The sequence below is a fragment of the Lotus japonicus genome, chromosome 1 (genome assembly GCF_012489685.1).
Source record: "Lotus japonicus ecotype B-129 chromosome 1, LjGifu_v1.2".
Lineage (NCBI taxonomy): Eukaryota > Viridiplantae > Streptophyta > Magnoliopsida > Fabales > Fabaceae > Lotus > Lotus japonicus.
Genome location: NC_080041.1, coordinates 11,329,965 through 11,439,675, shown reverse-complemented (window position 1 = coordinate 11,439,675; position 109,711 = coordinate 11,329,965). Strand labels below are relative to the sequence as shown.

Sequence of the window (109,711 nt, the reverse complement as noted above, 5' to 3'; positions counted from 1 at the left end):
GGACACCATTGAGGACAAGCTCACAGCTCTCCTCCAACGCCAGGATTTCCAGGATTCACGAAATGAGGCCTTTAATGCCATCTTGCAGACTCTACACAAGCAGATTTCTACTCTTGTTTCCTTGCAAATCCCACCTCAACCACCTCCAGGGTTTACATCTGGATCTGGCCTTGTTAGACCCCCAGGACAGCTTGGTTTCTCCTCTGGACCACCTGGGTTTCAACTTTTTTTGGTTACCCTCACACCTGAAGAAATCTTGGCAGCTTTAGCACCACCACAAACCGCTGGATCTGTTCCTCCTAATCCAGTAGCAGCTGGATCTGTTGCATCTGGCTCCCGGGTACCTGCTGTTCCACCTGCACAGCACAACAAAAATCTGAAATTACAACTCTCTTCATTTGATGGTAAGAATCCTCTTGACTGGATCTTTAAGGCTGAACAATTTTTCCAATATCATCAAACATCACCCACACAAAGACTAGAACTCGCTGCTTTTTATATGGATGGGGAAGCTTTAAGTTGTTATAAATGGATGTACAATAATAGACAGCTCCATTCTTGGGAGGAATTTATTAGGGCTCTTGCTCTTCGTTTTGGTCCTTCTACCTTTGATAACCCACAACAAGAGTTGTTCAAACTCCAGCAACATACAACAGTGACTGAGTACCAGTCTCGTTTTGAACGCTTGTGCAATCAGGTTCTGGGTTTGAGTGCTGAAACTATGCTTGATTGTTTTATTTCTGGGCTACGGACTGATATCAAGAATGAGTTGTCTATTCTAAGGCCCTATTCAGTGTCACATGCTATTGGGTTGGCTAAATTAGTAGAATAAAAAATTGCAGATTCAAAATCCCAGCCCTATAAGTACCCCAAACCAGCACCAGCTCACCACACTAACCCTCCATTTTTACCAAAACCTCCTCAACAGCCCTCCCCACAAACACCACCAATTCGCCCCCACATTCCACAACAGCCCCTCACGAAATCCCCAACCCCAATGACAGTGAAGCGGCTGACTTCAACCCAAATGCAAGAGAGAAGAGCATTAGGGTTGTGCTACAACTGTGATGAGAAATATGTTCAAGGCCATAGGTGCCAAACAAAACAGTTTCTCATTTTACAGATAGATGACCCATCTGAATCAGAATCAGCACATGACACAGCGGGTTGTGACACAGTAGAAAATATAGTAGAAGGGGAGGAAGAGATAATTCATTTTCAATTATCAAATGCTGTGCTAAAAGGCGTACCTTCTCCGCGGACGCTGAAGTTCTTTGGAACCATCCTTGGACAGCAATTTCAAGTTCTGATTGACTCCGGAAGCTCCCACAATGTGATGCCACCACGCATTGCTCAATACCTGCATTTGCCAATTAAACCAGTTAGCACATTTCCAGTCATGGTTGGGAATGGAGCATACATCTACTGTTCAGGAGTATGTCACAATACTCCCTTAATGATTAAGGGAACAATGTTCAATGTACCTTTCCATCTCTTGGACATTCAAGGGGCAGATGTTGTCCTAGGTGTAGAGTGGTTGCGTACCCTAGGCCGCATTGTTTCTGATTATTCCATTCCCGAAATGACATTCTTGGTCAATGGCATGCCTTTTACCATCACTGGCTTTCCTCACCCACCCCCGAAATCAGCCACTTACCATCAAGTGCAGCGACTCCTTCACTCAGATGCCATTGCTGAATCCCATACACTATTGTGCATGCCCACAACCAATTCAACCTACATGGTCATGGATACACTTGTGTCCCCTCCACCAGACCTACACCCAACCTTATGGGATTTACTTCAATCTGCTGCTCATATTTTTGCACCACCACATGGGCTGCCACCCCCGCGCCCACACGACCATCACATCACACTTATTCCTAACTCTTTGCCGGTCAATATTCGTCCCTATCGCTACCCTCACTCCCAAAAGGAGGCCATGGCCACCATGCTTGCTGACATGCTTAAGGAAGGCATCGTGGTGCCAAGCACCAGCCCTTTCTCCTCCCCAGTCCTGCTCATAAAAGAGAAAGATGGGTCATGGCGTTTTTGTGTCGATTATAGAGGGTTAAATTCTATTACCGTAAAAGACAGGTTCCCAATACCTACTGTGGATGAATTATTAGATGAGTTGGGAGGTTCAACACTTTTCTCCAAGATTGATTTGAGGTCAGGCTTTCATCAAATACGCATGGCTGCTGATGACGCACACAAGACTTCCTTTAGGACAGTTGATGGCCATTACGAGTTCCTCGTTATGCCGTTTGGTTTAACCAATGCACCAAGTACATTTCAGGCCGCCATGAATGATCTTCTGCGTCCCTACCTTCGCAGATTTGTGCTTGTATTTTTTGATGACATCCTGATATATAGCCCTGATCTGAATACACATGTAGAGCACCTCAAGGTTGTTTTGGACACACTCTCAGAACATAAATATTTTGCAAAGCTTTCCAAATGTGAATTTGGAGTCAGTTCAGTAGGATACCTGTGACACATTGTCTCTGCCAGCGGAGTGGAACCCGATCCTAGCAAGGTGTCTGCTATCAAGGAATGGCCAGTTCCCCTTTCACTGACTGCCCTCCGGGGATTCTTGGGACTCACAGGCTTTTACCGCCGATTTGTGAAGGATTATGCCAGACATGCTGCCCCCCTTACTGACCTGTTGAAGGAAGGCCCTTTCTCTTGGACAGCTGAGGCAGAACAGGCTTTCCAAACACTCAAGGGGAAGGTCACAGAAGCCCCAGTTTTGGCCTTGCCTGATTTTCAACAAGACTTCAATGTGGAAACAGATGCTTCAGGTTTCGCCATTGGAGCTGTACTGTCCCAACAAGGCCATCCCATTGCCTACTTTAGCAAAAAGTTGAGCCTGCATATGCAAAACCAATCAGCATATGTTAGAGAAATGTATGCCATAACAGAGGCCATCAAAAAATGGAGACAGTACTTGATAGGGCACAAATTTAATGTGTATACGGATCAGCAGAGTTTGCGACACATGCTTACTCAGTCAGTACTCACACCAGAACAACAGAAGTGGGCATCAAAATTGACAGGGTTCCAGTTTGAAATTTTCTACAAACCTGGGTCTACTAATAAGGTTGCTGATGCCTTATCCAGGAGCATTCAGGGTGAAACCCCAATTTATGCCTCTTTGACCACAGCAGTTCCATCAATCATAGAAGAGCTACACCAGTATTTTGCTTCTGCCCAGGGAAAAGAAGAACTAAATCAGAAGCTAACTTTACGGGGATTTTTCCAACACCAAGGACTGTTGTATTATAAACAAGGGATGTATCTACCTGACCTTCCTAACCTGCGCCAGTCCATCATTTCTGAATACCACTCCACACCCACCTCAGGACACTCAGGACTACAGCCAACCTTGTCCCGACTTGCTGCATCTTTTAACTGGCCAGGACTCTATACACAAACAAAGGAATACATACAGAAATGTCAAATCTGTCAGATGAACAAAACAATGACAACAAAAAAACAAGGACTCCTGCAACCTTTGGCGAGCCCAGAGAGGGTGTGGGAAGATGTTTCGATGGATTTTATTACAGGGTTGCCTCCCTCTGCAGGACACACTGTCATCTGGGTAGTTGTGGATCGACTAACCAAATCTGCACACTTCTTGGGGTTGCCCGCCAAGTTTACAGCACAAGCACTGGCTAACCGATTCTCCACAGAGATCTGCAAGCTCCATGGCATTCCGCGATCCATCGTATTTGACAGAGACAAATTGTTTACAAGTCAGTTTTGGAAGGAGTTATTTCGCGTGCATGGCACACGCTTAAAATACAGCACCGCATACCATCCAGAGACGGATGGTCAGACAGAGGTGGTCAACAAGGGAGTTGAGACTTATCTGAGGTGTTTTGCTGGGGAACAACCACGGTCTTGGCACCGTTACCTCCACTTAGCAGAACTTTGGTATAACACATCCCATCATTCTTCGATTGGCATGTCTCCGTTTCAGGCCCTCTATGGCCGAGCACCTCCAGCCCTCCTTGATTATGTGCCTGGGAGCACCCCACTTGAGTCATTAGACACATCCCTTCAACAAAGAAACCACATTATCAGAATTTTGAATGCTAACTTAGCCAGAGCACAACAAAGAATGAAGGAACAGAAGGACAAACATAGGGTGGACATTACCTTTGAGCCAGGGGATTGGGTTCTTCTGCGTTTACAGCCTTACCGGCAAGGATCCCTTCACCGCAGGCCTTCCCAGAAGCTTTCCAAACGCTATTTTGGCCCTTACAAAGTGCTCAAACGCGTCGGAATGGTCGCTTATGAGCTTGATCTGCCGCCAACGAGCCAGCTTCACCCAACCTTCCACGTGAGCTTGCTACGGCGCTACCACGGAGAACCTGGGGAGCACCGCGAGCCCTTACCACCGCTGGCCAATGATATAGCAGAACCAGTACCAGCGGCGGTCGTCGCCCCTCCTCCATTAGAGCCCACGACCATCCCAGCGAGTGGGGACAACAATCAAGGCTTGGAGTTGGACATGTCAGTTCAAGGTCTTGAGGTTGAAGGAGGATTCGAAACTGAAAGAGAGGGGGAAGACTCGCTCACGGTTGAGGAAAGGAGAGAAGAGGGAGATGCGTTTTTGTCTGGAAAAAAAGAAGAACTCAAGAAAAAAGGAACAGAGGCACTTAGCGTGAGAAGTGAATTGGGTTCTACCCTTTCCAACACTCTTAAATCTCCTCTGAATACTTTGCAGACAAGGGGCCCACCCCCTTTATCACCAGCCAATCAAAACAGCTCTCTCTCCTCACAACCCACGTTAATTTCTGACTCAACCTTAGAAGTCCAATCCCAAACTCAAGTGGAGAAAATTTTGGCATCCGCGAGGTTGACTCCAACGGCTCCAAGGACCCCCACTGCTGACACCAACCCTAATCCCTCTCCTTTGGATCTCCCTCCAACCCAACTGGATGCCCCACCCATTTCTGACTCGGTCCAAACCCGACCCAGCCTTGAGGACAAGGCTTTTCTCCCAGGAGGGAGTGATGGCAGCATTGGGCCCAAAGGAAAACACAAATATTCCAAGCCCAAAAGAATTACCAAATCACCAGCTTGGTTAAAGGGATTTGATCAGACCAGTGGAAGGAACAAGAAGAAACGGAAATGAGTAGGAAAGTTTGGCAATATATTAGGAGTACTATTATATATATGTTAAATAGTCTCATATTATTAGTTATTTGGGCCAGTAGCTTTGGGCCTTAGTAAGTACAAGAAGAGACAAGTAGTATAAATATGTAATTTCTATTTCCAGTCAATTAATCAGAAAATTGAGCTTGCTCACCAATTTGATTTTCTCTTTTATTTTCTTATTGCTATCTCTGCTAGGGTTTATCCCTTGGAAGGGTTTCTACCTTCCACAGTGTTTGCTGAAAGCCTGAAAGACTATAATTAGTGCCGTGTTTAAAATGATATTTATTTGGACTGGTATTTCTCTCATACCAACAGTCCAACACCTTTGTATGGAAGAAGGTACTCTCTTTCTTTTGTATACTTTTGTCCCATTCTTTTAATGATATGCACTAAACAGCTCCTAATAATCAAACCAATTATAGCAATGATGAATAGGCCCAAGCCCCATAATTTTTCTAAACCCACTCTGCAGGATCGATCCAATTCAAATCATCAGTAAGAAGATAGAAGAAAAAAGGGAATTCAAATCAGTAAGGTGATTACTTTGACAGTCATGCTGCAAAAGTATGATCGTCAATACCACATCTAACATAATGAAATAGATTGTCACAACCCCTCCGCTTTAGGATCGTAGATAGTATAAATTAATAGTCGATTCAAGTGATACATGTATTTTTTATTCCTTTTCAATAAAGTATTAGGTTTAACTCGTCTTTGTGTAGCAAAAAATCAGTTGAGAGTATTAGTCCCACAAAAATATAAATGTTTAATTTCCAATTTGAATATGATTTTGGAGAACAGTATCTTTAACAAAAATAGTATATGGTGCCTGAAAGTCAGCCATCTAGCCTATGTATCCAATAGATAATTACTTGTATAAAAGCCATGTCATTTGTCACTTTGAATTGCATCCCAACAAAGGGCATGAACCAATCATATTGTTATCCCCATCATTCATATATATATAGCTGCAACTAGCCATTATTCTCATGATGGATCAGAAATTGGGATTGAGCACTGTGTAGAATGCTAAGTGGATAGACATACATAATACAAGTTTCATGCTCAGCATTCATAATTCATGGTCCTACGTTCATTATTATCCCACTACAAGTTTAATATTACATGTCTAGCCATAAGAAGAGTTTGAGGCAATTCAATTTTGTATGAATTTAATTAAAACGTACTCACACTTTATTCACCAAAGAGTATATATTATAGGCAATTAAACATTTAATTTTTATTTTTATTCTAATGAAATGTATGATTGAACCCCTAATTAAACTTAGTTGTGGGGACTACAGACCATACGCATGTCCTAGGATGCTAGTTTCTAATCTTAATAAAGTTGATTACAAAGACGGAAAGTGATAGAAAATTGAGGTTTAGCCACCAAAAGCAAATGAAAGCTTGCACACACAAACGTTTTTAAGGGATGAAATTCAAAAAGATGCTTTTGAAGATAAGGTAAAGCCAAATAAATCCAATATCTTCCTTTCCGTTGGTATTTCAATTTATAATATAGTTTTTTTTTTTGTGGGGTACCCCAAAGGTTCCTTCTAATCATCATTTATTCTAGCTTGCACCTTTTTCTTAGGACATTCTTATTCCTAAATGATGTCTCATTTTTTTCTTAATTAATAAAATTATCTCATGTTAATTAAAAAATACAGGGATGCAACACGACATATAATTTTACATGATATAATTTCATTAATTAAACATGAAATAAAACATTGTTCGAAGATGGAGGGTCTTAACATTTCTTATTCATAGATACTGTTACTGAGCCACACAACCACAACCCACAGCATCAAAACACCAAAACACTTTCGCATTAAATGTGATTTAGTCCAGAAGATAATAGAACATTTTCCCAGTGCTATAATAAGTAATATCCCAAGCAAGTTAACAAAAAATAAAAATCAGAAAAAAATAAAAATGCAAAGCTCCACTAATTAATTAACCTCGCGTGTTGATTTGAACCAAAGCAATGTTTACCAAACATCTCTTTGATTATTGTCGTTAATAAGTGATCAAAATTTAGAGGAATAAGTAATACACATAATTGTTCATAATTCACTCTAAACATCTATGTATAAGCTTGAAGCTTCTTGCCTTGTATGGTAGTTTTTAGAGCATTATTGTTTAAAAACTAATGGTTCTCAAGAGAGACAAGACTTCCTTTTCATACATTTGGTGCATGCATATATATAGTAGTGTCTGTGAAGCTTGTACTTGTTAATATTCTTTCATTTTATTAAGCTCTTACTATTTACATTAGTAGTGCTTGAAATAGCACTCAAGGAAAAGGACAAGGAATGGCTTAAGTGGGGGATTACCTCATGATCAGAGATTCTCTCAATTAGCAAAGGTGTTTTAAACTACGGTACCTGATTTTAATGTGAATTTCCCACAGATATTAAAATACTAAAAATCATATAAATTTTTTTGAAAATACACAAGAAAATTGGGTGTATCCTGAGTGTCTGCATTGTGTGGAATCTATCAATCATGTTTCTTACAACTATTAGAGCATAGAGATGCACAAATTATCCTATGCAGATTTGATAAGCTCAACAGGAAGTAGGATAAAGAATAATGAATTTGGATTGCGTCCAATAAGCAATTTCTTAAATTCATGGAGTCAAAGGATCTTAGCTGTCTGATATTAATTGGATGGCTTAAATTATAAATTATTTTTACCATCTGATTTTAATAAAAAATATGAGCCAAATGATCTTAACTTAATTGTAAGTTATCTTTATAATTTTATTTGGATGAAAAATATGAGTCAAATAATCTTAATTATATGACCTAAATTTTGTGAATATGTGAATAAGCTATCTTTTGATGAATGCAGGAACCCAAATCTGAGCATAATGCTCTGAAGGAAAAAAGAGAACAAGTTGGGTAGCTATTCAAATTAATCACACATTGATGCAAATAATGAGTCAAGATAAGAGTAAAGGGACAAGGAGCATATTATGGAAAAGTTAGAAATCAAGTGAAGGAGGGGGCGGTCCCCCCAACCACTAAGCATATGTTAATTTAGTTCATTGATAAAGATAGCTAATGCTGATATTGATAGATAGATATCTACATTATTAGAAAAGAAAACAGCCAATGCTTATTTGATCTTATGACTTATCAAGGATGAATTTGTTCACCAAAGTCTCGTACCAAATTAACATTTTCTTTTTAAGTTTAAGCTGTAAATATGAACAAAGTAACATATTAATTATAAGTTGTAAATATGAAACTTTAACCAAATTACAATTATTTGTTCACAAAATTATTTCCTTGTCTAGGAACCAATTAATCCATAAGCTTAAACTTTTAGGATGATTAATTGGTTACTTAGTTTGACAGACAGTTAGCTTTTACTAGCAAAAATAAAAATCTCTAAATTTCTAGGACTAACACTGAATCAAGTTGACTATCTGAATAGAAATCTTTAATCTTTTTTTAACCAATAACTCTATCTTTAGCAACTCATCTAGCTATGTCGAAGTTGTAAATTGTTTAGTTAGGCTTCATGGGGGCCTACATCAAGGTTTTCAGCGACACAAGAGAAATCAATCTCAAGACGACCAAGACCATGAAAATAGGTATCTTCTGAACAACCAACAAATAGCAAAAATAAAGGGAAAGAGGAGGATTAAGGTGGTAGTGGCTGAGACGATGATGATAGCAGGGGTACAATGACAACAACTAGTTATGAGGTGGAGGAAACTAGTGGTGACCACAAAGAGGGGAAAAACAAACTAAATAGGATGAAAAAAGTCACTTATTAGGATACTAAATTTACCTAATATGAAAGAGAACTCATCTATTATGGGAGAAACACTAGAGAAATGAGAAGTCTACATACGATTATGTTCTTGAATTGAACACTCACGGGAAGGGTAACCCCCAAAGTCCTAAGAAATTGAACACATGGATGAATAAGTGAAAGTTTGTTATTGGTTCAAATGAGCAAAAGTCACTTACAATGACCCCCAAAGTCCTAGAGAAACACTCACGGGAAGGGTAACCCCCAAAGTCCTAAGAAATTGAACACATGGATGAATAAGTGACAGTTTGTTATTGGTTCAAATGAGCAAAAGTCACTTACAATGACCCTCAACCCCTATTTATAGAGCTATGGTGGGCTTTACTCTCTAGCCTAATGGGCATGTTGGGCCGCGCTATCCTAGGCCCATCTCCCTTACAAGTTACTCTTACTTCAAACGAGCAACCTAGATAATATAAGAACTTGCTTCCGCCAGGTTGTCCTTTGGCGAGCGTCGTGTGCTTGGACCCACGTCCCTTGGGCGAGCGACCCTCGGCTATGAGAGGCTCGTCCAGTCCAGATTCAATCCCCTCACTAATTGAATGCCATTAGATATTACAAAAGTAGTTCATCATCCGACAGTCATGCATGGAAGTTGTATCAAATATGTCATTGAAAAAATCCATAGTTGCTAACCCTTTAAGTTTGTTATAATTTTAACATTGCTTATATGAAACTTTAGTTGATCATTTAATTATCATTGGAATGTAATTATATGTATTTTTTATTGGCGTGCTTTCATGAAAAGTATATACATGCAGTTTTCTTTTGCTTTTAAAAGCAGCATAGACCACAAGCCCATACCTAACTATAATTCACCACCATTATGATCATGATTCATGAATTGTTTTAGAATTTAAATAAGACTTACCTCTAACCACAAAATTAACTTTAAATATAAGAGCTATCTTTGTAGGAATGAACATCCATTTTTTAAAGCAGGGATGAACATCCATATACGAGTCTCCAATAAATTATCTAGGACATATTTTAATACTATTTTAGAATTTAGGTTAAGGCTAAATAACTCTAAATTGGTCTCTTGAATTTTTTTGGATAACTTTTAATCCCTAAAACGTCTTTTATTTAGAATAAGGATAAATGATGACATCATGCTTACATTACCAGATTTTTGTCCAGTCCGCTTACATATATGGTTAGATTTTCAAGAACCAAAAGCTACCTATGTAAAAGTATTGCAAAATTAATTATTGAAAATTTAAAAATTTAACTTTTTGTCATATATATGTGCATGTGCATGTGCGCATGCATGTCAATGTATAATACAAGAAACATGTAATTTACCGCCAGTAACAGATCTATCAATAACTAATTAGTTCATAGATAGTCTGACCGTCAAAACTATCTTTTCTTCCAAACATAAACATTTTAATGACGATCTAGACTATTGGTAGTGCCTCTTAGTAGGAAGATTTGATGAGAAACTTTACTAACGACCTAAATCGTCGTTACGTGACACAATAAATAGAGGGACATATCTAATGAAAAATCCCTTTAAAAAAAGTCACCGCCGTTTCTACTGCTCAAACCGGCCACTTTCTTACGGCTTTGATCATCAGTAACCCGCTCAAACTTACCGATTACTGATGGCTTCACATATAGCAGCCATTTATTGTTTCCAAGGAACTCATTATCAAAATATTTGCCGTCAATTTGTTTTGTTGTAAGTGAATTTTTATTACTGACGATTTTTATTAATTATTGACGGCTTTTGACCATTGATAACTAACATCTTGAACTATTAGCATCTTTTTTATTGATACCTAAAATTTTAATCATTAATTTCACAGCCAACGTATCGATTGCTTTTTAGTTCTTACTATAATTTTAACCATTAATTTTTTAGCATTTAGATTTTAGACAACTCCAAAAAAGAATCCAGCACTTTAAAAGAGATAAATAAAATATGGAGAAAGTAGAAACTAATATGGAGTAATATACAAGTTAAATATAGATAAAACAATATACATATCCGTCATCAATACTAATAAACCATGTTCCATTTAAATAATAAGCTGTCTCAATGATGCAACCATTAGACATTTTGATCGCAATTCATTTACCAAATTTTAGCCACCAATGTAAATCATGTCATGAAAGAGTATTCAATACTGGCCTACTGGGTCTCATTTTAAGTGTTATTTTCCTTTAATCTTAAAATTGGAGCTTCAAAAAGTAGCTTAAGATGAAAAATTGCTCCGCTTTTTATAAAGATTATTATGAGAATATCTTTCATCTTTGTACAATTTAAGACCTTTTAACACATTCCCTCACGGTCAGTGGCGGAATTAGAAATTTTAGGAAGCCTAGACAAATTTTATGATTAAGTCCCTAAACTTTACATTTCCTTATAAATTTGTCTTTTCTCTAATTTTTTTTTGGACAAAAAAACCTACCTAGTCCAAAGAAATTTGTATTTTTTTTACTTTGAGCCAGAGCATTGGACCTACCAAGCCCTGTGGTAGGTCCGCCACTGCTCACGGTCAAGTCTGAATATTTGGAGTGTTAAATTTGGGTGACCCATACATGAGTGATCTCCACTAAGTGGATTTAGGATAAACTCTACTATCATGTTAGAATTTGGGTTAGACGTTATTCTACACCAAAAAATAACTTGGGATTAATAAGGGTTGCTCTACCTTTTAATTATAAGGATTATTTTGTCCAATATTTCTTGACATTTAAAATTCTAAAATTATTGTCCTTCTTCACTCGTTTTATTTTCAAATACACAAATGAAAATAAGATTTCTAATTTCTAAATAGGGTCGTGCGATATGTACAGCTCTACATGCTGTGACCACCAGACACCTCATTTCATGTGGGTATCTTCAATTTTCTAGCGGATTTGGCTTCAAAACTAATTCGCAGGAAACATTCTAAGAAAATTCATAGAAAAGTTTTGATATAATCATTTGAATTAGAAAAATATATTACAGGCTTCGACACAAAATTTGTAGAAAAAATCTGTAGGAAATACTTTGTGGGAGCTTTGAACCGTTGCGCGGGCGTTGCGAAATGATAGTCACTAATATTCTCATAAAAAATATCATGTGTACCTACTATAAAGTTGTCTATGAGCCACTAGTGTTCTCAATATTAACCCACATCTATTGGTTAATCTTCAAAAATGATGGGGAAACACCATTTCTTGCGAAAAATCATTAACATTTGAAACTTGTAGTGATTTTTTACAATAACATAGCAGAATTTATAAAAAGAAATAAATAAATAGAGCAACTTTTTATGGTTAAAAACCACTTTACAAATTGCGCAGTTTGTAAAAGTCAGAAACCTCTATCACAAATTTCAAGTGTAGTGAGTGTCCATCAATTGTCGCTTTCCACTTTGTATCAATATTACTCTATTGGACCTCGAGGGTTAGCTCAAGTGGTAAGAGTTATGTGACATAAGGGTTGGGGAGGGGAAGATCCAGAATTCGAATCTTGGAAGAGAAATTTGAAGAGATTTTCTAACTTACTAATACTAACCACTAATATTTGTCTATAAAAAAAATATCACTCTATTGATTATGACGATGTACACAATACACATCCAAAAGTGCTAAAAAAATTGGATTTTTATTCATTGACACTTAAATTTAATTTTATTAAATTCTAATCAACTATTTATATACATCTTTGTGATACTCTTATCAAATCATATATTATATTTTTTATTTTCTCACTTCTATTATAATTTCTCTTGGAGCATTGTATAATTATAAATAAGGTGTCAACATAACTTTTTTTCCAAAAAATTAACAAGTATTTGCGGCCAAACAGAACCTCGAAGGACACAAAGGGTAATAAATCATTCACACTTTTTTCCACTCACTCCAAATGTTTGATAGAAAGATAAAAGAGAAAAATGAGCGATATAATCGATGATGTGATAAGAAATATAAAGAGATTAGAAAAAAATAATAATAAGTGAGTGAAAATAAGATGAAAAAGAAAGAAAAAAAAAGATGTAAATGAATGATTACTCAACACGAATACACAACCAAGGAGGGTGAGAGAGAGGACAAGTACACACTATAAGAGAAGCCAAACCAAGTAACCAACATCTCTATGTGGCTGTCAAGAATAAACCATCGAGATAGCTGAAGCCAACATCTCTATGTCCCTCTTTCCAAATTTGTTTATTTTTAATTAGTATCAAGCAGAGCAGCTCCAACTGCAAGTTTACTCTCTCAGGTGTACTTCCTTTTTTGTCAGATCTCAAAATCCAGAAGAATCAACCTCAACCCTCCACCAAGGACTCATCTTTTGAAACCTTTTTCCTCCTTATTTAATAAGAAGTAGTAACTGTTTTCTTGCTCACTAGGTTTCCATACTAGTAGCATTTGAATCCTGCCACCTTCTGTCAATTCTCTGCACTGAACCAGCATTTAAGAGTTTGACTGAGTTACCTTAACAGCACCAGATACTGCATAAAACCATATTTAAGGCTCTGCCATTTTTTTTCTATTGGAGCAGACTGCAGAGCACCAGAGAGAGTGTTTCCAAAATCCCTTCAAGTTCATCAAACGTTCCCTGAACAAAACCGCCACAACTAGCCAATCAAGTGCCATTACTACCTTACCTTATTTTCTTGCTTGACAAGGAGAAAGAAACAGAATAAGTAAACTTGTTTTGGTCACACACAAAAAAAAAGTCTCTGATTTTCTCTGTTTCTGTGTGGAGGAGAAGAAACCTTTCACCTTTCACCTTTCAGTTTCATCATAAAGCAACATTGACCAAGGTTAGGTGAGTTTTGCTATTTTTTTCTTTCTTCTTACATGGTTTGGTATCTTTTTCATCATGGTACAAAATCTCTTTTTATTCTCTTTTGTCAAATTCTGTGATCCGGGTTTGGTAAACGTCTAACTCTGTTTTGATTCACTGTGCATGTGATTCAAAAATTTGAAGATCTTTATCATCTCAGAACAATGTTACCCCAGAAGCAAGGTGAAGAAACCATGATGTCAAGCCTGAATGAGGCGATTGAGCATGGCGAAAGAGAGGAAGAGAATGAAGGTGGTGGTTCAGGGCTGAAGAACTTTCTCTGGCATGGTGGCTCTGTTTATGATGCCTGGTTCAGCTGTGCTTCAAATCAGGTAGTGAGATATGGGGTTTGTGAATTGTGAGTGCTGGTCTAATCATTGGAAGTGAGATTCTGTGACCCTTTTTTGGTGTGTGTGAGGGAATTTGATTCGTTTTTGGGTTTGTGCTGTGCAGGTTGCACAGGTTCTGTTAACACTGCCATACTCTTTCTCTCAACTTGGAATGCTTTCAGGAATCATTTTCCAAATCTTCTATGGCTTGCTTGGTAGCTGGACTGCTTATTTGATTAGTATTCTGTATATTGAGTACAGAACCAGAAAAGAGAAAGAGAATGTTAGCTTCAAAAACCATGTCATTCAGGTTGGTTGCTTACAACATATTTGAATCAGCTTTTTTTCCTCAATCAATTCTGAACTCCGACTTAATTGATTCTGGCCTCAGAAAGAAACCCGGAAAAAGAAAAAATGAAAAGAATTTTTGAAAAAGTTGATAGATTGATAGCATGTTTGTGACATATTATCTTCCATCATAATCATTTCTGAAACAGCTACTCGAAGAAAGCTATTCCCCGCAGAATTGATATTAACTTCAGAATCAATTGTAGAAGAGTTTTCAAACATTCTCTAAGATTAATGGTTTTTAGTTCATTTTGTGCAGTGGTTTGAAGTGTTGGAAGGTTTACTGGGTCCATACTGGAAGGCCATTGGATTGGCCTTCAACTGCACTTTTCTCCTCTTTGGATCTGTTATCCAGCTTATAGCTTGTGCAAGGTTTGAACTGAACTGAAATTCTTTTGATTATAGCCTGTATCTATTTAGATACTTGAAAGACAGTGAGATTTGTTCACTTTTTTATGTATCGGCTTATTTTTCTCCGGCTTAATCCAGTTTTTGGTCCCTACCCTTTGTCATAAATATGGCTTTAGTCCCTCGCCGGAGCAAAGGTGGTGATTGGTCCCCAATTTTTTGCAAAATAGTTGCCTTTGATCCTTCCGGCCGGTTGGGTCAACGCCGGAGCTCCGCCAGCTGACGAGCCACGTCAATTAATGAAGTCCAGGTGGCTTTTTTTCATTTAAATTCTAAAAAAAATATAATTAAAACCCTTAATTAAATCCTTCATTTAATTAAAAAAAATCATTGTTCATCTTCTGGATTCATCCACACATCTCTCATCATCATCATCTTTCACCATCATCAACATCCTCCCCTCTTCGTTCAACCCCCCCCCCCTCTCCCCCTGGGTTTCGATCTGCCTCAGCTTGGTGGTGTTTCTAGGTTCGTCGTCGTTCTTTTTTCTTTCATATCTGTAGTGTGGGTATGGTCTCGGTGGGTTGGGGTTATGGGTTTTGGGGGTGGGAATTTCGATGGCCGTGGTGGGTGGGGATTATGGGTGTGGTGGATATGGGTTGCGGTGGGTGGAGAAAAGGGGGCCAGATCTAGAGGAGGAGGAAGAAGATGAAAGGGAAGCTAGGGTTTAAAGTGTGCTTCTTGAGGCCTTGAATTCATATTGCATTATTTTCTGTAATTGCTGCAGACTGAGGCGGAAGTTTGCTGCAGAAATTGGGTTCTTTTGGTTTTTGATTGCTGTCATGTGTTTGGTGCCTTGTTGCGAGCCTACTGTTGGTTTGTTTACTTTGGGGGTTGGTTTAATGGTGCTATTTGCTAGTTTGTGTTTGGCAGCAACTGTGTCTGCATTTTATTTTTTCTTGGAATTTTTCTGGTAGAGGAGAAGGAGGAAGAAGAGGCTGGGAATATGGTTAAGATATGTATGGGGTTACTGGGTACAGTTAGGAGAATCTGGATTTTTTGTGTTTTTGAAATATCTGTTTTTTTTTTTGAAACTAGAAAAATCTAGGTTGAAGAAGATGATTAAGAAGATGTTGATAAGAAGATAGATGAGTTTTTTTTTTGAATTAATTAAGAAGGAAGTTAATTAGTGAGTAATTAGTTGTGTTTTAATTTTATTTTTTTTAAATGAAAAAGAAAAAAAAACCACCTCGACCTCATTAATTGACGTGGCAAGGCCACATCAGCTGGTGGAGCTCCGGCGTTGACTCAACCGGCCGGAAGGACCAAAGCCAACTATTTTGCAAAAAACTGGGGACCAATCCCCACCTTTGCTCCGGCGAGGGACTAAAGCCATATTTATGACAAAGGATAGGGACCAAAAACTGGATTAAGCCTTTTTCTCCCGAATCAATTTTGGTATCCAGAAGCTACTTACATGAGCTTCTTCGCAAAATTGCTTTTGACTTTTGAATCAATTTTAGAAAGATTTCCAAACATGCAATTAAGAATTTGATTTGGATTTTTGTGGTATGCAGTAACATATACTACATAAATGATCACTTGGACAAGAGGACTTGGACTTACATATTTGGAGCTTGTTGTGCCACCACAGTGTTCATACCCTCATTCCATAACTACAGGATTTGGTCTTTCCTTGGCCTTGGCATGACCACATACACAGCTTGGTACTTGACCATTGCAGCTGTTGTTCATGGCCAGGTAACTTAAGCAAACATTACCAAATACCAAGTACAACTTGTGGTCCCGATTTCTTGATCGAGGTCTCTGATACCAGTTGAGTGCAATGTAAATAAACTTCTGGGGGATAACTTTGCAGGTTGAAAATGTGAAACACACGGGCCCAAACAAATTGGTTTTGTATTTCACAGGCGCCACCAACATCCTCTACACTTTCGGCGGCCACGCCGTTACAGTGTAAGCACCAATTTTTTTTAATGTTTTAGCTTATTGGGTTAGACAAAACAATCATGATAGTGTTCTTTATTGTCCTGAGACAATGAAACATCAAAGATAGTAGGAGAAGTTTATTGCACGGCCACTTTCTTCAATTGCAGCTTTTGCCTCCATTCTAATGAGGACCTTGTTGTGAATAAGACAAAACTGTTAAATGTGGCACTTTTGAACACCCATTACACTAGTGTCTTGGCTCACAGTTATACTCTGCCTTTATCAATTAAAAGACTTCAAAGTTCAGACCCCCCACTTGAACACTTGAACTTTATTCTTAGAACGTGAAGCCTCTTCATATTTTGCTTTTTCCCTAATAAATCATGTTCATGTTTGTAAATCTTTCTACAATTGATTCTGAAGCTAGAATTAAGTAAGTTTCTGTGAGTAGCTTTTAGATTTCAAAATTGATTATGATGAAAGTAAAGTTAATTTAAACATGCTACATGATGTAGATTTACAATTTGCATCTATAAGATAACTTCATTTGTGATATTTAACTGCACAATGTGTAAATTTGTTAATCCAAACTTAGAATTGATAGATTGTTGGATGACTATATGTTCTTCAATATTTGTTAAGACTTTTTTGTATGATCTCTCTATGTTGCTTCTAGTATCACTATCATGGAAGTAGAAAAATAAGTGCGTAGTACTAAATTGTGCTATTCTTTAATTATCTTATTAAGAAATTCTCCACTTGTTTCTTTTCTAATATGATATCTTGATATCAACTTTCTTGGAGAAATAAAACAATGGATTTATTTACTAGAAACAAGAAAGGGTGCAAATTCAGCTAGAAAACAATTATTACATATTTGGACATATCCCAGAAATGACAGACCCAATTTCACTTTTGGATTTGGAGCATAGTGGTAAGAAAAAAGAAGGAAGTTGATTAAAAGAGCATAGCATAGCACATGGGTGATTTGAAGATATATGCTGATGTTGCAGTGTACACTAACATATTGCTGGACCATGTTACTATTACAGGGAAATCATGCATGCAATGTGGAAACCTCAGAAGTTCAAATATATCTATCTTTTTGCCACACTTTTTGTGTTCACCCTTACCCTACCATCTGCTATTGCTGTCTACTGGGCCTTTGGTGACCAACTCTTGGACCATTCCAATGCCTTCTCTCTTCTACCTCGCAATGGCTGGCGTGATGCTGGTGTCATCTTAATGCTCATTCACCAGGTCTATATACATGTTTCTTTTTTCCTTTCCTTAAAATTGCTCATATACTAGATAAATAATTATTACTTTAAGAGCACCTTATGAATTGGGATTCCCTACAATCAGGGAATCCTATGGTTCATATGTATAAAGAGACTATTTTTAAGGTATAATTAACTCTTTAAGTCTGAGCTGTTTGATCAAGATCAGACTGTTAAAGACCCTTGACTACACCGAATGCAGGATTATCTGACTGCATGGAATCAAGGATCACGACTTTAATTCAAATCCCCTACAATCAGAGAATCCTAAATTCAATGAAGTCAGGGAACTGCAGTCGTGCAGTCGTCTGATCAAAGATCCTACGGTTCAAGGTCCGAGCCGTCTACTCGGTGAGGACCCTTACTACAATGATTGTAGTATTCCCTGACTGCAGGGAATCCGAGTCCATAAGACTTTAGACCTAGAGTCCTCAGCAGTCTCATTTTTTAGAAACTACAAAGTGTAGCTTACCGTACTTTGACTGCTTTCGATTTTGTGCTAACATCAACCCAAACATGCTATATTACAAGTGGGAAAATGAAGAAGTTTTAGAAACTTATGTATTTCTATTTCTATGTGAATATGGCAGTTTATCACCTTCGGATTTGCTTGTACCCCATTGTATTTTGTGTGGGAGAAAGTGATAGGAATGCATGACACAAAGAGCATATTTTTGAGGGCTCTAGCCAGGTTGCCTGTGGTGGTACCAATATGGTTTTTGGCCATTATTTTCCCATTCTTTGGCCCCATCAACTCTGCTGTGGGGGCTCTTCTGGTTAGCTTCACCGTCTATGTCATCCCTGCCTCCGCCCATATGCTTACTTATAGGTCTGCTTCTGCAAGACAGGTAAATATTGTCCCCATCTTTTGTAAACGAGGATTATATTGTCATTATTGTATATTGTCATTATTGTATATATTTACCTTCCTAGTTTAGGTTTCACATCTTATGTTTCAATAAATGAAAATTGCTTCTTTCACACCATAGTTATATACATTGTACCCTCACATATTTATTTCTTAAGGTAAAAATGGGATAAAGAAACTAAAGTTTCAATCTCTCCATTGTTCTAAGGGTGGGTGAATGAAAAGTCATAAAATATGATGCTTGTCTCATCCAACTGACTTTGTGTGTGTTTGAATACGAGTTGAGTGCAATGTGAACAAACTTTGTGCCTAATTCATAGGAGTTTCTCATTCACTTTTTGTCTTGAAATGCATGCTAACATTTGTTTGCACTAGTGCCGACAGATATCCAAAAATATTATTAATTGAGTCCATAGTGAATTTCTCTTGTCCATTAATAAGATAAGTTAATAAGCACTATTGAGGCCTGTTCTAGTCAATGTGGTTTTTTTAATAATATGCTGCTCATGCATTCTATTCCAACCTGTAGCTAGCTTTAGTACTGCAATAAATTAAACTAGGTACTGTGTCTGTGTTTTATGTCCTCCCCAAAACCTAAGACCTTCCAGAGAAAGCTTTCAATGAATAGGGCTAGAATGGGAATCCAGTACTGTCCATTTTTATGAGGTGATCTTAGAAGCATTTGGAAGAGCTTCTTTTTCATCACATACAATTTTGAAACTCATAAGCTACACACAAAAGCTTCTCCTAAAAATTGATTTTGGCTTCAGAATCAATTGTAGAAACACTAAATGAGGTTCTTAAAACTCCTTCTGTGGTGTACATGTGTTTGAGGATATATACAGCTTCATGATTTAACTTGGAAGTGGCTTCCTATGTCACTGGCAGTACAAGTCCCAGTCCCACCACCAATACTATGCTATGCTAACCATATGTCCCCTACATTTTAACAATGAGCTGGACCATGGCCAACCGAAACACTCTTAAGTGGCCCTACTTAGTACTCAAGTTAATGTTCCTGTTCTAGCATGTTTCTAACAGTTCCTATTTTCTCAAAATTAATTTTGGCACCCAGAAGCTATTTAGATAAAAAAATTCCCAGCTGACACTGCTTTTATCTCATGTTCATTTTCAGAATGCTGCAGAGAAATTGCCCTTCTTCATCCCAAGCTGGACTGCAATGTTTGTGTTCAATGCATTTGTGGTGGTATGGGTTACTGTAGTAGGCTTTGGATTTGGAGGGTGGGCTAGCATGACAAACTTCATCAAGCAGGTTGACACATTTGGACTGTTTGCCAAGTGCTACCAATGCCCACCAAAACTCTCAGCTTCCAACCATACACTGCACCACTGAAAAATCATGTTCTTTTGTCTCCTCTTGTGTTGTCTTAGGTGTATTTTCTCTATCTTTTTTGCTTAATCTCCATACAGATGCATTATTGTTAAATGTTAATGGTGATGGTTCCCTTGTGTAGAAAGCCAACATTGGTATGTTTTGCTTTTGAATCATTTTGGTTAATCATAAACTTGATTATAGCTAACATGTATAGGGATTGGTTGATGTTTGGAAATTGGCATATAAGGGACCTTATATCAAGTGAAGCCTGCATGTTTCTCATAATGCCTTGTCTCCCCTATCCAAAAGAACTACTATATAATATCATGTATGTTGGTGAAGATTAAAATACAAAAGCATGTAATATATATCTTGCAAGCCTATTTGCAATGCATGAATTCATCATGATATTTGCATTATGAGCAGTGTGTTTTTTAAAATTCGATAGATTTTCACGTGTTGAAGGAGAAGCAATTGTGATTCTGATGCGATTAAAAGTGAATTCAAACATGTTAAAATAAGTTAAACCGAAACTCTTCACTGGCACTTTTTTTCATATTCTAATTAATGATTTCCTTGTTCATTAAAAGGCACCATTATCATTATGTTCTTAGCTACTTTAAGTTTAGTTCCATGATATGTTTGACTAGTCTAAAATTGGAATTTAATCAGCCAAAGGGAATCCGGGTGTGTATTAAACTAGTATAAAGGTTTAAAGAAATTGGTTGGCAATAATTGAGGATTTTGTAAAGGCTTTTTTTTTTTTACAATGTAAAGGGCTTATTTAGTTTGGTGTTTATACCTTTCACCTTTATCTCTATTCCCTGAATCTTAGCCATTGCTTATTACTACCCCTTCACTTCTAACTTTTTTAAAGTCTTGAGTCTTGTTTAGAAATATAGAATCCTAAGGTGGACCTTGATATTTTTTTTCCTTTATATAGGTTCCTCATCCGAAATGCCTTGCCAAAGAACCGTCCTTTGTTTTTACTCTATTAATAATGGTTTACTTTCATATACTAAATGATGTACTCTTTTTTGAGTTATATTAATCTCCAATCCATTCTCAAATGAGTAATGACAGATGTCACTTTTAACTTTTCTTCTCTCAAATTTGATAATTTTTTTAATTAGATTCTCTTGTTTCTGTATTTTTAAAAATTTTAATCTGTATTTTCCGATGAAGAAAAGAAAAATTTAATCTGTAACTCATAATTTTAAATATTTCTTAAAAGTTTTTTTTTTGGAGAATTTATTCAATCCACCGCACAAATGAATCTTCCTCATGTAACAAAAAAATATATATATATATATACCACACAAATTAGTGGGAAAAATTATTTTCTGTTGTAAAAATGAATTAGTAAAAAAAAAGCCCCACCTCATATACAAGAATGGTACTCACTCCGTTCTAAAATCATTGTTGTTTAAGGTTATGCATATAGTTTAAGAGTTCTTTAATTGATGTTATTTTTTAACTGAAACACCCCTAGTTAATGTTGAGCTATATTAAAGAGAGAAAATGATAATTACTGGTTAACTTATTTATGAAAAATTTGATAGGTGAAAATAAGGTGGTAGTTGAGAGATATAATATTAAATGAGAGCATGAATGTAAAAAAATGAGATAAAATACTTTAAAATTGTAAAATAACAATGATTTTGGAAAAAAAACATAAAAGCTAGTGGTCTGAAATGGGCTAACCAGTTTTTTTTTTCGAAAGTAAAATTATATTGATAAAAAAAGAGAGGAGATGAAACATGGATATACACCCTCCTTAAAGGGGTCAAAAAGATCACTGCTAAAAATCACACGTAGAAAAGAAAAAAAAACTCGCTCAGTAGAACCAAAAAACCGCCCCCAAGCCTAAAACAAACCCAAATAGACCACAAAACCTAACAAGCCCACTAAAAAACCCACCAATCAATATTTATGTAACTAATGGGTCGGACAACCCATGATCCGAACGGGTCAAAACCCAAGTATAAATATAAAGGCACCACCCAAGCGGTGGGGGACCTAATATTTTACGCATTTCCTTGTTCTCTCTTGGTTCTCTCGCTCTCAAACTCGCTTAGCCTGATTATCTCAGTTTTATACCGGAACATTGGCGCCCACCGTGGGGCCGACGGAAAAACATTCCTAGGCTTCAAAATTTCCAGCAATGGTGACTCGATCGACACGAATGGAGAGAGGAACCAAGTCGTTTCAGACAATGTTCATCCTAATGTTCTCCAGTTGATCATGGCGGATCTCAATGATCTCCGCCAACACAATACAGACTCAACTCACTGAACTCAACCAAGTTCGGGGTTTGCGAGAGGGCGATCGAAGAATGGCAGAGTCGGTGGGGGATTTCTAACCCTTCACGGAGGAAATAACAAACACAACCATCCCAGATAATCTGAAAACTCTTGTTTTGGATTCCTACTATGGCAATCCTAATATGAAGGACCATTTGGTATATTAATTCTTATTTCTTAGCTTATGCAACCTAAATTTAAAATGGTCCTTCAAATATTTTTCCTTTTTTTTATCCCTGGAAAATTTTGTTCAATTTAAAATGGTTCATATGACGTCATAGAGTTTATATGACGGGTGCATACATTGAATTTTTTCATCATTTTTAGTCTCTCCAAAATTTCTTTTGTCAAATTTAATCTTTCTCTCATTTCCCCCTTCTTCCTCTTCCTCTTCCTCTTCTTCCTCCTCCTCCGACCCACCACACTTTCTCCCCACCGTTATTTTCAGAGAGCTTCCCCCACCATTAACCACGATACAAAAAATTTATGCATCCCATCCCCCAAAATCCCATCCCCCAAAATCCCAAATCTCTTCCCCAGATTCTGCATTTGGTTCCCCTGTTTCTCGATTAAGTGTGGTTTACCATACCTCTGTTCTACTTTAACTGAAAGTGATCATCACCCTTTGATATTCCTTTATTCCATCGCCCCTACCCCTTCTTGCAGCTTTTTGCTAGTACATTTTGTTGGGGGAGACAGGGGAGCTCATGGGCCGAGGAGCAAGACACTTAGAGATCTCGACGCCACATCTTAACCCAAAACCTTAAGGCATTAGGTTTATGGGTCACATCTCTTATAAAGTCTTCTCCTCACTCAAACTTAACCAATGTGGGATTCCAACTCCGCACTTGAATTATCAACAATCTCCCCCTCAAGTGCGAGTCACCTCCACATTAAGTGTGGAGGCAATTCTTACCACATTTAGCAGCCAAGATGAGACCTCCTCTGGTTGTTTGTATCTTTGTCAATCTTCAGATTTTATTGTATCTTTAATAAAAATTTATGGTTGTTATTGTGTTTGTAAGAGCATCTCCAATGCAAGTTTCTTAGTTCTTATTTTGGAGTTAAGAACTAAAAACTAAGAACTTTACCATTGGAGGTGCTGCCATGGACTCCTTAGTTCTTAAAAATAAGAACTCAGTTCTTATATAAGGAGTTTTGCTTTTTGAGTTCTTAACTTAAAATATTAATTATTTCTCTCTCATCCAAATTACTTTATTACTTTATGAGTTTTGTTTTATTACTTTATGAAAATAAAAAGTATAAATAATGTGGTTGGTGGGACCAAATGAATAGTGGTAAGAACTAAGAACTAAAAACTCATGGTTGGAGTAAAATTGTTTGAGAGTTGCTTAAGCACATATGGCAATACAAGTCCACATGAATAGTGCTAAGAACTAAAAAATAAGAACTAGCATTGGAGATGCTCTGTGGCTTTAGATTTTAGGAATTAAAAGACTGCATTCTAAACTGATCAGTAATGGGAGCACTATCCCTTCCCATAAACAATCTTACCAATCTCAATGCTAACTACATTTTCGTGAATCGTGAGTGCTTCTACATATGCTCATTCTCTTCCTTACAAACCTCTCCTTCTTCCACCACCACACCCCTCAGTTGGATATTCATTATTTTTCTCTTTCTTTATTATTGTTTTTATGAATTTATGATTATTAGCGTTGTGGTTCTCTATGTCATAGGAAATTGTATCTTTGAAAGATAGAACAGAGGTAGAGTACACTTAATTGAGCAACAGGGGACCAAATAAAAAATATGGGGGAGAGATTTGGAGAGAGGATGAAGAAAATTTAGGTGAGGTGGTTAATGGTGGCTGTGGGATAGATAGTTTGGGGGACTCGCCAGAAACAATGGTAGCAAGAAAGTGTGATTGGTGGGAGGAAGAGGAAGAGAATGAAGGAGAAATGAGAGAAGAACTAAATTTAATGAAACAAATTTTCAAGGGACTAAAACTTATGAAAAAAGTCCAAATAGGCGTCTCTTAGTAAGATTTTAACGAGACACATTCTTAAGGGATGATCATTTAGGGGAGTGTTGTAAATTGAATGACCATCATGAGTCAATGGGCCAAGTCCATTGAGGAGATACATGGCTCAAGCCCATTTGGTCATCCTATTCATAACATTTATTATATAAACTATTTTAAATCAATCAGAAATTTTCAGGAAAAAAAGTAATTTTTTTAGGAACCATTTTGCATTTGAATGTATAATTAGGGATGAAAACATATTTTAAAAAACAAGAACAACATTAAAAAATTATATATAAATTCCCTACATCAATTTTAACTATTAAAGATTTCGTCATCATTCATTAAAGTAAGTCAAAGCCAATTCTTTAAGCTTTACCTTATTTTAAAATAAAATATTAAAAAAAAACACCGATCAAATTTATTGCAATGAAATCTTTAACTGTCAAGTAGATAAATCTTTTTGACTATTCCTTTGGACATGCATAATAGGAGAGTTTTTGTGGTGGCTTTTATATAAATTGCAATTCATATTGAGGTTTCAAGAAGGGTGGTGGTGAAATAGGAGATAAAGCTTGGTTTCTAAACTCACAAACATGTTGAAGACCTTGATTACAATTGCTTCTGTATTGGTGATTATTGGAGCAACAAACATGTTTATGGTCCCTGTGCAGGCTAAACAAGGTGGTGGTTGGAGCACTCGTAGGACAACAGTGAGTGTTGTGAATGGGCTGGTTCCTGATACTACTGTTCTTACTGTCCATTGTTGGTCATCGGAAGATGATCTTGGCACACATTCGTTTCGAAATGGAGAACACTTCTCTTGGTCCTTTAAAGTTAACATTTGGGGTACTAACTTAAAATGCAAGATGCAATTTCACTGTTCATGAGAGCCTTTTTTTTTGTTACAGATTTCTTGATAGTTGGGCCTATTTTGTATTTGGGCTCCTATGGTTCAATGATAGGTTACTCCTTTAGCTAGGTTTAGGATCTTTGCATAGAGAAAAGTGGCTGCTTCCTCTCAACCAGCTTTTTCCGTCGTAGCCACTGTTCACGCGTCATCTTCCTTTGTTCTCTTTCTTCTTCCTTTAACCGTACCTCTCCCCGCCTATGCTCTGTTCTCTTTCTTCTTCCTTTAACCTCCCTCTTACCGTGTTTTCCGGCCGCCGCCTATGCTCTGCAACAATCCTCTACTCCTTCCCTGGGCTATTCGGTTTTCTCTTCTCTGCTCTGCCCTATGGAGATCACTTTACAGGTATTTTTCCTATCCCCTAATGTATCCTCTATTTTCTTTACAGCTGTTATGATTTGAAATGTTAAATTTCTCTTTTTTATTTCCAATTTGAATTGGACTACGAAACTGCTGAGAGTTTTTCTATAAATTGAGCCATCTTCTCCTCAAATTCCCACATTGTGTCCCAGTTTTCTGTCCCTCTTCCCAACCATTTTTTTCTCAAACTTGATCCACTTATTCGAAGTTTGGGTCTGATCAATGGGTGGTGGTGTGACTCCAGTCAAGAGTCTTTGCCTTGGGAAGAGTTTTTTGAAAATTAGGACTAGGGTTATCCGGATGTGGGAAGCATGCCCTGTGAACGATCCCTGGAGTCCCTATGCCTTGCATATAGTTCTAATTGATGCTGAGGTTTATACCTTTCTTCTGAATCTTTACTACATTGCAGTGGTTGTTTAAATTGTAGTTTTTCTTCTTTATTTGAATGAAATGTTGGTTTATTCATGTTCTGATTATTTGTTTTTATTTCGAGGGTGACAAAATTGAAGCCATTGCTCGGAAGGGTCTGATGTCCAAATTCAAGAGCGAGCTCCGTGAAGGCAAAGTTTACACCATCACTTATTTCTCAGTTCTATCAAACAGTGGCGGTTTTATGGCTTCTGAGCATGATTACAAGATTATGTTCAATGAAAAAACTAGGGCTGCAATTGAAGAAGCAATTGGAATCCCAATGACTAAATACTCCTTCAAGGACACTGATCAGATATTGGCTACTGGTGGTGATTATGACTTTTTAATTGGTATGCTACCATCAACTACATCAGCTACTTTTATTGTTTTTTTAGCTCATATGTTAAGATGTTTATTGTTCAGTTTAGAATATTGAATTCTAATTTTTGTAATGAATCATGTTTTGTAGATGTGATTGGATTAGTTACCAATGTATCAAGTGAGAAGAAATATCCTAAGGCTGGCAATGTAACACGGATGATAGAGCTGGAGCTGACAGATTATAAGTTAATTCCTATCTTACGTAACATATTCATGTCAAGATTTTACAATTATGATTGATTTCTAAATGACTATGATCACATTACAAATTTTATGCTCTAATTTGTATGTGTCAAGAATAATTAGTTGTGAAGGATGTAAATTATGTTTCTGAGTATACCTTAAGGCTGGAAATGATCCTCTAATTTGAATGTTCATATATATATTTGGTTGGAAATGTTGCTTGATATAAGTGAGATGTCACAAAAACTGTTCAGTCTACATATGCAAGTTTTCGTTGAGGTCTTTAATTTTTATCATGCCATGTAATTGAAGTGGTGTCTTAAGAGACATGAGGCATTAGTTGCAAAACTGCATGTGGAGGATAGGGCAACTTTTAACTTATTTATTACGAAGATAAAGTGTTGATTTGAAGGATCATGTATACATTTTGTTGAAAGTGTTGCTTGATATAAGTGAGAGGTTACAAAACTGTTTAGTGTACATATGCTATTTTTCTTTGAGCTTTTAATTTTTATCATAACATGATAATGATGTGGTGACTTGTGAGACACGAGACATTAGGTGCAAATCTCCATGTGAAGGATATGTTAACTTTTGACTTATTTAGGTAATTGATGTTTGTTGGCTTCGTATTTATATTATCTTTCCTTTTTTTGTAGAGGGAAGATTAACTGTGCTCTATTTGGCCACTTTGTTGATGTTGTAAAACAACATCTTGCTGCTGATCGCCAAATGCCTGTTGTAGTTCTTCAATTTATGAAGATCAAGACATTCATGGGTTGTTATGCTATCTATTTTCTTAATATCAAATATCATTCACATGACATTATTTTTAACAATGCTCATTAAGTAAAATATGTCAGATTCTTATTGTTAGTAGATTTATTTTCATGGTGTGTTTTAGTTGAAATTATATTTCTTTCATTTTGTAGGCGATGTTGTAATTCAGAATGTCATGAATGCTACTGTCCTACTATGGAATCCAGCTATACCTGAAGCTGTCTCATTTCATAATGGGTGAGATATTTGTACTTATCCCATGTCATTTTAACATTGAATAATTTAGTATTTATTTATGACCACTAACTTATACTGATATTGCATAATGATATGGTGCCTCTAATTTTTTTTATGTTAACTATTCCACTTCTAGGTTGGCCCTTCATGGAATCGATGCCGATTTGCCTCTAGCTGAAGCTGTTGATTCTGATGATGTACCAGTGATCACCTTAGAGGATGAATTTCTAAAGCTGTATCCTAGGAAAGACATCAGGGAACTCAATGATACTGCTGAGGTATACCTTAAACCACTTCTTATATACTGCACTGATCTTATGTATTGACCCTTCTTTCTTATGACCTCCTTCTTTAATTTGGTAGGATGGTATTTTTATTGTTATGGCGAATATATCTGGTCTGGTTGAAGGGGAAAAGTGGTGGTACTCTGCCTGTAGTTGTCATAAGGTTGTGACTGTGGAAGATGGAATCTCTTATTGTCCTGGCTGTTCCAAAGTTGTGCTAAGTGTTACTCCAAGGTAGTTGTGAAGCCCATTTTGCAATATAATGTACTGCTTTGAAACTGTAATTTTTAATTTCATTGCATCTTATTGCAGATTCAGAATCAAATTAGAAGTTGATGATGGTCTTGGCTGCGGTGTATTTGTTGTTTTTGACACAGATTGCCAACAATTGCTGAACAAGACCTGCAAGGAACTGATCATGGCTTCCAAGGTGAATGTAGTTCACCTGCTAACTTTTCTTTACATGATCTAAATTAAAGTATATAGCTGATTTTCTTTGTGTGATAATTGATTCTTTGCTGCTTACAAATTGGTTTGAAGGGGAAGGCTGCAAAAGATTACCCAAATGAGATTAAGTCCATCATTGGAAGACAGATTTTATTTAAGGTGCAGAAATCAAGTGGCCATGGTGCCACTTTTGATGACTCCTACAAAGTGAAGAAAATATGTACTGATGTCGTTATGGTTGAGAATTTCAAGGACAATTCCAGAGTTCAAACTCCCACCAAGGTATGTATTTGTTACTTTTAATGTTATAGACTATATATATCAAAATCTTGATATTCTTTTCCTTTTGTTCTAGATGATCAGCAGCCCCAAATTTTCTAAGTTGTCTGGTGGGGAACTTGATAACAATGGTGACTCTTCTGCAAAACTATCTGAAATAGGTCCCAGTGTTGTATCCCTTGATGAAATTTCTCCCACTGATGGATCTGTTATCTGCTCTTCTGTTCAGAGTGCTGGTAGTGACCTGAGTTCTAACAAACCTGCTAAGAGATTGAGGATCAGGCCTGTGAAGTTGGAGAAGGACTACGCGTTGTAGCTGAATAAGATAGTTATAATTATAATATGAGATGCAATTTCCAACAATGTGTCTAATTGGAGTATTTTTGTAATGTATTTACTCTAGGAAGATTGGTTAAGTTGCACTCTTAATATATTAGTAGTATTTGAATTTGTTATCATAGATCTAAGACGTTGTGCTTTGTAAGGTCAGTTGTTAGAGTCTCCTATTTTATCCAAGGCTTAATTGCACATTTGCTCCCTCATCTTTTACCATTATGCGAAGTCTCTCCCTCATTTTTAAAATGAGCGGATTCCCTCCCTCATGTTTCAAATTGTGAAAATTTTGTACTGCCGTTAGCTTTCCATCCAATTGCTAACGGGAGTTGCTATTTTCACCCCCTTTTTACCAACTGCACAACCTACACTAAATTAGAAAAACAAATTTTTTAATTTATTCTCTCTTCTTCCCTTCCAAAATAACTTAGCAGCCGCCACTCTCCTTCCACGCCCATGGCTTCACCACTGAACCATCCTTGTCCTTCCTGATCTCGTTTTCATCTTCACCCAATCGCACACCACGACTCCCTTCTTCCTCCTCCACAAATTGTGCCACCACCATGCTCTTTTCCGATCGCGCCGCCACCACACTGCGCCTTCTCTCTCGCGAATTCCGGGTTTGGTGTGGCTATTCCCACACTCTGTCCCCGACACCGCCACCCAATCTGTTCCTGTCGTTGCTACCAGGTCCAGGACCGCTGCTCATCCTCGTTTTCGTGCGTCAATTCTAGCTCCAGTGCTTGTTGTTCGCCATTCCTGTGGTTGGTGCATTTTCACCCTTTGTTTTGAACCCATGACTTAGATGCTAGAAATTTCAACCCATTTGGGAAAAAAATGATCTTTGATGAGAAGGTTGCATTTTGACGGAGACCCACGTGAAGAAATGAGGATTTAAATAAAGGGGAAACACCAGAATCAGTTGAAGAAATCAAAAATTTAGAATTGAGGTTGTGGGTGTGATGGAAAAGCAGAAAAAATGTAGAATTTTGAGTATCTTATATGGGTGAAGAACTCAGAATTGATGGATTGAACATAGAGAATCTAGGGTTTTGGTGTTTGGTGAAAGAATCAAAACTTGGGAGGGAAGAATGAATGAAGATATTGGGTATATGAGAGAAAGGCAGCATATCACTGCAAAACAAGCCTTGCCCACCGTGTGAGCTTCCAGCTTTTCCCCTCTATTGTTGTTTTGGGTGGTTTTACCAAATAGATGGTGATGAGATTGTGAAGCTTGCATCTGTGGTGAATGAAAGGAGAAAAGTTTATTTGTGGGGATGATGAATAACGTGATTTATTGCTGGGTTTTTTTTCTGGGTTTTTTTGTTGTATGCCATGAAGAAGATGAAGATCATGAGGGAAGAGATGAAGATGATAGATTTTTATTAATTTTTCTTCAAAAATCATGTAGGTGGTGCAGATAGTAAATAGATGGTGAAAATAGCAACCTCCGTTAGCTTTTAGACGGCTAACTAACTGAAGGAGTATATTTTCACAAATTAATACATGAGAGAGGGAATCTGCTCATTTTAAACATGAGGGAGGAACTTCGCACAACGTTGAAAGATGAGGGAGCAAATGTGCAATTAAGCTTTTATACAATGGGTTGAACTCTATTGAATCTATCTTTGTTAAAGACATCTCTCTTTGTTAAAGACATCAAGTCCAAACATTGTCTATTATTTGTCAAAATACTTTTATCACAATTGTTTCTTTAACATTTCAATTATAAATTTCTTGGTTGAGTTTTTCCAATAGTAAGCTTCATTAATTAATGTATACATTCAGTGTTGTTGTCTACCATAAAATTTATCTCTCTTCAGCTCATCTAACATTTGGTATAGCATTTAATGTATCACCTTTTAAATGATATAAAGCTATCAGTTCCCCCCTGTTGCTTCCTTCCAACCCCATTCTTCATCCAACCATTTCCTTTCTTCCTCCTATTCCCCAAAATCTGCTTCTTCTTCCTTCCAGATGCATAATGTTGTTTTTTATCTATCTTCAATTGTTTCCATACTTTCAGTAGTTTTCATTCAAGTACTTGAATTAAATGATCTGCTTGGTGTTATTTACTTCGTAAGTTAGTAACTCACCACCTCCTAATGACTTTTTAATTATTTTTGTCCATTGTCACAAACTTCAATTTGTTTCGTTCTATGTTTGTAAAACCATTATTTTGTTGAGATATTTTGGCAGATGTGTAACTATGAAGTTACTCTTCAGATTATTTTTTTATCTATTAGTCAACTTTATTCTTTGTTGATTACAATATAACAACCTATCATTAATATAATATTGCTATTTTGACTATCCCATTGCTATTTCGTAGATTTACCGGCTACAGCATTTTTCACTTTAGACCACGCTAAATTCTTCAACGGAGAAAAAACCGTGGCCTATGTATAGTATATGCCACGGTTCAATAACTGTGGAAGGTTGGTGACCACGGGTGCAGAAAAGCGTGGCGCTTGCATTTTATTCCACGGTTTAACTATCGTGGACGTTTGATGGCTACGCCTTTCAAACCGCGGAAGCCTTATCGTACTAATCAAACTGTGGCATAAAACTCAATATTTTTTTGACAAAAATAAAATTCCTTCCGCCAAAAATTTGTAACTTCCCGCGTGTGTTTTTGTATTTGGCACACAACTAGGATCAATTTTTTATTAAAAAATATTTAAAAGTAAAAAGGAAGAAAACCCCCTAAAAATCCCTAACACTCTCCTCTCAGAACTTCACGATATATGACAAAGAGAGACTATGAACCCTAGCTTTCTCCATCTCAATTGATCGTGATCGACCCTCCTCCCTCCGCCGGCACCGCTCGTATCGCGCGACCGTTCTCTCTCCACCAGCAGGGCTCATCTTGCGTGATCCTCCTCTCTTTGCTGTTGAAGGTATGTATTTAGGTCTGTTGGGGTGGGTGTTTCTTTTTTGGGTGTTTTGGTGCTTTCCTTGCCTCAATTAGTAGCATATTCTACTGTCCTTTGGTGTGTTTGGATTCTTGCTTGCTGATTTGGGTTGTAATTCGTGGCGGGGTTATGTTATCTGATTTTGGTTCTCATCTATTTTGTTAAAGAGTGAGTGTTTTTTGTAGCAGAACACTTAATTGGTAAAACTAATCAAAGAAGCTAACCCTGTCTTTGTATCTACGTTCTATCATAGAGTGAGTATTTTTTGTAGGAACACTTGCAGTGTCTATGCCGGCAGCTTTTACCTTGGCGGCCAGGACTGTGTTGTATGAATAAACTAGGCTTTGCATTATGCAAAATATCCTTATCCATAAACCAATAATTTACAACAAAATAAACTATAGAAAGTGATAGCAGCATAAAGCAATGGCCAATGAAACCACAAATTGTAAAATACTGCATATATTTGGTCGTATCTACTGCATAAAAATATTGAAGCTGAAGGAAGCATAGGATAAGTGGAAGTTGGAACCTGGGACAAAATCAAAATCAAAATCTATGTTTAAGTTACTCAAACAATTTATTAGTCTAAAAGGGGCCTATTAGGAGGATAAACACCCTTAAATGGGATAGTGGAACTTATAAAAGCTGACTTATGTTGGTCTTATGGTATGTCTCCACTAATATATATTGGTGCTGGCACTGCTGATTGGGCCACATCCGCTCCCACTTTCATTTGCATAGTATCAAAATAGCTAAATACTTTTCATTCTTAAACCTTTCTGTCATTAGACTTCACTTTTGGGGGGAGAAAGAAATATTTTATAAGGATGTAAAGCAGCCCAGCCCAGCACGTGTAGGTCTCTAACGGATCAAGAGATTCTAAAAAAGGTTGGGGTGTCTCTCTCTTATATTCCATTCTTTATGTGTCTAGGGTGAGATTGAGGTAAAAATGTATTGTTTAATTTCCTTGAACATTATCTAGCTAGCGAGCGCATATGTATCTCCAAGAGACACTAGTCATTTCTTACTACTTGGTTTTTTTTATAGATGGCCCTATATATTAGTCCCTTGTTGTTAATCTTGTAGATAGTAATCACAATTCTAATGAAAGATGATAGGTATATTACTAGCATCATGTGAAAGCCCTGATCAGATGCTTCCTTTGATTTTAATAAAGCTTTTTTCCTTTTCGAAAAAAAGATACTTGTACTGTTCTATAATTGGTTTTCATTTGAGTTAATCAACCTACTTTATATAATTAAATCCTGGAGGTTTTTATAGTGTGAATATGTGGACTTGTTGGTTAATAAGTAGCTATATTGCGTGATTGGTTTGTTTTTTGCAATATAACTTGTTTAGTTTTATTCTCGTTTGATATATATTTGGCTCATATTATATGTGAGTTTTAAGTTGGTTTCTGATTTTTATTTTAAGGAGGTTTGGTCTGGATTGTTGGCATTGAAGTTTGGGGAATTGTTTAAATTGTCTTCGTGAAGGTATGTGTTACTCTACTACTTGATCTCATTTATGCTTAAGTTTTGAACATGATATGGTGTTAAATATGCTTTGATCAGTATTTGATTACTTTCGAATTCAAAAGCACAATTTCATTTAGTGACAGGATATTACACATGAAATTTTTTTATTTATTATTTAATTCCTTTTATTAGATTAAAAAGTGATGGACAAAGAGTGGACAAAACTTGAACTTCCAAGGTTTTGTCCAGAGTATATCATGGGCGTTAATCGATTTTTAGACTTTGCCTACACTAAAGGAAGACCTCGAGATGAGATTTTATGTCCTTGTACCAAGTGTAGATGAAATTTCTGCTATTAAGAAGCAACATAAAGATGAAATGACTGGTATGAAGAGGCAGATGGATGGATTAACATTACTTGTAAGGAACATGTTGAAGCTACAACACCCAAATTTAGATGAAGAAGAGATCTCCAATATGATGGAAGCTGCTCTAGGCAATGAAAATAGTGTAGCTCCGCATTCATCTGCATCGACCTATGTTCCCCCTCACGAAACGGTATTAAAATAATGTGCTTTCTTACCTTCTTCTCCTCACCTTATTTCCTTGGTTTCTCATCCCTTTTCTGCTGCTATTATTGCTTTTGGGCTGTTTTGTGGTTTTGTTGCTGTTTGTAGTGAAACTTTGTTGTGCTTGCTTATTATGCTTTACTTGATTGTACCATGTTGTGACCCTGTTGTTTTGCTCTCTATGATTCGCTACCTTGTGACTCTCTTTAGTAGATCAGGTCCGTGTTGATTAGTGTTACATGTTGTTGTTTGGTTCAAGTTTGTTATGCTGTCCTCTTTTTTACTGTTTCTCTGGCCTTAGCTTAAGCACTCGGTGCGGTTTGCTGGTATTTTGCTGATTTTTCCCTGCTTTTGTTGCTGCCCGAAGCTTATTTCCTCACCCTGTGTTGTCTGATCATGTTGCAAGGGCTGCCTATCTAGCTGTTTCTTTAATTTTGTAAACAAACCTCTTTTGGAAATATTGTCGCATGTGTCTCCATTGGTTGGTTGCTATATTCTTGACTAATATGAAATGATTATTTGGATTGTCTATTTCACTAATTTGTGTGTATTGTGTTTCATGTTAGCAGAATGGGGAGAATGATGATTTTCATGAAAAAGGAGAAGGAGAAGGAGATGGAGATGGAGATGGAGATGGAGATGGAGAAGAAGAATATTGATTGCTTTTGGAGTTGATAGTATTTTCTTATTTTGAAACATTCTTTGGAACTTAGGATGACATCTTGAGATTTTACCTTGTTATGCTCTCCTCGCCTTATTTCCTGTGTTCTTGTTGATTTTAACATTGACATGAATTGACTACAAGCTGCCAGGTTGAACAGGATTAGGCATTGCCATTTTTTTGGTAGTAGTTTTATTTTTTTGCTCTTTGTGTTCTAAATACAATAGTCGTGTTAATTAAGATTTGGTCTTAGTTTCATGTGATTCAGTATTTTGTAATAACTCTCTTGAAATTAGTTGAAATCTTGGGGTTCTTTTAAATGAATCAACTTATGAAGAATAGGTTGATTGTAATTATGTCAGTTGATGTGTACATTTGTTATTGTTACTTTAATAAATAGGTTATTAAAATTAAATATTATTGCAGCAAAACAGATGGTTCCCAAAAACGGGCTCAGATGCAAAACAATGGCTAAAAAAAACAGGGTACAACAGTTACTAACCGTGGCATAAAATAAACTGTGGTTTAAGGCTTCCATAACAACCGTGGTTAAACGCTATTGGCCACGGTTACAAACAAGTGGTGTAATTATAACCGTGGCTCTTGAGTTTATGTGCAACCGTGGCGGAAATATATAGGCCGCGGTTATGAATTGGTGGTGAGAACATAACTGTGGCACTAGAGTAGTGAGTAAACCGCGGCTTAAATATCTAATGCTACGGTTTATAGCACGTGGTACTACATAAACAGCGACCTTACGTTTTTTAATTAACCGTGGATTAAACATGGCAAAACCGTAGCACTTGGACTTGGCCACGGCCACATAACCCGCGACAAGGAAACTGTGGCAGAACCGTGGCGTTAGCTTTTAGCCACGGTTTTTCCACATTGCCCCGCGGTTTTCCGTCCGCGGTGGAAGGCCAAAAATGCTGTAGTAAATCTATGTTTCATCTCTTATCCTTTTTAAAAGCATCTCCCCTTTTATCTCTATATAAGACGGTGCTCAAACTATGTACCATAATGCTCATATGCAAAAAAAAAAAATCACTTTTCATATTTTTTTTTTAAAGCATTTTAATGTCATATATACATGTATTGATATATTTGTATAACTATATTAGTTAAAATAATTAGGCCAGGTAAAAATTACTATCTTGGATTGCTCTCATAAAGACATGTGTGAAATACTAATTCGTTTTCAAATATATGTAAGATGATGAAATAATTTTTTTTCCAAATTTTAAATTGTTTTCAATTAATATTACAGATGTTAATTTTTTACTATAACAAAAATTGATTTTGCCACTGTTTTGGAAGATCTTCATGTACTTTATGATGCAAGAAGCCCTCCAGAGCCAAGACCTCACTGAACTTAGCCTTTGACACTACTGCATCAGTTAATTTGAATTGTCATCTTCATTGGCTATAAATACCTTTCATTTGTTCTCAATTGATTCACAATTGTCTGAGTTCTCCAAACTCCTTTTCCTGCAAATTTGATTTTTTGATCAATTTGCTTAACTTCTAATGGATACTCGGTTGTCAACCATTGACCATGTTACCTCCATTCATCAACAAGGTCGCAACTGGAGCATCAAGGTTCGTGCTATTGCTGTGTGGAGAGTTCCATTTGACCATGTTACACTAAGACCCTCCTGCATGGACATGATCCTGATGGACAGATTTGTAAGTTCAAATCCCTCAATCTTCAACATTTTATGGACAGTTTATAAAAGTAAATATTGTGTTGTTTTCTTCACTCATAAGTTTTCTCTATTTTTGTTAGGGGACCAAGATACATGGTTCTGTGTGCAGGAGGCACCCAACTATTCGTGCCATGCAGGCTGGCAGAGTGTACCAGATCTCCAACTTTAAGGTTGTTTTGAATGATGATATTCGACTAACCCCACATCAATTTAGATTGATCTTCCATACATGCACCATCATTGCTGAAAGTTTTGATGTTCGCATTCCTCGAAATGGCTGGTCCCTTTGCAACACTCAGATAATTCGCAACAGGAGTGATGAGTTCACCCACCTGATTGGTATGTAGAAGCCATATTTTATTCAAAATGACCCGAGTCCAATAATCCATGTGTTACAAGTTCCATATTATTTTGAGAAATAACACAACTCTAAATCTTATAATTTTTTTTCAGATTGTTTGGGAGTTATTTTGGCTGCCTCTCAGGAAAAGATATTTATAAAAGATGGTCAGCTCACTAAGATGTTATTTATTGATCTGCAAGATACAAGGTATTTTTGTCAAAGTAATTTATGGCTTACATTTAGTATATTCATTATTATGACTTACATCTCAAGCACCTCATATGTCAGGGGAAAAATCAGATGTATGGTGATTGGGAGTCTGGTCAACATTGTTGCTGAGTACTTGGCTTCCAACTGGACTTTGAGGCCTATAATTGTATTACAGTTTGTTAAGGTGAAGAGCTTCAGAGGTATGTGCAAACTCTTTTGAATAGTAGTCACAATTCTTCTACCTAATATAATTTCAAGTAATCTATGTAATCTAATTTATCTTTTGCCCCTCAATAACTACACACTTTTTCTATATGTAGACAAATTCCTTATTGAGGGTACCCCTGTTGCGTCAAAAGTCCACTTCAACCCAGATATTGAAGAAGCTATTGAGTTAACTCAAAGGTATTAACTATTTACTACATCATGATTAATCTTTCATTACAGGTACCCCTTATAGTACTATCTCTGACCTTTATTTAACTGGTCTATTTGCAGAATGGATGCTCTTGGTTTTAATTACCATGGTCCTGTTGGTTTTATTCGATCTGATGAACCTAGTCTGAGTCTTAGAGATGATATGCTGAATACTCACCCTAGGAAAACTTTAACTCAGCTGCTGGACAACAAAGAGGTGTTAAATTTGCTACATATTATCAACTTCATATTTATGTAAATTTGCTACATTATTTGTGCTTTAGATCATTTGTTTTGTATCTACTCTAACTACTTCAATATTCAGGGAGGGATATTCATAGTCCACGCTGGAATAGTTGGAGTCCTTAAGGATGGACCGTGGTTTTACCCCTCATGCAGATGTTTTAGTGAGCTTAGAGTCAATGGTGTTAAATATGATTGTCTAAAGTGTGGACGCAGCACTGATAAAATGATTAACAGGTATGTTGTAAGAATTCATATTTTTTAAATTTATTTAATTGTTAACCTTATGCTTTAGTTACCTAATGATTTAACATGTTGGTACTTATACTTATTACAGGTTTCGGTTCAAGGTTGAAGTTTATGACGGTGTTGACAGCGCTATTTTTGTTCTTTATGATCCTGAGGCAGAGTTGATTGCTGGTTTTTCCTGTGAAGAATTGATGAATTCAATTGAAGTATTATCTTCATGATTCTTGATTTTGATTAGTGTTTCTTCCTTTATTTACACTTTCCCTTCAACTGCTGAAGAATTGATAACCAATCTGTTGCGTTTACATTTTAGCTTGAGAAGAAAGTGATTCCGGAAGGACAGTATCCTGATGACATTGAAGACCATATAGCTGGGTTAGAGATGCTTTTTAAGGTCCACAAAAAAGTTGGGAGGCTGTATGGCAAGGATGGTTGCTTTGAGATTTTGAGGATTTGCACTGACCTGGACATCATTGCAATGTTCCATGACCATGATGCCATAGTTACCCCAAATAAGGTTAATTGTTAAATAATGGATGTTTTGCTGTCTTTTAAACTTAACACATAACTTCTTTTATTTATTTTCACACTAGGATTCACAATAGAATAACATGGTAATTATTTGGAGTAATTCATCCAGTTTTTTCTATAAATGTTCGAATTGTTTTGTACTCATGTATGTGGCTGCACAACAGGCAAAGTTCATGCCATCTTTCACTAAGATGGGAAGTGCTGAGGGGAGTTGCTTGACCTTGAGTGACAAGGGTCATGCATTATCTGAATCTCACACTATTGAAAGAGGTGATCGTCGCTTGCGAAGGAAGCTGTTGATAGATTTTGAGTCAGAAGATGAGGATGTTGTTGCTGCTGAGGTTGTTGCTGCTGAGATTGATGGAAAGAAACATATTGCTGATAGTGAGATTGATCTAAATAATGATCCAAAACCACCAATTGCTGAAATTGAAACTAAAGATGTTGGTGAGAACAAATCTTTAGATGCAGATGGAGGCAGAGATTTAACCAATGATGGTTCTCCTATTTCTGATGAATTTGAAGTACCTAAATCTGGAGTCCCTTATGCTGAAGGTGATGCTGGGAAGGAGATGATTGATTTCATATTTGATGATGATGACCTTACTGGCATAGTGTCTGATGAGGAAAGCATGGAAGACAGCGATTCTTCTGAAGGAGAAGACATGTCTGATAACTTAGATGAATGTGGCCTTAAATATAAGGTGAAGATTGAACCTGTTGATGATGACAATGATAAACTGCTGAAGAAAGTTGCTGAGGATGATTATGTGATTGTGATATCAGATGATGATGAGAAGGATGATGATGAGGTGATTGTAATCTCAGATGATGATGAAATTGCTCCTTGAGTTTCGCTTTACTTATGACTAGGAAGTTTTAGACTAGATGTGGTCTGCTGTGCTGACAAAGGATGCAGATTGTCTTCCATGACAACAGCCAAAAATCTTTTTGCTTATAGTATTAGTAGCATTAGTAATGGTGTCAACTTCAGTCCTCACTGTTTGATGCATGAATTGGAATTGGTCACTGTACTATGACCACAGTTACACATTTCAATCAATGCTTTTATTTTTATCTTTTAATGTAATCCATAGGTATCTCTATGGTGTAACTGGTATATCCAGTAGATGCTGTATTGTTAACCTATCTATGTATGCAATGCTTTCTTTATTATATAGCTGCTTTCATTCCTTATCATTCTTTCATTCTCTCTTGATAAAGATAATAATTGATTGAAACTAGAAACATCGAAGATAACATCACAGATAAGGGAAATGTTGTACTTAAAATATGTTGTGTATAGATTAATTTTAGAGAACTTGTATGAAATTCCATGCTATGTTTCTTAATAATATGGTCCTGTGAGATTGATAAAGATTGTACATCCATTTGAGTATCACTTTCCAAGTTATAAAGACATAAAAGCTTTGAAGACAATTCAATTAAGCAAGCTATACAGGTGTCCAGTTTACTTATACTCAGTTTCGGCAAAGCAGATTAACTTGGTCACAGAAGTGGATAGATGCATCTTTCCTTCCAGGTATGATGATCAATTCATATAACAAATCAAAAAATCCTATATATAATTGTTAAATGTTGAGCTTGGTCAAGCATATGCTGCTAAGTATGAATAAAGACAGCAAATTTATGATTTTTTTTGCAGGTTAAAGAGTTTAATCCCTTAACATCACTAATAGAAAGAAAGAGTGCAACTTCTAAACTTGGAAACTCTAATGAATATTTGCACATGCCATTATTTTTCCAGCTATATGACTGATAGCAATTCCGCAAGTGTACGGATTGATCGAAGTAATACAAAAGATATCGAACCACAGAGATAGTTGTTTATCAAATTGTTCAAAGACTTTTAATGTTTAGAATTGTAAAAGGAAAAGCAATGTATGTTTGAAGTTTGGTTGTGTGAAAAACACTTGTGAATTAAAGCTAGAATTATAATTCAGAAAAGAAGTACCCTGGGCAAAGCTCCACTTAGTCCAATTATGTTTCTCAAATCAAGTTCTTATATGAAGTTTAGAATCCTTATCCATGGTGATGTAGCCTCTACCTCTACTTGTTAATTCCTTAATCAAGTAAAACATTCAATTTCATTTGCCAAACCTAATTCCTTAGTGCCTAGTCAATTCAATTGAAGAATGAAGTTTATAAGTTCAGGCCAACACAATAAGTTTCTACCCTTATTCCTAAGTGATAGCAAACAAATCAATCTAATCCCAAGTCCCTTAATCCTCACCAACTTCCGTTGTGCAAGAAGAAAGCAAAACACTTGTGTGCACTCAAGAGAATATTGATTCAGAGAAAAGATACATGGAAGAGAAACTTTATTCATATAAGAAAATGAGAAGTCTAAACCATAATCAGAACTAAGGTTCACTTCACCCAGAATACAAAGAGAAACTAGCCAAGCATGGCTATGAAATTCATAATGCAAATTAAAAGAGCAAAAACCTGAATCAAGAGTGCCAAGAAGCCTCCCACAAGCTCTAAGAAACTAAAACTTAAGTTTTGCTCAGAAAATGCAAAGATACCTAAAAGAAATCACAAAATCCTAATTTATAGACTTTCCAGCGGCCCGCCACGCATGTGCGTGGCCTCCTCCACGCACATGCGTGGATGATCTGTCAAAAAAACGCTCCTAGGTCTGCTTACCACGCATGTGCGTGGCCAAAACGGCGCACATGCGTGGCTTCCACGTTCCTTCAGCTTTTTCCATCAGAACCACCACGCATGTGCGTGGCCTGAGGGGCGCACATGCGTGGTCTTCACCAGATTCCCCCCTTCGTTCACAGAACAGCCACGCATGTGCGTGGCACAGGTGGCGCACATGCGTGGCTCATCAGATTCTTCTCCGAATTTTGTAACTCCTTCTTCAACTATCATCATGGCTCATTACTTGGTCTTCAATCAACTTCATTAGCCATCAAAAACACCTGAAACCTTCAAGGAATCTTAACAAACCATCATTCCACCAATGTAACTCATGGATCCACTCATTTAATCACAATAATTCAGAAATCATCTATTCAATTCATCAAATAAAACTCCTAATATGCAATCAACTCTCATATTCTCTCAAGATTTCAGCTCAAATCTGAACATAAGAATTAACCTCAAACTAAAACTAATAAAAAGACCAAATAAATAAATTAAAAATGCCTAAACTAATGCAAATGCAATTATGAACTATAAAGGGACCCAACTTGACTCAACACTAAATGAAGGACTCAAAAAGAAGAATAAAGAGGCAAAAAGGACTCGATAAACATAGAATAAACCTCGGGTCATCAATGACCTTAAGCTAATTGTTGTAAATTTGATTGTAGGCACATAGATATGGTCTTTTTTTATCTTGAATGTTGTTGCATGATGTAGATTGCTATTGATGTGTACACCATTTCTGAGAGCAAAGAAGAAAACTCCCTGTGAGTAGTTTAGTCAAGCATCCTAGTAAATGTCTTCCCACCAGCAGTGAAATACAAAACAGCAACTATTAAAGCATCAAGAGACAAGATATGGCGCAGGTGCGCTGATACAGAACCTTATATAGCACATCTAAAGCAAACACCACCCGAAGCTGCATATGTAATCTTATTTGAATGCCAGAATGCAATGATACCAGATAAATCATGGACGACTTTGTTCATGGCTTTGGGACCAACTATAGTCAATTTTTGATTTTGATTCACCATTTAAAATTATAAGTTACAAATGATTTTTGTACTGGTATATATCATATTTATCTCCTTCAACTATATTTTCCTATTTTGATCTAAATAATCTATATTTTGACATGTAATCAAAGCTACTGTTTTAAAAATCCATATCTTTTCTATTACATAAACTTTATCATAAATATATGTCAGCAGATTTTACTTTTGCCCACAAAATCTGGTACTTCATATCTCTACATTAAATGGGTTGTACTACACCTATTTAACCACAACTAGATCAACAGTAAATATAATAGTATTCAAAGGTATAGACTACCACTATCTCTATTCCATTGCTCAGCCAGATCAATATATAGAGGTGGTATTCATCATCTTTCTCTTCCTTATCCACGAAACTGATCACCAGGTTCTGTGTTCAACACTTTTATTTGGAGTCATCTCCTTGAATCAATTACTGTCATCATTCTTACAGCAACACATTTGATGTCTTCAATATTAAGTGGTATGTCCTTTTGCTTTCATTTAGTTAACATTATATTGATCAATTCATTTTGTTCCTTCTGTTAACTTCCAACAGGTCATGCTTTGGTCTTCCTCATTGTTCAAGAATTTAAATCAGTGATTTTCTTTTGTATACAGATGTGACTAACCAGTTAGATCACTCTTATGTTCGTTTATCCAATAGAAAACCAGGTTAGAATAATATGTGTTACATTAAACCATTGTTTGCAAAAGACACTTATATTGAATATGTTCTTATGTCATCAGGCAGAGGAGCAAAGAGGCCTCGAGTAAGATCTCAATCATCAACTTCTGGTGCAAGTCGATCACGTAGAAGAGTAGATTTTAGTAAGTTACCTTTTGCTATGCTTACAAACACACATCTTTTTTTATCCAGTGACTAAAATTCTGTATATATCTCTCAGTGGTACCATGGGATCTAACTGTGGAAAGCTCAACACAAACCACAGCTCAACCCGTTCCAAATAGATCACCAGGTACTGATTTTGTTTTTTGAGAGGAAACCACCTTTCATCATTTGCATGGTCATTACCAAGAAGTCAAGACAACATTGATTCCCAAAGGAAGAATATGAATAAAGTAGCTTTGCAATTTTACAAAATTTGACAAAGGCATATTTAATTGATGGTCTGAGCTGTAGAAATGGTAGTCTAGATCTTCCTTCCACTATTTTGCTTCAAGTCAACCTACTAAAGAATAAGACAAAGGTTATTGGCATAGTTATCAAATCATGTATTGGAGTACCCTTCAGGCTTCAGTGTCCTAAGTTTTCCATATTGTAGTTTTTTTTTTTTCCGGTCTTAAAATGTAGATTGATAATGATACCCATACATTGCATTTATATAGTAGGTTTCTTTATTAATTTATTCCTATTGTATAGATTATCATAGATACTGTCTTTGTAATAAATACATCTTACAAACTCTCAAAATCCAATTTTCATTCAAATGGTGGCATCATTTGATGGTCGTCACCTATCTAATGCCTCTTACCTTATGTCCTTCACGTATGAAAGTTTGTGAATCTGAAAGGAACTTTCATTTAACATTTTCTTGGATGACAGTAACAAAATGCTACAGCCTACAAGAGGTATAAGTTTATGAACAGTGAGTCAGTGAATTATTTAAGTTGGACAATATAGGCAATTTGCATCACAAGGAAAGAAGTGGAAGGAAGAATAGACGCAACCACATAATTATAGGCCACATGGTGTCTATATATGTTATTACTCAAGCCTTAAAATTTTGAAAATGTGATGTGATTCATCTTGAACTTTTGCATATTTACCTTATTCGCTGCTGTGCATAATAATTTAATAGTTTAATTGCAATTTGATTCCTTAGTTTTGCTTAGGCTGGTATTGATATTTTAGGCTTTAAGCTCGATTTGATATATGAAGAAGGTGGTGGTTAGATTTTGTTCAATTTTAAAGGTTTTTTAGGATATGAGTCTAGAATGTATATCTGGTATTAATAACAAAAAAAACGAAATCTAGATAACGCAAATTTTTAAAGAGTGAGTGGTCTATCACTCCCAACTGTTTCCTCATTCTATAACTTATTGCCCTTCTTTGTCTTCATTTCCATTATTAACCCTGTTTCTCCCCCTAGGCACAATATGAATTATGAAATGACCTAAAACAAAACATATCAAATTTAACCATACTAAGAGAAATTGTGACAGCCAAATATATACAAAAATTGGAATACATGTTCTAATACAAAACTCCATGATTAATCAAATACATATGTATTTGTTATATACAACTATTTTTACTGCATCACTATGTAGCTTTTTATTCTCTAATTATTATGAGAATTTAGTACATTCCACTAATGTAAGTGATTTAGAGGTGAATTATTGGACAGGTTAACAATTTTTAAACTTGAAATAGTTTGCTCTTATCCAATAACAAGAATCAGAATAGTATTATAGGTTAAAGTAGAGTTTAACTTCTTAATGTTGCAAGAACTAAACTAATTTAGCTAATTTTTTAATTGATCTTATATCGGATTAGTAGAGCAATTTATTGACACACCACATTTGCGTGCCTTCATGAGATTTCTACATTACTAGAGCAATTTCTACTGCTATGTATCAACCTGTATTTGGGTTCTTCATGAGATTTTGTAACATTACTCTCTGTCTATCAATGGGTAACAATACTCTTCTCCCAATTTCTAATATATGTTATGGTCTTTATCACTTGGGGTCGGTTGTACAATAGATTGGGTTTTTGGCAGTATGTGTCCACTTAGGTACGTTTGTTCTCATTAAGTTATAGATTGATAGATTGGATACATTGTATATGTAAACATTGAATTCAAAAGTTAAATTAGTGTGGATTTTGTTCACATTGAAAGATTGTTCACCCAAGTTCTTTAGAAGTTTACCATGTATAAAGTTTAGCCCTTCCAAAACATAAGTTTAGCCTTTTTCTTTGTCAACCTCCTGTCAAGGGATTTGGGTTTGGCACCCCACCCTTTAGGCTACGCGCCCCAGCCTTTTTTTTTTATTCCAAAATTACCCATCGGTAAATGATTTGCTGATGTAAAAATACCAATCGGTAAATCATTTCCCGTTATTGTTCCTCAGTATGAACACCTTTATCCCATTACCCAGAACACGAAGAACAATATCGGTTAATCATTAACCGATTCGTATATTGATATCGGTATATCATTTACCGATTGGTAATCTGGCAGTTTGATCACCTTTTCACCATTACTCCTCCCTCCACCAACCCGTCCACCATTACTCCTCCCTCCAACAACCCCCCACCAGCCCCCCATAACTCGCCCAAACTACCTTATTCTACCATTAATCCACTCCTCCCTCACATTTCACCTTCCCACCACCACCACCATCTCCACATTTCCACCACCACCACCACCTACACCACCACCACCAAGGGAAAGCTTTTAACTTCTGGTAAGTGGTGTTAGCTTTGGTACTTTATTTATAGTTAGTTTAAGTAGTTAGTTGTTAGTTTAAGTAGTTAGTTTAGTTAGTTAAGTTGGTAACTTAGGCTGCTGTATCGTGAACTGAATCGGTAAATGATTTTCCGTTAATGTATCAGATTATGATATTCCGTTATAGGACCGGAATTTTATTTACCGTTCTAGGGTCGGTTATTGATTTACCGTTTTTGTTCCAGGGATGACAGAGTCCTTTTTTTTTGTGAATCACAATTGATACATGCTGCTGGATTGGAAAATGATAATCCAGAGGAGCAACCATCACTAGCTGAACCTCCGATTATATCTATAGATGTCTCTCATTTGTATCATACTGATCAGGTACTCATTGCACAAATTTTTGCATGCTTTGTTTGCTTTGTTTATGCCTTGTTTTATGCCTTATGCCTTGTTTATCCTGAAACAGCGTTTCCCTTTGAAAGATGATCTTATGAAATGGGTTCGCGACATTTCTATGGCAAATAATTTTGTTTTGGTGACAACAAAGTCTGATAGTGGTGCGAAGGGAAGAAAAGAATATGTCATTCTGGGGTGTGAGAAGCATGGTGCGTATATTCCCTACAGAGAACCGGATCTTGTTGAAGGAACGTCAATACAAAAGACAGGTTGTCCTTTTAGGCTAAAAGGACGACGTACGAAAGATGATAAAGGTTGGTGGTTGAAGGTGATGGACGGTAGACACATCCATCTCGCAGCTGAGTCACTAGTTGGCCACAATTACGCTGGTAGACTGAATAGTGAGGCGAAGGAGGACGTGATAAATCAGGCTAAGACTTGGGTTCCACCTTGAAAGATGTTGGCGTCCTTGAAGGAAAAAGATCCTTCAAACTTGACTACCATCCAACAAATTTATGGTGTTTGCAAGCGGTTCAGACAATCCGTTCGTGGGTCACTGACAGAGATACAATACTTGCTGAAGAAGTTGGACGGTGAGAAGTATGTTCACTTCGAACGAAATGAACCCGGATCGGAAGTGATTAGAGATATATTTTGGGCTCATCCGAATGCCGTCAAACTTTTCAACACATTCCCATATGTAGTGATCATGGATTGCACATACAAGACCAACAAATACAAACTACCCTTGCTCGAGATTGTTGGCCTGACCTCCACGGATAAAACATACTCAATAGCATTCTGTTACATTGGCAGTGAGACCACAAATGACTACATTTGGGCATTGGAGTGTATGAAGTCTCTGATTTTCGACCAATCCAGGTTGCCTAGAGTGATTGTGACGAACAGAGATCTTGCCTTATTGAGTGCTGCTTCACAAAGCCTTCCCACCACCACCCATTTACTATGCTTGTGGCACATCAACAAGTGTGTTTTAGCAAAGTGCAAAGAGTATGTTGGCACGGATGATTTTGCTCAAGAGGTTATGGACAAGTGGGCCGAATTGGTAGATGCTCCAACAGTTCCAGAATTTGAAGCTCATTGGATTGAATTGTTTAACATGTGCAAGCATAAACACAAGTTGAAATTTGCCACTTATTGTTCTACTACATGGTTGGTCCACAAGCAGAAATTTGCCAAGGCATGGACAAATCATGTGATGCATTTTGGAACAACAACAAGTAACAGGTACAAAAATTATGTTATGACTTGTTATATGTATTTCATTTCATAGATTATTACAGTATTAATTCTTACATGTGCGATGTTGGTTTGCAGGGATGAAGGTGCACATGCCAGCTTGAAGTTGATGTTGCGGAACAGTAAGGGTGACTTGGCCACATCATGGGATGCGTCGCATAGTTTGACCACCAATCGTCACACTGAGATAGTAGCATCGTTTGAGCGCAATATGAATAAAATTGATCACCTTTTCAAGACCCCTTTCTACACAAATATTAGGGCATTTGTGTCAATCAAATGCCTGAAACTCATTGATGTTGAACTGACAAGAATGCGAGCCTGCGGCGGCAGATGTGATTGCTTATTGAGAGAGACTCATGGACTACCTTGCGGTTGTCAACTTGCAGGTTACCGGTCAACCACTCTCCTGTCAACTACTTCCAATTATTTATATTTGTGATTCAATGTAACATGTCTGTGAACTTGCAGATTATGAGAGGATTCCGTACGAGGCCATTCATCCATTCTGGAAGAGCCTAAGTTGGGAGCATGTACCTGTTGCAGATACTGGCAGCTCAGATATTTGCGGACTAAACCATGGAGAGATGCACCCAGAAGTTGAGGCACTGACACGTTATTTCCATTCTTTGGATACTGGAGGGCAGAGTATGGTAAGGAGGAAGCTTCAGGCGATATATTGTCCTGAAAGGAGTACACTATGTACTCCTGAGCTTCAGATAAAGTCCAACCGCACTGCTAAGTTGAAGGAGAGCAAACAACCCAAGGGTCGAGCAATAGGATCCTTGACTCGTGATCCTTCAGCGTTTGAACTTACTGACAAGAAGATTAAAGAGGAAAAGAAGTCTTCACAACCAGCAAAGAGGAAGAAGCGTGTGAAGAAGTCTGATACAAGCCATTTCATGTGTAACTTTCCAGCCTTTCTCCATCCATATATTGACACAGTTACAGATGTTGAGGATGATGGTAACTGTGGCTATAGATCCATTGCTGCATTACTGGGGCATTCCGCCGGTCAGGACGGTTGGCCTTGGGTTAGGGCTTCATTGATACAAGAACTTGAGACCAATGTGTTAATGTATAATAGGATGTGGGGCACAAATGTTGTTTATGGCTTACATGATCGTCTCACTCTTCCTATTGGTGACCCGGCCACCCCTGACAAATGGTTTCAACTGCCAGAGATGGGATACCTTGTTGCCACAAAGTACCAATTGGTTCTCGTATCCTTATCCTCTATGGGTTGTAACACATACTTTCCACTGATAGGAGCCGGCCCACGAGATGAGCATACTGTTATAGCTATTGGACATGTGATAAATCACTGGGTACAAGTATATTTTGACCAAATACACTAATATTTTAGTTGCCTACTAGCTTGTCGATTAATTTTTGTATGTGGAAGTTATCTAATTTTATGGTTATTCTCTAAAATGCAGCTCCAATTAACTCCTGGACATCCTATGCCGACTATTGGTCCCCAGTGGGATTGACACGCTGATCTTGCCTCCAAATACTGGCGCAACCTATATGGTCCACGTTTAGGCATGTATGATGCACAATTCCAAGCTTGGCTTGGTGCTTTTAGTGGTCATGCGGACTATGTTGACATCACCACAGATTGAATGTTCTTGTATTGTGTAATATTAATTTGTAAACTCTCTGTAATTTGGTAGAATGTGGCCCTTATCACAGGTTGTTGTTAATGATGAAAATCTAGACATCATCGTAGATTGGCAGGTTCATGCGTGTACTTTTGGTAATGTTAATTTGATGTACTTTTGGTAATGTTAATTTGATGTACTCTTGTCATTTTCATTTTCATTACCCTCCACCACCAACCCTGACATTACTCTCAACCACCAGCCCCAACCACTCTTCTACCATCCACCAGTACACCTTAAATGTTTTGACCGCACTCCTGAGCTATAAATATCTGTTGTGTCTTGCCTCTTCTTCTTACTCTTCATTCCTCATCTTCCTGTCTATTGTGTCTTGCCTCTTCTTCTTACTCCTCATTCTACACAATGGAACAAGACCCAAATCCATTCCTCCGCCATTGCAAAGGTCAAAGCAACAACTCTGGCAGCTCTCGTCCTCTCATTCCTGGCCCGGCTGGCGCCATCCAGGCTGCCATGTATGCCCGTAGATCCACCCCTAACACACCACTCATTCCGACCCAGGAAATCGTGAGGCGTGTGCTAGATCATGGATCAACCGAAACCGATCCTGATTTCAACTCACATGCTTGGCTATCAGCCCTGCAAGAGTGGGGAATAGCCACTCCGCTGGGCTCTCTGACAGCGAACGTTGAGAGGGTGGAGAATGTTGTTGCTGTTATCAAATCTTGCACTCCCAATGGGTTTGGAGATGCGAAAGTTACCCTCAAGGTATGTCTTGTCCTTGCTTTTGTAAGGCCTTGTTTTTGGTCCCCCTTGACTAACCGTTCTTATTTACTTCTCAAACGATTTCAAAAATTTAGGACCCGACGGGTGCTGTTGATGCTAGCATCCACCGCAAGGCCTTTACTCACAGTGAATTTGCGAATGACATAACTGTTGGATCTGTTCTCGTTCTCCCAAAGGTCTGAAACCTAAACATGAAACTTGCTTCTTTTTTTGGACAGTTAAGCATGGTTTAATTAAAGTATACATTTCACTTGCAGGTTGCTGTGTTTGCACCTAGAGGAACTGTTTGTTATCTTAATATAACATTGCCCAACCTAGTGAAGGTATTCCCAAAAGATTGCGGACCCCATGACTTCATCGATATCACAGAGGAATAATTTTGTTTTCGGTGTTGCTTATGTTTAATTTGGTTGTGTAACCGTTTAACTTATTGTCATGGATTACTACATGCTTTGAATTATTTATATGTTGTCGTTGTTTCTGTTTTTTTCATTATAAGAGTCATAATATTAAGACTAAAAATATAACACATGTAAATAAAACGAGGCAAGAGTCATAACATAACATAAAAAGTCCTAACATATACATAATAATGGATCCCACATAACAAGTGTAATCAAATCACTCTCCCCGACCCCGCCCCCTGCGACCTCTGGGTCCACGAGCTCGACCTCCACGAACACCCTCTCCAGGATCACCCTCTCCACGAGCTCTGCCTCCACGAGCTCCGCCTCCACGGGGTCGGCCTCCACGAGCTCTGCCTCCACGAGTTCTGCCTCCACGAGCTCTGCCTCCCGCAGATGCGGCTCCTCGAATAGCAGAAAAGGCAACTCCCTGGGTACCAACGAAGGAACTCCGTCGAAAGAGATCGAGCGGCCTCTCCGTGAGGATTCGGGGCTGTGTCCCTGGAGCAAGAGCACCTGGCACCTCCAGGGACTGCTCCAACAACTCCACACCCCTACGTATGGCAGACTGCATAAAAATAATATACAAAAATAATTTCATTAACAAAAATCACAATTGAATGAATAAAAATAATATACAAGTTTAGAATCCAAACTTACCACGGCACTAAGCTCCTCCCTCCTATCCTCAGGGATGATGAACACATGGGACACTCTGCTATACCACCTCATGTAACCCTCCACCGCCTCTCCCGGATATGTAGCAGGTATCCCCTGAGGGCGGAGGTGCGGCTCAAACTCAGCATAGGCAGCATCTGTGGTCTCAGCAAGGGACCCCGTCGTCTGGATCTCAGAGGGGTGTCGAGGGATGTCCTGTATGAAGCCAAACTGGCGCATAACCCGCTCTGGTAGATGTCGGCTCACAGACCGACCGTAAGGTGTCCTGATGTAGCCGGAATAGAGGGCCCTGGGATCCCGCGGTCGAACATCTCGATGGTCCTCAAAAGGGGTCCATGTGATATCATCCACTGTAAGCTCATCGAGCATGACTCGTCTCTCATCGAGTCCGGAATGCGCGATCCGAGACGTGGACCACCGCTGCGCCCTAGGCTGGTCCTGTGTGTAGCCGGGGACCTCCGTCCTGATAATGACGCTGCTGGATATGTACTCATACGCCCATGACAGCACGAGGGAGGTGAACCCACCGATCTGCGCTGTCTTCCTGCGGGAAGCACGACTCAGTTGTTCGTACAACGATGCCAGCGCAATCGCACCCCACGCGTACTCCGACACGCGACCGAGGTCCTCAAGCATCCCGATCTAGTAGACAGTAGTGTGGTAACCACCACTCTTGCTGGCAAAGAGGGTGGCACCAAGCTGGTTCACCAGCCAGATCCTAGCAGCATCCTCATAGCGTCCCTCTACAATGAAATGAATTAAGTTAACAGTTATTAATAATACGCTAAAAATAAATACAACTTAATAAAGTAATGATTAAGACATACCATCCATAGCAGACGTGTACATGGTCTTCAGAGTAATGAACCGAATGTTCTGGCCACCCGCCGCCTCAAACTCAGCCAGATAATCAGCAACAGATCCTCCCAGGAGCTGGGCGCAGAGCGCTGCAACCTCATCTCGCTCCCCTCTGCCCGGAGTGTAGAACCTCGACCCTGTGGGAAGATGGAGAATAGCCGACACATCGTCCAGGGTGATAGTCATCTCCCCGAACGGCATGTGGAAGCTACTCGTCTCCTCATGCCATCTCTCAACAAGGGCCAGTATGACAGCTGGGTCTGTCTCCGGTAACCCGCACCAAGGCAGGTGATACAAACCCGTCTGTTGCAGCAGCTGTCGCACATGTGTGTGGGCCTCTGAATCGCCATCACAGGGGAGGTTCCATACCTTCCCCCCAACAGTGGCCACCCTCAATGTCCGACGGTCCACGTACCGCGGGTCTGTGCGAAGAAGTGCCTGCCACGTCCAAGGAGCCTTGTGGTCAGGATAATGCGCAAGAAGCGACAGATCCTCAGGCCCCCCGGGAAACGGTGCCACCCTCTGGATGAGGTCGTCATCCGCACCGCCCTCTGGCACCACATCTGGCACAACATCAGCAGCATCAATCTCCTCCTGCAGAATAAGAGGCTCCTCCTCCTCACCACTAAGCTCAGAAGAAGAAGAAGACTCCTCGCCACTAGGCTCAGAAGAAGATGTCTCCTGACGAGGTAACTCAGTCATCGGAGACAACGGAGCAGGATCCAGCTCAGCCGCATCCCTAGTAGCAGACGGAGCGGGGGTAGCTGACGGAGCCCCGACCGGAGTAGCAGATGGAGCCGGAGTAGCTAACAGAGCCTCGACCGGAGTAGCAGATGGGGATGGAGACGGAGCTGAAGCCTCTACCGCCTGAGTGGCTGCAATATGGTCGCCGCGCCTGGTAGAAGCATGAAAGCGCTCGTGTCGATCCGCTGGATCCTCACTAGTAGAAGCATGTCGTGACCTCTTCCTCCCGCCCTTCATTCTCGCTATCTGTGCAAAACAAACAAATTTAACAATACTTGTCATAATAAGTAAAGCATTTTCACATATGAGCATATCATTTGAGTCATTTTTTTACTTAATCAGGAAATTTCCAATCAATCGTTTAGCAACTAACCATATGAAAAGGAAAATATAGAGAATTAGTTGTTAGTTTGCATGTGAATGTGATTAAATTAAATTTCTAGCTGTGTTAAGGTCAAGCAACCATCATCACAAGCAAACAAAAACAATAAACAACTTTCCTAATTACAACACATGAAGCATATGATTTGAGCGCTTAATCTTTTCCAATAAACAATAAACAATAAACAACTTTCCTAATCACAACACATCAAATCTATCTTGATCTTTTCCAATTCTCAACAAATCAGCAAAGTAATCCTGGAAGTTAAATACATGCCATGGTTAAATATTGGAAATAAATTTTGGAAGTCTGCACTGTCATACTGTCATATCGGAAATTCATTTTCCATTACCATATCGGAAAATCATTTTCCATTATCATATCGGAAATTGATTTTCCGATATTACAGTGAACCTAGAAACAGACCCAAATGCACCCCACTTGTGCCCGTACTCATTTCATGGAATTTCAGGCAACAAAACACAACAAAACCTACCTCTAATCATCAATCAACTACCCTAGTGTTCAACCATTGACCTAATTCAAACTTGAAATGTGAAAATCATTGAAATCAAAACTTACCTTTTGAATGTAATGGAATGGGTCTTTGTGGGAGCTTTGATGATGATTAGAACCGACCTTTGAGATGATTGAAGTGGTGGAACCGAGCTTTGAGAGAGATTGAAGAGGGTGTGATTTGGGGAGGGAAATTTGGGTTTTGAAAATAATGGGTTTCAAAACCCAAACTGTCGAGTTTATATGTCACGATCGGTAAATGATTACCCGTTATAGTGTCGGGTAATCATTTACCGTTATTAATCCTGGTTTTTTAGTAATTTCGCCCCTTCAGGTGGGGCGTGGGGCCTAATGGGTGGGGTGTTAAACCCAAATCCCTCCTGTCAAGTGTGTGTTTCAAAATGTTGTCCCTTGATAGTGACTATGATTTCATGTTTTCTGCTATGTGTATAATTATACAGTGGTTGAATTTAGCCCCTTATAGTGTTTATGTTTTCATGTTTCCTGCCTTATTTATAATCATTATACACTCTATTTGCCTTTCAAAAAAAATTGAAGTGTGTATATTTCATCCTTCCTCCATTTATTCATTATTCTCTGTTCTGATTTGTATAAACATAGCTAATCCATTACAAATCTTCATGTCGTATCCAAATTATTTACTACTTATTACCTATTTTGGGGTCAATGAAGTTTTAGCAGATACATCTGTTTTGGATATCTATCATGGTCGGAGTCAAATTGTCAAGCCTCCCAGAAGGAGTGAATAACTTTATCATTATCCACCACCCTGACTCGGTAAGCATTTATCTCTCATAAGGTCATCAAGTTAAGTTTTGTAAACTCTCCTATAGAAGTGAATATTTATGAAATAAATACCTGTTGTACATTTTATTTTTCTTTGTTTGTGGTTATGATTATTGCATACATCTTTTGTAGGATTCTGCATTGCTTCCTAGGCGGTTTGTTAGAGGTCATCCTGTTATCATGCCGTATCAGAATGTTCTTCTCACTGATCCGGCCAACAATACATTTTCTCTGAGTCTTAGAACCGTGGATGGAGACAAGGTAATGGAAGGTTTTCAGGAAATCTATCAAGCGCACCATATTAATGGAACTGTTAGGGTCCATTACACGTACATTATTGGAAGTCAGTTCAATATCCGGATTTTCCATGATGACTACACAGAGGTAGCTTACATAGTCCAAGAGGAGGAGGAATTTTATGATGAAGAGGAGTTTGCTTGGTTGAGTGATATCACTAAGCCAGTGTCATTTGGAAGGCAATGCCTGGTAATACTCATCCCACTATCCTTTTCATGTTGTCAAGTATAAGTGTCCAGTAAGTGATTTTTTTTGCTGTATTTTTCCAGTATATCCCTGCCAATGTCGTGCGTGAGCTTATTCCACACAGACCTCCTTCACTGAACATCATACTGCCAGATGGCAATTTAGATGTTTGGATGCTGTAATGGGGAGATGGTAGGCCCAATGCAGTTGAGTTTGGTCACGGCTGGTATGAGTTCGGTAAGGAGAAACGAATCTGTGCTAGGGATCAGCTGCGGTTCTATAAGATGTATCAGCCAGATACCTACCGGCTTGTAGTTGTCCGGCACTAGATTATTAGATGGTGAAGGGTTATTTTTTTTTTAACTGTGATGTTTATTTAAGACGATGTTAATTACCTAATGTTCGTTCTTCAATTTTATTTAACTGTGATGTTTAGTTAAGTTTGTAAGATTTCATCAGTCATGAGCCCAAGGGCATGCCACATATGTTTAAAACAATGGTTGTATTTTCAGATTTGGACTATGATATGTACCAAGCTGCTTTCGTATCACTCTATTATGGATTATTGGCTATGTTTTATGTTTTATTAATTATGGCATGAACCTTAAGGTTAAGCTCTTAAACGCAATGCAAGTCTATTATTTTTGTTTTCATCATCAATATTTTTTGCTTCGACATTCTGCCTTAGCACTTGGGTTGTGCTAGCTAAACAATGTAGTTATAGTATGCTTGCCTTAAAAAATGGTGTTCTGGAAATACGTGACACTTGATAAAGGAGATAGGTTCAATACATTTGTTTACAAATTGAAAAAATTATGAATAAAGACCCCGTGCATAGCACGGGTCAAAATCCTAGTTTATATAAATTGCAATTCATATTGAGGTTTCAAGAAGGGTGGTGGTGAAATAGGAGATAAAGCTTGGTTTCTAAACTCACAAACATGTTGAAGACCTTGATTACAATTGCTTCTGTATTGGTGATTATTGGAGCAACAAACATGTTTATGGTCCCTGTGCAGGCTAAAACAAGGTGGTGACTGGAGCACCCGTAGGACAACAGTGAGTGTTGTGAATGGGCTGGTTCCTGATACTACTGTTCTTACTGTCCATTGTTGGTCATCGAAAGATGATCTTGGCACACATTCGTTTCGAAATGGAGAACACTTATCTTGGTCCTTTAAAGTTAACATTTGGGGTACTACTCAATTTCAATGCGAACTAGAATGGAACAACGTGAAAAAGAGCATAGTAATTTATAAGGCGAAAAAGGATGAAAAAGATTGTACAGACAAATGCTGGCGAACTATTAGAGCAGATGGAGCCTATTATTACCATTAGTACACACAGACCTGGGAGAAAAGATATGAATGGATTACCCTGGACTAAATGTTATAAATCATTTTTCACCCTGTGAAATGAAATATAAAACAAACTAAGAATCTCTCCCTCCCTCCCTTATAGTAAGGCTATGTTTGGTTGGGTGGAAGGAAAGGGGAAGGAAAGAAAACACGGAAACCGATTTTTGATAGTAAAAGAGTTTTTTTTTATTATCTTTTATCGTATTCTCATTTTCTCAATGTATTTGATTTGTTTAAAATAATGCTTATCAGTGACCTCTTAGTTAGACAAACCTTAAGAAAAAAAAATAGAGATATAAAAAAAATAGAATCGACGTAATTTGACGCATACCACTGCCTAGCTCAAAAACATCATCCAATACTCTGTTTGTTGATTTAATATTTTTCTAATTAATCTATCAAGGCTATTTTTGATATGACACTTCTGCTAACTTAAAGACTTATTTGGCTAGCTTAAAAACTCCCTAAAAATGTTTGGTAAAAGAGTTTATTTAACTAGCTTAAAGCTTCTTAATAAGCTACTAGTTGAGTTTTAAGCTATAAGTTACCTCAAGTAGCTTACTTAAAGCTCATTGAATTTACTCTAATTATTATCATTATCGTTTTATTAATATCCAATCATTACCCCTTTATATTTATAAAAATCTCAAATTCAATATTGATGGTGCGACGAAAGGGTGCCCAGGCAACAACAACGTTAGTGGTGTCAATGAGCTTGGAAGTTGGTTTCGCATTCGAAGCTGAGGTAAACACAATTTACCATGCCCTTCTTTTATGTAACAAAACATGTTCAGAAACATTATTATTGAAGCTATTCATCTCTTGCTGCGGGTTGGGCAAACAAGAAAAGAAAACCGTATGTGGAAGTTGCTTAATGTGCATGCTAAATCACATGGATCTGTTGGTGTTGTAAGTTAATTGTTTGGGAATTAGGCATATATACAAGGAAGGTAACATAATACATGATTCTCTTGCCAAAATGAGTTGTGATGACTTACTTCACCATTACGAGATTTTTTTTTTTACCAATATAGTGTCTTTTTGAAACCTATTTACCATTATAGTGTAACTTTATTTTTAATTACCTAGCTAATATAAATCGTCACTCTAAGTGGTGATATCTATTTTTTTTGTTTGTTTTAAGAAATCGCCACAAACAATGGTAACACCTTATTCTTTTGGACTTTCTTTCTGAGTGACGGAAACAAGTCCGTCACAAAATCCTAAAAATAAAAGGGGATGGATCATGGAGAGAGAAACTTTCCGTCACAAAATATATTCCATCGCTAGTTCATTTTGTGACGGAAAGTCCCCTGTAGAAGTCCGTCGCCAAAAGTTTTAATATTATTCACTAGGATTTTGTGACGGAAATTATTTCGTCGCAAACAATTCCGTCACTAGGTGCATTGCGACAGAAAGCTTCTCTCTCCATCTTACGTCACTAATTCCTTTCATATTATATATCAGGATTTTGTGACGGATTTTTCACTGTCACTAAGAAAAAAAGTCCAAAAAAAAGGTGTCACATTTGTCGGTGGCGATTTCTTTAAGAAAAAAGGGTAGATATTGTAAGGCCCAAGTTTTTCAGTTTATACCAAGTGAATAAATTCTTATTCACCAGTAGGTTTGATGCATGGCGAAGGGAAACCTGAACAAGAGTTTAGTAAATGAAATAGATTTATGAAGGAGAAAGTTCAGGAAAAGTTCAAGGATTTCATTATGATCGACAAAAGTTATAGTACGATCGTTTTATGCTTAAACCTAGGTCAGAAACCCTAGTATATAGCTAATTTTCACTTTTAGGCACGACGGAAGTTAATTCCAAAAATCTTCAGAGAAATGTTAGAACTTCTCTTTTTCCATATATCAAAATCGTTTCGAGGCGAAACTCTAGGATCTACGAACGTCCGATTCCAATCATCGGAAGTTTGCCGAAACCGAAACCCTGGTATTTCAAAACCCTAGAATTTCTCGACAATGAAGACTTTATCTATTCAGAGCTTCAAATGAATATTCTACACGCGTACACCCATTTCTCTAGATGATTTCAATCTTTCTTCAGAAGGAAGTTTTCCGTTCCGACATTCGATGCAAAAAGCAACTTATCGGGTAAAATAGTTTTACACCGACTTTGCACCGACTTTGCATTAGTTGCCAAAAATACAAGGAGACATCTTCTTAGCTTAGGAATTCCTTTGCCAAAACCTATCTTAGAATTCATGGAGAATGATGCCGGAAAAATCAGATTCGCGAAACTTTCATTTTCCCGCGAATTACCATTTTCTATATATAGCAAGCAAGTGAGAAGAAATCACAAAACTCCACCATTTTTACCCAAGGAGGCCGCGAGTTTGCTAAGGAGAGGAGGAGAAGAGATTTTGTTCAATCCTTGCTTGATCGTTGATTAATCAGTTGCTGCTTCAAGGTTTCGAGGTATAGTCGCTAATCCTGACCTCTGATCGCTTTTTCCATAGCTTTTCTGTAGAGTTTTCTGAGCGGATAGTTTATGGGTTTTTGCAAAACTATCCTGAATCTTTCATTTCTGATTCTAAACCTCTTCTATATGTGCCCAAGATCACTTCTGCCGGATTAGATTTTCCGTTATGTCGCCGGAATTCCGTCGGAATCAATTTTAGCCTAAAATACCCATTTTGGAGTTTTTGGAGTAAAGCTTCAACCTTTTGGCTGAAAACTATCGCCTTAGCTTAGTGCTAGTAGGATTAGTTGTCATAAACGTCGTTGGTGACGTCCCTGCAAAATTTTATTTTTGGGATTTCAGTTTTGAAAATCCTAAGTTAAAAATCATGACCAAAATACCCCTGCGACAGTTTTTGATCCGATAATTTTTCCGAGTTCAGAATACCCTTAGTTACGGCTTATGAAAGCATAGGAACCAAGTTTGATCGAAGAAAAATCGAGCCCCTTAATTGTGAAAAGTGGCCGAGCCTATAGGGGAGGAGGAGGAAAATTTCCTTTTCCGAAAACTTGTCTTTCGCGCTAGATTATCGTACCTTAGAGTATAGATTACTTCGTGTAACCTTAGTAAGTATCGATAGCTTAGTTTTCGATAGATTCTGATAGTATTTCTGTGACTTTGCTTTAAAGGAACTTTTGAGGAATTTCCTGAGGAGCAAGGCTTTGATTGTGAAGGAGCTTTAGGAGATAACTCTGGAGAACCTACAGGTGAGGGCTTCTCACTGAATCTCTAGTTAATGCTTAGGGTCGATGTTTCGACATTGTTTACTGTTTATGCACTGGAATTGTGTGTGATTGGAAAATGTTTTCTGAGGCTTCGGCTGACAATGTAGATGATTCATCTACTGAATGTTTTTGAAGATTGACTTACATGCTATGTGCTATGTGGGTAATCTAGGATGTGTGGTGCATGCTTCATATGCTAAGTGCTAAGTGTTTATGATGCGATTTATTGATACATGACATGTTGTTGATTGTGATGATTTAAATATGCTTTACACTGGAAATCTGAGATTCTGAATGGTGAGAATAGCGGGCAGGTCATGCCGATTTTATTTTGAGAGTTTTGAGAAAGTTTGATAGGACGAACGAGGTTCGGGCCTTGATTTTGTTTAGTGGATCGAGACATCCTCTGGAAGCGACTTGGGATTGGGAGATCCTGCAAATGTATAAGACTTGCGATAAGACAAAATGGAATCTATTTTATAAAGAAAATTCATAAGACCTTAAATAACCTCAAAATCTTTAAGTAATGATAACAACCTCGAAGGAAGGCATTGGAAGTGAAATCTTAATTTTGGAAAACGAGGAGTGTCGTCGGATCCAAGTGTTGAGTATGTTGTCGTTGTGCTGTTGGAGCAGCGTTTGATGTTGTGCTGTTGGAGCAGCGTTTATTGTTGTGCTGTTGGAGCAGCGTGTGTGGTGGTGCTGTTGGAGCAGCTATGTGTCGTTATGAAGTGCCAAGCAGAGTACTTCGGTGTAGCAGGAAGTAACGATCAGCCATGCAGAGTTGGATCGGTCCTGACTATACCTGGCACAACAGGAGGTAACGATCATCCATGTAGAGTTGTATCGTGCCTGTTGATGTTCGGCATAGCAAGCAGAAATGGTCAAACCATGTAGAGTTTGTACCGTCTTTACTATAGCCAAAGGTGATAAGTGACGCCCGAGCAGAAATGGTTAAACACGAGGCTAGTGTTACGACCGTCTCGAGGTGCCCAGCCTATAAGTGGCAATACCTTTGGTTTGTCCCGTCGCCAAGCAGAGTGACGTTGTTGTCTTGTTCCGTCGCCAAGCAGAGTGACGTTGTTGTTTTGTTCCGTCGCCAAGCAGAGTGACGTTGTTGTTTTGTTCCGTCGCCAAGCAGAGTGACGTTGTTGTTTTGTTCCGTCGCCAAGCAGAGTGACGTTATTCGGGTTTTATGCTGATCTGACTACATGATGAGTGTGTTTGATACTTGTTAGTTCTACTTGATGCATGTTAAATGTGATTTACAGTCGTTATATTCTTTGTGGAAATATGCAACCCTAGGATGTTATCCCTAGTTATAAGCCTAAGTGGCTATTAACTTATTTATATCTATTGGTGCTATTATTTACATAATTCTTTGGAGTTGACCCTCGCGTCTTCTGTGTGTGCTTTGGCGAACAAACGCCCTTTGTCAGATGTCTTTGGCGGACTAGTTCACGACTGTTCACCCTTCGGGGGAAACTAGAGTTGGGATGCTGGAATAGGAGCGCATCGCGGTAGCGAGAGGATGACGGATGGTGTACATAGACTAGGTCGTTCTGGATTTCGAATTCGGACGACGATCATGCTAGCATGCAGGTTTTAGTGCTGGTGTGAGCTCCTCAAGATGGGATTAGTGTAGGAGTAGAGTCTTAGCTCTGAACATCATTTGTTTCTTTTGGGACAGGGTAGTTTCCCACCTATAGCTTTTTGTGTGGTTCTTTACGAGAATCACAGAGAGTTGGTTGGACTTAGGAGGTCTTGCTTCAGGCCGATGTGCCAGCTTATTCTCAGTTTTGAGGGATGGTGTTGCGGACACTTGACCTTTCTTGTGGATTGTACATTTTGCCTTCGGGCGCTACACTTTTCTTTCCGTCACTGGAGGTTACTCGTGACGAGGTTGTTACTTACAGTGGGGGCTGTTTATATATTGTATATTAGCTCTATTACTTTTCGCTTTTGGGTTTTATTTAATTCAGTCTTGTCTTAGTTATTATAAAAAAAAAAATATTTCACGTTTTTCCGCATTAAGTTTACTTTTGGTTACTAAAGTGACGCCACCGAAATCGGGGTGTTACAGATATCGCCACGAGTGAGAATTTATACTAGTTATTATTATTATAAAGAGTATTTCTTGCTTATCTACAACATGCATGCATTATTAATTATTTCATAAAGTTTTATAGATTGATATAAAATAAGATAAACTTATAAATTTATTATCTAAAGATACTCATAAAAAAATCAAATAATTTTTCAACTTTTCACCATCTAATTACAATTCATTTTAGAATACCTTTTTTATGTTTTAGAAAATACATTTGTTGGGAGGGACATGCAACTATATTTCAAATAGGGGAGATCGATATCCATCAAGGTAAAAAAGACAAACTCATGAACCCGACAAATCAGACCTGAATCAAAGAGTATTGACTGTTTTAGATTAGTAGTTTGGGTTGGATTCGTTTCATTGAACTCGAGGTCTTCCTAACAATGCAGCTACAATGATACCACAATTACCATCAAGGTTATCACGTTTTTAATATAACACCAAAACTCTAATGGATACTATTGTTTAGTGTATGAGATACCCCAAATTGAAGGATTTTTCATGCGCTTTGGGGTAAGGGAAGTAACAACGTTTGAGAAAACCAAAGTATAATATATTTTTGTGGGCCCTATTTCAGCAGTACTATATTTTTCCCACTGAAACCGCGAAACACCATAACGTCAAAGTTTGAAACGACGCCGCCAGAGGTTGCGCCGCCGCGACCAACGCCCTCTTCCTCGCCACAACCACCGCCCTCTTCCTCTCGATCGACTTTCTCTCCGTCGCAAATCTCATCCTCGTGAAAGTGTGAAACCAAGACGCCGGAGGTTACGCCGCTGCGGCCACCGCCATCTTCCTCGCGAAACGAACCGTCCTTTCCGCAAGACCACCACCCTGTTCGGCCGTGCCTCGTTCAAAATCGCGAACGCCCTCTTCGACGACTCACCATTGCCGCTTCTGCAAGCTTGCTAGCCTCAGGTTCTCTTCCTGGCAAGCCCTACTCTGAATTGGGTTACGGCTTCAAAACTGTTGTTATCATTGATCTGGATATTTCTTGGACAACCCAATTGGACGAATTTGATGAAAATGAGTTAAAGTTCGTTTTTTGTGGATTTTTGTTTTTGGAGTTAAAAAAGGGGTGTTTGATATCTAGCAAGTTGTTTATGTGCTAAAAGAGTTGACTGATTTGGGAATTAGAGCTGCATTTCTCTGGATTTAGTGAATCTGGTTCAAGGTTCTGAGAAATTATTGGTCAGTGTAAGATTTTTGGTTTATCATTGATCAAAAAACTATGCATTTATCATGCTTTAGCAATATAATGACTGCAAAAGTTATTGATGATAAGGATGTTGATAATTCTGTCACTGATAATATGAATAAGAAGTCTGTGAGTAGAGAGAGAAGAGTGAGAAACAGAAAGGCTAAAAGAAATGATTTTAGACTGCAAGAACTTCAACCTTCTCAGAACAAGACACCAAAGTCAGCCAGAAGAGGCAGAAAGAAGGGCAAGAAAGGGAGTGGACAGAAAGGTTCATATGCAAATCAGCCTGTATCATTTGTATCAAGCGGTCGCATAATCCAATCTGAAACTGTAGAGGTTACCGCCGTTGATTCTCAAGAGACTGATGGTACTGATAAGAAGGGTATCAGTATCACAAGCTCTGCTAATATAGGCTCATTTGAGGTACACACAAATGGTTTTGGTTCAAAAATGATGGCTAAAATGGGATATGTGGAGGGAGAAGGATTAGGGAAAAATGGTCAAGGCATGGCGCAGCCCATTGAGGTTATACAAAGGCCTAAATCACTTGGTTTGGGTGTGCCAGCCACTGAGCCAGCTAGGAGGAGTAAGTCTTCAAGAATTGGTACTTCTGAAAAGCATACAAGAACTGAGCCACCTAGGAGCATGTCTTCAGGAATATGTGCTTTTGAAAAGCATACCAAAGGTTTTGGGTCCAAGATGATGGCTAAGATGGGCTTTGTTGATGGTTCTGGATTAGGTAGAGACTCACAAGGTATTACTATACCATTGAGTGCTGTTAGGCGACCAAAGTCACGAGGGCTAGGCTCCAAAGGTTAATTTAGATTTCATTTGCTTTCCGTGTTCCTTATAATTGTATATTGGCTTAAGATTATAATTCAGCTTTGTAGTTTAGCTTCCCCCGGGGCATTTCTTTGTGTTTGTATTTATGTTCATTGTTCAAGTTAGTCAAAAGCACATTCACTCCAATGACACGATACTTGGATTTCCCAAAAACTCATTCAGACTACAGTGGAAATGTGTGCGGACAGAAATACAAACACATAGAACTATCTATGGAATCACTATGTTAAAATCCTATGTTTTATTGCTTTTAGTTTTTTCTTTCTCCTTTTAAAAATAAGATAATAATCTTACAGAGGACTTGTAATTATTTTTATTTAAGATACCTATGTTTTATTTGCCTAAAAAAATGTTCTCTGAATTGAAGTAAATTGGTCTGTAATGCATTTGTATTGCTGTTGTTGTTTGCATTAGTGCTATCTTGAATATAACTACCTTATTATGTGTTGTTTGATTAGGTAATGATGACTTGATTGAGGATTTTCCTGATGCTATATCAGATATGTATTCTAAAGGGATGACATCTGAAGTACTGGATAGAAGGACTTCGGAATTTACAGCAATTCATGAAGAAAGCAGTTGTGCGTATGAAGAAAATCCAAACAGGATATCTGCGGTTGAGCTTGATTCTGACTTACATACTTCATCAATGCAGCATACTAAACAAATTTTGAAGTCAGATCATGCAATTGGACATGGTCCAATAATGAAGAATATAATGCCAGAACCATCCCAAGTTTATTCCAAGGTTGCAACTCAGGGTCTAAATACATATTGTTCAGAATTCAATTGGAGCAGAAGTCAGCCAGGTGTCATTCCGAAAACTTTCCAGGGTCATCCTTTCACCTTTTTGAAGTCAAAGACATCTGTCTCTTCAGCCCCTATTTCAAAACCTCGAACTTGGCATCGTTCAGGTAATAATCCTACCACTTCTTTACCTAGGATTAAACCTTTGGCAGGAACAGCTCCTCCCAAAAGGCCAATTCTAGAAGGAAAAGGGAACTTTCAAAATACCTCTACTTCATACATTCGTAAAGGTAACAGTCTTGTAAGGAAACCGAGTCCAGTTTCTGCTTTATCTCAAATCTTCTCTGTTAATCAATCACCCGCCAGATCTGAAAGCAGGGCTGGTGTGATAGATCGACCAATGTACTTGAAAACAGGAGAAACAAATACTACTCAGGAGGGGCCTAGAACACCTTCACTACCCATTGACAACAAATCACAGGAAAATATAACTTCCCCATTGGTAAACCCTCCTTCCAGCGGTTGCTGTGAAAATTTATCAGATCCTAGTAAATCTATAGAAGCTAATTATGCACCAAAGTCTTCTGAAGATGCGCTGAAGCATTTTGAAACTTCTGACAATCAACCTGGTTTATCTAACAATGGGGAGAGCCAAGTTGAAGCAAATGATGGAAATATTTCTTCTATGAAAGCAAGGAGAATAGTATATATGAAGCCCACAACAAATCAATTGGTTGCAACTTCAAGTTCTTGTGATATTGTCTCAACTGATCAAAAGGGCCAAATAGCCTTTTCCAATGGCTACTACAAAAGGAGCAAAAATCAATTGGTTAGGACTACATTTGAAAGTCATATCAACCAGACAATTGCAATGCCCAATAGCAATGTGGATTCTGATGGACGAGGGGCTAGTAAGGTTCTTTGCAACAGGAGGTCTATTAAGAGGCGATCATATAAGGGTATGCATGAAGAATTTCCTCTGTTGCCTAATTTGTGCTCTTCATTAGGATTGAAAGGATGTAACTTAAATATGTGTGCTTCTCTGTGCTTGAGGCTCCAGTAGATATATTCATTTGAATTATGTGGTAGATTTGTTAAGAACTACTGTAATTTCTTTGGTGTCTTTGGCTATTTGCCTGTCTAGTACTAGTTGCTACTTTTTAGACACACTCTCAATGTATTTGTTTCATGTTCATGTCTTTTTTAAAATCGTGTATGCTTGTTTAGATATTGCATGTTCTTCCAAATACAAGCTTCGCAAGTTGCTATAAATAGTCTTTTGAGCCTCTCTTGTATGGCTTCCTTTTTATTTTTATTTTCTTTATTTGTTTTTTGTGTTAACAGCATAGTAATCCATCCTGTGTAGTGGGGTGGAGTGTTTGGCCCCAAAAACGCTATACTACGATAACAGATAGTGGGATGATTGTTATTGGACTTGACTGTTCATTTGCAGTTGCTAGGAGCTCTGGCAAGCCTTCAAATGCTTCATTAGTGTGGACACTTTGTGGCAATAATTCGTCCAGAAATGATAGCGACTCATTGCATCATCAAAAGGTTTTACCTCACTTGTGTCCATGGAAAAGAACAACATATTTAAGAAGCTCCATTCGTAATTCTGCTTCAAGCTTCGATAGTAGTTCTTCCTTATCTGCAATCAGGTACTTGAGCATTTGTTACTGCTTCATTTATGTTTTTTTGTATTTCTCTTCCATTTGCTTGTTCGATAATGATATTCAATTTCCTTAGTCAATTAAGTTTTCAATTTCAGCAAGAAATTGCTACTGTCTAGAAAGAGGAAAACTGTTCACACCAGGTCAACCCATGGGGTTTCTCTATGGAAATCCAAGGAATTAGGTGTTGGTGGTTATAGTTTAAAATGGTCCAAATCCATTGAGGAGCATTCAAAGAAAGCTAATGAGGTTAGTTTGGCTTTTGATAGATAGTTAGATACACTGACCCTTTTCCATGAAATTTCGGTTTAAATTAGGTATATTTTATTTCAAGTAGATAATGTTTTTCTTAACTAATATTCTTACAACTTCTCATGATCGTTTTAGGAAGCCACGCTTGCTGCTGCTGCAGTTGAGAGGAAGAAGAGAGAGCAGGAAGATGAGGCTTGTATCAATTCTCAGGCAAAAAGTAGGAAGCATGCTTTCCATCAGTGTTTGCCACATCAAAATGCCAAAGACTCTTTATTTTCCTATTAAAACTTATGTATTCTCAATGTATATATTATCTTTTTCTGTTACTGTGACTTTGAAATTAGCGGTTGATTGTGTAGGAGAACGAATATTTCGTATTGGTTCAGTTCGCTACAGAATGGATCCTTCCAGGCGGACACTTCAGAGGATTTCAGGTGGAAAACATGTTTATTTAATCTATATTACTTGGATCAATAACCCCTGTTTACATTTCCTTCACTTCTCAGTATTTCATGATTACACCTATGTGAATACATGCTCTTGGGACATCAGTCATTTCACATATTTAACAAACACTAGGGGATTGCAGACCCCAGTATGGGATTAAGGAAATATAAAACGAGGCTCGGAAAGAGGGGAGAGAAGGGATAATTCATCAGGAAGAGTGGGATTTGGAAGGAAGCTAGCCTCTCAAAGAGCTATCCTAGTTGCTATTTTTTTCTATCTTGTTCCAATTTCCGTTGCTGATTTCTGTAACCAGTTTCTACAATTGAGGAGGTTCCTATCACTTAAGGATAACTGGGAACTGATCCTCTGACGGGTGCAATTGGCCCTAAAAAATCTGTAAAAAGCTAGAAAGTTAGTCTTGAATCACCCCTCCCTACAGGTGCAATTGGCCCTAAAAAATCTGTAAAAAGCTAGAACTTTAGTCTTGAATCACCCTTCCCTATGAATAGGTCATGGTTCTACCATTTCATTTTTTCTTATTTTTGTGAGTTTTTTTTACTAGATCAATTATTTGGTTCCCAATTTATAACCCAAAATTCAGCAGTCAGCATTTCATTTCTTAATTTGTTCATTTTATGAGAAAGAGGAGCTTGTATCGCAATAGGAGTTAGGCTACTATGTCCAATGTGAAGTTTCTCCTCTTGACCTTTTGCTTATTTTTGTGAGACTAGTGGGTGATCATACTAGTATTAGTATAATATTTTTATTTGATACTAGCTTATGTGATAATATATTTCTATATTTTCTTTTATTTTAGCACTTTAGCATGTGCATTATATTTTTCTTAGATATTGTTTCATGTTTGTATAATAGATATGCGCACACACACACACACACACACACACACACAAGACTTAACCCTTTTGACCTTCTAAACCTGAAATCATTCTTTTGACGGATTCAGTGGCCAGTTCCATTCTGAAAATAGTGCTGACATTTACTGCTTCCAAGGTTTCTGGGTTTGTTAATTGAATATTTGCCTTCCGAAATGATGTAAAGAACAATCAAATTCTTTTGGATTAAAGTTATGAGTATATAATGTTTTTTTTTACATTATATAATGGTTCAGACCATGAAAATGCAAAGGTTTCATACTTGGAGCCTTCACGTTTTCTACTGAAGGCTGATTTTGTATATAGTACTTGTAAATTATTAGTCTGTGATGTGTTGATTCTTTTTAGACAAGGAGAGGGTTTGACGTCAAATACTGAAAATCATTAAGCTCCTTCCCTTTTTATACATCAAAATTACGGCCTTTTTGTTATTTCATTTATTTTCTGCTTGTCCCTTTAGTATCATTATGTTGTTTTCTTACCGGCAAGTTAGTAGGTTCTATCACTATATTAATCTTACAAAGTTTCTCTTAATTCTCCTGTAGACGATGAATCCCTTTCCTCTGCCTCTATCTCTTCAGGTTCGGCTGCCAGAAGAGCTTATGTTCCAAGGAGATTAGTGATTGGGAATGATGAGTATGTGCATTGTTCTTTTTCATTGGCTTTTATCTTTCTGGTAGTGTCGAATTTCATCAATGTTGCTTGTCTTGTTTAACAAGAAGCTTACAAAGAAGTAGGTGAATAGCAGGGAGAGGATTGTATAATTTTTTTTTTCAGTTTAATTCATCCTTATACACTTGTGCATTCCAATGATTTTCAAATTTTCATCGATATTTGTAGATATGTCCGAATCGGTAATGGTAACCAGCTTATCAGAGACCCAAAGAAACGAACTCGAAAATTGGCAAATGAAAAAGTTAGATGGAGCTTGCACACTGCCAGACAGCGGTTTGCTCGAAAGCAGAAGTATTGCCAGTTTTTCACAAGATTTGGAAAATGTAACAAGGATGGAGGGAAGTGTCCTTATATTCATGATCCCTCAAAAGTTGCTGTCTGTACTAAGTTCTTGAATGGTTTATGTTCTACTCCCAACTGCAAATTGACCCATAAGGTTTTGTAATATATGGATTCCAACGAATTGAATGTGGTCCGCTGATATTACTTCTTGGTTTAAAGATTGAGTCTAATTGATTTGTCATGCAGGTCATTCAAGAGCGGATGCCAGATTGTTCTTATTTTTTTCAAGGTGCATTATATAAAGTTTTGTCTTTCATCAAGCGAATAATATAAACACACGGTTCTGACAAGTTTCATTGCAGGTTTATGCACAAACAGAAATTGCCCATATAGACATGTCAATGTGAACCCTAAGGCATCTATCTGTGAAGGGTTTCTTAAGGGTTATTGTGCTGATGGGAATGAGGTATTAAGTATTAACCATTCTATTAGAGTACACTATGTAACGTGTAAGAGAAGCTACTGTTAGTTAGCTTGCTGACTGTGTATACAGTCAGCTATAGTGTTAGTTATGGTTAGCTGTCATAGTTAGTTATGCTGAGCTGTCATAACAGCTGTCATAACAGAATCAGTTAGGATTGTTAGCTTGATCAACAAGCTAAGTGCTCTTCTATAAATACTGATGTAATCTCTTGAATCTGTAGCTTTTACAAATCAATGTTAATCAGTTTTCTCATTTACAGTTTTCAACACATTCATGTTCAATTTCCTCTTCGACTACTAGATAATGTGAATGTTGAACTTTTCCCTCTATTTACCACCACTAAATAAATAAATTTTTTGTGCATTCGAGTTTTCAGTACGCCTCTGTATTTCTAGAACAGGGAGTCTTAAGATATGGTTTATTGCGCTTACAGTTGTTGTATGGTTCTTATAAATTCAATCTGGACTTTCATCAAATTTGATTTGATAAATTAAGAATGAATTGTCAGTTTCAGCCTGTAACTCTTTTCCCTGGTTGTTAAATTGCTAATTCTGATGTTGTTCTGCAGTATTGCTTTGTGTATATTGTTATTTGTTAAATTATTGTCCCTGCTCTGGAAGTTCTTACTTGGGACATGTTTTGCTTTGTTCAGTAACTATCCTCTATCCTCTTCCTTATCCACATGCTTCCATCTTCTTCACTCTGTGATCTCACACATATCTCACTATGATGTGTGTTTTCAGTGTCTGAAGAAGCATAGCTATGTCTGTCCTACCTTTGAAGCAACAGGAACCTGTGTTCAAGGAACCAAATGCAAGCTTCACCACCCCAAAAAACAAAGCAAGGGAAAGAAAAGAAAGAGATCTGAAGATCAGAACAGTAGAGGGCGTTACTTTGGTTCTATTCCCGTTGATGTTTCTGAACCTGGGATGATGGTGGCTGCTTCAAGTCACCAGGACCTTGACCTTGAGAAAGAACTTTCAGACTATATCAGTCTTGATGTGAATGAAGAAGTTGCAGACATGGTGGATCAATCATTTGAGCACTCAGAATTTTGTGATAATGATTCCATGGATTTACAGTTGGATACTACTGATGAACTTAAACCAGTTCTCATAATAACAAAATTGGCATCCCAAGCATCTTAGTCCATTGGCTTGCAATCTTAGGCAATTGAAGGAGACTGAAGGTGATTTGTAAATGAGGTAACTTAGGTAATAGAGTAATTTTTTCCCCAATTTTCTGCCTCATTGATTTTAAATTCCCATTGTCATTGTCAACACTCACTACAGAGGTCATAAATACCCCCCTCCCCTTGATTTTGATGTGTATCATTGCACAATAACATCTGGAATATAGAGAAAGAAAAATTACCTGCTTCAATTGAAGTGTACCAGTATCACTCTTTTCATATGAATGCCGTTTTACTTAACTGTATCATTATCATTGAGAGAAGTCAAAGTTCAGCAAACTTGATTAGATTATAAAATCTGACATGATTGTTTCAGTTGCATTATCGGAATGCCTATTAATTTAGTAACTTAATTTTAAAAAAATATATATGTTAAAACAGAAAATGGATGACTGAGAATTAGGGAATAAGAGCAACTTTTAGTCAATTATTTTTATTGTGCTGAGTTCAGTAATTGTTGATAACTTTTCACTCAAAATAATCTTACATTTAAAGGTGAGTGCATGGCATGCAGTAGGGCAGTGTTGTGAAATAGTGGATATCGTAGCGTAGCGCAATAGCGCTCTTAGGACTCACCGCTATCCGCTATTTGCTGCTAGGTAGTAAGTTGTTTTTACTTTTAATGCATGGGTTGCATATTGTGATGGCAAGGTAAAATATGCAGCTTAAACACAGTAACAATCAACATACATAGTGAATGATCTCCCGTCTCCAATCCCTTCTTCCACCTTCCACCTTCTGTCTGCTCTGCTCTTCCTCTTTTTTTCTTCTGGTTCACCTCCTCTACCATGACTTCTTCACAATAAATGGGAAGCAGCAGGTCCTATCCCTCTCATTTCCCTCCTTGGTGATGGTTTTTTTTTGGACTTTCACACTTTATTATCGGAAACTACTACAATTTTGGTTGGTATTCCAGCAGGTCTGCAATCCCCTTTCCTTTCCTAGCCTCCATTGACTCTTTATTTTGTCATTTTCTTTCATTTTTGAAAGCCCAACGTATGACCCATTGACCTTACACGCCATCTTTCAGCTCCTTTTTTTTCAGTCTTTTTTTTAGTTAAAATAGAGGGAATCAAATTTGAAACTAATATAAAATTATTATTGAGATATATATTATAAAATAAAGATACACACAATTGAGTAGTGACAAATGATTACATTATCCACCTTGCAATATATCATTAAATGCGTTGGAACGATCCGGTCAGTCATTGCTGACAATGATGTTTCATAACTAAGTCATGTCGTTTGGAATTATGATGCTAGCTTAGTTACGTTGTAAGACCTTTTGAGTCAGCTGAGATGCTATTAGGTCTTATGCTCATTTAGGCCGGTGGCGGTCGAAACAGACCATAAATATCATAAATTTAGATTCTCATTTGATCATTAAAAAATGTGCTCAAATTAACAATAAGATGAATCCTAGAAAATAAAACAACATCCATAACAACGTGAACCATGCAAAGAAAAGAAGTATGCCAAATTCTTTTTTAGGATACGGTAAACCGGCACCGCACTAACAACAGATTTAACTAACGCCGCTTTCCTAGCCTTGTTCAACAGTTTCCCTTTTTTCCATGAAGCAAGCCTCCTAGCCACCCAATCAACAATGAACTCAACTCTTTGGGGGATGGAAAGAGGTGTAATAAAAAGAAAGATAAAATGTATGAAACATGAGGGGTTAACTTATCATTATTATTATTTTTCTATTTTCCATATCAAGAAGTGAAGCCGTACCATTTCTGGCACAGACACCACTGCATTGCATATTTTTGCATGTCCTTCCTTTTTCATTCAAAATACAAATCGTCACAGCTCAGAACAACTCTGTTAGGGTGAGCAAGAAAACATCACACAGAGTCTCTTTTCTCTTCTCTCATGGTTTCATCTTTCACCATTACACAAAAAAAAAAACCAGTCCTTTTTCATTTTCATTTCAGTTCCTTCCTTCTGCTGAAAGAAGAAAAGCTCAACAATGGCACCCAGAGGAAGACCACCCAAAAAGGTTCCATCTTTCACTTCATCACCTCCATTTTTTTCTCTCTTTCTCGATTTTCCCCTGTTTTCATTGACCTTGTTTTTCTCTTTTTTTAGCATAATTTTTTCATTTTTTTCATTTTTTTGCGTTAAGGTTCCCATTTCTGATTGAAAAGTTTCAATCTTTACTCTCCAACGTGTTTTTCAGCTACCCTTGTTGTTCTGGGTCATTTTCTCAACGTTAATGGAGTTTTCTTTTGTTTGCAGAACAGGGTGGTGGGTACCACGCGCATGGATGCTGCCCTTGATGCAATGCTTCAATATGGGTTTGAGAAACGACTCGTTCGAGAAACGGTTCAGGAGCTTCTTGATGTTAGTCTTCTTCTTCTCTTCTACACACACTAGTGCTTGTTGTTTCAATTTTCATTGTTTTGGTTTTGCTTTTAATCTGTTGTGGGTTTGTGTTGGGGTTTTGTTTTGTTCAGGTTTATGAAGGAAATCAAGGATGGCCCTTTATTGAAGATGCCTCTTACAAGCTCCTAATTGAGACCATTCTTGGAAAACAACAAAATTCTGAACCAGACAAGGTAAACATGTCAATGTTCTTGTGATTTCATTTGCTTGTGATTTTACACATTAATTGTTTTGGGGGTTTGGTAAAGCTAAGAGTAAAGCTAGCTCCTTGTGTAATGTAGCCAAGTTCTGGTCACTAGCCTCTAGGAAGTGCAGAGAAAAGGATATTATGGTGTCCTTCATATTGAGTTAAGAAGTATATGATATTCACATCCTTTGTTGATTTGTGCCTAATGTGCAGTATAAGAAAGATGGGCATATGATTTTTCTTAAGTACCTCCAAATTCATCACTTGATAAGAAACTATATATCTGACCAACTCATATGGTTTAACCTTTTAATTTTGTTTGAGATTCTGAAGTTCTGGTAATATATAACTTACTGCTGTAATTAGCTTGTTTTCATAAGCCATAAGGGTATTTTTTCCCAAATGTGTAACATTTATGGAGAGTTGGAGACATTCTACTTTCTCTACCCATAGAGTTTTGATTATTATCTCTTCTTCCCTGTTTCTATTGGTTGTGTATCTACTTTCCCAATGTTCATTCATGCTGTCCAACCAAGTGGAATTTTGAATTTTCACAACATTGATTTAATTGAAATCAGCTAGGTGGATGAACAATTAAATATTGTGATTCATTTGGACAGCGTATTAAACACTAGTCTACTTTTTATTGCTCCTTAGACTAATATATAATTTTCCATCTTTCAAACAAAAAAAGGAGGATTCTTTGCAAGATAATGCAAGAAGGCATGATGTTGCTGAGACATCCAGGAATACTGAAGTTGGCTCCTCTGACATGGTCGCTCAGGACTCTTCATTGGCGACAGCCAGGATTACTGAAATCGGCTCGTCTAGCCTGGTAGCTCAGGACTCTTTATTGCTGACAGCCAGGATTACCGAAATCGGCTCATCTAGCCTGGTGGCTCATGACTCTCTACTGCAGACTAATGATGGTTTGGACTCTGCATCTCAAACCAATGATCAAGACTCTGCTTCACCTGGCAAACTATTTTTTTTTGAAATGTCACCTGGCAAACTAGAAACTGGTAATGTAATTGCATTCTCCTTCAGTTCCTCCCATTTGAAATATACTCACATTACTCAGTCACTGCTTAGGAGAAGCAAGATTTGAATCCCTTTTTATAGCAGTAGGATATCAACCATAAATCTATCTTGTTTAAAGATTGATGACTTTTTAGCTGGTATTCAATTCATTAAGCGGAACTAAGTAATATCAAAAATTCGAAATCAAAGCTTTATGTGAAGAGAGCCTCAGCCTTTTTTTAATTTGCACATACAAGATAATTTTTTTGGTTAACTCCATCACATTGAGTTAACAATGTCTAATTTTCTGAAAGAGCTTAAGAAAAGCTATTGTGATTCTTCTTTTGTTAATGTCAATAGGTTGTCTCTTTGTATTTTTTCAGATAAGCCTGTGCCAACCAATAGAGGAGGAAATGAACCAGGCATGAGGGCGGAGTGTAAAACTGAGCAAAAGCTTGTGGATGATGTCAAAAGAAGCAGTCATAGCAAGTTTGCCAGTAATGCTGAGAGCACTGTTGTGAGAGATTCTGGGATTGAATCCTCAAAAACACCTGAAAATGTTCCATGCCGTAGGCGTAAACCTTTCCATGGATTGATTGGTAGCAATGGCGACGGTGACGGCGGGGGGCTTGTCTACTTTGCACTTCCACCATTACATAAACAGATAGAGTTGTTGACACGTTGTGCTCCCCGGAGTGTCCGTAGCCGAAGGAGGAAGAGTAGATGGGATGAAAAGCCAGATGGTATTGAATGAATCTTTTGGTTCTAGTTTTAGTACTTGTATGAAAGCCAGGGATGATAGGGAGCAACTTTTTGTACATGAGACATTGGAGATTTCTCCATTGGCTGTTTTTTGTGACCTAGTTTAGTTTAACATGATATCTGAAACGAATTTGTAATCAAAATAGTTCCCTTACTGATTATATGAATTGCTCTTGCTTTACCATGTTTCACTCAAATGAATTACAATCTTCTTCTTTGACACGTGATAGAATGGAAATATGTAATGGAATGAATCTGATCAAGGAAAAACAAAGACGGTCTAAATTTTACCATATACAAAATACGTGACCTATAGGGTTTCCACTTCAAACCACTTAAGTGTGTGTAGAATCAAAATTCTCATGAGGTAAAAATACTTTTGGATGGTTATATAGATATATTTAGGAATCATCTTGAAATTTGATTTCTGTTTCAAAATAAATGGAAAGTGAGTGTTAGATATACAATTCTGCGACAACTAGGAGACAACTGTAAATTGTGGAGGTTTTCTATCTCGACGATTTGCAATGTTAAAGAAAAAGCACTATTTGTGGCAATTTCAAACTGTCATAATTGTAGTTCATGTTCCTTTTCTGACTTTGCAAATTGTGACTATCGAAAACCATCACTCCTATCATGTTGTCTTTCTCGACTTCTGGGCATTCATCAATATACTCTAAGAAAAGAAACCCCTAACTGGGTTACGTGTCCTTCTCTCAAATTTTTGGATTATTTTAAGTTTTCTTCTTCTTTTTAGTTCCCGCTCTGTATCTTTGAATTTCCCTCTCCAGTTTTCTGTCTTACTCATCTTATATCTTATCTTATTGATTTTAAACAAACTCAAAAATTTGTATTGAAAAAGGTGCTGAGGTCAGACATCTTATCTTAGAAAGAGAAATAATAAAAAATTGGATTTGTATCTAAATTTTCACTTCTCTGCTAGAAGAACACCAAAATCCATCTGTTGTACTTCTTTCTTGGTCTTCTACAACGCATCTCTCATCTTAATCTTCTTCTCTTCAACTTTGAATTGAACTCTACCTGAAAAGGTCAGTGCAAGAGGATTTGCTGCGGCTTGAAACCTCTCTTAAGATCTCAGCCACCCAAACCCGTGGAATCTCTATCTGGATCTGATGCAAGGTAAATCATTTTCATCTTATTCGTTTTTTTTTAGACAATTCTAATTGCGATAATGAATTGTCTTCCTTGCTGCTAAAATCTTTTAGTTTATGTCTGTTACATTGTGATTTGAATTGGGAATCTCATTAGTGTTCCTACTTATGTTGCTGGTTAAAGATGGGTATCTCACAGATAACCAAGGTGCCTTTTTAATTTTAGTTATTATCTTCTTTTATTTCTGAAAAAAAATTGGTCTTCAAAAACCTAATATGCTTAGATATGATGTTTTGAGCTTAATTTTTTTCATGATTTCCCGCTACAATCCTTGGTATTCATCTTCTTATGTATTGGATTTTGTTCTAATTTTCTATAATGAAGTGGGTACCGTTAAAGCATATATATTTCAAACAGTTTATCTCTTGGAGGCTGGCAAGAGATTTCATTAGATTTTAGTATTGTTGAAGTTGAGCAAATTAAATATTAGTATTGATTGGACTTCATCTTTATAATCACATCTTTCTTTTGGTTTCTTTTTGCCCGATTCTTCTTTCTTTAGTTTTCTATCTCATCTAATATATTTTCTCAAGCTTATATGCTTACTTTCATGGATGCATCTAAGGAAAGTATGATTGTAGCATGGTGTTAGTTTTGCTTATGTTCTGTGCAGTAAAAGATTTGATTTTTTTCCTACTATTCCTCTTTTGCTCTTCTTCCTATGTTTATGTTCTTCCTTTGAAAGCCAAAAGGGTTATTTATTTCTTGGTTGACTATTCAATTTCTCTATTTTGCGCAACAGAACTGAATCCCTGGGTTGACAGGACGAAAGATGATCAGCAGTGGTTTGACAAACAGAATCCCTCAACTCTAAGGTTAGTTCATTCTCAATATAGAAGTTGCATTTGCTCTTTAATATGTTTTTACTACTCATGCTAATAATGTACAATTTTACAATTTGTTTCAGCTGTATTGTTTCAACTACTCAAGCTAATAACTGCAATGATGACATATTACTATCATGTGCTATGATTGTCAACATTAAATTTAAATCACGGTCTAAATTTTGACTATTTTTCATGATTTATTTTAATTTATAGATTTATTATCCTCCAATGTTAAGTTTACTCTCATGTCCTGTTTTGTTTGTGTTGTTATCAGTTATCACCATAGTAAGCCTCTTTATACTTTGTATTTTGTGTACCTTTCTTTATTACTAATCTGATCTTTAGAAAAACTCGTCTTTATACTCTATTGAAATCTCAATATTTCATTCTACCCATACTATGATACTAATCTGATCTACTGTTGATTTTTGAGTTGAAGTTGGAAACTACCAGCATACTTTAGCTTTTCCAGAACTGGAAGTTCTTGAAAAATCAAATTGAGTTACATAGTATCATTTTCGGTTACTTAGTACCAAATTGAGTTACTTCTTTAGATATGGCCAGTGTTTTCTTATTTAGATATGTGTTTTCTTGAAAATTGGAAGTTCTTTAGATATCATTTTGGGTTACTTATTTAGATATGTGTTTTCTTATTTATTGTCTTTATTACCTATTCATCATATGAAAAAGGAGCAACATAAATTAGTAGTAAGTGTTGAAAATATAATCTTTAACGAACCTCATAAACGTTTGGACAAGCTAGCGTAAGAGCACATTATGTTAGTAAATTAACTCTTGTCCTGTTTTGTTTCAGTGCTTGCTATTACATACGTTGTTCAAATTTCATTATTGGTGGAGGGATTGCAAATGTTTTAAAACAAGCTTGATTTTTTTCACCACTAAATGGATATAATGCATCTTCTATGAATATGTCTTAGCCATTGAGATCTTCAAATGCAAAGTTACAAATGTGATGTTTATGGGAACACGTCTTTGAATATTGTGGGCTAACTTGGAGTTTTTAATAGCTTTAGTCTCTTTTGGGCAGTCATTGATAAACTTAATTTTGATTATTTATTTTGGTTATGATTTAATCAATTCATTTGGATTATGCGTACACAATATTTATTTCATTTTGCTTTCAATCTGAATTATTGTTCTTTTGTACAGGTTTATTCTTTAAGAAGAAGGAAAATAAAAAAAGAGCTTACTACCTTTTCTTGGCCTGTCCAATCTACCTCTAACTAAAGAGTAGATTATAGGAGTCAACTTTATAATTTTCCTCTTACCTTAACATAAGGACCTGTCCAAAATTTAGTTATTGGTCAATTTATTTAATAGTTACTTTTCAAGTTCTTTAATGATGGATTGCAGTATGTTAAAAAACCTTCTGGTGTATTATTTCTTTTTGTTATTATATCTTCAAGTTTATGACTTGAAAGTTTATTCTGAATAGCTTTTTTATGCTTCTTTGCCAATTTTTCCATGTTTCTCTTATGTGTAATTAATTGTGCCAAGCAATTCTACTACCAGCTAAAATATAGATTAATTGCTTTTTTCTTTCTTGTGCTCACTTTTTTTTAACTGGGTTCTCAAAAAACTCATATTTGGAACGGTCACTTTTCTCAATAAGCTATTGCTTCTCTCTTCTAATTTGTCAAGTGGTCGTTAAAAAAAAATTGATTTTTAATTTACATTATGTTTTATTATAAATAAAGTTTTTTCAATGTTTAAATTGATAATTTAATTAATCAACGGGAGAAATATCTATGCTAACAAAAAGCATAGTTTTTCTTAACTAATAAATATTTAACTAATTTTTTTTCATTGTTAAGAAAAGTAATTTCATTAAAAGTGATTCTTAAATCCCTAGATTGAAAGGTTGATCTTTAAGAACTGCACTACTAGGAAAGTTCTTCATCACATAAATCAGAATAATTACATGGAATTTTTTTGTATATTATTCTACGGGGTAAAAATATTTCAAATTATAGTTAAAATTAGGTAAAAAGTAAATATATAATATGAAGTAAATAGATGCAAATAATTTGATTTTCAAATAAACTTCTAAATTAAAGGTAAATATATAATTATTTGCTCAACTTATGAAAAATAAAGTCAAAATAGTTTATAGGTAATTATAAATTTATTATATTCTTATAAAAAAATTATAAAGTTATTATAAATGAGTGAATTGGAGAAATATATTGGTAAAAAAAAAATAACTGAAGAACACCAGCCATAAATTTCTCACAACTTAATCAAAGTTTTACTCAAGTATTTCTATATATATATATATATCATAATTGTTTTATCTAAAAAAATTCAATTTATATGTAATTCATAAAAAAATTAATAATATTTATTAGTAATATAGGGCGTGTTCAATGTCACAGTCTGGGGTATAATTTAAATTATTTGGCTTAACTTATAAATTATTTTGTCAATGTTTCAATAAACATTTTCATTAATCAACGGGGAAAGTATCTATGCTAAGTAAAATAGTAAGGAATTTTTTAAAAATTCTTACATTATGAAATTTCATTTGTTTTCTGAATAAAATGAAATTTCATATTATATAGAGATTAATTATATCTTTTACATTAGCATTTATTATAAATAATTCTATCATTGTTTAAATAAATCATTTCATTATACTTTATATTATTTTTCTAAAATAATAAATTATTTTTCAATGTTTAATAAATATTTTCATTAGTCAACAGGGAAAATTTCTTTGCTAACTAAAATAGTTAATTTTTTTAAAAAATCTTACATTGTGAATTTGTATATTATATAGAGATTAATTATATCTTGATTTTTACATAGTTATTTTTCATTAACATTTATCATAAATAATTTTTTCAATATTTAAATTATTTTTTCAATGGTAAATAAAGTAAAATAATTTCATAAATAAGTTTTACAATTCTTACATAATGAATCGTATGTAATATAGAGATTAGTTTTATCTTCATGTATACAGATTTAATTTACAATAATTTTATTCTTAATTTTTTTAATGTTTAAGTAAATAATTTCATTAACCAACGGGGATAATAGCTATGCTAACAAAAGTTATATTTTATAAAAAAAATTATATAATTTTTTTTATATTATATAGAGATTAGTTACTAAAAGAAACTCAAAAAAATATTGGCGCATTTTAAATTTGTCATCAACTAAATCAAACTTTTTCTATGTAGTTATATTATAAATTAAGCTCAAATATTATGTTTATTTTTAATACAAATATATATTTTTTACTTGCTTTATTTTGAAAATTTTAATATATATATATAATTTTTTAGATTAAGATTGTTAAGTAAAATTAACGCGGTCGACCGACCGCGAGTTGCACGGGTAACTTACTAGTGTATAATCAAAAGTGTTAGTCCACAATAAAGGAGAAAAAGAGGACGGGGGTTGTCAAAAAAAAAAGGAGAAAAAGAGGACGGTGGAGGGTGGAGCCAGGGACTAAAACAATGGGAAAAGGACAATTATTAGAATTATTATATGGTGGCACCTTATTATATTATCTAAAATAAAAATATGCCTTGGAGTTCATATATAGGAGACTTCCTAGGTACGCAGGAGACTCTATAAAGTGAGAGTAAAGAAAAAGGAAAAAACTTTTAGATCTTTAATATTATGGTACTTTTATTTTCTTACATATTATTTTCACCTACTTTTTTTTTCTTATTTCCCTCATCTATTTTATTATGTCACGTATCACATCACTCATTTGTATATCTCTCTAGAAATGAAAAGTATAAAGGTGTGTAAAGTAGGGCTGAGCATGGGTCGGTTTCGGTCGGCGTCGGGTGAAACATACGGGTTTGGGCGGTTTTATATCAAACATAAATCAAACCGTTTCCGACTGATGAAAGCTTCGGATATCTCGGGTGCGGGTTGAATCGATGACCGGGTTGTGCGGGTCGGTTGGAACGGGTATTGTTGAGCTTCATAGAGAGCTTGTGTTCCTTGTCTAGGACGAGGTAGCGGCAGCGGTCGTCGCAGAGTCACCGCCACTAGAGGTTGCAAAGCTCTCATCTTGCAAGGTCTTTTGTTCAAAGATGACCAACAATGGTTCTCCCTAGAAGAGGCAAGGGTGAAAATAGAATTGTGAAGATGGAAGAATGGGTGTGGCCAAGAAGAGGAAGGGGGAAGAAGGAGAAAAATGGTAGTGAACCAGAGTGGAAGCGCGGTTGGAGTCTGGAGAAGGAGAGTAAGAGAAAGACAAGGAAAAATTTATTTGAAGAAGGTAAAGTGATGAATGGTGACCGGTGAGGGAGTATTTGATTTTTTTATTATTACCTCTTTATTTCTTTGTCAAGCACGTGATGAAAGGCTACTTAGGCTAGTATGGCAGAAAAGAAAAGCTTTGTTACAGAAAAAGTTGTAGGCTTTAGTCTCATCACACACTGATGAGTAGTCACAGCCTAGTGTGACAGTGCTAGTTGGCTCATCACGTGAAAAAAAATAATTAATTTTAATACCTTGGGTCGGTTCGGGTTCCGATTGATTGAGTCTTGCCCACCCGAAACCGACCGGTTGCAACCGTTTCTAGCTGTTTCTACACACCGAAACAAACCGAAATCTGACCCGCCCCGCCCGCAATGATGAAAAATAATTCGGTTTCATCGGGTATGGGTCGGTTCAGATATTTTTGCTCAGCCCTAGTGTAAAGTGTAAACACTAAACACTATTTTCAAAAAACTTTATACACCAAAATTTCCCTCACATTAAATAAAAATGTAGGAATACGAAAGACAAAAAATACAAAGATGTGATAAGTATTGAATAAAAAAAAGATAAGTTATCATTCATTCATTCGTATTCTCATTTTATTTCACATTCATTCTCGATTTATTTATTTTTTAGTTATATCATTCATCTCATCTCTTTTTTCTTTCTTATTTTTTTTCCTCTCATTTCAACTAATAAGAAAGTGTCAATGAAATATAATTCTAAGAAAGAAAAGAGAGAAAATGGAATAGAAAATAGGTGTGAAAAGGAGAAAGATAACAAATCGCATCTTTGCCTATAAAAAGGTTTAACATATTAATGATCAGAGCAATGTGAAGAGGAACTAGCAGGAAGGAACCTGTGTTTACTGTTTAGAGAGAAAATGAGTGAAAGAGATGAGAAGAATGGTAGTGGTAGCAGTAGTAGTGGAGGGAAGAAAAAAGGAGGAGGGTTGTCTACGTTTCTGAAAGTAGCATGTGCAGCCGCCGCAGCGGCCACCGTAGCTGGCGGTTTATATGCTCTCCTCAAACAACCTGAGCCTGAGCCTGAGCCTGATAATGCAGCTCATATACTCGAAGGCGGCGGACTGCTGTTAGAGAGGCAAAACAAGGAGAAGGGGGTGTTAAAGGTACTGTGGACTAAACCGAAGATGGGTTGGATAAAACTGAACGTGGACGGTTCCCTTCGGTCAGAGTCAGCAGGTTGTGGTGGAGTTCTGAGGGACTCATTTGGAAAATGGATCAGTGGTTTCGCTGTGAAGTTCGCTCATCCCGGTGGCGGACACTGTCCTCACAAACCAGAGGAGGAGGCCCTTTGCAGAGGGTTACAGTGGGCATGGGAGAGAGGCGAGAATAGAGTGGAGGTGGAGTCGGATCGTAAGGGGCTTGTTGATTCTGTGAAAAGTGGGAGCACAACCAGTGATCTTGTGATTTGTGAGATAAGGGATCTTCTCTACAATCGCGACTGGGAAGCCACGTTGAATTGGATCCCTGGAGATGCTAACCGCGTAGCTGATGAGCTAGCTGATATTGCTCGTGGCTTGCCTTCTTTCCAACTGAAAGTGTATGATACCCCCCCTGATAGCTGCCGCCATCATCTGATGGCAGATGCACAGTGAAAAAACCGAAAAACCTGTTTGCCTGTTTGCCAACTAGCTATATATGCATGTTGCTTTTGGAAGATAAATTACTATCTTATGATAGCCTTGAATATTGTTGATTTTCAGTATGTTTGTGTAAGGATGGTTCTACATTTTATTGTTCTTGTTCATCTCTGAATCACATGTATGAAAAAGTGGTCAGTTTTATATGTGTTGCTTAATGAAATGTTGCTGTTCTGTTCAATCTGTTATTTGTGGGTGATTTAACACACAAAATTTGTTGTGCTTACTTATTACTTGGCTGATTCAAGTCCATAAAATTAGAGTTGGGGTTTTAAAACGCTCATAATTTACTCACCTGCTTCAATTAGTACTGATAGTTTGATTTTTCAGTATGTTTTGTTTAAGGATGGTTCTATTTTTTATTGTTCTTGTTTATCTCTGAAACACATGTATGAAGAAGTGTTCAGTTTCATTCACACTCTTTAATTAGTCTTCCTTGCAATATGTTTCTTACCTACTAGTAGATTCAATCTCATTTGGGATTTTGAAATCTCTAAAAATGAAAGAGTAATGCATCTACTTCATTCATGAACATGTTTGAAAGTTTGTCCTTAATGATCCTTAGGTTCCGACCTCCGAATTACTAAGTGAACTCTCGAACCCTCTCTCTCCCATAACAAGGATCTTATCTTTTTCCAATTAAATTTGAAATTTTAGTAGTATTAACCCTGTAAGGTCGGAAGGAGAATTATTGAAATTACTACTACTGTATATCACAAATTAGGTAAAGTCTTGTTAGTTTTCAAAATAACAACATCAACAAGATCCTTGGAGAAGACCTATGCCATCACTTTTGAAAGAACCTCATATGAAGCTGCAAACGCTGCCGCCAAAACACAACCCATATGAGCCCGAGCAACAAGAGCAAAACAACCACCCTTAAAGGACAACACGACACATACAAATTCACCTTAATCACCCACACACTTGGCTACGCCAAGATGCAGACAGATAAGTAGAAGGAGGGCTATGAGCCTGCAAATAACAGGGGCACCATAGCGCCTCCACCCTGCGAATAACCTAGTCCACCAAAACCCTCAAAGTACGATGAATTTTTTTACTCCGGTCCTCCTCTCCCAAATACGGTACAAAATTAGAGAGGAAAAGTATAAATGTTATCAGGATCAAGAACTTGCGAAAAATTCTACAAGATGACAAGAGCAAATTGAGCACCTTGTCCATCAAACCGCAAGCTCAACGATGAGGCAAACTAAATCAGATAAGCCTCCATACCGACACAGTAGAAAAGGACTTGCTCCACAGTCTCCGATCCAACATTACACACCAAACAACAAGAATCAACATCCATCTTACGCCTACGAAGGTAATCACAAACATGGACAATCCCCAAAACCACACACCAATCAAGCTCTTAACACTGAGGAACAACGACCTCTTTCCATATTTTTTTCCCAACCTATGAGAGACACGCTCCGTTTGATTAAATATTAATAAATAAAGTTAAATAATTACTTTCCACTTAGGTTTAGCAAAGGAGATTTAGGAATTAGGCATGTGTTGTACATCTTAATAATATATAAAGCTCATCCATCAAAGTGAGCCATAATGCTTTCTAATTTCCACATGTCATGTTTTTATTAGGTGTTTTCATTGAATTTCCACATGTCTATTTCTCACTGGTCCAAATCCTTAATTTTTTTATTGGTCGACATTAATTACAACATTAAACAATAAATAAGTAAATACATAAATCAAACAATTTGAAATTTGGTTGACATTAATTGGCCAGTAAACATTTCTTTTGATTGTTTGACTATTTCAAGCATTGAATGTCGATTATAAAAAATAAATAAGTAAATACATAAATCAAACAATTTGAAATTTGGTCAACATTAATTGGCTAGTAAACATTTCTTTTGATTGTTTGACTATTTCAAGCATTGAATGTCGATTACATTTTTTTAAATTGAGGCCTACCGATCTGATTCACTATTTCTTTCGTTCTGCGATCTCTGCTCTCTGTTCGTGGTTCTTCTATTTTCTCTATGTTATCAAGTTAGTAGCTTTCATCAATGGTGTTGTTTTGTACATCTAATGCTTCTTTTTTCCTTCCATTTTTTCTTTTTACTATTTTTCTTTTTCCTCCTAGCCTGTTATGCTTTGATCTAAAATTTCATCCTCTGAACTTGAATTCAAGCAAATGACAGGTTCCCTTCCTAACCCTTACTATCTTTGACTTTATTTTCTATATTTCAACAATTTACAATCAAAATTGAAGATTTTGTTAATTTTTGTTGCTAGATTTCATGATAAAAAAAATTGTGTTTTGGAATATGATAAGATAGTAATGTCTAAGAGCAAGCGGGTGATAACTCTGACTCCATGGATGAAAACAATATGTCCAATGGAGTTTTCCGTTCGGGGCCATGTGCTTCAGACTTTGAAGAAAAATCCTGATCTATAACTTTGTGGAAACCTGATTCTATTTAAGAATAAAATGAAGCAGTATAAGTTGTTGGATTGTATTGGAACAAACACTCATTTGGAGACTGAGCAAGAGGTGAATTCGGTGGATTGTTAGTTATGTGGATGAAAAATTTATCAAGTCTCTGTAGGTGGTCAAATCGAAAGGGGGTTTGAGTTTTATTGGCGAAGTACGGTTACTTTTTCTGTTTTATGTTGTATTTTGGGGCTGAACTTTTATTGGCTTTCCAGATTTTGATTTATCAGGGGCAATGCTGCTATATCTTTGTTCTATCTTGCTGCAAGACATGTCAGCTAGAGGTGAATTCGGTGATTCTGTACTGTTTGCGAATCTATCTTTGTGAATCAGGGTCAATGCAACGTATGTAGAAAGATCACAGTTTGGTCTTGGTATATTGTTTATTTGAATTACATTGTTGCTAATTGAGTTTGCCACCGGACAAGGAAAGGTGCTCTTGGACAGGAAGATACTAAGAAGAAGGGTAATGGAAGTCTCTATCCCTTGAATTACACTTTCCAACCACTCAAGGAATAACAATCAAAATAAAATTGATATCCTTAGAAGAGGAAAACAATTGTATGTGTCAAATTTTAAACTGCTCTAAGTATAGACTAATAAAAAGGAGTTTCTCCTTATTCTTAATTTTCTTTCCTTATATTTTTTATTTATTTAAATGGAATAATCTTTTTTTTTGTACAGAAAGATTAAATGGAATAAAATCAATGAATAAATATAGCTTTTTTTTTGCAGCATTTCATTCTGCTGTAAATTTATTGCTCTGCGATAAAGCTGTAATCCTAAGATACAACCAGGTTGATATCCTCTAAAATTTGGTTTGTAGGTCTGATATAAGGCTATATTAATCCTTTTTTTACTATTTGATTGAGAATACCAACTAATATACTGATAAACTTAAATTCAAACTTCCCACATTGGTGCTAATTGATTGAGAATTTATTGCATTCAAACTTGAATTCAAACTTCACCCATATTTGATTTTAAACATGAAAAGTCTCTTTCCATAGTATTCAAATTGAGTGAAGTTATGCAAAAATTGTGTAGTGTTTTTTTTTTTGGGTACATAAAAATTGTGTAGTGTTTGATTTGGAACTTTTTCTGGAATTGTTTTCATTTATCTTTGTTGACAAAAATTTTATGATAGACTTTTTAGTTTTTTCTAATGAATTCCCTTTCGCTATAAATTGTAAGAAAAATTGACTAAATTAAGTTTTATCATCTAACTATTAAATTTTGTATGTTTAATAATTAAAACAATTTGGCCGTAAAATTTCTTTTTAGTGGTCAAATAATAAATTTCGACATAATAAATTTTTTCCATTTTGAGATTCTTTCTTATTTAAAAAAAAGATTCATTCTTAGTGCTAAACCAAATATTATAATATTAAACTTCTAAGTAGGGATGGCAATGGGTAGGGTCTGGGTAGGGTACTATAGTACTCATCTCCATACCCGCGTTTTAAAAAATTACCCGTACCCGTCCCCATACCTGCGAAGGTAGCAACTTGAATGCTCGTCCCCGTACCTTCTGGGTACCTATATACCCGTACCCGTGCCCATTACCCGCAATTTAGCTAACCAAAAAATATTTTTCACTATTTTTGTTAATAGAAAACAAAAAATACAACTAGCTTTTTAAATAAAAAACACTAATATAAATACAAAAGATTATCTACGTAACAAATAAAATCATTCAACTAAGAATATATTTTTTTAGAACGAATAAGCAAGAAAGATATAACTTAATTTTTTATTTTGAATTTATAATATAGTTCTAAAGTTGTAGGTTATTAACTTACTAATTTTAAAAATAAATGAGAGTAAATTAACAATGATTATGAATACTTTAAATAGTCACCTATTTTTTAAAATAAGTAAGTTTGAAAGCTATAGCTTAAGTTAATTTGTTCATATAATACTAAATAATAATAATAATAATAATAATAATAATAATAATAATAATAATAATAATATGTGTGTGCGGGTATGAGGCGGGTTGGGTACTATAGTACCCATACCCGCACCCATACCCAATACTTTTTGCGGGTAATTACCCATACCCAACCCCATACCAATCTAGCGGGTTTTTACCCTACCCATAGTGGATATTTTTTGCGGGTACCCTATGCGTCCGAGACCCATTGCCATCCCTACTTCTAAGTGCTAAACCAAATGATTAAAAAAATTATTCATTTATATTTCTTTATTTAAAAAGAAATTTCAATACATTAAATTTGTCACGGAATGATATTTAAAAACAAAATATTTGTTCTCGAATTATAGCTCAAGTGGTAAGAGTTATGAGACATATGAGTTGGGGTGGGGAGATCCATAAATCAATCTCTAGAGGGTGTCATTTATCTTTCCGATATACAAAAAAAAAATACATTATATTTTTAAAAGTAAATAAATTACTCAAATCCGAGCATTGCGCAAACTATTTACTAGAGACTTCAACATGAAATATAAAGTAGGGAAGTCTACGAGCAAACCTTATACTTGAAACAAGTCTTATTATAGGCGATGGAGCTACAATGTTGAAAAAGATTTGTTTCGATCCTCTAAATGTTACACTTCGAGATTTAATGAGGTTGAAAAATGAAGACAACGTGCATGAACCTATTGGAGAAAAAGTAGTAATACTTGGAGGTGATTTTAGACAAATACTACCTGTAATAATTAGAGGAAGCGTACAGAAAGTGTGGAAGCTACTATAAACTCTTCATCATTGTGGAAGCATTGCAAAGTTATGAAATTGTCTAAGAACATGCGTCTAATCGCAGCTGAGATAGTTGATGAAGCAAAAGAAATCAAAGAGTTTGCAAATTGGGTTCTTAAAATTAGAAATGATGATCATCCTGATTCAAGAGCATAAAAGTATGATGTTCAAATCTCGCCAGATCTGCTCATCCCAATTAGTCACAACCCATTAATGGAATTGATTAAATATACATATCCTAACCTTCCACACAAAATGAAAGACCCGCAATTCTTTCGAGATAGAGCAATATTGGCCCATACGCTGGAGGCGGTTGAAATGATAAACACTTACATGCTTGGCATGGTAGCTGCACCATAACATGAATATCTGAGCTCCGACTCTGCCCTGCGATCTGATGAGGATTCTGAAATCTGAGGTGAGTGGTTTACCACAGAATTTTTGAACAACACTAAAAGTTCATGAATCCCTAACCACAAACTATTATTGAAAGTAGGTACTCCAATCATGCTTTTGATATAGACTAAGCAGCAGGTTTACACAATGGAATCAAGTTAATTGTGGATGAACTTGGAGAACGTGCTATTTGTGCAACTGTTATTATGGGAACAAATTCTAATGACAAAGTGCACATTTTAAGAAGGAACCAAGTCCATTCTAATTCCAAATTTCAAATTAAATTCAGAAGAAGACAGTTTCCAATTGTAGTGTGCTTCGCGATCACCATAAACAAAAGCAAGGACAAACACTATCTCAGGTTGAACTCTTCCTTATGAGGCACGTCTTCACTCATGGTTAGTAATATGTACTTCTCTCTACAATACGCTTAAGAAAGAGTCTTAAACTTTTTATACTAGATGTAGAGATGACACTCGCACGGGGTGGGGATGAGGAGTGCCTCCCCACTCCCCATCCCCGCATCCCTTCTCTGTCTCTATCCCCGTGGCAGGGTGAATTTTCACCCCATCCCCACCTCCCCACAGGCCCCACGGATCCCCATAGGGATCATTAATATATCATTAAAAATAAAATAAAAAATACATACATTTATACCTGGACCACAAATGTTTAAATATGGAAACCACATATTTTTTACCTCAATAACATCTTCATCTTCATTAAAAATATGTTGTTCAAACTAAAATTTTAAAGTACCTAATCGGTTACGTTTATGATCCTTTATATTTTTTTATTAGCTACTTGACTTTTATTATTAAGGATATTATTGAATTTTTTCCTATGCACATAGGACAGGGATCCCGCGAGGCGGGGAGGGTGATCCTCACTCCCATCCCCAAATTTGTCTCGGAGGGATTTCGTCCTCACCCTCATCCTCACAGGAAAAAGTTCCCCAAGACAGGGTCCTCAAATGGGGTAATCCCCACAGGGATCCCCACATGGAGGTGAAATTTGTCATCTCTAACTGAATGAGTTGGGCAAACAATAGACCAGTACTGTAAATGTAGTGTTTAAAAAAGTTTTTGAAATTGTTTGATATATACAACACAATTTTATTTATTTATTTAATTTTTCTCTTCACGTATTATTATACGGTTGACTTATACATGATTGACTTATTTATAATTTAAATTATATATATGAAAACTAATTTATTTACTAAAAAATATAACATAAAATTCTGTGCAACGCACGGGTTATCGCACTTGTTTAACTAAATTTCAAATCGACTATAAAAAATAAAACAAAAATTTAAATTTATTATAAAGGGGCAGAAATAAATCTATCTACTGCTAGTCTTTTAATCCCTTAAGTGTGACACATTGATTGGCCATCGAAAATCTCCTCTGTATATATGTCCGAGAAACAGAATAAAATATCTTCGCGCGGGTATTTAATTTAACCAAAATAAAAAATAAAAAAGCGGATAATCGGTTCGTTTCGCTTCACTGCTACTGCATGTTCTTCTTCTTCTTCTTCTTCTTCTTCTTCTTCGCTACCATTTCCTCTTCAATTTTCTTAAATTCATTTTAATGGCGCTAGGGTTTCATTTCAACTAAACCAGAACCATGAATCTCTCACTAGCAGCAGCACCACCTTCTTCGTCTTTTCGCAGCAACCTCTTCATTCCTCTATCGCGCTGCGCCTCCTGCTTCCAATTCGATGTCCGTCTCCACCACCACTCCTCCAACGGTTTTCGCCATTCGCGTTCTCATCACCATCGCAGAGCCTTGAAGCAGATTCGGAATCCAAGGTACGAGTTAATTAGTTCGTTTTCGCCATTTTTTTTCCCGATTGGTGCTGATTTTTGCTTCGCTTCATGTCATTGTAGGAAGAGAGGGATTGCTTGTAGTGTTACCGAGCCTGACGGTAATAACGATGATGAGGTACTTTCACTTTGCTTGTAGCTGCATGGTTCTCTTTCACTTACATAGATCTCATGAAATTTAAGTTTAACTTGCTGAGGGTTCTTTTGAGTTAGATTGAAGTTTGCAGACATTGCTTGATTGAAGTTCCTTGCATGGTGGTGGTTATCTTTATTAATCAAGCCAATTGTTTTTGCTATGGAATTTAGGCAATTTGGATAGCACTTAGCAGGGCTGAATGTTTGATTACAAGATTAATTTATGATCGAATCGTTTGCTAACACTGGCGTTAGGCTGTTTATACTTAGCTAGTTTAAGGTCCTAATTCCCAAATGAGGGTGTGAAGGAGATGTTTGAGTGTTAATTTAATTACTTGCTTTATCATTAGGTGAGGCCTAAATAGGCAAGGTTTGTTTGTTTAGGATGTGGATGTTTCAGCAAACCAGAAAGCAGTATATGCATAGTGTGATATGTTTTTAGCGATCAGAACACACTCACATACATGAACCCAAACACACTGTAGAAAGAATGGTTGCGAGCTCTAAATGTTAACGTATACTTTTTTCCATACTTTTTCATTGATAATGTGCAATTTCTGAATTACTTAGGATAAAGAAGCGCATAAAAATGGGGAAACACAACCTTTGGAAGGTTCCTTTGAGCAAAGTACCCCTCCACCAGTAGATGCTGAACAGCTGAACAAGTTTAGTGATGAAAATAAAGAACAAAATGACACGCAGGTAATGTTTGACTTATTTGGATGTTATTTTAGACTTGGTCAGAAAGATCTATGTGCTAAAGTTTGTTTCGTATCCTTTTTTTTAGTTTCTATTGTTTAGTACCTGATTGAAAACTGCTATAGGGAAGTTACTCATGGACATGATGTATTCATGAAGCTATCTTATTAAATTAAAACCACCTTCTTTATATACGCATACTGCATGAAAGAGCCTTTTCTGCTTTTTGAGTTGCAATTAAGTACACTTACGTTCTATAGTTTTGTGGCAATAACCAGTAGAAAGAGCAGGTAAACTACATGACACTAAAGGCTCCTGATTAAAGTTTCACACGGAAAATGTTCATAATTATCTATCCCTATTAAGACCATGTCTTTGTAATTTTTCTATGCTAAATCCTTAAAATGGGACCTAGTTTTGCTAGTCTGATTACATTAGTTGTTGCTTGCCTCTTAGTATTCAACTGATCACGCTGATAGTCTGTTTTAGGTTGTGATAATCTCCTTTATAAAGCTCTATCCAAAAAAAAAATTTAAAAAGAAAAAGAACATCGTGCCATTTGGAGTTTGGGACATTATGTCCTAGTTTTCTTACCTGTTCTTCTTTGGGCTTGGGATCAAAATAGGATGTGGATAGCGTAGAAGTTGCCAGTGGGTCACCTCTGCCAGGTGTGAAGGTGATTACAATATATGTTCAGCTTTTCCTACTTTGCAAGAGGCATTGTCCTTTTTTCATTTTTCTCCCGTGTTTCTATTCTTTTTATGTTCTAAGCAGCCTCAGCAACTGGATGAAGCAATAAAAATTCCCAAGGAAACAATCGAAATTCTTAAAAACCAAGTCTTTGGCTTTGATACTTTTTTCGTAACAAGCCAAGATCCTTACGAGGTATGTGCTTGCCTTTCCTTTTTTTTTTTGCATATGTTCAAAGGTCTCTTTTTAAGAAGATTGGGTCCTGCTTTTCTGCTAGGCCGGAGTGTTGTTCAAAGGAAACCTGCGCGGGCAACCTGGTAAAAGTTATGAAAAGATATCAAAGAGATTGCAAGTATGTCATGTTTTCCATTTTGTTGCTTATATAAATTTGTGACCATGTTATAAAACTGGCCGAGCTAGATTTATGCGTAAATTTGGTTATAGGATAAATTTGGAGATGAATACAGGCTTTTCCTTCTAGTCAATCCTGAGGATGATAAGCCTGTTGCTGTTGTGGTTCCAAGAATAACCTTACAACCAGAGACAGCTGGTACTTGTTTAGCTCCTCAAAATCGTGGGTCATTTTTTTATGGTAAAGCTCATGATTTGAAATTGTGCTGTTATTTATATTTGCAGCTGTACCTGAGTGGTTAGCTGCTGGAGCTTTTGGACTGGTCACGGTGTTTACCTTGCTGCTTCGCAATGTTCCTGCATTGCAATCTAATTTGTTGTGAGCAATTTTCTTATCCCTTATTTTCTCACTTCATGTTCTGTTATCTCTTAGGCCAATCCGTCAAAGTGTATTGTCGTACAAAACTGTTTTATGCAATTTTGTTTTCTATACTGATCTAGCTCACTGCACTCCTTCCTTCTTGTAACTTATTCAGGACAGTCTTCACAAAGACATTTTTTGGGTACAAAAGTGTTGATCTTCTAGGCTATATGTCTCCTTAATAGGATGTTCTCAATAAGTACTTCAGTTATGGATGAATTCTTGTCCACCTTTCTTAGGAAAAAATCTTTATCATTTTCATCACTGACACTGGTTAACTGATTTTTTTTCAAAACATAGATACTTCAATTTTTTCATGTACTTATAGTCTTATAGTGTAAATTTAGCGTTATGCATATATTTTAGATGCTATTTAATGCATAATTCTGGATTAGTGCTTGAGATTTAATACCTTATTTCCATTTAAAGATATATATTATGAAATGTTGATGGATATTTACTGTGAAGATGTGTTAATAAGTTAGCTTTAAATTTGAGATTTTACCAAAATAATGTTGTTAATGTTCCAGATCAACTTTTGACAATCTGAACTTGTTAAAGGATGGCCTACCTGGAGCCCTTGTTACTGCACTTGTACTGGGGATACATGAACTTGGTCACTTTTTAGTTGCCAAAAACACCGGAGTTAAGCTTGGGGTCCCATACTTTGTTCCTAGCTGGCAGGTTGCATGATTGGAATCTTTATTCATAAATCACATGTTTAATATATTTCTTTCATTAATTGACAAAATATTAATTGAGTGCACCATGCTTTCTGTCTAGTATGTATTATGTCAAAATACTTGCATAGTGCTTTAATCCATTTTTAGTTTTTGATTGATTCTTTATATTTGTTGATGCATGTAATGGGAAAGTAATCCATCTATGTTTGTCTTGCACAATATAACTGGTGTGATTGATCTTTATACTAAAATAGCTCTAGTTATATTTGCACGATTATCATGGATTTCCAGAAAATGGCAATCATCCAAATTCGTCTGTAGGAATTGTTAATATGGGGGAACTTTACTATGAATGGAATCATGCCTTTTTTTAATTGGGTTTTCATGCTATCTAATTTATTGGTATGGAAAGAGTCAATTGGACAATTTGGTGTTGTGTACAGTTTGGGTACTGGCCAATTTTCCCTTAGTTGATATGTAATTCTAACATCTTACTACAATAGAAATTCTGATAAGTAATTTGGTGGCAGATAGGCTCCTTTGGTGCTATTACAAGGATAAGAAACATAGTACCCAACCGTGAAGTTCTGCTTAAGGTTGCAGCTGCTGGACCTATAGCCGGCTTTTCCTTGGGTCTTGTGCTTCTGCTTCTAGGTTTTGTCTTACCTCCCAGTGATGGTATTGGTGTTGTTGTTGATGCTTCAGTGTTTCACGAGTCATTTCTTGCTGGCGGTATTGGTAAGCTAAACACTTAAGACAAGCGTACAGAAATCTAGATAGAATTGCGCGTGCTTTCATTTGTGTGTTTTATCATAATAATTTTAAATGAGCATTTATTTGTTGTTTGTGTGTGTTTACAAAGTCAATTTATTTCTATGGTTGCTGTAAACTGATAGAATCCAATATAAACTGGAGAAACAAATTGACAAAAGAAACAGGTGAAACAAAGATAACTGTTTTTTTTTTATTGAAAACAGATTCAATCTTAAATGGAACCAAACTTATATGTAATTTTATTCATGAAATTAACACATTTTACATAATTATGAAATTACTTGAATTTATTTTTGAGTTTAATTTTCATGTATTGACTGACAGTATAAAACTTCTTTACACTCAGCCTTATGGTTATTTATATTAATTGAATTTAAAATTTACTTTATGACATATGACAAGTAATCATTGGTTGTCAGTGTAACGAAGTTTTACACTGACAATGTTATACATTAAATTCTTTCTTTTTCCATGGTCTAGTCTTAGTTATATCTTATTATTTTGATATATCTATAGCTTTACTAATCCTTATAGCTCTTGTGCTTTTAATTTGAAATTGGTTTTGATATAAATATAGATCATATTCTTTATTGTATAGTTTCTGTGCTTTATGTAAAAAAAAAAAACAAAGAATGTGCGAAGGGTAACATATGAATTGATAAGATGAAAAAGTACATACAATTGATGCAAAGCAAATTGTTTTGAATTGGATTGAATCAAACTGAATTTAAATTAAAAAATAAACTGATTGACTATTTAAATAAATTGATGGAATTGCATCTAAGTATATTTTCTTTTAAAACAGATTCAATTTAATCTGCAAATGCCCTATTGTCTGTTCCATCAATGAATATTCTCATTTCTGCTTCATTATATTAGAAATTCCACATGTAGTGACCTTTTTTCTTGTCTTTTTCTTTTAGCAAAATTACTTCTTGGTAACGTTCTCAAGGAAGGAACTGCTATTTCTCTCAACCCTCTGGTGATTTGGGCTTGGGCAGGACTCCTTATTAATTCCATCAATAGTATTCCTGCCGGAGAGCTTGATGGGGGAAGGATTTCTTTTGCCATTTGGGGAAGAAAGGTCATATTTAGTAATATGTTTTTCCAAGAATACATTTATGAGCATTTCAAAAAAAAAATACATTTATGAGTAAAAATTTGGTTACTTACACATAATTTCCTTCCTTTCCTTTTATGTGAAGATACTAACTTCAGTCTATTTCACAGGCTTCATTTCGTTTATCAGGATTTTCAATTGCGTTGCTTGGATTCTCATCACTGCTTAATGATGTAGCTTTCTACTGGGTTGTTCTCATATTCTTCTTGCAGAGAGGTCCAATTGCTCCTCTCTCTGACGAAATAACTGATCCTGATCAGAAGTATGTTGCTCTTGGAGTAGCAGTTTTGCTCTTAGGCTTGTTGGTATGTTTGCCATATCCTTTCCCATTTACAGATGAAACCCTCACAAGTTTCTAGAAATAATGGCCTCCAAACTCGGGCAGCAGTGCACTTAGAGTGTCAGTACACGAAGGTTTTTAGAACTGAGGGTACGCTGTAGTATTCTCAAGGAGTCAAAATACCAACATTGGCTCATATGCTAGGTGAATAATCAAGCGTCAAAATTTTAGGCTTCAAACGTCCCAGTTTTGTAATTCATGATTCATTAGTAATGGGCATTTTTCTTTTAATTTTAAATTCCAGTTGTTCACTGTGTATAAGGCTGGAATTTGGAGCTTGAAACAATTACTTGAAGAAATAGGAATCAAGAATGTCAAATGCTTATAACATGTACTTTATTCAAACTGGACACAGGATCATTTTCCAAATGCACAAGGTTAGATTCTGATCTTCCATTACCAAAGTATAGGATTGTGTTTCTTACAGGGTTATTTCTTTTATATATAGGTATTTCACTTGTATCTCAGTCTTTAGACTTTTATAGACTGTTTTTTGGATGTGTTTTTCCTTAAGACTTTTATAGACTGTTCTTTGGAATGTGTGTTTTTTCTTTTGCGTTGAGGCCAAGGGGAAACCATGCACACATTTGCTTTATATCCACTGTGTGTCCTCTTATCCAACATTGGTGAGGTGAGGATAAGGCACTAGGGTAAATCTCAGTTGCAGAGAACTCTTTCTTTTGGTTTGATCACATGTATCATCAACGTGAGACAATTTGTTCAATTCAGGAACATCCATATCCAGGTAGGGTTAGCTCTCATAGCTGAAGTTTTTTTATACACAATACTTTAATTGGAGACCTTGCTTAAGGAGACCACTTGAACAAACCATGTGTTGGTTGGCATGGAGAACTCTAACCAAGCCTCATAATTATTATTGGTTTGAATTTATTTAATAGGGTAGTATGAGGAAATGCTTTGCACATCCAAAAATTATTTTTTACATGTGGTAGTCTAGGTCACCCCATGGGGTTATATAACCCCATCATAGGTGGTCCAATATTGTTTATAATAAATGAGTTAGAAATTTCACAAATTTTTACTTTTTTTTTATAAATAATCTTATTAACCCCATGGCGCATCGTGGTCAGTCAGACAGTTTCGGAGTTCATCTCCATGTTTCTCCTCCTCCAGGGATTAGTGATGCTTTGTTTTTTGACAGGGTTGGTGGCATTAGCTTGCGCATGGTTGTTGCGCCTAGTTAGGCCCTTCTCCTTTGTTTTCGGTTCCCCCTTCCTCTTGATCAAAAAAAAAAAAGAATGAGGCTAAATAACCTCATGAGTTAAGCTAGACAATCTCTTCACATATTTTAGTTTCCTCTCCCCCCCACCACCTAAGGCTAAAACATCTTTATAACTACATTTCTTGGACTTGAAGTTATTGAAAAAACATATTTCAAGGAGTTCCGGATAGTAAATGTATGCCAAATCAAAGTTAAACTTTTGGAACTCCAAGTTTTGAATTTGATTTTCTTCTGAAACTTGAACTTTTGTAATTTTAATTGTATTTCTGGGTGTTTAAGTTTCCGATGCATAAAAGTTTTCAATTTAAGGACAGGAGTTTTGGAAGTGTAATTTACAATTTCAGAATGTTCTAGAAGCTAAAAAAAAAATCCCAAAACGATGAGAGTCGAAATGAAAAATGAATGACCAGAGATGAAAAATCTCGTATGTCATTAACTTTGGATAAAACATCATGATGAACAGATGAATTATAAATGAAAGAACCTAGAAGAAAATGAGTCATGGTCTGTAAAAACTAAAAAGGGTACATGGCTAACGTTTTCGACTTATGGTATTATAATTTTTTTTGGTCAAAAACAGATGGTATTCAATGAATTGAAAAATATAAGAAACAAAAAACTGAAGTTTGTAGTTTTAGAATGTACAGATATAATGATAGTATATTTGCACCAAGGAAAATGTGTATACACTGGAAACCCACATTATATGCAAATATTTTAAATTTTCAAAATTAATTATTTTGGTGCTTCAGAGAACTCAAAATTAGTTTTATGTAAAGTAAAAATTATAATTTGCACATTGGTTAAAATTAGTTTTAAATTTGACTGCATTGAGAAACTTTTTTTTTATACATTGCTCTCCCATGCATAAACTTTAGCAACTGGTGTTGCTGGTGAGGGAGATGTTCAACTGGCTGTGAAGGTTGAAACCTCCAGAAAGTAAAAAGTCTTTTCTTTGAACAACAGAAAGTAAAAAGTCAGATGATACTTATGTTGGAATTTCTATTCCACTCAGTTATGTTATATGATTAAACAATCCTGTGGCATATCAAAATAAGCGAAGGATTATAAAACAAATGATATTCTAGACTTTGTCAAATAGCACTCTCAGTCAGTGCACAAAAACAAATTAAAGTCCTCTCAACCTGCGACTCTACTTCGAATCCCCTTGGGTCTTTGGTCCCCCAATGGACCCTTCAACGGGTCAAGCGGTGAAGGCTAAAATAAAAAACAACATAGTTCATTCCGAAACCTTAAAGAAAGTCAGAAACCTTAGATTTCACAAGGACTTTAAAATGTCTATAAAAAGAAAGACATGTCGTGCTTCTAATCAATATCCTTAACCAAGCCTCTACTTCATTTGCGCTTTATGCATGCAAACAAAACCGATACCAAAATGATAGCTTTAACCATGTTTCTTCTCAGTGTTGTTTCACAAATACTTGTGTACGTGACTCCAGCTACCGTTCCTCTTGTTTTGAGTTCAGAGACTGACAAGCTTGCTTTGCTTGCTTTGAAAGAAAAGCTTACAAATGGCGACCCGGAATCTCTGCCATCATGGAATGTGTCTCAGCATTTCTGTGCATGGCAGGGTGTTACATGCGGTCGTCGCCACCTGAGAGTCACTGCCTTGCATTTGTCAAATCAGAACTTGGGGGGCACTCTTGGACCATCCTTGGGTAATCTAACCTTTCTTAGAAACATCAAACTTTCCAACCTCAACTTGCATGGTGAAATTCCAAGACAAGTTGGTCGTTTGAGACGGTTGCAGGAACTTGAGTTAACCAGGAACAATCTTCAGGGACAGGTTCCTATGGAGCTCACTTACTGCTCAAACCTTCAAAACATTAGCTTAATGTACAATAGGCTAAGTGGAAAAGTTCCCTCATGGTTTGGATCTATGAGGAAGCTTACTATGTTGCTTCTTGGTGCCAACAATCTAGCTGGGTCTATCCCACCTTCATTGGGAAATCTTTCATCTCTCCAGAATCTATCACTTGCAAGAAACTATTTGGAAGGTAGCATACCTTCTGAATTGGGCAGGTTGCCAAGTTTGAAAACTTTGAGTTTGGGTTCAAATAGTTTGTCAGGCTTGGTCCCTCATTCTCTTTACAACCTTTCAAACATTGAATCTTTTGTTCTCGGCCAAAACTACTTACATGGTACTCTTCCGTCAGATATACACCTTGCCTTTCCCAATATTAAAACATTCTTGGTTGGATGGAACCACTTCACTGGAACTTTGCCGTCTTCCATATCCAACCTTACCCGATTGCAGTGGTTTGATGTAGATACAAATGCTTTTAACGGGCCAATACCTCCTAATTTGGGCAGACTGAATAATCTCGTAACTTTAAGCGTTGGCTTAAATAATTTTGGGAGTGGGAATGCTCAGGATTTGGATTTCCTTTCCTCATTATCCAATTGTACTCAACTGGAAGAACTTAATTTTGGTGAAAATAGATTAGGTGGTGTCTTGCCAGATATTATAAGCAAATTTTCTACCCATCTCAAAAAGCTTATTATGGATAATAATCAAATATCTGGAGTCATACCTAAGGGAATTGGAAAACTTGTCGGTTTAACTTCCTTTACTGTCTCACAGAATTTGCTTGAGGGAACAATTCCAGATTCAATTGGAAAGCTTAAGAATCTAGTTAGATTGGCCTTGGGCGGAAACAAATTATCTGGGAACATTCCTCATGTTATTGGCAATCTTGCAAAGCTATCTGAACTTTATCTTGACACCAACAAATTGGAAGGAAGCATTCCAACTACCCTCAGATTCTGCACTAAGTTACAGTCACTTGGTCTTGCTGAGAACCACTTAACTGGTGATATTCCTAATGAAACATTTGGCTATCTACAAGGTTTAGTAAACCTTGACTTGTCCAATAACTCACTCACTGGTCCCCTTCCTTCTGAGTTCGGTAACTTGAAGCTTCTCTCAGTATTATATCTACACGCAAACAAGTTGTCAGGTGAAATTCCCGTGGCTCTGAGTACTTGTTTGTCATTAACAGAACTCGTGCTTGAGAGAAACTTTTTCCATGGAACTATACCTTCATTCTTTGGCTCTTACAAATCACTCGCATTCTTAGACCTTTCCTACAACAACCTCTCAAGCACAATACCCCATGAACTAGAAAATTTGCCATTTTTGTATGATTTGGACTTGTCATTTAACCATCTCTATGGTGAGGTTCCCACAGGAGGGGTCTTTAATAACGTCACAGCAATTTCACTCATGGGAAATAAGGATCTATGTGGGGGGATACCCCAACTGAAGCTGCCTGCATGCTCTAGGTCTCCTTCAAAGAAACACAAGAGGCTTCTTAATAGGAAAGTACTTATCATCATCATCATTCTAAGTGGTGGGGTTTTGATGTCTTTCGGAGCACTTATCAGTATCTATTATCTCACTATAAAGCCCAAAAGGCTATCTTCTGTACCATCTCTGCAACATAAGTACTTGAGGGTTTCTTATGGAGAGTTACTTGAAGCAACCAATGGATTTTCTTCATCCAATTTATTAGGCACAGGAGGCTTCGGTTCTGTATACAGAGGATCTCTTCTCCATTTTGAAAGACCTGTTGCAATAAAGGTGCTGAATGAAACACGTGGGGCATCAAAGAGCTTCATAGCAGAATGCAAATCTCTCGGAATGATGAAGCACAGGAATCTTCTCAATATCCTGACTTGTTGTTCAAGCACTGATTATAATGGTGAAGATTTCAAGGCTATTGTTTTTGAGTTCATGCCTAATGGGAGCCTAGAAAGCTTGTTGCACAGCAATGAACAAGTTGAGTCAAGAAATCTAAGTCTCAACCTTACACAAATGATAAATATTGCTCTTGATGTAGCTCACGCGTTGGATTATCTTCACCATGATCCCGAGCTAGCTGTAGTGCACTGTGACATAAAGCCAAGCAACGTTCTTCTGGATGATGACATTGTTGCCCACTTGGGAGACTTTGGGTTAGCAAGGCTCCTTCATGAGACGACGGAGCACTCCGGTAGACATCAAGTTAACTCCTCTGTAATTAAAGGAACCATTGGATATGTTCCCCCAGGTAAAGTGCTTTCATTAGAAATAAGAATTGTACCCTTCAAAATTCATTACTCTCAAAATGGTTTATTTTTGTCTAAATAATATATTATTTTTCTTTCGGAATAGAGTATGGAGAGGGTGGTCCAGTATCAGCACAAGGAGATATCTATAGCTATGGGATTCTTCTGTTGGAGATGCTCACGGGAAAGAAACCAACAAGTAGCATGTTTTGTGAGGATCTAAGCCTACACAAGCTGTGTATGATGGCAATACCAGAAAGAATTAACAAGATAGTGGACTCGCGCTTGCTTGTCCCATTTGTTGAAGAACAGAGAGGGGTAGTTGAAGACAACATTAGGGAGTGTCTGGTGTCATTTGCTATGATTGGAGTTGCTTGTTCTGCAGAATTACCTGCTCAGCGAATGGCCATAGCAGATGTTATAGTGAAGTTGCATGCAATTAGAAAGAAGCTGCCCCACCCCTGCTAGGAACCCTCCATTGATGACGTGACAAGAAATTAGTTGTGTTCAACTGGAAGTTGGATATGCTCTGTGTGTATCAGTAGTTTTTTATTCTTCACATTACTCTCCTTTGTTTCTTCCATAGTGATTGTAACCATATCTGTAGAATAACACATCAAACAGTCTCTGAATAAATATGGTAGGCAAAATGTTACCTTATGCTTGCCAAATTAAGAAAAATAGATAATGATTCGTCCTGTGTTATGCAGGTAGTACTATTTAGCATATCAATATGAGTTTAAGTAAGTTTATAAACGGCCCCTACCTAAGTAGTTTTATGAATTCTTGCCAGTCGAATTGCCAATTGAGTTGTGTCAGTTTACAGTTAAATAAACCGACGCTAAAACTCTAGCCGATGCTAAATTAGTTAACTTCAGGCTCCTGATAGAGTTTTTGTCTCTATCTTCCGATGTATCAAAAAAAAAAAAATAGAGTTTTTGTCTCTTGTAGCAAAATTGATAAAAAAGATTTTCTCCTTCAATATGAACAATATTTTTTTTTGAAAGTAATATGAACATTATTAAAGCTTGGAATCTTGCAAAAATATATTTAGAAACTAAATAATTAACATCTGTTTGTAAAATATTTGGTGCAACTTTGGAATTAGTTACGACTAAAAACTTTTAAATAAATAATTTTTTTTTTGTTACAAAGGAAAGATAAAAGCAAGATTAACACTAAACTAGCAGCATACAAGGAAAGATAATCATTTTAAAAATTCATTTTTTTTTTTGAAAGTGAAAGATAATAGGCATAATTCCAGTTTGGGTCCTTGATATTTCAGAAATGTGCGATTTGCGTATCCCGTGTTTAAAACGTGCGGTCAAGCTCCCTGACGTTTCTAAAACGTGCGATCGAAGCCCTTCCGTTCATATCCATTTGGTTCTGTCTGTTGACAAAACGAAGTTGCGTCCACGTGTAATAAAACGAGCGAATTTACTCCCTGATCTTTCATCTTTGTGCAATTTGCCTCCCTAATGTTTAAAAACAGAATTTTAAAAAATAAATCTTTAACAGATTGTAACAAAAAAGATCATTAATTTGTTTTAGAAAAAAAAACATATCATGAATCTTGAATGAAAACAAATCATTCATTATCAAAGTAACACAACCTACAACCTAAAACAGATTCAAATCAACAACAATTCAAGAAAAAAAATTGAGTCTTCAATTCATGTTCGTTAACAAAACAACACGGGGATTAGATTTCCCACTCCCACTACTAGATTTCACACCCCCTATTTTCAGATTTTTAAGTTTCGAATTATTTCGGAATTTAAAATTCCGAAATTAATTCCCACCAGCAGTGCAAAATACAATGCAACACCTCACTTTTAAGTGGGAAAAATACTTCGGATTTTTAAGTTCCGAAATATTTCGGAAATTAAGTTTCCGAAAGTGTTTTAAGTGGGGTGTCAAATCCAATCCCCAAACAACACCTTTATCAAGAATAGTAATAACAATTTTATCTCTAGTTCATCTTCCACTTTCAAACACACACATTTCTCTCCATCTTTCATGAAAAAACAGATCCAACACAAACAAAAAAACACATAAATAATGCAAGAAACCAGAAATTCAGGAAGATAGGAGGAGGTAAAACCCCATAAAATTTAGAGAGGGATAAGCCATTTTCATCTCATCAGATTTAGCCACCCATTCATCTTTCAGAACCATCGTTGCCCTCTCTGGCTGAAATTCGTGGCCATTGCAAAACCTCAGAGCCACATCTAGATCTGCAGCAAGCCATCAGTTACTACTCAGAAAACCCAGAAATAATCAAAGCAACGAAACCCAGAAAGGAGAGTGGAACTAGGGGATTTGCAGGAGGTGATAGCGTTCCTTGTGAGCATACTGGGAGTGGTGTTCTACATGTTTAAGGATGATGTCCTCACTGAAGTTGTGAGAGTTGAGATTGAGGGATTTGAATGGAAAAAATTGATGTCGATTTTGTAGATGTGGGTTTTGTAATGGAGAATAGCAGGTTCAGATCTAAAGGAGAAGAAGAAGATAGTGAGTTCAGATGGAAGAGGTGGTGGTTTGGGGTTGGTTGTATATGGTAGACCTTGGTGGTTATGTCTATGGTGAAGAGAGTGAGATTACAGGTGAAAAAGATGAACTGATTTGGATTTTTTATAATTTATATTTAGTTATATTCTGATATTATTTAGTTTTTTAATTAAATTGTTTTATTTTAAATATTATTGAAACATAAGGGAGTAAATTCGCTCGTTTTAAACATTAGGGAGGCAAATTGCACAAAGATGAAAGATCAGGGAGTAAATTTTCTCGTTTTATTACACGTGGGCGCAGCTCCGTTTGGTCAACAGACGGAACCAAACGGATATGGACGGAAGGGCTTCGATCGCACGTTTTAGAAACGTCAGGGAGTTTGATCGCACGTTTTAAACACGGGGAACGCAAATCGCACATTTCTGAAATATCAGGGACCCAAACTGGAATTAAGCCAAGATAATATTAGATAAAGAGAAAGGAACAAGCTAAAGAGCAACCACCTCGCAGAAGGGGATGATAACTCACCCTCTTCAAAAACAGCAGAGGGAAAAGAGCAAGAGCTCTACCAAAAAAATCTCTATACAACACCCTTACAAACTCCCTATACCACAAAAGGAAAACCCCAAACCAAACCCCTAAAGGCCACAAACAACACCAAAACCCCTCAAAACCCTCAAAAAACCCCTAAGAGAAAGCCAACCAAGCCAAAGAACTGCACCATCCAAACAAGCAACTCCTACCAAAAAAAGACCAACCCTAAGAAGCTATGCGTGCCGGAATCTGAGCCGCTATCTGGTTCAAGGCAACGTCGTCACCACAAGAGTACTCTAGGCCCAATCGTTTTCCCATGAGAAGGGCACCCCTTGCCCTCGTCAAAATGCCCCTTGGTTCTGAGAATTCAACTGGCAAAAGCATCAATTCCCGCCCGACTGAAGAGGCCTCCGCTTGCAAACTAGAAGAGGTTGAGACCGTGCAATGGCTCAACTCTTTACCTCTTTTTTCACCCTTCCTGGGCCGACCTAGGCGTCGAGCACTCACCGTTGCTTGACCTCGACCTCTGACTGCTCCTCCATCAATCTCCTTAGTGATGCCAACTTGTTCCCTAGGCAGCAAAACCGACCCTCTTGACCAGAAGAAACCCCAATTTCCTCCTCCCCGAAGTTAACCTCATCTTCAAGACCTCCATCCTCGCTACCAGCTACAGAGGGTAAGGAACACTGCAAGAGATAAGAAGTTGTAGGCGAGTTCATCTCCTCCAAGCCAAGGGGCCAAGGCACAATCTCTGGAAACAATTGATAAAAAATATTTTAAAATAATAGCATACTTTTGTTGGGCTAGATTCTAAATACACGAATGATGCCCAATAATTTATTCTTTTAAAGAGTTTGGGTTGGCTTTTTTAAGGAAAACTATTTTTTTTTTAAATCTACTTTATTTTCTTGGCTGATGCAACTAATTCATTTTCCTTAATTATTTCTATTTAAATATTGAAAATGGTGAATTCCTTTTGAAAATATTATTACATCATCTTCCTTAAAAAATATATATATTAATACATCATCTAAATAAACTATCAAGATCATTCCTTTTTTTTTTCGATACACCGGAAAACTATCAAGATCATTCCATGTGAAGGATAAAATATTCCATTCATATTATTAAATTAACTTGATGAAATTTTCGACCTTTGCGGCATTACATTCCATTCATGACCAAAAGGTACTACGAGATCACTTTTATACGTATTTTCCTCCGTCTCTGACAATTAGCTCAAGTGGTAAGAGTTATGAGACATACGGGTTGAGAGGGTGAAGGGTCCACGGTTCGAACCACGAGGAGGAGTAATTTACTAACATTTTTACTAACAACTAACATTTGCCTATATAAAAACTTATCTTCCTCAATTTGATAATATCCTAATTTCATATCAAATCTTCAAAAATATTGTTGCATTATATTTTGTTTTTAATTAAATTTGATTTTTTTTAGTATTTTTTAAAACAAAAGATAATCAAGTACCAACAGGTAACAACTGAACTTAATGAGTGTCGGTCGCAATGATAAAAAAATGGTTGTTTTTTTTTTGAAAGAAAAAAATGGTTGTTTAAACTTTAAACTAAAGTATAAATTGCAAGAGCAATTTAACACTCCGAAAAAATATCAATAGCTAAATATCATTTAAAAATATTTATAAATTGGGCACGTTAAAATTCGAAGAAACTAAATCAAATTATATTTCACCTTCAAAATCATTTTATTTTCTTAATTTAAGTTGTTCTCTAATTTTCTAGAAAACAATATAGTGATAAAGATGAACTTTAAGTCTATTATTGAAATAAACATTAACAATAAATCTTTTCAAAATTTTGATCCGAAACAATCCAAATATAGGATCGGATTATATTTTTCAGTTTTATTTTAACCTTTTTTTCCTTTGAGATTTTAATATAGGGGTTAAGGTCATATTAGTCCCTATGTTTGTAAAAACGTTTAATTTTGGTCCCTCAGTCAAAAACCGCCTAAACCGCCAGTAACGGTAAAAAATCCGCCACTAATTGTCATTTTTTGGCTAAGGGACCGAAATCAAACACTTTTACAAACACAATGACTAATATGACCCTTAACCCTTTAATATATAAATCTTAAAAATATTGACCACTGTCACAGTGTCACTATTAATCTTAATCTTCTAGGGTTAACTTAGAAAACACAAACTGATATATAATCCCCCAGCATCACCACCTCTAGCCATCTAGCTAGCCACATGATGTCTTCTTCTTCTTCTTCTTGCCAAATTTGCTTCAAGTATGGTCACACTGCTGCTGTGTGCTACCACCACTTTGATCAGAATTTTCCACCAAATCACTCTAATAATGCTCAGCCTTTCAATCAACCTTATCAGTCTCAGTTCTCTAGACCTAATTCACCATATCAACCACGACCGTTCAATTTGTATCCTCAACCTAAGTTTTCTTCTCCTTTTGTTCCTCCCATTCCCTTTCCCTTTAATGATAATGATATAGGAATAGAAACGAGACCAATGATCAGGGAGAATATGAAGATAAAGTTTGAGGATTTGGAATCGACCAGAAACCGAACCGTTGTTGCCCTTAGCATCGCCAAACGTTTGTTGTTGAAAGATTCCAAGGACGAGAAGAAGAACATGGTGTTTTCTCCCTTGTCGCTTCACATCGTGCTCACTGCTCAGCATACTGGTCGCTGGTTCAGATGGCCGCTCACTCGATGAGCTTCTCTCCTTCCTCGGATCTAATTCCACTAACCACCTCAACTCCTTAGCCTCTCACCTCGTCTCCACCGTGCTCTCCGATGCTTCTTCCTCCGGCGGCCCTCTCCAGTGTTTTGCCAACAGTGTGTGGGTTGAACAATCCCTCCCTCTCCGCACTTCCTTCAAACAAATGGTCACCACTCATTACAAGGCCACTTTGGCCTCTGTTGATTTCTGCACTAAGGTGAGTACTCATTTTCCCTCCCTCAACAACATGCTTTTTGCTTTTTCTATTTTGGGATTTCATAACTTAATTTGTTGAATGCCTAACTGACTTTAAATTTGATGATGGTTTTAAAGGCTCTTGAAGTGGCCAATGAAGTAAACTTATGGGCTAAGAAGGAGACAAATGGCCTCGTCAAAGACCTTCTTCCTCCTGGGTCAGTGGACAACTTAACTAGGCTCATCTTTGCAAATGCATGGTACTTCAAAGGTGCATGAAATCAGAAGTGTTATGCATCAATGACGAAGGACTGTGATTTTCATCTTCTTAATGGCACCCCAGTCAAGGTTCCTTTCATGGTCAGCAACAAGAAGCAATTCATTACTGCTTTTGATGGTTTCAAAGTCCTTCGTTTGCCTTATAAGTGTGGTGAAGATCTACCTTATAAGTGGGGTGAAGTTAACCGTCGCTTCTCCATGTACTTCTTGCTTCCAGATGCAAAAGACGGGTTGTTTGCTTTGGTTGAGCAGGTGACTTCAACACCTTGGTTCCTGGAACGCGCTATTCCTCATCAAGAAGTGGAAGTAGGTGACTTCAGGATTCCCAAATTCAAGATTTTTTACGAGTTTGAAGCATCTCATGTTCTTAAGGAGCTGGGAGTGGTTTTGCCTTTCTCGAATCGTGCAGATTTGTCAAAAATGATGGATTCTCATGAGGGTCTATATGTTTCCAAGATATTTCACAAGTCCTTCATTGAAATAAATGAAGAGGGCTCGGAAGCTGCTGCAGTAGCCAGCATTGTCTTACCAGCATTTGGAGTACTCAAGCAGCCGACTCGGGTAGACTTCGTAGCTGACCACCCTTTTATTTTCTTGATTAGAGAAGATTCAAGTGAAACAATACTATTTATAGGGCAGGTGCTAAATCTGATTGCTTGATGATAATAACATTGTTAGTGAAACTTAAGCCCTTATTATGTTGTTTTGTTTTTTCTTACTTAATGTGATTTGGAATAGAGGAAATTTTACAATTTGTTAATATTTCATGAAGTGGGGCATAGTATTTTACTAGATATTATACCTGTGCGTTGCACGGGTTTATTTCCGACATTTTTTAATATTATATGAAAAATACTATAGTTTAATTATATAAATAATAAATACTCAAATAATTCTTCAGTATATATATAATAGAAAAAATTATTGTGTTTAGACATCTAAATATATAGTATTAGAGTTCCTTTGATGCATTAAATTACTTGTATTGGAGTTCCTTTATGTAAATAAAGGATATTACTGAAATTTAATAAAAAAATTTGAAAAGGAAAATATCATTAATAACATAAGAAAACTATAGAAAATATTTTTACTACTATATAATAGATAAAAAAATATATTTGAAATTATTTTTCAAATAATACACACATACAATATATTTAATACTCCATCCGTTCCTAATTATAAGGCCTAGTTTCAAAATTTTCATGTTCCTAAATATAAGACCTCTTACAATAATCTAGCAAAAGGTTTTGTACTCTTCCATATTTACCCCTCACAGTAATTGTATGTTTTCAATTCCAAAGTTACCACCTACCATTAATTACTACTAATCCAACTAACTATAACTTTTGGTATATCAATGGTGAGTGCATAAATTATTAAGTATAGTAAGATGATTTTTTTTTGAAAATAAATAAGTATAGTAAAATGTAATAAATGCAATGATTATTAGTGAGAGAAAATGACAAAGGGTAAATATGGGAGAATGTATGCATTTTTAAAAAATCAATACACTAATTAGACACATTAAGTGCTTTCTTAATAAGCGCAATTTTTTGGAATAAGTCTTATATTTAGGAACGGAGGGAGTAGTAAATATCTTATAGAGACATTTATTTAATTTTGAAACTATTTTTCTAGATTGTTCATTAATAAATTTTATCTTTACTATTATTTAATTTAAATTATTAATATTGTCTACATATAATATATTTCTTAATTTTTTCCTCTGAATTTATGATTGATAGTAATATTCTAACTATTTTTAAGTACTACGTAATAAATTATTCTTTTCTATAAGAAAATGAAAATTAAAAATTAATAGTTAACAATAAAATTAATAACATAAAATATTCATCAATAATTTATTACTATCATTATTAAGAAAAATCACAAGGAAATTTAAAATTATTTTTTTAAATAATACAAAACTTTCATTATAGTTAATTTAAACAACATGCATAATCATTTCATATTTTAAAAGTAATTTCCAAAATATATAATTACAAAAAGAATTCAACCATTAACTAATTTCAATATTTAACATGTTTATTTTATTTAAGAGATATTAATTTGTGCTATTTTTGTATTTTTTCATTTTTTCAACCTTATGTCAATAATTAATTGAATTGGAAATAAAAATTTAATCAATTGTGCCAGTAATGTAGATCTCAAGTCCAATATTTATATATATATATATATATATATAATTTATTAAGATGATATCTACCTTTTGTACTTAATTTTTATTTATATTTAAAATGTAGTAATAAGTTTTATTGGTTAAATTTTAAAATTCACCAACTTATGATTAATAATTAAAATTAAAATAATAATTTTAATCTTAATATATAAGAATTTGAAATTTTTTACAATTAGTTATAAATGTAAAATTTATTTTACTATGTATTTTTATTAATGTAAAAGTAGTCAATTTAAATTATTATTATTATTATTCAAAATTTGTTCTCAAGTTATAATTAATAGTTAAAACTTATTAAATATTAAAAATTATTTTAAAATATGGGAAATTGAATTTTTTTTATTTTAAATTAGGAAATTGAAAAGTTTAACAATTATTAATTAATATAATGAATAATAAAGTAGATGTAGTTAATTTTTTAGTTTTGTATTTTATTATCTAATGTATTTAATACAAATGTAAGGTAATCAATGCAAAAAAGTTCAAGTCTGAAGGATCACGCGCTTACCACTACGCCAAAACCAATTGGTGTTAGTGAGGGCGCAACGTTATTTCCTTATAGCGTAGCAGACAGCGCCCCGTTTCGAACGCTACCTAGCAGGCAGGATGCTGACCCACCTGGACCCAACAATCCCCCCAGCACCTGCCAGCCAAACTAGCTGCACAGCATGCCTTCCGTGGGATTCGAACACGGGACCTGGCTCTGATACCAATTGAAGGATCACGCGCTTATCACTACGCCAAAACCAATTGGTGTTAGTGAGGGCGCAACGTTATTTCCTTATAGCGTAGCAGACAACGCCCCATTTCGAACGCTACCTAGCAGGCAGGATGCTGGCCCACCTGGACCCAACAAAGTCTCCTTTATATATATATATATATATATATATATATATTTTATTGGCTTTTTAAAGTAGGTAATCACTATTAATGGTTGTGATAACTTACTTCATCTTCTTCTAAAGAAATTTAGAGGTCCTTGTTTTAAATCATGTTTTTGCTTTAAATCGGTAATTTCTTTGAGGTACAGTTGTTGGGGGCATGCTTTTTTTTTATCCTCGAGGTGTAGTTTGTTTCATTTATTTACATTTAATTAGTGGGTTGATTGGTTGTGAGCTGTTTTATTTTCCTAGTGGGTTCTATATCTATTTGAGAAGG

At 36.5% G+C, this 109,711-nt stretch overlaps 8 protein-coding genes, 2 long non-coding RNA genes and 1 pseudogene across 14 annotated transcripts; 10 read left to right on the top strand and 1 right to left on the bottom strand.

Annotated features, from left to right (window-relative positions):
- Positions 1-13,082: 13,082 nt before the first annotated feature.
- On the top strand, positions 13,083-20,537 carry LOC130733604 (auxin transporter-like protein 1). Of its 2 annotated transcripts, none has more exons than XM_057585831.1 (9): positions 13,083-13,770; positions 13,938-14,125; positions 14,247-14,432; positions 14,730-14,842; positions 16,396-16,579; positions 16,698-16,795; positions 17,821-18,028; positions 18,639-18,896; positions 20,052-20,537. In XM_057585831.1, exons 2-9 carry the CDS (start codon positions 13,958-13,960, stop codon positions 20,268-20,270), a joined length of 1,434 nt encoding a protein of 477 aa, XP_057441814.1. In that variant the 5' UTR covers positions 13,083-13,770; positions 13,938-13,957; the 3' UTR covers positions 20,271-20,537. The 2 variants fall into 2 exon arrangements, with proteins under 2 accessions (XP_057441814.1, XP_057441813.1); XM_057585830.1 differs by having other exon boundaries at positions 13,083-13,775.
- Positions 20,538-25,138: 4,601 nt separating this feature from the next.
- Positions 25,139-29,130, top strand: LOC130724584 (replication protein A 70 kDa DNA-binding subunit C-like). The gene is made up of 11 exons (XM_057575886.1): positions 25,139-25,307; positions 25,454-25,507; positions 26,322-26,573; positions 26,693-26,789; positions 27,447-27,565; positions 27,720-27,804; positions 27,941-28,082; positions 28,168-28,322; positions 28,401-28,518; positions 28,629-28,817; positions 28,891-29,130. Exons 1-11 carry the CDS (start codon positions 25,139-25,141, stop codon positions 29,128-29,130), a joined length of 1,620 nt encoding a protein of 539 aa, XP_057431869.1.
- A 2,717-nt stretch (positions 29,131-31,847) lies between these two features.
- On the top strand, positions 31,848-34,020 carry LOC130733603 (uncharacterized). Of its 2 annotated transcripts, none has more exons than XR_009017504.1 (3): positions 31,848-32,047; positions 33,500-33,561; positions 33,884-34,020. It is a non-coding gene; the product is annotated as an uncharacterized LOC130733603 (long non-coding RNA). The 2 variants fall into 2 exon arrangements; XR_009017503.1 differs by lacking the exon at positions 33,884-34,020 and adding an exon at positions 33,736-33,821.
- Positions 34,021-45,881: 11,861 nt separating this feature from the next.
- Positions 45,882-46,737, top strand: LOC130731603 (uncharacterized). The gene is made up of 2 exons (XM_057583882.1): positions 45,882-45,985; positions 46,071-46,737. Exon 2 carries the CDS (start codon positions 46,095-46,097, stop codon positions 46,452-46,454), a length of 360 nt encoding a protein of 119 aa, XP_057439865.1. The 5' UTR covers positions 45,882-45,985; positions 46,071-46,094; the 3' UTR covers positions 46,455-46,737.
- Positions 46,738-49,929: 3,192 nt separating this feature from the next.
- LOC130731602 (uncharacterized) lies at positions 49,930-50,991 on the bottom strand. Its single transcript, XM_057583881.1, has 2 exons — positions 50,733-50,991; positions 49,930-50,640 (listed from the first exon to the last, which is right to left on the bottom strand). The coding sequence occupies exons 1-2, from the start codon at positions 50,967-50,969 to the stop codon at positions 50,290-50,292; spliced, it is 588 nt and encodes a 195-aa protein (XP_057439864.1). The 5' UTR covers positions 50,970-50,991; the 3' UTR covers positions 49,930-50,289.
- A 10,743-nt stretch (positions 50,992-61,734) lies between these two features.
- Positions 61,735-70,119, top strand: LOC130733602 (uncharacterized). 2 transcript variants are annotated; one of them, XM_057585829.1, is made up of 11 exons: positions 61,735-63,227; positions 63,715-64,962; positions 65,457-65,661; positions 65,772-65,922; positions 66,061-66,142; positions 66,285-66,359; positions 67,847-67,901; positions 68,106-68,376; positions 68,469-68,511; positions 68,585-68,688; positions 69,450-70,119. In XM_057585829.1, exons 1-11 carry the CDS (start codon positions 62,444-62,446, stop codon positions 69,852-69,854), a joined length of 3,423 nt encoding a protein of 1,140 aa, XP_057441812.1. In that variant the 5' UTR covers positions 61,735-62,443; the 3' UTR covers positions 69,855-70,119. The 2 variants fall into 2 exon arrangements, with proteins under 2 accessions (XP_057441812.1, XP_057441811.1); XM_057585828.1 differs by having other exon boundaries at positions 61,736-63,227; positions 67,811-67,901.
- A 1,539-nt stretch (positions 70,120-71,658) lies between these two features.
- Positions 71,659-74,439, top strand: LOC130733601 (uncharacterized). The gene is made up of 5 exons (XM_057585827.1): positions 71,659-71,903; positions 72,143-72,247; positions 72,361-72,462; positions 73,171-73,498; positions 73,880-74,439. The coding sequence occupies exons 1-5, from the start codon at positions 71,874-71,876 to the stop codon at positions 74,248-74,250; spliced, it is 936 nt and encodes a 311-aa protein (XP_057441810.1). The 5' UTR covers positions 71,659-71,873; the 3' UTR covers positions 74,251-74,439.
- A 705-nt stretch (positions 74,440-75,144) lies between these two features.
- LOC130731600 (uncharacterized) lies at positions 75,145-77,736 on the top strand. Its single transcript, XR_009016759.1, has 3 exons — positions 75,145-75,398; positions 76,174-76,246; positions 77,429-77,736. It is a non-coding gene; the product is annotated as an uncharacterized LOC130731600 (long non-coding RNA).
- An 11,480-nt stretch (positions 77,737-89,216) lies between these two features.
- LOC130733600 (probable zinc metalloprotease EGY2, chloroplastic) lies at positions 89,217-95,259 on the top strand. 2 transcript variants are annotated; one of them, XM_057585825.1, is made up of 12 exons: positions 89,217-89,564; positions 89,643-89,697; positions 90,285-90,416; positions 91,039-91,089; positions 91,188-91,298; positions 91,381-91,455; positions 91,548-91,653; positions 91,740-91,833; positions 92,406-92,559; positions 93,089-93,296; positions 94,256-94,416; positions 94,563-95,259. In XM_057585825.1, exons 1-12 carry the CDS (start codon positions 89,380-89,382, stop codon positions 94,809-94,811), a joined length of 1,581 nt encoding a protein of 526 aa, XP_057441808.1. In that variant the 5' UTR covers positions 89,217-89,379; the 3' UTR covers positions 94,812-95,259. The 2 variants fall into 2 exon arrangements, with proteins under 2 accessions (XP_057441808.1, XP_057441809.1); XM_057585826.1 differs by lacking the exon at positions 91,039-91,089.
- LOC130733599 (probable LRR receptor-like serine/threonine-protein kinase At3g47570) lies at positions 95,035-100,825 on the top strand. The gene is made up of 3 exons (XM_057585822.1): positions 95,035-95,169; positions 98,641-100,108; positions 100,213-100,825. The coding sequence occupies exons 1-3, from the start codon at positions 95,104-95,106 to the stop codon at positions 100,572-100,574; spliced, it is 1,896 nt and encodes a 631-aa protein (XP_057441805.1). The 5' UTR covers positions 95,035-95,103; the 3' UTR covers positions 100,575-100,825.
- A 4,562-nt stretch (positions 100,826-105,387) lies between these two features.
- Positions 105,388-107,010, top strand: LOC130724505 (serpin-ZX-like; annotated as a pseudogene).
- The last annotated feature ends 2,701 nt before the right edge of the window (positions 107,011-109,711 follow it).

What these genes read in the sequence shown, in the direction of transcription:
- LOC130724584 (XM_057575886.1), top strand. Translation starts at nt 25,139, where the DNA reads ATGTTGAAGACCTTGATTACAATTGCTTCTGTATTGGTGATTATTGGA. An exon ending in TGATTATGACTTTTTAATTG is followed by an intron (nt 26,574 to 26,692) that starts GTATGCTACCAT and finishes CATGTTTTGTAG; the next exon opens with ATGTGATTGGATTAGTTACC. An exon ending in GCTGTCTCATTTCATAATGG is followed by an intron (nt 27,805 to 27,940) that starts GTGAGATATTTG and finishes TTCCACTTCTAG; the next exon opens with GTTGGCCCTTCATGGAATCG.
- LOC130733602 (XM_057585828.1), top strand. Translation starts at nt 62,444, where the DNA reads ATGCATTTATCATGCTTTAGCAATATAATGACTGCAAAAGTTATTGAT. An exon ending in TCTTCCTTATCTGCAATCAG is followed by an intron (nt 65,662 to 65,771) that starts GTACTTGAGCAT and finishes TTTCAATTTCAG; the next exon opens with CAAGAAATTGCTACTGTCTA. An exon ending in ACTGCAAATTGACCCATAAG is followed by an intron (nt 68,377 to 68,468) that starts GTTTTGTAATAT and finishes TTTGTCATGCAG; the next exon opens with GTCATTCAAGAGCGGATGCC.
- LOC130731603 (XM_057583882.1), top strand. Translation starts at nt 46,095, where the DNA reads ATGAAATGGGTTCGCGACATTTCTATGGCAAATAATTTTGTTTTGGTG.
- LOC130731602 (XM_057583881.1), bottom strand. Translation starts at nt 50,969, where the DNA reads ATGCGCCAGTTTGGCTTCATACAGGACATCCCTCGACACCCCTCTGAG. An exon ending in GGGAGGAGCTTAGTGCCGTG is followed by an intron (nt 50,641 to 50,732) that starts GTAAGTTTGGAT and finishes ATTTTTATGCAG; the next exon opens with TCTGCCATACGTAGGGGTGT.
- LOC130733599 (XM_057585822.1), top strand. Translation starts at nt 95,104, where the DNA reads ATGTCAAATGCTTATAACATGTACTTTATTCAAACTGGACACAGGATC. An exon ending in TCATTTTCCAAATGCACAAG is followed by an intron (nt 95,170 to 98,640) that starts GTTAGATTCTGA and finishes ACTGTCTCACAG; the next exon opens with AATTTGCTTGAGGGAACAAT. An exon ending in CATTGGATATGTTCCCCCAG is followed by an intron (nt 100,109 to 100,212) that starts GTAAAGTGCTTT and finishes CTTTCGGAATAG; the next exon opens with AGTATGGAGAGGGTGGTCCA.
- LOC130733604 (XM_057585831.1), top strand. Translation starts at nt 13,958, where the DNA reads ATGTTACCCCAGAAGCAAGGTGAAGAAACCATGATGTCAAGCCTGAAT. An exon ending in TCAAAAACCATGTCATTCAG is followed by an intron (nt 14,433 to 14,729) that starts GTTGGTTGCTTA and finishes CATTTTGTGCAG; the next exon opens with TGGTTTGAAGTGTTGGAAGG. An exon ending in CAGCTTATAGCTTGTGCAAG is followed by an intron (nt 14,843 to 16,395) that starts GTTTGAACTGAA and finishes TGTGGTATGCAG; the next exon opens with TAACATATACTACATAAATG.
- LOC130733600 (XM_057585825.1), top strand. Translation starts at nt 89,380, where the DNA reads ATGAATCTCTCACTAGCAGCAGCACCACCTTCTTCGTCTTTTCGCAGC. An exon ending in CAAGCCAAGATCCTTACGAG is followed by an intron (nt 91,299 to 91,380) that starts GTATGTGCTTGC and finishes CTTTTCTGCTAG; the next exon opens with GCCGGAGTGTTGTTCAAAGG. An exon ending in TTGCCATTTGGGGAAGAAAG is followed by an intron (nt 94,417 to 94,562) that starts GTCATATTTAGT and finishes TCTATTTCACAG; the next exon opens with GCTTCATTTCGTTTATCAGG.
- LOC130733601 (XM_057585827.1), top strand. Translation starts at nt 71,874, where the DNA reads ATGGCACCCAGAGGAAGACCACCCAAAAAG. An exon ending in CGGTTCAGGAGCTTCTTGAT is followed by an intron (nt 72,248 to 72,360) that starts GTTAGTCTTCTT and finishes TGTTTTGTTCAG; the next exon opens with GTTTATGAAGGAAATCAAGG. An exon ending in ACCTGGCAAACTAGAAACTG is followed by an intron (nt 73,499 to 73,879) that starts GTAATGTAATTG and finishes GTATTTTTTCAG; the next exon opens with ATAAGCCTGTGCCAACCAAT.